Genomic DNA, 118779 nt, shown 5'->3' with positions numbered 1-118779 from the left:
GCGGGTGCAGCAGCATCTATAGAGCGAAGGAAATAGGCAAAGTTTCAGCCCGAAACGTTCCATAGATGCTGCTGCACCCGCTGAGTTTCTCCAGCATTTGTGTGTACCTTCGATTTATCAGCATCTGCAGTTCCTTCTTAAACACATTTCATTGTACCATTGATCCAGTGTTAACCCACAAATGACAAATAAAACGGAACTGCTGACCGCAGCCAGCACTGGACAAGGGTCCCGACCCCTCACTTCACCTATCCATGTTCTCCACAGATGCTGCCTGACCCGCTGTTACTCCAGCACTGTGTGGCCATTCCTGTTGGCTCAGTCTTCCTCCCAGTCTGTGAACTGGCACAGTTAGTCAGGACCCCTTCACTTTCTTTCCCCCTACTTTCTCCTACTTCATCTCTCTCCTCCTCCTCCTCTCTCCTCCCTCCTCCTCCCCCTCTCTCTCTCCCCATGCTTCCTCTCTCCCCCAGCAGGGTAAATCAGAGTGGGGTTGATGAGCAGGTGAGCTGATCCAACATCCGTCCACAACTCCCTCCACGGTGCCGGCTCTGCCAGTGCTGCCGGTGTTGCTGGTGTTGCCGGCTCTGTCCAGAGTGATCCACAGGGACAATGCGTCTCCACCCTGTCCTCCCCCCCACCTCACCTTCCCATCTATTTTGTGATCACCAAAAATGTCTTACAATGATGTTGGCCAGACTCGAGGGCCTGAGCTACAGGGAGAGGTTGGGCTGGCTGGGACTCTACACCTTGGAGCACAGGAGGATGAGGGGTAGTCTCCTTTGGGGTAGATGGGAGGTCAGGACCACTCTTTAGTTGGTGATAGGATGGTTCAGTTGCCTGTTGAGTGTGCACCTCCCATCTACCTCGTTGGAGATCCTCAGACTAATTTTTATCGGACTTTATCTTGCACTAAACGTTATTCCCTCCATCGTGTATCTGTACACTGTGGACGGCTCGATTGTAATCATGTATTGTCTTTCCGCTGGATAGCACGCAGCAAAAGGCTTTCCCGTGTACCTCGATACACGTGACAATAAACTAAACTAACAAGGTTACAGGGTGACCTGGACAGGTTGAGTGAGTGGGCAGATGCGTGGCAAATGCAGTATAATATAGATAAATGGGAGGTATTCGCCGGCAAAAAAAGGGGGCAGATTATTATCTTAATGGGGTTAGGTTAGGTAAGGGGGAGGTGCAGCGAGACCTGGGTGTCCTTGTACACCAGTCACTGAAAGTTGGCGTGCAGGTACAGCAGGCAGTGAAGAAAGCTAATGGAATGTTGGCCTTCATAACAAAAGGATTACAGTATAGGAGTAAAGAGGTTCTTCTGCAGTTGTATAGGGATCTGGTGAGACCATATCTGGAGTATTGTGTACAGTTTTGGTCTCCTAATTTGAGGAAGGACATCCTTGTGATTGAGGCAGTGCAGCGTAGGTTCGCGAGATTGATCCCTGGGATGGCGGGACTGTCATATGAGGAAAGATTGAAAAGACTAGGCTTGTATTCACTGGAGTTTAGAAGGATGAGGGGAATATCTTATAGAAACATATATAATTATAAAAGGACTGGACAAGCTAGATGCAGGAAAAATGTTCCCAATGTTGGGCGAGTCCAGAACCAGGGGCCACAGTCTTAGAATAAAGGGAAGGTCATTTAAGACTGAGGTGAGAAAAAACTTTTTCACCCAGAGAGTTGTAAATTTATGGAATTCCCTGGGGAATCGAGAACCAGAGGATAAAGGTTTAAGGTGAGGGGGCAAAGATTTAATGGGGGGCAGGTTTTTCCACACAGAGGGTGGTGGGTGTATGGAGGTAGTCGAGTTGGGTACTATAACAATATTTTAAAGGCTCTTGGACGGGTAAATGAGTAGGAAACTTCCATAGAAACATAAAAAATAGGTACAGGAGTAGGCCTTTCGGCCCTTCGAGCCTGCACCGCCATTCAATATGATCATGGCTGATCATCCAACTCAGTATCCTGTACCTGCCTTCTCTCCATACCCCCTGATCCCTTTAGCCACAAAGGCCACATCTAACTCCCTCTTAAATATAGCCAATGAACTGGCCTCAACTACCTTCTGTGGCAGAGAGTTCCACAGATTCACCACTCTCTGTGTGAAAAATGTTTTTCTCATCTCAGTCCTAAAATATTTCCCCTTTATCCTTAAACTGCGACCCCTTGTTCTGGAGGGATATGAGCCAAACGCAGGCAGGTGGGGCATAGATGGGGCATCTTAGTCAGCATGGGCAAGTTAGGCTGAAGGGCCTGTATCCATGCTGTCTGACTTTATGACTGTCCTTCCATCTACAATTCACAAACACCCCATCCTTCATTCCTGAACCTGATGGAACTCCATAACAAACATCCTGACGAACTGAAAACTACTCATCATCCCTTCAACAACCTGAAGAAGAGTTCCGACCAGAAAAGTCACCTATCCATGTTCTCCAGAGATGCTGCCTGACCCGCTGAGTTACTCCAGCACTCTGTGTCCTTTTGTGTCATCCTGATTTTGTGTCATCATTTCTTGACTTTTGACATACAGTGCATTCAGAAAGTATTCAGACCCCTTCACTTATTCCACATTTTGTTACGTTACAGCCTTATTCTAAAATGGGTTAAATTATTTTTTTTTAATCAGCAATCTACACACAATACCCCAAAATAAAAAAGTGTAAACAGGTGGTTAGAATTTTTTTGCAATGTAATTAAAAATAAATAACTGAAATATCACATTGACATCAGTATTCAGACCCTTTACTCAGTACTTTGTTGAGGCACCTTTGGCAGTGATTACAGCCTCAGGTCTTCTTGGGTATCACGCTACAAGCTTGGCACACCTGTATTTGGGTAATTTCTCCCATTCTTCACTGCAGATCCTCTCAAGCTCTGTCAGGTTGGATGGGGAGCGTCGATGTACAGCTATTTTCAGGTCCCTCCAGAAATGTTCGATTGGGTTCAAGTCCGGGCTCTGGCTGGGCCACTCAAGGACATTCATAGACTTGTCACGAAGCCACTCCTGCGTTGTCCTGTTGGAAGGTGAACCTCTGCTGCAGTCAGAAGTCCAGAACACTCTGGAGCAGGTTTTCATCAAGGATCTCTCTGTACTTTGCTCCGTTCATCTTTCCCTCGATCCTGACTATTCTCCCAGTTCCTGCCGCTGAAAAACATCTCCACAGCATGATGCTGCCACCACCATGCTTCACCGTAGGTATGGTATTGGCCAGGTGATGAGCGGTGCCTGGTTTCCTCCAGACGTGACGCTTGGCATTCAGGCCAAAGAGTTCAATCTTGGTTTCATCAGACCAGAGAATCTTGTTTCTCATGCCTTTTGGCAAACTCCATGCGGGCGTTTTACTGAGGAGTAGCTTCCGTCTGGCCACTCTACCATAAAGACCTGATTGGTGGAGTGCTGCAGTTGTCCTTTTGGAAGGTTCTCCCATCTCCACAGAAGAACTCTGTCAAAGTGACCATCGCACCTCCCTAACCAAGGCCCTTCTCCCCCAAGGCTCTACTCCCCCGTCTCGAAGGTCTACAGACAATTCCTTCGTCTTCATGGCTTGGTTTTTGCTCTGAACTGTGGGACCTTATATAGATAGGTGTATGCCTTTCCAAATCATGTCCAATCAATTTAATTTACCACTTGAACTCCAATTGTAGAAACATCTCAAGGATAATCAATGGAACTGATGAACCTAAGCTCAATTTTGAGTGTCATAGCAAAGGTTCTGAATACTTATGTAAATATGATATTTCAGTTATTTCTTTTTAATTACTTTGCAAACATTTCTAAACACCTGTTTTTGCTTCTTCATTGTGGGGTACTGTGATGATAAAAAACGAAATTTAATCAATTTTAAAATAAGGCTGTAACGTAATGAAATGTGGTAAAAGTGAAGGGGTGTGAATACTTTCTGAATGCACTGTATCACTATCCAAAGCAATGTGCTGCACCTTATCCAGCTGGCTTTACCTTGCACTAAATAATATTGCTTTATCCTGTATCTACACACTGTATTGTCTTTCCACTACCTGGTTAGCATACAACAAAGCTTTTCCCTGTACCTCGGTACACGTGACAATAAACTAAACTAAACTTCATGGTCCATTATTTTGCGTAACATACCTAACCCTACATTTTCCTTCAAGACGTTTCTTTACATCCCAACGCTTCTGACCATTTTGGTCATTTGCCCAAACGCATGGCTGAGATGTGGCAGGCCGCTAATTTTGTTTGCCAAAACATCTGTGAAACACCAAAATATTTCACTATGTTAAAAGATGCCATAAGTTAAGGATCTTAAGTGACAGGAGCAGAATTAGTCCATTCGGCCCATCAAGTCTACTCTGCCATTCAATCATGGCCTTCTCTCCTTCACCTTTGCAACATAACAAAGTCTTTACGGCAGTCGGCAGTGCGACGAGCGTTGAGGGCACCGGCGGTCAAGAACGGGTCACGTGATAGTCGGACGATGCACCATCGGGAACATAGGAAGACCTGTCGTGCGGATACCTTGTAACTAAGTCAATGCCCTTTATGTGGCAACTATTTGCATACCTGGGTACGCAAGCAAAGAATTACACTGTTGCTTGTCACATGTGACAATAAAGTATCCATTCATTCACGTTGTATTATTACCAAGGAACGTTACCACATGGAGTGAAGAAGTATTTCTGAGGTATGACTGTATTTATTGAAATGGGATTAGTCCAGAACGCAACAGAAATCTCGTGGCTTCTCAAACACATCAATTCATCGATGAACCGGTGACAAAACAAAGTTTCAACAAACAGACACTGAAAGAAGCTCTTACAAAAGAACGTCACTCCACTGGTGTCTTTCCAGCGAGAAGAATTAAAGAGAATCCACACAAACACAATGCCATCCACACACGTATGCACTCGAGCACAGTCAACCAAACACACGTGCCAGCAATTAAATAATATAATTTTCACAAAATTAAAAACACAAACTGAGGTTACATTAGTCATAAGGTAAACATTTGCAATAACAATTTCTAATAATTTAAATGAACTATCGAAGAGGATGAGTGGGCTTGAAATGACGACTGTGGCATGTGGGGATGTTTGATGTGAACCTCTGGGAGATTGGTGCATCTGACAGCCGCTTCATTGCCACATATTCACCACCTCACCATTACACTGGTTCACCTGGCTTTACATTCCACGCCAGCATTCATCCCGAGTTTCTCCAACACTCAACAAATCTACTCCCCCGGCTGAATCCAGCCTTTACTGTTCCTTTTAGCAGCAGATTCCTGGTCTCAGTATTTAAAGGAGTCTAACATGTAGCCACTGGGATAAGGGAAGCAGCATTTAGGTGGAAAATGTGGAAAATTAGTCTGCAGTCTGTTGAAGTGCCCCGACCCGAAACGTCACCTATTTCTTTTCTCCAGAGATGCTGCCTGACTAGCTGAGTTTTTTGTGACCATCTATAGTACTAAACGTCTGGAGATTGAAGTGAACCGGCATCAGCGGTAACACTTGTGATAACAACCTTTCCACTGAACAAAATTAAAATTATATTAGAGAGCTACAAAAAATCTACAAATCCATTCCTTTAATCAGGATTGGAGCATCAGTGTGTAATCAAATGTTTAGTTGGAAACCAGAGATAACATCAAAGATCAGTTGTAAGTTAGCATTGGCAAATGGAGAAGATCGGCACAAAATGCTGGAGTAACTCAACGGGACAGGCAGCATCTCTGGAGAGAAGGAATGGGTGACGCTAAGGGTCTCGACCTGAGTTTTGTGTCCATTGAGGGATTAACAATCCCTGACTCTATTTCAGACGAGAGCACAGCATTCTTTCACCCTCAATCAACCACTGAACACAAATGAGTTATCTGATCATTGTCACACGATGGTTACAGCCGTTGCAAGCTGTTGTGTGTGGTTGAACTTCCTACATTGCAACATTGACTGCAGGTCAAAAGTGCTCTAACGAACACTAAAATCTTTAGATTGCGAAACCTTGCTGTAAAAGTACAGATCTATCTCCTTGTCTGAACTTCTAGTAACTTTAAGCCAAGATTAAACACAGTCAATAGGGCAGGTAATCCTCCAGGTTATTTTCCATCCTTAATTACTGCACTAAATAACCATTTTATCGCAATAGGAACAAAATACTTTCAATTTAGGTTTATTGTTCTGACATGTACCAAGGTGCGGTGAGCATTTTCCACTCGACAGACAAATCTTGTGGGATTGGGTTGAGGAGACAGGAGGAACCTGTTTGACGGTGACACTGTGCATCTTTCCACCCTCATTGCCCCACCTTCCGAAGCCGGGGATTTTACTGACAATGACCTGAGGTCATGGTGTGGCAAGTTTGGAGATTCCCTTTTGTGCAACTCATGTGAACTCTCGCGAGGGAAGAACCAAGAATGCAGAGCCCATTTTGGCCTTGGCGGTGAAGCTGTGGAAGGCTGCAGAGGCCAGGTCAATGGGTATTTTCAAGGCAGATATTGATCGATTCTTGATTAGTACGGATGTCAGGGGTTATGGGGGAGAAGTCAGGAGAATGGGGTTGAGAGGAAGAGATAGATCAGCCATGATTGAATGGTGGAGTAGACTTGATGGGCCGAGTGGCCTACTTCTGCTCCTATCACTAATGAACTCATCAGCCCAGACTGTAATGCTAACAAACAATGATTTTGCCCCAGTTTTTGGTCGTGTCCCCTGACGAGTGGCTCAGTGTGAAACGCTGCTTGAGAAACATTCCCGGGAGACATGGTGCTAATCCGTGGAAGGTGCTGATATAAATACAGGTGGTGAGTACAAACAAAAGCTGGCGTATTCCAGCGGCCTTTCCCCACGTGGATCGGGTGGTCTACACTGCCCGCCAACACACTTCAGCACAATCATAGACTCGACGACACTCTTGGAGTTCCCCGCAGTATGACCAGTCGCCCCAATGATGGGAGGGTGGTCGGTGTAGTCCCAGTGCACGCCCCTTCATCGGGACACACAAGGCCCTTTGCATTCAGGCCAACCGGTGAAGCAGCCCAGTCCTCGGCTGCCATCGGTGTCGGGGTCAACAGCCCCCCCGCTCGGCACTCCACTGCCGATCCTGCTCGGCACTTGTTCTTCCCCTTGCAGTCGCTGCGGTATCCAGTCACGGGTCAGGCAAGTCCGAAGTATCGACGACGACTTTAATGAAGATAGTGTCATCCTTAATGTACGTCCCACTTTCCAAGACCGTCTGTGCAACAAAGAGGGGGCAGCCCGAGGCGATGTTCATCTCTCCCACCGGCTGCTTGAAGCTGCTGCTGTTGGGGTCGGGCTTAAAGGCATCACCCAGGTGCCGACCGGCCTGGCCTTGGTCCAGCAACATCAAGGTCACCTTCTGCTTGAAGGGCCAGGGTAAGAGTGCATCGTATTCCCCTCGCATGACAACAAAGAACAGGGACAAGTGGGTTCCTTTGCCCATGCCGTCGCCATTCAGGTACACGCGGGCACACATCTTGTAGCCAAAATAGCCGGTGTAGAAGGGCTGGCTGTACAGGGACAAGGTCTTGCCACTGACCGCCTCCTGTTTCCGCCGCTTGTAGTCACGGATCTTCCAAATCAGTTTGCCGTTGTAGCTGACCGTCTCCAAGAGTTGGAAGCGCAGGTCCATATCTGCCAACCTTACATCATGCACGCTCAGCAAACTGTCAAACCTCTTCAGCTGGTTACTTAACTCCGCTGCAAGGCAAAAGCATTCAGTGTTTCATTACAGCCACGCCATTTTGCAACAGAACTCATTATTTACTTCATGCCGCTTTTAAACAGCGTCACAGAGTGTAGGGCAGCACGGTGGTGCAGCGGTAGAGTTGCTGCCTAATTCCCCCTGTCCCACTTAGGAAACCTGAACGGAAACCTCTGGAGACTTTGCGCCCCGCCCAAGGTTTCCGTGCGGTTCCCGGAGGTTGTAGGTGGTTGCCGGAGGTTGCAGGTAATGGAAGCAGGTAGGGAGACTGACAAAAACCTCCGGGAACCTCATGGAAACCTTGGGTGGGGCGCAAAGTTATTATTATTATTATTAAAGTCTCCAGAGGTTTCCGTTCAGGTTTCCTAAGTGAGACAGGGGCATTACACCGCCAGTGACCCGGTTTCCATCCTGACTACGGGTACTGACTGTACGGAGTTTGCACGTTCTCCCCGTGACCTGCGTGGAGTTTTTCCGAGATCTTCGGTTCCCTCCCACACTCCACAGACGTACAGGTTTGTAGGTTAATTGGGTTGGTATAAATGCAAATTGTCCTTAGTTTGTGTAGGATAGTATTAGTGTCCGGGGATCGCTGGTCGGTGCGGACTCGGTGGGCTGAAGGGTCTGTTTCCATGCTGTGTCGCTAAACTAAACTAAACTAGTGATTAGCAAAATGTCCAACTGCTTCAGAGCAAAACAGGGCAGGACAGTTTGTACAGGCCAGCACTTTATCCCTTGGAGTGCAGGAGGATGAGTAGTGTATCTGGACTTTCAGAAAGCAATTGATAAGGTCCCACATAGGAGATTAGTGGGCAAAATTAGAGCACATGGTATTGGGGATAGGGTGCTGACATGGATAGAGAATTGGTTGGCAGACAGGAAACAAAGAGTAGGAATAAACGGGGCCCTGTCAGAATGGCAGGCAGTGACTAGTGGGGTACCGCAAGGCTCGGTGCTGGGACCCCAGCTATTTACAATATACATTAATGATCTAGATGAAGGGATTCAAAGTAACACAAGCAAATTTGCAGATGACACAAAGCTGGGTGGCAATGTGAACTGCAAAGCTAGGAGGTTGCAGGGTGACTTGGACAGGTTGAGTGAGTGGGCAGATGCATGGCAGATGCAGTATAATGTAGATAAATGTGAGGTTATCCACTTTGGCGGCAAGAACAAGGAGGCAGATTATTGTCTCAACGGTGTCAGATTAGGAAAAAGGGGAAGTGCAACAAAACCTGGGCCTCCTTGTACACCAGTCACTGAAAGTAAGCATGCAGGTACAGCAGGCAGTGAAGAAAGCTAATGGCATGTTGGCCTTCATAACACGAGGATTTGAGTACAGGAGTAAAGAGGTTCTTCTGCAGTTGTACAGGCCACATCTGGAGTATTGTGTGCAGTTTTGGTCTCCTAATTTGAGGAAGGACATCCTTGCTATAGGGTAGAGTGCAGCGTAGGTTCACAATGTTAATCCCCGGAATGCGGGACTGTCATAAGAGGAAAGATTGGAAAGACTAGGCTTGTATTCACTAGAGTTTAGAAGGATGAGGGGCGATCTTATAGAAACATTTAAAATTTTAAAAGGACTGGACAAGCTAGATGCAGGAAAAATGTTCACAATGTTGTGGGAGTCCAGAACCAGGGGCCACAGTCTGTGTCTAAGAATAAAGGATAGGCCAAAAACGTTTTCACCCAGAGAGTTGTAAATTTGTGGAATTCTTTGCCACAGATGGCAGTGGAGGCCAATTCACTGGATATGAATTTAAAAGAGAGTTAGATAAAGCTCTAGGGGCTAATGGAATCAAGGGGTGTGGGGAGAAGGCAGGCACGGGTTACTGATTGTGGATGACCAGCCATGATCACAATGAATGGCGGTGCTGGCTCGAAGGGCCAAATGACCTACACCTGCACATATTTTCTATGTTTCTGTTTCTATGAGGGGAATATATAGGGTGAATGTACCTTTCAGCCATTGAGCCATTGATGATGTTGGGACAAGTTGCAGCACTCCATGCTTGGATCCCCATTGTAATCATGGAGTGATAGTAACACAGTGTAAATACAGGCCCTTCGGCCCAACTTGCCCACACTGGCCAACAATGTTCCAGCTACACTAGTCCCACTTGCCTGCGCTTGGTCCAGATCCCTCCAAACCAGTCCTATCCATGTACCTGTCTAACTGTTTCTTAAACGATGAGATAGTCCCTGCCTCAACTACCTCCTCTGGCAGCTTGTTCCATACACCCATACTGTGTGAAAAAGTTACCCCTCAGATTCCTATCTTTCCCCCTTCACCTTAAACCTATGTCCTCTGATCCTCGATTCGCCTACTCTGGGCAAGAGACTCAGTGCATCTACCGAATCTATTCCTCTCATGATATTATACACCTCAATAAGATCACCCCTCATCCTCCTACGCTCCATGGAATAGATACCCAGCCTACTCAAACCTCTCCCTACAGCCAGGTGAAGTGTGAACCCTCTAGTCCTGGCAACATCATCGTAAATCTTCTCTATACCCTTTCCAGCTTGACAACATATTTCCTATAACATGGTGCCCAGAACGGAACACAATATTCTAAATGCGGTGTAGATGGGACATGATGTGTGGTGGCTGGGAGAAGCATTGGCTTTGAACTTACTCAAGCTGGTGGCCCCGGAGCCCGAACCAGCAGCTCTGCCGGGCAATTCCAGTTGTCTAACCCGCGTCTGGAGGTGGTCTACAGACTCGCGCAGAGTTTTGGCATCCCGAGCCGTCTCCTCCTGCCTCTGGTAAGCCTGCTGCGAGGTTTGATCAATGGTCATCAACTTATCCGTCTGACTCGCTAACATCTTCTACCGGGGAAAAAAAAACAAAATGTAGAAATGATAAAAGTTCATAGGAGCAGAAATAGGCCATTCAGCCCGTCAAGTCTACTCCGCCATTCGATCATGGCTGATCTATCTCTCCCTCTCAACCCATTGGATCGAGCGGATGAGGAGAGGATGTTTCTCTAATCAGAGGGTGGTGAATCTGTGGAATTCCTTGCCACAGAAGGCTGCGGAGGCCAAGTCAGTGGATATTTTCAAGGCAGAGATAGATAGATTCTTGATTACATAGAAACATAGAAAATAGGTGCAGGAGGAGGCCATTCGGCACATCGAGCCAGCACCGCCATTCATTGTGATCATGGCTGATCGTCTCCTATCAATAACCCGTGCCTGCCTTCTCCCCATATCCCTTGACTCCACTAGCCCCTCAAGCTCTATCTAACTCTCTCTTAAATCCATCCAGTGATTTGGCCTCCACTGCCCTCTGTGGCAGGGAATTCCATAAATTCACAACTCTCTGGGTGAAAAAGCTTTTTCTCACCTCAGTCTTAAATGACCTCCCCTTTATTCTAAGAATTAGTATGCGTGTCAGGGGTTGTGGGGAGAAGGCAGGTAGATCAGCCATGATTGAATGGCAGAGTAGACTTAGTGGACCGAATGGCCTAAATCTGCTCCTATCACTTATGACCATGCTCCTGCCTTCTCCCCATAACCTCTGACACCTGTACTAATCAAGAATCTGCCAATCTCCAACTTACAAATTGGCATTCAATTGGCCTTCACCACTCTCTGACTGAAGAAATTCCTTCCCTTCGTCCATTCATCCTTTTATTCTGAGAGTACATTCAATACAAATCAATACTGAATGTAAAGTTTCAGCGTCAAATGTACAAGACGTTGGTGAGGCCACATTTAGAGTATTTTGTTCACTTTTGGTCACTGTTATAGGAAAGATGTGGTCAAGCTGGAAAGGGGGCAGACTCGCTGTGATGGAAGGCAGGACTCAGGAGGAGTTTAAGGGGTGATAGAGAGGGGTTGGGCAGGGGTTGGGCAGGCTAGGACTTTATTCCTTGGAGCGCAGGAGGCTGAGGGGGGCCCGTATAGAAGTGTACAAGATCAAGAGAGCATTAGATAGGGTGAATGCACAGAGTCTTTTACCCAGAGCAGAGGAATCAAGAACCAGCAGACATAGACGTAAAGCGAGAGGTAAAAGCGAGGCGCAAATTAATTTTTACACAAAGGGTGGTGGGTACATGGAACAGTTGGAGGAGGTAGTTGGAGGAGGAAGTTGAGGCAGGTACTATCACAACGTTAAAAATTCCTTTGGGATAAGGGCGGTCCCGTATGGACCAAACCAATATACAGGATGTCCCGGCTAATACGGGACAGTATTACTCTAGTCCTTTCCCCTTCCACTGTTCAAATTATTGTGGACAATTGCCATCGCCCGCCGGGGGCTTTGACTCTGACATCGGGAGGGGAATGGGGAGTGCAGGGGAGAGATAAGTTTTTTTGCCTTCCATCACAGCGAGGAGGAGATGCGCTGTGATGGATGTCTGTGTAAATTGTGTTGTGTCTTGGGTCTTTTTTTCATGTGTGTATGACTGCAGAAACAACATTTCATTTGAGCCTCTATGAGGTTCAAGTGACAAATAAATTGTATTGTGTATTGTATTGTGTATTGTGACCTCGTTGATATTTCACATTTCAAATTGGTTAGCACTGTCTATTTCCGCCCTGTCGAAATATGATATTGCTGGGCAGCTTACAACCCTATGGTATGAATGTTGATTTCTCTTCAAGTAATCCTGGCATCCCCTCTCTCTCTGTCCCACCCCCACCTTAGTCATTGTTTCACTGCCACCCTGGTGAGTCTCATTGTCTGTATAACCCGTTAACACCCAGCCCACAGCCACCAATGGCCCGTTTCCACGATAACTTTTACATATTTGCATAAATTTCATTCATTTGTTCTTTCATTCATTCATCTCTCTACATCACTGTCGATATCTCTCATTTCCCTTTCCCCTGACTCTCAGTCTGAGGAAGGGTCTCGACCCGAAACGTCACCCATTCCTTCTCTCCAGAGATGCTGCCTGTCCCGCTGAGTTGCTCCAGCTTTTTGTGTGTATCTTTGGTTCAAACCAGCATCTGCAGTTCCTTCTTGTACATTTTGTCTACCACTTTCCCCATTCTCATTCATGATTTTGTTACATCTAAATTTGACACATCTGAATAGATATCCTCATCCGAACCTATGTCCATTGGAAATGAATCAAAGGATAGTTTTTAGTTTAGTTTAGAGCTACCACATGGAAACAGGCCCACCAAGTCCACGCCGACCTTTGATCACCCTATACAATAGTTATTTTTCACATTATCGAATCCTACACACTTGGGATAATGTACAGAAGCCAATTCACCTACAAACCCGCACATCTTTGGAGAGTGGAAGGAAACCGGAGCACCTGGAGAAAACCCACATGGTCACAGGGAGAACGTACCAATATTAGAAACATAGAAAATAAGCGCAGGAGGAGGCCATTCGGCCCTTCGAGCCAGCACCACCATTCATTATGATCATGGCTGATCGTCCCCTATCAATAACCCGTGCCTGCCTTCTCCCCATATCCCTTTAGGATAGAATCATACCTGGAATAACAGTTTAATTTTCACATTCTCAAATCTTTTCCAACCTTAATGACATTACATGTGTAAGAAGGATGCTGGTTTAAACAGAAGACGTTACATTTCTCGAAGATTTTCCCTCAGCTAGATCTTTGCTGGATTAAGCCACTAGTTTTCCCTCAAAGTTCACCCTTGTAGTTCCTCTCTTCATTGCTTTTACTAACTGGCCATTATAGTTTAGTTTGTTTATTGTCACGTGTACCGAGGTACAGTGAAAAGCTTTTGTTGCGTGCTAACCAGTCAGCGGCAAGACAATACCTGATTACAATCGAGCCGTTCACAGCGTACAGATACATGATTAAGGGAATTTTACATGTACATGTGCATTTACATTAATTTTATTGCCCAAGTTAGTCAAAATTCCCATTAATGTTCTAATGTAATAACTGGGAACTGCTGACGCTGGTTTATAACAAAGATAAATACAAAGTGCTGGAGTAACTCAGTGGGTCAGGCAGCATCTCTGGAGCACGTGGATAGGTGGCGTTTTGGATCAGGACCCTTCTTCAGTCTTCAGTCACCTATCCATATTCTCCAGAGATACTCCTGCATTTTGTGTCCATCCCATTTCTGTTCCACTGCCACTTTAGTTTAGCTTCTCAACATTTATAAACCAAGATCCTTCTCCGCACAAGGATCAGCAAATACACCAGCATTGCTGTATTCGTGCTGATGGCTCTTACCTGCATGTGGCCAAGGCGACTTTCGTTCTTATTAGCAAGCTGTGCAGATTTACTTTGTTCCTTCTCCAGATGGCTTAGCTGGGCAGCCATCAAATCCACCGTGTTACACTTTTCTTGCAGCTTGTTCTGCAGCTCGAAAACCTGCAGCAAGACAGAAGGACTGTTACTACAGAGTCGCTCATAAAATCAACCATGAATAGTTCTCTCTCAGTCAGAGATTGTGGAAATAGGCCCGAATACAGACACAAAATGCAGGAGTAACTCAGCGGGACAGGCAGCATCTCTGGAGTGAAGGAATGGGTGACGTTTCGGTGGAGACCATTCTTCATAATGAGAGTTAGGGAAGGGGGAGATACAGAGATAAGGAAGTGTAAGGTGTGAAAACAAGACATCAAAGGGTACGAGGATCAAGGAAAACGTAGAATAGGTCATTGTTAGCTAGGAGAAGTTGACAACGAAGCAAACAGAGATAAAATTTAATCAGGAGGACAATCAGACTGGTCGGGGAACCAGGATGGGGGAGGGGTGGAGAGAGAGGGGAAGCAAGGGTTACTTGAAGTTAGAGAAATCAATATTTATACCACTGGGATGTAAGTTTCCCAAGCGAAATATGAGGTGCTGTTCCCCCACTTTGCACTGGGCCTCACTCTGACAGTGGAGGAGGCCCAGGACAGAAAGGTAGACAAAAATGCTGGAGAAACTGAGACAGCATCTATGGAGCGAAGGAAATAGAAAATAGGACAGAAAGGTCAGTGTGGGAATGGGAGGGGAGTTAAAGGTTGGCAACCGGGAGATCAGGTAGGTTCAGGCAGACTGAGACGTGTTCAGCGAAACGATGGCCGCGCTTGGTCTCACCGATAAGTAGGTCCTTTGGCACAACTTGCCCACAATTACCAATTTATGAGGCTTTTGGATAGGCAAATGGATATGCAGAGAATGAAGGGATATTGATCATATGCAGGGAGGTAAGAGATGGTCTTGGCATCATGTGTGGCACAAACGGCACAATGGCAAGGCAGCACAGTGGCACAGCGGTAGAGTTGCTGCCTTGCAGCGCCAGAGACCCCGGTTCAATCCTGACTACGGGTGCTGTCTGTACGGAGTTTGTGACCGCGTGGGGTTTCTCTGAAATCCTGGGTTTCCTCCCACACTCCAACGACATACAGGTTTGGCTTGGTATAGGTGTGTGTAGGATAGTGTTAATGTGCGGGGATCGCTGGTTGGAGCAGATTTGTGGGCCGAAGGGCCTGTTCCTGCACTATACTGATCTATGTATGTTCTAGGCCACCAGCTCTCGAGAATACCAGCTCATTTACAGACCGTTCATGGTTTACAATAGCATACGTATATAAAGGGAACCTTTTATGGGATTTGTATGGTACAAAAACAGCTTAGAGCAAGTTAAATGCAAACTAGCAAAACCAGTTTGAAAGAATTAAGATGACGATGGCAGCATTTAGCAAGGAATACAGTGTAAGTAAACTTAGAAAGTCAATATTTAACATTATTGACCTTTGATCAGAACTCAAGATTCCAATAGAATCATATGCCCTGGGATGGGTGTAAACAGACTAGTTCAGTTGAGGCTGAGGCCAGACTCACAACTCTCTGTAAGAAAAAATTTCCTCATCTCCGTTCTAAATGGCTTACCCCTTATTCTTAAACTGTGGCACCTGGTTCTGGACTCCCCCAACACCGGGAACATATTTCCTGCCTCTAGCGTGTCCAAACCCTTAACAATCTTATACGTTTCAATAAGATTCCCTCTCATCCTTCTAAACTCCAGAGTGTACAAGCCCAGCTGCTCCATTCTCTTAGCATATGACAGTCCCGCCATCCCGGGAATTAACCTTGTAAACCTACGCTGCATTCCCTCAATAGCAAGAATGTCCTTCCTCAAATTAGGGGACCAAAACTGCACCCAATACTCCAGGTGTGGTCTCACTAGGGCTCTGTACAACTGCAGAAGGACCTCTTTGCTCCCATACTCCTCTTGTTATGAAGGCCAACATGCCATTCGCTTTCTTCACTGCCTGCTGTACCTGCATGCTTACTTTCATATACTGATGAACAAGGACCCCAAGATCCCGTTGTACTTCCCCTTTTCCCAACTTGAGGCCTTTTTGTTTTGATTTTCAGCTCAGTCCAGCCTTTGCCCCCAGCATCTCTGCGGTACTATTCATCCAATAACAACCTTGCTGGGTTAAAGAGATAGGAGTGGTGGTGTAAAGTCTAAAGTTCTTTAATTGTGTTTCAATTCTGGAAAGCTGGAAAAATACTTGTGTAGAAGATTCAGAAAGTGAAACCTTGTCGGAAGGAAATGCTGTTGCTGGTTTATAATGATGATCGACACCCAATGCTGGAGAAACTCAGTGGGTCCGGCAGCATCAGTGCTGGGCAAGGTTTTATAGTGCAGTACACCATTTAATGATGTGAAGGAAAACAAAAGTGAAAGGAGGAACTGCCGATGCTGTTTCGAGGAGGATGGCTACCAACGCAGGGAGAGTCATGGTTTATACCAAAGATGGAGACAAAGTGAGCACAGGGTCATAAGTGATAGGAGCAGAATTAGGCCATTCAGCCCATCACGTCTACTCCACCATTCAATCACGACTGATCTACCTCTCCCTCCTAACCCCATTCTCCTGCCTTCTCCCCATAACCCCCGACACCCGTACTAATCAAGAATCTATCTATCTATCTATCTCTGCCTTAAAGTGCTGGAGTAACTCAGCAGGCCAGGCAGCATCTGTGGAGAAAATGGACGGGACCCTTCCTCGGAATGATTGCAGGGGTGGGAGGAAGGAAAGCTGGAAGAGTGGAAATAAACTGGAATAAGCTGGATCCAACGAGGAATCTGGAATGCTAATGTTTTCAGCCGATAACTTCTAATTCCAAGTAGAATGTCACATCCGACCTTCTTTGTTATCCCCTTTCCTCATCTACTCCCCGCAAGCTAGGGGCAATTTACAGCGTCCCAATTAACCTACACACCCGCACGTCTTCAGGGTGTGGGAGGAAACCGGAGCACCCAGAGAAAACCCACATGGTCACAGGGAGAACGGAGAAACTCCACACAGACAGCACTCGAGACCTGGATGGAACCGGGTTCTCCGGTGCCATGAGGCAACAACTCCAACGCTGCACAACCGTAACTTATTATAATCATATATATCCCACAATGCCCGTAATCTATTAACAAGCTAACTGGACTGAGGTATGTGACGTTTCTGGCTATTAAGATACAACACAGCGTGTTGCTAGTTTAGTTTAGTGATACAGCACGAAAACAGGCCCTTCAGCCCACCGAGTCCTCATCGACCAGCGATCCCCGCACATTAACACTATCCTACACTAGGGACAATATTTACATTGATAACAAGCCAATTAACCTGCAAACCTGCACGTCTTTGCAGTGTTGGAGGAAACCGAAGATCTCGGAGAAAACCCACACGGATCACGGGGAGAACGTACAAACTCAGTACAGACAGCGCCCGTAGTTAGGATGGAACGCGGCTCTCTACCGCTGCGCCACCCTGCTGCCTCTAAATAAATATTGCAGCAATTCCCTGCCATGTCACCATTTTAGCTTTGTGAATCTCTATCAGAAGGTTCTCAATCCAAAACATCACCTATCCACGTTCTCCAGAGATGCGGCCTAAGTTACTCCAGCATTTTTTGTGTATTAACCAGCTTCTGCAGTTCCTTGCTTCTACACTAGATGGTGTATTGAATAGGTTCAACACTTGCAGAAAACACTAATAGCTCCCACAACGGCACGACACAAAGCAGCCAAACATCTGTCGACCATTACTTCATTCTGAAATTCAGGCTTCATATTTTACTAAGCCATTTCTTAATTTAATTCAGAATAATGTTTCATAGATAACTTTGTTTTTTTCCTAACTTTGGTGCAAACCAGCATCTGCAGTTCCTTCCTGCACATTAAGTTTAGTTTATTGTCACGTGTATCGAGGAACAAAAAGCTTTTGTTGCGTGCTATCCAGTCAGCGGAAAGACAATACATGATTACAATCACGCCATCCACAGTGTACAGATACAGAATAAAGGGAATAAAGTCCGGTAAAGTCCGATTAAAGATAGGCTGAGGATCTCAAATGAGGTAGATGGGAGCTCAGGACTGCTCTCCAGTAAAATAGTTATCATTAATGCATGTAGCCTCTAGTGAAGTATTTAATTTATAGTTCTTTAAGAGAGAGCGTGATTGTGAGAGATAGTGGTGGCAGCAATAAGGTGAATTGAAGAGCCTGTCTTGGTATTTTTTTAATAAAGTATAAGAATCATAGACAATAGGTGCAGGAGTAGGCCATTCGGCCCTTCGAGCCTGCACCGCCATTCAATATGATCATGGCTGATCATCCAACTCAGTATCCTGTACCTGCCTTCTCTCCATACCCCCTGATCCCTTTAGCCACAAGGGCCACATCTAACTCCCTCTTAAATATAGCCAATGAACTGGCCTCAACTACCTTCTGTGGCAGAGAGTTCCAGAGATTCGCCACTCTCTGTGTGAAAAATGCTTTTCTCATCTCAGTCCTAAAGGATTTCCCCTTTATCCTTAAACTGTGACCCCTTGTCCTGGACTTCCCCAACATCTGGAACAATCTTCCTGCATCTAGCCTGTCCAACCCCTTAAGAATTTTGTACGTTTCTATAAGATCCCCCCTCAATCTTCTAAATTCTAGCGAGTACAAGCCGAGTCTATCCAGTCTTTCTTCATATGAAAGTCCTGACATCCCAGGAATCAGTCTGGTGAACCTTCTCTGCACTCCAGATATTATGGATCAAATATGTGGCAGAAGGTTCTGGGATTTCTAATAGATTAAACCGTGCTACAGAGTAAGAAACCAAAAGACAATAAAAATGGAGGTTTAGTTTAGAGACACAGCATGGAAACAGGCCATTTCACCCATCGATCCACGCTGACCATCGATCAACTGTTCACTAATTCTATGTGATCCCACTTTCACATCCACTCCGTATGCACTAGGGGGCAATTTACAGTGTGCACATGCTCATGTGACAGGTGCAGAATTAGGCCATTCAGCCCATCACGTCTACTCCACCATTCAATCTACCTCTCCCTCCTAACCCCATTCTCCTGCCTTTGCCCCATAACCCCCGACACCCATACTAATCAAGAATCTATCTATCTATCTCTGCCTTAAAAGTGCTGGAGTAACTCAGCAGGCCAGGTAGCATCTGTGGAGAACATGGAAGGTTGATGTTTGGGGTCGGGACCCTTCTTCGGAATGATTGCAGGGGTGGGAATGAACTGGAATAAACTGGATCCTTCAGAGTAAAACCTCAGATCATCTTGATGTTGGTTGACCTCATGAGAAGTTGATTAAAATAAACCAACTGTAGATTTGCACCTCTCCCTGCTCCTCCCTCTTGGTTATGTGTGTGCCAATGAGTTACTAATTCCGAGGAACATTTTCAAGTCCAATGAGGAATCTGGAATGCTAATGTTTTTTGCCGATAACTTCTAATTCCAAGTAGAATGTCACATCCGACCATCTTTGTTATGCCCTTTCCTCATCTACTCCCCACATGCTGGGGGCAATTTACAGTGGGCCAATTTAAGGGCCTGTGCCACTTTCACGACCTAATTCACGACCTTTGGTACCTTTTTCATCAGGCTAGAAAAACGCCCCGACCTATTTGATGCCACGTGTACCTACGACTAGCATCACGGCCTGCTACGACCTGCCTACGACCTCCTACGACCCCTCGTGACGACCATGCTGTGAGTTTGAGTCAAGGGCAAACTCGGCAGAGGTCGTGAATTAGGTGGTGAAAGTGGGACGGGCCCTTTACTAACCCACACATCTTTAGGATGTGGGAGGAAACCGGAGCACCCGGAGAAAACCCACGCAGTCACAGGGAGAACGTACAAACTCCACACAGACAGCACCCAAGGTCAGGATCGAACCCGGGTCACACTGGCGCTGTGAAGCAGCGGCACTACCCGCTGCAGCACTGTGCACCCCAAAAAAATCACAAAGACACAGATCACCTATGATAATGAGAAGAGTTTGTTTTTTAAATAAATGTTTGAAGTGTTTAAATCTTCAAAACACAAGAGGAAATAAATGATTTCAAGCCGTGTTGTTTCCAAAGCTGAAAGTGAAACAGAAAGGTGTGAAACTGCCTCAGGTGTTAACTAGTTGTTTTTAAGCACACACACGCACCGACAGTATTTTACTAATATGAAAATATCTCATTGGTCAATCATCTTATCAAAGAGCTACAGGGAGGTAATTGTGTGTATTCACAAATATTTCCAGCAACACTCACTCACTCACTCAGTGGGACAAAGGGAGTTCTGGATTTTCCCTTCGTATCTTTGCAATGATTCCATCATTACTCTGCGGAAGTCTGCAAAAATATTCTTGGTACAAACCAACACCCAAACTTGCCAACTTTCGTTTCCATGATATAAAGGCGAGTCTTTTACTCCCAAAGTTGCAATGTGGCTGGAAATAGCAAGCAGACCCAGAGGACAAAGTGCTGGAGTAACTCAGCGGGACAGGCAGCATCTCTGGAGAGAAGGAAAGGGTGACGTTTCGGGTTGAGACCCTTCTTCAGACACATTTCACCTGCTGGAGTAACTCAGTGGAAATAAAATGGAATAAACTGGATCCTTCAGAGTACAACCTCAGATCATCAAACCCCATTCAGACAGCACCTGTAGCGAGGATTGAACCTAGATCACTGGTGCTGAGAGGCAGCAACTATACCGCTGTACCACTATGCCGCCCTAGGGACATACAATGGTGGGAATGCAGGTGTCAGCTTTCATTTCTAACGAATAATGAAAAGACATGTTCACAAAACACTTTGTTAGGCAAGCGGGGGTTGTAATCCTGCAGGTTTGTGCCTCTGTCCCTCCCTGCCAATCCCTCTCTCAACCCACTCGTCCCACATTCAACTGGCCAGCATCACAAACCTGCGCTCACACACAACCTCCAACGTTAACTGTTTGTGTGTGTTTGTACACCACTCATTCTGCCCACTTGCTACACCTACAAAACACTTGGATGAACTCAATGTCATAAAAAAGGAACTGCAGATGCTGGTTTGCACCATAGACACAGAGTGCTGGAGTAACTCAGCGGGTCAGGCAGCATCTGTGGAGAACATGGATAGATGACGTTTCACAGAGTGCTGGAGTAACTCAGCGGGTCAGGCAGCATCTGTGGAGAACATGGATAGGTGACGTTGCACAGAGTGCTGGAGTAACTCAGCGGGTCAGGCAGCATCTGTGGAGAACATGGATAGGTGACGTTTCACGGAGTGCTGGAGTAACTCAGTGGGTCAGGCAGCATCTGTGGAGAACATGGATAGGTGACGTTTCAAAGAGTGCTGGAGTAACTCAGCGGGTCAGGCAGCATCTGTGGAGAACATGGATAGGTGACGTTTCACGTCAGGCCCTTTCTTGAGACACTGTGGGGGGAGGGGGGCGGGGGATGAAACTGGAAGTAAGACAAGACCAGGACAAGTCAGGGCCAGCAACAAATGACCCAGAGAGGGAGGTTCCGTGATATGCTGATTGGTGTTGGATGTTGTGATCCCAAGAGGGTTACGTCATTGTGAACCGTGGAACTGGTTAAATAACATTTAGTGGAGGGGGGGGGGGGGGTTAGAAATGAAGGGGAGGTGGGAGGGGACTTGAATGAAGTGAGTAGTTTAGTCTTTTCGCCTGCTTTGTTTACCATTTTTTCCAGATGTTCGTTCTTCTTGACCGCACAATTTAAATGTTGGGCCATTGCGTTCCCCTCGTGCACTTTAAGCTCCTGCTTGTTCCCCTGCCAGAACAAAGGAGGAGAGAGTTCGGTGTCAGATGGCAAAATAAATATCAGAAAAGCATGGTTTTTACCAGAGATGCGGCGTGGAAACAGGCCCTTCGGCCCACCGAGTCCGTGCCGACCATCGATCGCCCATTCACGCTAGTTCTATGTTATCCCACTTTCTCATCCAACTCCCTACACGCCAGGGGAAATTACAGAGGCCAATTAACCTAGAGAGCCGCACGTCTTTGAGATATGGGAGGAAACCTGAGCAAACCCACACAGTCACAGGGAGGGCATGCAAGCTCCACACAGACAGCACCCAAGGTCGGGATCAAATTTGGTCTCTGGCGCTGTGAGGCAAGGGCTCTGCCAGTAAATTAAATTATGCATGTTCATTTCTTTTCTTTAGCCCCGTCTTGCAATGTACCCGTAGAACTATACAACCTAGATTTTTCAGCTTAGCTAAATTTAGGAATAAAAGTGGTTAAAACGTTGTACTGACCTGGAAACTACAACCATACTGAGAGAATGGACAGGACATGACCTGGTTGAGACACTCTAACTGGTGGCGAGATAACTGCAGAGAGAAGAGGACATTGTTTTTACATTAGAACGGTCTACAAGTCAATCACTATCTGTTTCCATTTACACAAGTCAGAAACTGAAAGTCATCTTGATATCAAGGATTGCAAGCTGCAGATCACCATGCAGAAAACAAGGAACCGCAGGTGCTGGTTACAAAAGAAAAGGACACAAAGTGCTGGAGTAACTCAGCGGGTCAGGCAGCATCTGTGGAGAACATGGATAGGTGACGTTTCACAGAGTGCTGGAGTAACTCAGTGGGTCAGGCAGCATCTGTGGAGAACATGGATAGGTGACGTTTCACAGAGTGCTGGAGTAACTCAGCGGGTCAGGCAGCATCTGTGGAGAACATGGATAGGTGACGTTTCAGAGTGCTGGAGTTTTTGGTTTGATCTGAAGAAGGGTCCAGACCCAAACTGACAAGTCCGCAAATGTCCCAAATTAGCACAAACATGCTGGACTTCTGCCAACAGCTGGATATTTACATTCAATTTAGCTTTTGCTGTTCAATGAGGAACACAAGGGGAGAGAAGGACTGGGCGACGTTTCAGGTGGAGACCCTTCTTCGGTCTCGACCCGAAACGTCACCCATTCCTTCTCTCCAGAGACGCTGCCTGTCCCACTGAGGTATTCCAGCTTTTGTGTCTATCTTCAGGTGTAAACCAGCATCTGCAGTTCCTTCCTGCACAAGGGTGAGAGATCACCAGCAGTAGGGAACGAGTAACATTTAATACCGATATAATGATATCTGACCACTTGGTCCATCACAGACATTGACCAAAAGATACTGCATCATAAGCAAATTAAAAAGAGGAATTTACAATTACAATGCACTGTGGCACAGCAGTATAGTTGCTGCCTTACGGCGCTTACACACCAGAAACCCAGGTTCGATCCCGACTACGGGTGCCGTCTGTACAGAGTTTGTACGTTCTCCCCGCCTGGGTTTTCTCCGAGATCTTCAGTTTGCTCCCACACACTAAAGACGTACAGGTGTGTAGGTTAATTGGCTGGGTATAAATGTAAATTGCCCCTAGTGTGTGTAGGATAGTGCTAGTGTACGGGGGGATCGCTGGTCGGCGTGGACTCAGTGGGCCGAAGAGCCTGTTTCCGAGCTGTATCTCTAAACTAAACTTTCTTCCAAACTTTTCTTTTCCATTTCAAAGTATTTTTTTCATCTTCCCGTTTTATTTAAAGAGATATCTTATGTGATCATCCTCTTTGGAGGATCTCAATTTGAATGTTATATTTTATTGTTTATATGTTTAGAATTATTCTCCAACAATTAGATCCATGTTACCCAGACTATCCATAATACATTTTTAAAAAGTGTTTTTATTGTACCTTGGTACACATGACAATAGACAATAGGTGCAGGAGTAGGCCATTCGGCCCTTCGAGCCAGCACCGCCATTCAATGTGATCATGGCTGATCATCCACAATCTGTACCCCGTTTCTGCCTTCTCCCCATATCCCTTGACTCCGCTATCTTTAAGAACTCTATCTAACTCTCTCTTGAAAGCATCCAGAGAACCCACCTCCACCGCCCTCTGAATTCCATAGATTCACCACTCTCTGTGTGAAAAAGTGTTTCCTCGTCTCCGTTCTAAATGGCTCACCCCTTATTATTAAACTGTGGCCCCTGGTTCTGGACTCTCCCAACATCGGGAACACGTTTCCTGCCTCTAGTGTGTCCAAACCCTTAACAATCTTATATGATTCATAGAGATCCCTCTCATCCTTCTAAATTCCAGAGTGCACAAGCCCAGCCGCTCCATTCTATCAACAGTCCCGCCATCCCGGGAATTAACCTTGTAAACCTACGCTGCACTCCCTCAATAGCAAGAATGTCCTACCTCAAATTTGGAGACCAAAACTGCACACAATACACCAGGTGTGGTCTCACTAGGGCTCTGTACGACTGCAGAAGGACCTCTTTGCTCCTCTACTCAACTCCTCTTGTTATGAAGGCCAACATGCCATTTGCTTTCTTCACTGCCTGCTGTACCTGCATGCTTACTTTCAGTGACTGATGTACAAGGACTCCGAGCTCCCGTTGTACTTCCCCTTTTCCCAACTTGACACAATTTAGATAACAATCTGCCTTCCTGTTTTTACTAAACAACGCCCCCAACATTTGAAAACATACTGCAAGAAATAGAAAAATATCAACTTACTTCACCTCTCAGGATAAACTTATTGCACTTGTTTGGGCAAAGGACAGGGAATGCTGGACAGTCAATGTCTTCATGTATCTAACAGAATAAAAGAAAAATAGGTTGTTTTTCCAAATATTTTTTTCCTAAATATTTATTTTTTCGAAATACTGCCCTCTCAAAATAAAATGCTGACCCAAGAATGTGTATCCCTTATTAAACTTACTTCCATCCATTCAATTCCAGTCATATATCATTCACAGGTGTGCCTCATGGTTTGTTGCTGTTTGGGGTCTATATCAATGATTTGCAGGCATGGTTAGCAAGTTTGCTGATGACATTGAAGTGGGTGGCATTATAGATAGTGAAGATGGTTAACAAGAATATTTAGCAGGATCTTGATCGGTTGGGCAAGTGGGCTGTGGAATGGTTAATAGAGTTGATGCAGAGGAGTGGGAGGTTGCATTTTGGGAAGACAAACCAGGGCAGGACCTTCACAGTGAATGGCTGGTCTCTGGGGGAGTGTGGTAGAGCAGAGGGATCTAGGAGTGCATGTATATTGTTCATTGAAAGTCACATCGCAGGTAGGCAGGATGGTGAAGTAGGTGCTTGGCACATTGGCCTTCATCAGCCAGGGTATTGAGTATAGAAGTTGCAATGGTTGCACAACCACGACCGCTCTCTGCTTCCTTCCATGAAGCCAAGTCGGCTAGTTGCCCGTGGATCCCTTTGTACTAAAGGTTCCAAAACATGCAGTGGTAGAGTTGCTGCCTCACAGCGCCAGAGACCTGGGTTCCATCCTCCCCCACTCCAAACATGTACAAGTTTGTAGGTTAACTGGCTTTGGTATAAAATGTAAAATAGTCCCGCGTGTGGGTAGGGTCACGCTAATGTGCAAGGATTGCTGGTCGGTGTGGTCTCAGTGGGCTGAAGGGCCGTTTCTACACTGCATCTCTAAACAAAACTATTAACTGTAGAAAGAAACACGGTTGCATTTATTGCAGAGCGCCTTACCTTTAATTCTGCAATGGTGACGTTTTTTTTGCAATATTTACAGACTTGCTCGCGATATGTACAGCTGGAATTTAAATGGTCAGCTAAATCTTTCCGCTGAATTTGTTCTGTACACCCCCTGCGAGCGCAGCAAACTTCCTGATAAGGACATTCAAGTAAGTGAGCCTGTAGGCAGAGGGGAGACAATCAAACCAGTTCTTGCATCGAGACCATTGCCCCATTCCATTTTCCTGACAATTATGAACATTTTCTTAATTTCTATTTACTAATTTTCAAAATGGACAAACTAAACTGGCAATAATGTTTAGGAAGGAACTGCAAATGCTGGATTAAACCAAAGATAGACACAATAAGCTGGAGTAACTCAGCGGGACAGGCAGCATCTCTGGAGAGAAGGAATGGGTGACGTTTCGGGTCGAGACACTACTTCAGGTCTGAGCGTCTTTTTGCCAGAGATGCTGTCTGACCCGCTGAGTCTATCTTCGGTTTAAACCAGCATCTGCAGTTCCTTCCTAAACTGGAAATAATATCAATGGCTTAGTAGTGAGATAAAACTATAGAGGTTGCGTTAAAGATTTATCAAAGATTAAAACTATTCAAAGTATCATAATGGCACGGTGGCGCAGCAGTAGAGCTACTGCCTTAAGGGCCTGTCCCGCCAGCATGCGACTCCATGCGGCAAGCGCGACCTAACGTGGTCGCTTGAGCCGTACGGCCTCGAGGGGCCGGTCCCACTTTGATCGCCGGAGCTGTATGGAGTTGTGCGGAGCTGGTCCCGACATCGCGCGGGGCTCCGAAAAACTGACCGTGTTCAAAAATTCTGCGCGGCAACGGCCTGCCGGCCCGCAGCCGCCTCGACACCGTGCGCACCACATCGACAGGCGTGCGCAGCGTCTCGACGGCGTACATCATGCGCGAACTCCCCGCGGAACTCGCTCGAACTTCACGTCACTCACTCGACCTCCGCGCAGCCCCCGCTTCCGGTTTGGTCGCGCTCGCCGCATGCAGGTCGCATGCTCGTGGGACAGGCCCTTAACAGCGCCAGAGACCTGGGTTTGATCCTGACTACGGGTGCTGTCTGTATGGAATTTGTGCATTCTCCCCGTGACCTGTGGGGGTTTTCTCCGAGATCTTTGGTTTCCTCCCACATTCCACAGACGTACAGGTTTGTAGGTTAATTGTAAATTGTCCCTAGTGTGTGTAGGATAGTGCTAGTGTACAGGTGATGGAAGGGGCTGTAGGCTAGATCTCCAAGCTAAAGTGAGGAAATGGACATGATGTTTTGGGTCAGGACCCTTCTTCAAGGTTTCAAGGTCAGTTTATTGGCACATGGCTCTTAAAAGAAAGACATATGCCCGTGGTAGTGAGTTTTGGTCAGACAGCCTCTGGGGTGGGAATGGACATAGTTGTTTTCAAATTGGGCGTTTGTATTTTGCTCAAGATTCAAGCATTTACGGTTTCTTACATAATATTAACTGGAATACAAACAATGGTTTCTGCTGCTTGTTGTGATAAGTTGGCAACAGAATGATTACATTTTAACTTGGGGAAGTTGATAGTTTACTTTAGAGAAACGTCACGGAAACTGACCCTTCAGCCCACCAAGTCCGTGCCGGCCAGCGATCCCCGCACACTAACACTTTCCCACACACACTAGTGGCACCCAGAGAAAACCCACATGGGGAGAACATACAAACTCCGTACAGACAGCACCCGAGGGCAGGATCGAACCTGGGTCTCCGGCGCTGTAAGGCAGCAACTCTACCGCTGCACCACTGTGCCGCCTGGCCCGCTGAGTTCCTCCTGCATTTTATATTTTGCTTAATATTAATGAATATCAATTACCTCAAGCTTCCCTAGAGGTAGCTGTTTGGTGCAGCCATTTAGTTCATTTCTACAGTAGATCTGAAGTGCCAAAACCTCTTTTTTACAGCAGATGTCCTTAAAAACCTTTTTAAGATAAAGAAAAAGAACAGCAGTTAATGGTCCATACGAAGATATCAAACTGAAATTCCAAAACCATATATGGACTTAGTTCATATTCTCTTACCATAGTCTCATATAAAGCCACATTATCAAGTGGGCAAACTGGTTTTGGACCCCTGGAAAGATAAAATAACATCATCAATTCAAGTCAAATCCCAATAGGAAAGTATTAAAGATTTGATTACATAACTCAAGATGTTCAAAAAAGATGCATTTTCTTTTTGAGGTAAATGCAATTTACATTGCAATAGCAGAATTTCCATCGTCAAAACATAATGAACATTAGAGTCATAGAGTCACAGCACGGAAACAGGTTTGCCCATGCCAACCAAGATGTCCCATCTACGTTAGTCCCCACTGTCTGCATTTGGCCCACATCCCTCTATACCTGTCCTATCCCTACAGTATGGACACCTTTCCTATCCATACCCGGTCTAATACTTCGCAATAATGACACAGCTTCAATGCAAACATCACTAACTCTTGGCTTAGGAGTTCCTTCATCCCGAGCATGGTGCTTCACATTTCCCATCCCAGGGATGAGTGGGTTAATGTATGATGATCGTTTGACGGCACTGGGCCTGTACTGGCTGGAGTGTAGAAGGATGAGGAGGGTCCTCATTGAAACGTGCCAAATGGTGAAAGGCCTGGATCGAGTGGATGTGGAGAGGATGTTTCCACTAGTGGGAGAGTCGAGGATCAGAGGGGATAAAATCTCCTCCTTAAACCCCCGTCCTTCACTGCAGGCAACATCCCTGTAAATCGTTTCCACCCCCTCTCTGACGTAACCATGTAGTTCCCTATAGTGTGGTGACTACAGTATTCCTGATGCAGCCTAGCCCACAGCGTGTACAACTGTAATATGACATCCCAACTCTTTATACGCAATGGTACACAAAAATGCTGGAGAAACTCAGCGGGTGCAGCAGCATCTATGGAGCGAAGGAGATAGGTAACGTTTCGGGCCGAAACCCTTCTTCAGACTGATAGGGGGTGGCGGGGAGAAGGAAGGAAAAAGGGAGGAGGAGGAGCCCGAGGGCTGGGGGATGGGAGGAGACAGCTCGAGGGCTAAGGAAGGGGAGGAGACATCAAGGGCTAACAAAATTGGGAGAATTCAATGTTCATGCCCGCCGGATGCAGGCTCCCCAAGCGGAATATGAGGTGCTGTTCCTCCAATTTCCGGTGTTGCTCACTCTGGCAATGGAGGAGACCCAGGACAGAGAGGTCGGATTGGGAATGGGAGGGGGAGTTGAAGTGCTGAGCCACCGGGAGGTCAGGTAGGTTCTTGCGGACCGAGCGGAGGTGTTCGGCGAAACGATCGCCCAACCTCCGCTTAGTCTCACCGATGTAGATCAGCTGACATCTAGAGCAGCGGATGCAGTAGATGAGGTTGGAGGAGATACAGGTGAACCTCTGTCGCACCTGGAACGACTGCTTGGGTCCTTGAATGGAGTCGAGGGGGGAGGTGAAGGGACAGGTGTTGCATTTCTTGCGGTTGCAACGGAAAGTGCCCGGGGAGGGGGTGGTACGGGAGGGAAGGGAAGAATTGACAAGGGAGTTGCGGAGGGAGCGGTCTTTGCGGAAGGCAGACATGGGGGGAGATGGGAAGATGTGGCGAGTGGTGGGGTCACGTTGGAGGTGGCGGAAATGGCGGAGGATTACTTGTTGTATGTGACGGCTGGTGGGGTGAAGGTGAGGACTAGGGGGACTCTGCCCTTGTTGCGAGTGCGGGGATGGGGAGAGAGAGCAGTGTTGCGGGGTATGGAAGAGACCCTGGTGCGAGCCTCATCTATGGTGGAGGAGGGGAATCCCCGTTCCCTGAAGAATGAGGACTTTTCAGAAGTCCTGGTGTGGAAACACCAGGGAGTCGGTGAAGAAGAAGAAGCAGAAGAAGAAGTCAAGATGGCGGTGATGTTGGTGATGGCGACGTCGAGCTGAGAGAGAGAGAGAGAGAGACGGATGGACGCCATCAACGCGCTCTTCTCGCCCGCCGACGCCTCCAAAGCCCCGGGAGGAGGAGGAGCAGGAGGGGGGGGGGAGGAGGGGAGGGCGGCACCGCCATGAACGGCCCCTTCTACCTGCTGAGGGAGGCGGCAGGAACCACCGATCTTACTGGAAGTTCGAACCTAATCACGCACTACAATCTCGAACACACCTACAATATGTTTTGTGGGAAGCAGGTCAAAGATAAGTTAAGCAACTTCCTGCCAGATTTACCAGGGATGATAGATCTACCAGGGTCAAAGGATAACTCGAGTCTCCGTTCCCTCATCGAGAAGCCACCGATATGTGGGAATTCATTTACGCTCCTCACCGGCACACTGCTCACGGGATTCAGACTGCATACTGGACCGCACCCAGAACAGTATCGCTTGATGCACATTCAGCCCCCTCGCAAGAAGAGCCGTCATAAACACAAGCACAGCCGCGCTCAGGACCCCGTTCCCCCAGAAACACCATCAGACTCGGATGCGCCTCCCTCTTTATATGCAATGCCTGGTGAAGCTATACACCTTCCTCACTGCACCATCTACCTGCGTGGCCACTGGAGTTATGACTCATACTCCCTCGTCTCTCTGTTCAACATCACTCCACATGGCCCTGCTTCACTATGTACTGTATGTCCTACCCTGGTTTAACTTCCAAAAGTGGTTCACCGCACCTGTCTCTGTTAAATTCCATCTGCTATTCCCTCACCAACTTTCCCAGCTGATCTATTTCCTGATAGAGTCATAGTCATAGAGTGATGGAAACAGGCCCTTCGGCCCTACTTGCCCATACCGTCCAACATGTCCCAGCTACACTAGTTCCACCTGCCTGCATTTGGTCCATATCCCTCCAAACCCGTCCTATCCATGTACCTGTCTAACTGTTTCTTACACGTTGGAATAGTCCCAGCCTCAACTACCTCCTCTGGCAGCTTGTTCCATACACCCACTATGTGAAAATGCTACCCCTCAGATTCTTATTAAATCTTTCTCCCTTCACCTTAAATCTATGTCCTCTGGTCCTCGATTCACCTACTCTGGGCAAGAGACTCTGTGCATCTACACTATTTATTCCTCTCCTGATATTATACACCTCTATAAGATCATGACTTATCCTCCTGCGCTCCAAGGAATAGAGTCCCAGCCTAGAGAGGAGGAGCCATCTTGGGGAACGGCTGCTAGCCAGCAGCCGTCCCTTTTAATTTGCTTTTAAAAAAAAAGTTTTTAGTGAGTCCTGTTTAGTGATGTTTGGAGATATGGACTTTTTAATGTGGGGGGAAGGGGGCAACTCTACTTCTAGGTCCCTACCTGGTCGATGAGGCAGCTTTTTCTCCGGGCTGCCCGTCAACCCGTCCTCGTGGCCTACCAGCGGGCTTGGAGCGCCGTTTCCTGGCGGGGACCGCCCAGCACCTCGGCCTCGGTGGCGGCACAGAGCTGGAGCGCTATCGTGGAGCGGAGCGGGCGATGCCTTGCCTGGGTCGCCGCGCTGGATCGACGCGCTGGAGCTCCGGTGAGCTGAGACCGCCGAGTTCAACGCCTCCGGACTGCGGAGCGGGCGGCGCCGATTTCAACATCGGGAGCCTGGGAGCTCCAAACCGGCGCGGCCTTGTCGGCTTCGGAAGCCGTGGTCTCCAGCTAGAAAGCGGCCGTTCCAGGTGGCCCAGCCGCTGAGAGGACTCTCCCGACGCCGGGGCAACACCACCCGGTGAGAACGGCCAGGAACATCGGGTCTCCGTAAAGGCAACTGCGGTGGCCTCAATAGGCCTGACTTTGGGGTGAACTTGGGGTTGGGGACTGGACATTGTGCCTTCCCCCACAGTGGTATCCATTGTTGGGGGGGATGATTTTTTTGTCTGTATGGTAATCCTGTTAGTCTTTGTCCAAGATGGCTGCCGTGGAGGGAGAGTGGACGTTGGCGCGCTTTAGCTGCCGCTGCTCTCTCTTCACATTGTGTTTTTGATTTTTTGTTTTTGGACTGAATTCTGTTTTTAATTTGTGTTTCTGTGATGTCTTTATTATTTATTTTATTCTGATTATATGTTTATATTCCTGTTAATCTATGTAAGGTGTCCTTGAGATGTCTGAAAGGCACCCAATAAATAAAATGTATTATTATTATTATTAGCCTAAACTCAACCTCTCCCTATAGCTCACACCCTCTAGCCCTGGCAACATCATCGTAAATCTTCTCCGTACCCTTTCCAGCTTGACAACATCTTTTGTTTAACACGGTGCCCAGTACTGAACACAATATTCTAAATGCGGCCTCACCAACGTCTTATACAACTGCAACATGACCTCCCAACTTCTATTCTCAACTTGTGTTGTCACCAAAACCAACCAGCTTTGACAATTTGAAATATAACAGAAGACAAAAATGCTCAGATCTGAATTTGTCAGCCTGGAAATATAGTTCCGTTTATTAACGATGACACATCAGATATTGTCATGAAGATGTCAGCTTACCTGAGGATTTTCAGTATGCAGCTGCCACAGAAGCGGTGGCCACACTCGGTTTGCTTGGGGTTGCAGAGCGGGAGACGGCAATGTTCGCACTTGTACTTGCTTTCCACAGTGAGGACGAAACGCTGGGTGAAGCCCCCATCCTCGGGCTCGATGCCGAGCTTGCTGTCCTTGACCTGCCCCTGGACCAGGTTGGCCTGCTGCACCAGCGACTCCAGGGAGAGTGGGGGCGCCACTGATTCTACGGTCCTCGCCGTCGCCATGGCCTAGGGCCGCCCAGAACTGCAAGGAAGCAACATTCAGTACGGAGCAGAAATACACCCGCCCTTTCATGCACTCGCTCAGCCCTAGTGTGGCACAGCAGTAGAGATGCTGCCTCACACCGCCAGAGATCCGGCTTCCATCCTGACCCAGGGGGCTGTCCCTGGGGAGTTTGCACGTTCTCCCCGTGACCGCGTGTGGTTCTTCCGGGTGCTCCGGTTTCCTCCCACTCTCCAAAGATGCGCTGAGTTACTCCACCATTTTGTTTCTATCTGCGGGTTTGTGGGTTAATTTGTCCTCTCCTAATTGCCTGCAGGGTGCAGGGTGGATGAGAAGGTGGGATAACGCAGAACTAGTGATCGATGGACAGCATGGACTCAGTGGGCCGAAGGGCTTGTTTCCACGCTGTATCTCTAAACCAAACTAAAAAGCCATTCACTCCAGCTTGCTACGTCGTGTGTGAGAGGCCACACATCCACAAACAATGAGCCATCCCCGCCTGCTTTCATATCTTCAGCAAACATATATAGCTTATGCCCTGCCCCTATACAAGGTCATCAATGTGGAGAATAAACAGAACTGATCCTTGGGGAACTCCACCTGTCGTATCCATCCAGCCCAGAAAAAATCCCCATGGATTTTTAATCCTAGCTGCAGCCTATGTGTCGTGTCTACCTGTGTGTAGATGTCTATGGACCTGGTCTTTCTTCATCACTAGCCCTGATACTGGGGGACCAGAATGCAATCCATTATCATAAGATCATCACAAGATTCCGGAGTAGAATTAGGCCTTTCGGCCCATCAAGTCTACTCTGCCTTTTATTCATGGCTGATCTATCTCTCCCTCCTAACCCCATTCTCCTGCCTTCTCCCTATAACCCCTGACACCCGTACTAATCAGGAATCTATCCATCTCTGCCTTAAAAATATCCACTGACTTGGCCTGCACAGCCTTCTGTGGCAATGAATTCCACAGTTTCACCACCCTCTGACTATTTAAATTCCTCCGCATCTCCTTTCTAAAGGTACGTCCTTTATTTCTGAGGCTATGCCGTCAGATCCTAGACTCTCCCACTAGTGGAAACACCCTCTCTACACCGCCAGTATCTAGGCCTTACTACCACTGTTGCCATCGGCGATTCCCATGGAAATACAGATCATGTTGGAGATAAGACCAGAGCACAAAAGGGGTGTCATCCTAAAACAATTGGAATGACAGCAAAATCCAGACTGAACTTTAGAGATCCAGCATGGAAACAGGCCATTCGGCCCACCGAGTCCATGCTGACCATCGATCACCCCGTACAGTAGCACTATCCTCCTGCACACTGAGGACAAATTTGTTTTACAATTATATCAAACCGAAAATCCTGCATGTCTTTGGAGTGCGGGAGGAAACCAGAGCACCGGGAGAAAACCCACGCAGGTCACATGGAGAACGTGCAAACTCCGTACAGGCAGCACCTGTAGTCACAATTGAACCCGGGTCTCTAGCGCTGTGAGGCAGCAACTCCACCACTGCGACACCCTGCCCCCCCCAAGAGGAGATACAACTCTCAAATCAGAGCTGCACGTCAATGAAAAAAATTAACAGCACAGTCAAGAGATAACACAGCAGGTGATGAGGATAGATTAATGTCATATCACGCAAGCACGCGTTCCTTTCAGCAGAATATTAAAAGCATTAGGGTGGCTGACTCAAAGATGGAGAACTTTAGGTGTTTTTCAAACTGCAATTCATCATTCAAATTTGGAGCTGCATCGTCGAATTACTGGTAGAAATCGGTCTCTTCAAAACGAAACACTGAAGATAGGGGATTACTGTTGCTGACCTCATTTCCTTGTTAGTGCCACTGCAAACAGGATCCCAGTCCATTTTATTTAAAGTGCTTCACAAATGGGCAACAGGCTCAAGCTGTTTTAAGGACTTTAGGGAACAGCGCAGAAACAGGCCCTTCGGCCCACCGAGTCCGCGCCGACCAGCGATCCCCCCCGTACACCATTCCTATCCTACACACCAAGGACAACTTGCCATTTTTAACCAAGGCCAAATAGCCCACAAACCTGCGCCGTCTTTGGAGAGTGGGAGGAAACCGGAGCACCCGGAGAAAACCCACGCAGTCATGGGGAGAAGGTACAAACTCCGTACAGACAGCGCCCGTAGTCAGGATGGAACCCGGGTCTCTGGCGCTGTAAGGCAGCAACTCTACCGCTGCGCCACCGTGGGCTCTGAGTTTCTTGCTATGGCCGGTGATGGCGTCTATTTTGCACTATGGGACTGCTAAGCTGCACGCTGTCACATTATGTAAAAGTATATAAAATTATGAGAGGCACAGATAGGGTAGACAGTTTGAAACCTCTTCCCCAGAGTGGAAATGTCCAGCACTAGAGGGCATAACTCTAAGATGAGAAGGGGAAAGTTTAATGGGGATGTGCGGGCAAGTATATTTTTACACAGGTGCGGGTGGTGGGGGCCTGGAACTCATTGCCTGGGGTGGTGGTGGAGGCAGATATGATAGTGGTGTTTAAGAGGCTTTTAGATTGGCATGTGGAAGTGCGGGGAACAGAGGGATATGGATCATATAGAGCCAGGGTTGCCAACTGTCCCGTATTAGCCGGGACATCACGTATATTGGGCTAAATTGGTTTGGGGACTGCCCTTGTCCCGTATTTGACTGCTATTGCTCGGGTCGAGGGGACTGTCGGATCAGAGCGCCGCGTCCGGCCCCTCCTCACCCGTCCCGACGTAGTGCAGCCCATGGAGTGCAGCAGCAGCACCTCGCCCGTGGCCCCGTCGGTCGGCAGCCCGGCCAGCTGTCCGACCTTCGGACATTCGCTTACCGCCGACACCACCACCACCCCTCCTTCGGTTCATGAGTTGGACGGGGTGCCGGGCCAAAACTCCTCAGCTGGCCCGCCGGCTGGGCTTTGTGTGCATCATTCACCCAGCCACGGCCGAGTCGGTCAACGAATTGCTGTCAGGAATTTGTCCCGTATTTTTGGGAGTGAGTAACCCTATGTACGTCACAGACCTTGTGGGCCGAAGGGCCTGTTCCTGTGCTGTATGTACTGTTCTGCGTTCCATGCTCAATTTCCACTGATTTAGACCGCATTTAATTTAGGCCCTGGATTAAGGGTTGAACAGAGAATTCTGCTTCATCATTTCATCACTATTCCAACTCACAAACTTGGCCAATTTTAAAAAAAAACCTTCAAACAACATTTCCTTTCAGCTTTCAAACCGGGTCAGATCCTGACACCTTTGTTCCCATTTATTTATTGAAAGAATTAGAATAATTCTGTAAACGTCTTATTCTAAGTCGTTGGGTTTTGAGTTTGTTGTTGTTAAACACAGTTCAGTGTCGCTCGACAGCAGCCAGGTACTGCTTTCCTTTCGCTGTTTGCTTCTTTGATCTAATTCCAAATGTCTGACCCAGAACATGAGTCGTGTCCAAACCCATCAAACAGTTTGCCTCATTGGTTGAAGGCCCCAGGGTTTTCACAAAGCTGAATTCCAGCACTCCATATGGGAATGGAGAGGAAAGTCCCACATCCCAAAATAAAACACACAGCTGCAGAACTAATTTACCTTGTCTTCCTACTACACACTAGTTCAGTTTAGTTTAGAAAAACAGCATAGAAACAGGCCCTTCGGCCCACCGAGTCTACGCCGACCATCCCTTCACACACTAGTTTAGTTTAGTCATGAGGTCATAAGTAATAGGAATAGAATTAGGCCATTCGACCCATCAAGTCTACTCCACTATTCAATCACGGCTGATCTATCTCTCCTTCTTAACCCCATCTTCCTGCCTTCTCTGACACCAGTACTAATCGAGAATCTATTTATCTCTGCCTTAAAAATATCCATTGACTTGGCCTCCACAGCTTTCTGTGGCAAAGAATTCCACAGATTCACCACCCTCTGACTAGTTTAGAGAAACAGCATGAAAACAGGCCATTCGGACCACCATGTCCATGTTGACCATTGATCACCCAGATTAGATTAGAGGTACATTGTGGAAACAAGGCCTTTGGCCTACGGAGTCCGCTCCGACCATCGACCCGTACTCTAGTTCTATCCCACACACTGGTGACAATTTACAGAAGCCAATTAACCTACAAACCTGCACATCAATCTTCGGGATGTGGGAAGAAACCGGAGCACCCGAGAAAACCCAGGCGGTCACTGGGAGAACGTGCAAACTCCGTACAGATAGCACTCGTAGTCGGGGTGGAACCCGGATCCCAGGTGCTGCAAGGCAGCAACTCTGCCGCCGTGCTGCCTAAACCCAGAACGCAAGATATCTTCTAACGGTTTTTTTTTCCAGAAAGCGCTATTCATGTGCATACTCACCCACATATCAATTCTGTACACGTATCAGATATTTAAAGGCAGTCGAAGGCACAACGATAATAATGGCAACCTTCCTATTTCTGGATTCCTGGACTGGCCGGCGTTAATGGCCTTTATTTATATATCGTGCTTTTTATACTTTGCCGTCAGTCTGGCGGGAATGACTGACCACGGTTCCGTGTGCTGCACAAACTGTTCCAAGCAACGGCACTGACGTGTGACGTTTCCTCCTTTCCACATCACTAATTGTCAGCAGCCAAGCATCATTTCTCCACACCAGCTCTGGTGAGGAGAAGGGAAATTCACCTCGCTAATGAAGAGGAACTGTGTGCGTGCTGACTTGCAACATTTAGTTTTGAGATACAGCATGGCCACAGGCCCTCCGACCCACGCCGATCACCTGAAACGATACATTCACCCGTTCACACTCTCAGTCTGCAGAAGGGTCCCGAGCCGAAACGTCACCTCAATCCTGTACTCCAGAGTTGCAGCCTGACCCACTGAGTTACTCCAGCACTCTGTGTCTATAGCTCTGTGTTATCCCACTGTCTCATCCACTCCCGACACACCAGGGGCAATTCACAGCGGGACAATTAGCCTGCAAACCCGCATGTGATCACAGAGAGAATGTGCAAACTCCACACACACACACACATACACAGCACCGGAGGTCAGGATTGAACCGTGGTCTCTGGTGCTGAGAGGCAGAGGCTCTACCACCCACATACTGCCCAATCCAAATGCTTGGTCAAGGGTTCGGGTGGCGCAGCGGTAGAGTTGCTGCCTCACAGCGCCAGAGACCCGGGTTCCATCCTGACTACGGGTGCTGTCTGTACGGAGTTTGCACGTTCTCTCCGTGGGTTTTCTCCAAGATCTTTGATTTCCTCCAACACTCCAAAGACGTACAGGTTTGTAGGTTAATTAGCTTGGTATAAATGTTTCCACGCTGTATCTCTAAACTAAACTAAATTTAATTCCTCTCCTCCCTTATTCCTTTCGCTTTTGCGAGGATGCAACTTTCCTACCTTTATGTGCTTTTCCGCAGAGTAATATGGTTAAAATCCCTAACCATATAACCATATAACCATATAACCATATAACAATTACAGCACGGAAACAGGCCATCTCGACCCCTCTAGTCCGTGCCGAACACATAGTCTCCCCTAGTCCCATATACCTGCGCTCAGACCATAACCCTCCATTCCTTTCCCATCCATATAACTATCCAATTTATTTTTAAATGATAAAAACGAACCTGCCTCCACCACCTTCACTGGAAGCTCATTCCACACAGCTACCACTCTCTGCGTAAAGAAGTTCCCCCTCATGTTACCCCTAAACTTCAGTCCCTTAATTCTCAAGTCATGTCCCCTTGTTTGAATCTTCCCTACTCTCAGTGGGAAAAGCTTTTCCACGTCAACTCTGTCTATCCCTCTCATCATTTTAAAGAAATGACTTGCAACATTTAGTTTTGAGATACAGCCTGGCCACAGGCCCTCCAACCCACGCTATGATTTTAAATGAAACATATCCTGGTCTTTTCTTGCTTCCAGTTCCTGCCCCCCTTACAATCAGTCTGAAGAAGCGTCCCGACCTGAAATGCCACCTATGCATATGTGGGAAGGAACTGCAGATGCTGGTTTACAGCGTCAATAGATATAGTGCTGGAGTAACTCAGCGGGTCAGGCAGCATCTCTGGAGAAAAGGAATAGGTGACATTTTGGGTCAATGGCCCTCTCAGTCAAGTGTTTATTTTCTCCGGAGATGCTGCCTGACCCTGTGAGTTACCCCAGCATTTTGTGTCACCTGTACTTGTTCACTGGAGATGGTGCCTGGCCCGATGAGTTGCTTCTGTGTTAGGTTTAGGAGCCCTGTTTGCAGCAGCAGTGACCATGCAGGAAGGTCAATATCTTCGGCAATGTACAACGCTCCCAATACTGGGATGTGGACATCAGGGGAATTCCAGGCTGCTCACATCAGCAGTGAGTTAGTCAGTCGCAGCAGAGCCAGCTCAGGGCCATTAAATCATCACACATTCCCAGCGCCTCTCCCAAGCTCCAGAACAAAGCTTTATAACTCCGGCATCATTTGTTTAGTTTAGTTTAGAGAGACAGTTCCCACCAAGTCCGCACCAACCAGTGATCCCCGTACACTAGCACTATCCTACACACTAGGGACAATTTACAATTTTTACCAAAGCCAATTAACCTACAAACTTGCACATCAATGGAGTGTGGGAGGAAACCGGAGCACCCGGAGAAAACCCACGTGGTCACAGGGAGAAGGTACAAACTCCGTACTGACAGTACCCATAGTCATAGAAACATAGAAAATAGGTGCAGGAGGGGGCCATTCGGCCCTTCGAGTCAGCATCGCCATTCAATGTGATCATGGCTGATCGTCCCCTATCAATAACCCGTGCCTGCCTTCTCCCCGTATCCCTTGACTCCACTAGCCCCTAGAGCTCTATCTAACTCTCTCTTAAACCCATCCAGTGACTTGGCCTCCACTGCCCTCTGTGGCAGGGAATTCCACAAATTCACAATTCTCTGGGTGAAATTTTTTTTTCTCACCTCAGTCTTAAATGACCTCCCCTTTATTCTAAGACTGTGGCCCCTGGTTCTGGACTCGCCCAACATTGGGAACATTTTTCCTGCATCTAGCTTGTCCAGTCCTTCTATAATTTTATATAGTCAGGATGGAACCCGGATCTCTGGCGCTGAGAGATAGCAATACTGCTGAGCTTTTATAAAATGTTATACAAGTGATTTCTGGACTGAGAGAATAGAAAAACCAATCCCTTATTGCAGTGGATAAATGTTCCAAATACTACAGACAAGCTGGCTCCTGCTCTATATAACATGCATTTGGTTATTAGAGTACTAATGCACACCAGACTTGGGGGAATCCCAGCTGGGAACAGCAGCAAGCCTAGCTAGCTTTCCTGGATCAAAGCCAGGTACTTTGACTATAGGAACTGCAACTCCAAACATTTCTGGCAGTCACTACACACACTCGACTGAGTCATTCCAGGAACAACCTACTCATTCCTATGCACCGCTGTTTACACGGGACAATGTTCACACAATGCTAATAAATGTTGATATCATTAGTTTTGTCTAGTGTCAGGTGTGCCGAGGTTGTTGCGTGCTAACCAGTCAGCAGAAAGACAATACATGATTGTAATCAAGCCACCCACAGTGTACAGATGTGCAGGAAGGAACTGCAGATGCTGGTGTAAACCGAAGATAGACACAAAATGCTGGAGTAACTCAGCGGGACAGGCAGCATCTCTGGAGAGAAGAAACGGAACTAGGCCGTGTCGCAGAGACAAAGCGATAGCACTGTAAGGAGAGAGAGAAGGGGGCTCACCGGCTACCAACCACCGCCCACGTTGCACCAAGGTGTGTGGATCGCGGATCGGCCTCTACAGACATCTGCAGACCCTATGGAGAGGAGAGGACAGTCATAGGGACTGCCGACCGACTGACTGACTGACTGAGAGAAGGAATAGGTGTCTACTCTATAGTCTGAAGAAGGGTCTTGACCTGAAATGTCACCCTAGTCCTTCCTTCACACAGTGTACAGATACACGATAAAGAGGATAACATAGTGACGTTTAGTGCAAGATACAATCCATTGAAGTCCATTGGATTCAAGACAGTCCAAGGGTCTCCAATGAGGTAGACATTTGAGCTACAAGGCCTGGGAATGGGGTCAGGAATCGGCCAGCTGACCTATCCATCCAGCCCACTCTGCCCTTTAGCTTGTTCATGGTTTGATCTACATCAGAGGGGCAGCACGGTGGTGCGGAGCGGGACACTTGCTGCCTCATAGCACCAGACATCCAGCTTCCATCCTGACCACGGGCGCTTACTGCACACAGTTTGCACTTTCTCCCAAAAAACAGCGTGGGTTTTCCCCGGGTGCTCCCACACTCCAAAGATGTACAGGTTTGTAGGTTAATTGACTTTGGTAAAATTGTAAATTTGTATGCTGGAGATACTGTAGACAGATTCTTGATCAGTACGGTGTCAGGGGTTATGAGGAGAAGGCAGCAGAATGGGGTTGAGAGGGAGAGATAGATCAGCCGTGATTGAATGGCGGAGTAGACGATGGGCCCAATGGCCTAACCATGCTCCTATCACATGAACTAATGATACTGCAAGTGTACGGGGTGATTGCTGGTTGGTGCAGACTCGGTTGGCTGAAGGGCCTGTTTCTGTGCTGTAACTCTAAACTGCACTAAAGAGTGCGAATGAAAAGAGAGCATCCAAATAGGGACATTATTACCTTGCAGCAGACATGGGATAGGAGGTGAAAGGAAAGGTGGAGTGGGTCAGTGTGCCAGACGCTGGAGCAGGTCGGGCTGGAAGCAACCTGATGATTATCTGATGGCGGAGCTGGCTCGAAGGGCCGAATGGCCTACTCCTGCACCTATTGTCGACTATGGTCCTACAGGGTATTATTTTTAACATGATAACTGCGGTGCAGATTTTGACCAGGATGCCAAGTAGCCACTATGTTTGAGCATATTATCAAACAAGATCTTTGCAAACCTTGACATTTATTTCACACATTTGATGTGAACATGGATTAGGAGCCCAGAAGACCATAAGACAGAAGAGCAGAATTAGGCCATTCGGCCCATCAAGTCTACTCTGCTATTTGATCACGGCTGATCTATCTTTCCCTCTCAACTCCATTCTCCTGCCTTCTCCCCATAACCCCTGACACCCGTACTAATCAAAATTTGTCAATCTCCGTTTACTAAGTACCCATTGACTTGGCCTCCACTGCCGTCTGTGGCAATGATTTCCACAGATTCACCACCCAAGGCAGTACATTGAAGTGTTCTGATAGTGTGGAGCAGTTTAGTTTAGTTTAGAGATACAGCATATAAACAGGCCCTTCGGCCCACCGAGCCTGCGCCGACCAGCGGTCCCCGCACATTAACACAATCCTACACTTATACCATGCCAATTAACCTACAAACCTCACAGGGAGAATGTACAAATTCCGTACAGACAGCGCCCGTAGTCGGGATCGAACCCTTGGTCTCCGGCGCTGCAAGCGCTGTACAGCAGCAACTCTACCGCTGCGCCACCGCGCCGACCAGTTATTCCCGAGGGAAAGGGGAATCGAGTCTGTTGTTCTTTGGTGGGGTTGGGGTTTGTGTTGATTTTCTAAAGGGAGCGGGAACAATGTCCAAGGGGGAAGAAAATGACTCGTGCTGTCACGCACAGCAGTGGTCGGCAAAAACGGGATGTTCTGCATTTTGATGGGAACTTGGTCAGGTTGGGAGGTGAATCAGCATTAGTCCATTGTCCACTGTCAAAGGAGAGCTGAACAGAAAGCTTTTCATGTGACCATAAACCAAACAAACTAAAATAAATTAAGACTGGAAAAAAAGCACGGATTCAAGACAATGCCCTTGAGGGGAGACATTGTCTTGTGACATGGAAGAGTGGATCACCAACTGCATTCAGCAGATAAGCAGGATTAGAGACTGTGGACATAGCCCAGACCATTACACAAACCAACCTCCCTTCCATTGACTCCATCTACACCTCACGCTGCCTCAGCAAGGCCAGCAGCATCATCAAGGACCAGTCTCACCCTGGTCAGTCCCTCTTCTCCCCTCTCCCATCAGGCAAGAGGTACAGAAGTGTGAAAAAGCACACCTCCAGATTCAGGGACAACAAGACTGTGGATGAAGGAACTGCAGATGCTGGTGATCAGTCTGAAGAAGGGTCTCGACCCGAAACGTCACCCATTCCTTCTCCCCACAGATGCTGCCTGTCCCGTTGAGTTACTCCAGCATTTTGTGTCAAGAGTTGTTACGAGACTAGCAGGTAAGGTGTAAAAATAAATAGCAGAGAACACTCAAAAGCCACAACTCCAATCAGCTTACGGCTTAAGATCTCAACAGACCAAAGACATTTCTCCTAAGCCCTCCGTTATGTTGGTGTGAGATGAGCATTGCACCATGTTTGAGATAAGTCCACGGCATTTTCATGATGTACTGTTACCAAAAATACAACATATGTGCACAGTGAGTGCTTTGCCCTTGTGCTGCAGTCAGGATAGGTGCGGCTTAACATCAAAGCCAGTGGCTGGCCCGAACTGCAGGAGTCATCACTCACAGCTGAAGCCTTAACACCCCTTCCACATGTCATATATACGCCTGCCACTGGTGAGACAGCAACATCACTTTACACACAAGCTCGACACACGCATCCAATTCAATGAATTCGCTATGATCTGTGAAGGGGGGGCACGGTGGCGCAGAGGTAGAGTTGCTGCCCCACAGCGCTAGAGACCCGGGTTTGATCCCGACTACGGGTGCTGTCTGTACAGAGTTTGTACGTTCACCCCATGACCTGCGTGGGTTTTCTCCGAGATCTTCGGTTTCCTCCCACACTCCAAAGACGTACAGGTTTGTTGGTAAATTGGCTTGGTATAAATGTGAATTGTCCCTAGTGTGTGTAGGACTAATGTTAATGTGCGCGGTTTGTTGGTCGGTGCGGACTCGGTGGGCTGTTTCTGCACTGTATCTCCAAACTAAAGTAAATGGTCTCAACCCAAAACTTCACCCATTCCTCCAATCCAGAGATGCTGCCTGTCCCGCTGAGTTACTCAGTCTATCTTCAATGAAATCCAAGGTGGTGGGTGTATGGAACAAGCTGCCGGATGAGGTAGTTGAGGAAGGGTCTATCAGCACATTTAAGAAACATTTGGACAGGTACATGGATAGGTTTAGAGAGATATGGGCCAAATGCAGGCAGGTGGGGCTTGTGTAGATGGGACATGTTCGTCAGGGTGGGCAAGATGGGCCGAAGGGCCTGTTTCAATGCTGTATGACTCGCAGAAACCGGGCTAAAAAATAGGCTAGAGATTACATTTCAATAAGTTGCATTAATTTAGTTTAGTTTAGAAAAACACAGCATGGAAACAGGCCCTTCGGCCCACCGAGTCCGCACCAACCAGCGATCCCCGCACATTAACACTATCCTACACACACCGGGGGCAATTTTCACTTACACCAAGCCAATTAACCTACAATCCTGCACGTCTTTGGAATGTGGGAGGAAACTGAAGATCCCGGAGAAAACCCACGTGGTCACGGGGAGAACGTACAAACTCCGCAACTTCTCAATTCAAGAGCTGCACTTTCCGCTGATAGTGACTGACAAAATTATTCCAAGTGTTGAGAATCAACCTTCTGTTCTGGAAAGCATCATAGATTTGGGGACTGTTTCTTCATTAACAGTATTCAGTGTCATTTCATCCTAACCCCATTGGAGTTAGGGGGAACAAGTCCCTTACTCATTCATAGTCACGTTTTCAAAATGAGATACACAAAGTTAAAAAAAAATTCCCAAACAAGAAAGTTATTAAAAACCTGCCCTCTCTCAACTAGATATAGTCTTGGGATTGACCAAAGAAAAGATTGATCACCAACAGTTCAGTTTAGTTTAGAGATACAGCATGGAAACAGGCCCTTCGGCCCACCGATTCTGTGCTGACCAGCGATCCCCACACATTAACACTATCCTACACATACTACGGACAACTTTCACTTATACCAAGCCAACATTAACGTACAAACCTGTACGTCTTTGGAGTGTGGGAGGAAACCGAAGATCTCGGAGGAAACCCAGGCACGCGGTCACGGGGAGAACGTACAAACTCCGTACAGACAGCACCCACAGTCAGGATGGAACCCGGGCCTTTGACGCTGTAAGGCAACAACTCTACCGCTGCGCCCAGCTCTACTGGATAGTGGTTTGTATACAGAAAATGTGGAATTGTACATTAAAACTTAATGAAGCAAATATGGACCCTATCCAGTCATCTTTGTACGATCAGTAAAAGATTCACTCTCACATGAAATTTTCTTGTTGGCAAATATAAGTAACAAGACCAGCAAGAACAAAAAGCAAAGGAAATTCAAAAGTCGCCATGTGTAGGCAGGAACTGCAGATGCTGGTTTGCAGCGTAAATAGACATAAAACGCTGGAGTAACTCAGCGGGACAGGCAGCATCTCTGCGTAAGAATGGGTAACGTTTCGGGTCGAGATCCCAGTTCTCCGACCTGTCTGACTGTCCTTCTGATTCAATTTTATCTTTGTATGCTTTGTTGTCACCTTCCCCTGGCTAACAATGATTCTACATTTTCCTTGAGCTCATCCCCTTTAATATCTCGCTTTCACACCTCGCCCTTCCATATCTCTGCGTCTCCCTGTCCCCTGACTCTCAGTTTGAAGAAGGGTCCCGATCCGAAACGTCACGCATTCCTTCCATTCGGTGATGCTGCCTGTCCCGCTGAGTTACTCCAGCATTTTGTGTCCATCTTCCATTCAGAAGTCACCACTCCAATCAGCCTATGGCTTAAGATCTCAACAGACAAAAGACATTCTCCCAAGCATCAGTCTGAAGAAGGGTCTCGACCCGAAACCTCACCTATTCCTTCCCTCCGTAGATGCTGCCTCACCCGCTGAGTTTCTCCAGCATTTTTTGTCTACCTTCAATTCTTCCAGCATCTTTCTTAAACATTTCTCGCCAGCACAATGTGACATTGGCCTGAGGTGACCATTGAACCAGGTTTTAGATAAGTCCACGGCATTTGCAGGACACACTCACACCAAATAACACAGCACTTCTACACAATGTAGGTTGCTTTGATAAGAAATACAACCTCACCTGAAGACTTTGCCATCAAGACACAACATATCCTCTGTTCAAGCTGCTGAAATGAGGCAATAACTAGAACCTGTGAAACGAGATGTTGATCTGTTAGGGAGTTTCCTGGGCGGGTTCAGTTCCCGGTAGACAGGGGACAGCCAGCGATAAAACTCCCAGAAAAAACTATTTGGGGAAAGTTCCCGCACAGCAGACATGCTGTCTTCTGCTATTTCAACCTCAAACTGCAAAACTATCGTTACACTTCAGTAACATGTTCAGACTTCTTCACAACGGTCTCGACTCAAAACGTCACCCATTCCTTCTCTTCATCGATGCTGAGTTTTGTGTCTATCTTCGATTTAAACCAGCATCTGCAGTTCTTTCCTACACATTTGATATCTCAAGCCTGCCCCGCCATTCAACATGATAATGGCTGAGTTAAAAGCTGACACAAAGTGCTGGAGTAACTCGGCAGTCCAGTCTGCAGATGGGTCCCTACCCAAAACGACACCCATTCTTTTTCTCCAGAGATGCTGCCTGACCCATTGAGTTACTCCGCTTGTTGTGTCTCTAACAATGGCTGATCTGCCCAAGACCTCACCTCCCCTTCTGTGCCAATCCCTCCTGTTAGTTTAGTTCAGAGATACAGCTTTGAAAAAGGCCCATCAGTCCACACTGACCATCAACCAACACTAATTCTGCACATTCCATACACACTAGGGGCAGTTTACAGAAGCCAATTAACCTACAAACCCGCACGTCATTGAGATCTGAGAGGAATCCGGAGGAAACCCACACGGTCACGGGGAGAACGTGCAGACTCCACACAATCAGCATCCGAGGTCTGTGAGGTAGCGGCTCTACCAGCTGCGCCAACGTGCCGCCCTGTCATATCTCTGATCTTTCAAAAATGTATCTACATCCTCATTGAATACCCTCTGTCTTCCAGTCCGCATGTCAGGGGTTGTAGGGAGAAGGCAGGGAAATGGCGTTGAGAGGTGAGAGATAGATCAGCCATGATTGAATGGTGGGGTAGACTTGATGGGCCGAATGGCCTAATTATGCTCCTATCACTGATGAACATAACTCTCTGGAGTGGAGATTTCCAGAGCTCCGTCATCCTCAGTGAGAGCTTCCCGCACATCTCCGTTTTATATGACAGCCCCATTCGTGTAGCCATGATCCCTTGTTCAAGATTCTCCCATTAATGGAACGATCTCCACACCTGCCATTCCTCCTTTCAGCATCGTCACTCGTTCTTGAGCGGCACGGTGGCGCAGCGGTAGAGTTACTGCCTTACAGCGCTTACGGCGCCAGAGACCCGGGTTCGATCCTGACAACAGGTGCTGTCTGTACGGAGTTTGCATGTTCTCCCCATGACCTCGTGGGTTTCCTCCGAGCTCTCCGGTTTCCTGCCACACTCCAAAGACGTGCAGGTTTGTAGGTTAATTGGCTTGGTGAATGTAAATTGTCCCTGGTGTACGATTGTGGTAATGTTAGGGGGTCGCTGGTCAGCATGGACTCGGTGGGCCGAAGGGCCTGTTTCCTCGCTGTATCTCGAAACGCTGCATCTTTAACCAAATTTCAAAGAAAACCCAATCTCCAGAGAGAGCCACGATTAATAAACAAGTGATCCAAGTATCACATTAAAGAGACCAGTTGAGGTTCGGATCACAACTGAGGGATCTCAGACCAATCCTGCATAACATATTATTTGGCAGAGATAACAACATTAAAAACCAAGGCGTAATAGAAGGTCAAATACCACAATATAATCCAGTCATTCTCTTTAGTACTTTGACATTCAAACTATTTCCACCACATTTGCTTAAAGAAGGGTTCCGACCCAAAACGTCACCTATTACTTTTCTCCAGGGATGCTGCCTGACCCGCTGAATTACTCCAGCATTTTGTGTCTACACTTGCTTACAATCTATACACTGTGGATGGCTCATTTGTAATCATGTATTGTCTTTCCGCTGACTGGTTAGCACGCAACAAAAGGCTTTTCACTGTACCTCGGTACATGTGACAATGAACCAAACTAACTAAATCGCCAAACTTGTTAGTGTTAAAAGGGTAACTTAACGTGCCCATAAATTCCATATGGCCACACTGTGGGTGAAAGTTAACAAGTCCAGAACAATGTCACAATTCATAGCTTTTAGGACAATTTGAGAAATCTCTCTCCGAAAGAGACTTTCTCATCGGTGGATGCAAATATGCATTTGACAGCACAGCAATTCACTGACAAAATTTTCTACAGCAACTTATTAAAGCCTCTCGGCAAAATGTACAGTCTTATTATTCGTTGCAAATGTAGATTATTTGGCCCCTTGACCAACCAAGTTTAATAACTAGATTCCTTCATGCTCATACATCAGACATGCTCATTGAATACCCTCTGTCCTCCAGTCTGCAAACGTCTCTGGAGCAGAGAATGCCAGCGCTCCATCATCCACTGAGAGCGATTGCCGCACATCTCAGTTTGGGCGCCACGGTGGCATAGTTGCTGCCTCACAGTGCCAGAGTCCTGGGTTAAATCCTGGCTACGGTTGCTGGCTGAGCGGAGTTTGTACGTTTCTTCTTGTGACCAGGTGGGTTTTCTCTGGGTGCTCCGGTTTCCTCCCACACGCCAAAGGAGTACAGGTCTGTGGGTTAATTGGTTTGGTAAAATTTGGAAATTGCCCCTAGTGTGTGTAGGGTAGTGTTAGTGTGCGGGAATCACTGGTTGGTGCGGAGTCGGTGGGCCAAAGTCACTAAACTAAAAGCCCTGTCCCACTGTACGAGTTCATTCCAAGAGCTCTCCCGAGTTTGCCCTGATTCGAACTCGGAGATTTACGGTAATGGCCGCTCGTCGGTACTCGGGGCTCTCGTGGACATTTTTCAACATGTTGAAAAATCTTCACGAGTCTTCGCATGATTACCTGCCGTTAGCGAGTCTTCCTGAGTACCTGCCGTTAGCGTTACGAGCCGCTAAGAGACATTCCCGAGCCCCGACGTACCCGCTACGTTCATTCTCCGTGCTTACCACGAGTTTGATATTTTTTAAACTCGGGAGAGCTCTTGGAATGAATTCGTACAGTGGGACAGGGCTATAAATTAAACTAAAGGTAATGTTGAGGGAGACAGCTGTGTTGGAGAAGGCGGTGGGTTGCTTAACATCACACAAATGCAGGGAAATTCTGTTGGGCTGTTCTGGCTAAAATGAATGAATGAATGAATGAATGAATCTCTTTATTGTCATTGTACATGGTACAACAAAATTTAAAAGTCAATCCCACGGTGCGATTCACAAGAGCAATTTTAAATATATAAGAAAAGGTAAAAATATATACATATTAAAAAAAATGACAGATAAATAACAATAGCAGCTGAGGTAGAACCATTCAGTTGAATGTGAGTGTTATTTCTTATTTTGCATTGTTAAGTTCACGTATGGCTATGGGGTAGAAGCTGTCTCTGAGTCTGTTTGTGCGAGTTTTGAAAGACCTGTACCGTCTGCCAGAGGGCAGCAGGTGGAACAGGTTGTGTCCAGGGTGGGAAGGGTCCTTCAGGATGTTGGCTGCCCTGCCAAGGCAGCGAGAGCTGAAGATGTCCTTCAGGGAGGGCAGTGGGCAGCCAGTGATTTTTTGTGCGGTGTTGATGACCCTTTGAAGGGCTCTCCTGTCCGCTGCAGAGCAGCTGGCATACCATGTGGTTATACAGTACGCCAGCACACTCTCGATGGAGCAGCGGTAGAAGGACACCAGCAGCTTCTCCTCCAGGTTGTTTTTCCTGAGGATCCTCAGAAAGTAGAGTCGCTGCTGGGCCTTCTTGACTGCTGTGGTGGTGTTTGTAGTCCAGGAGAGATCCTCCGTAATTTGTGTGCCCAGGAATCTGAAGTCTGAGACCCTTTCCACACAGTCCCCATTGATGAATAGGGGTTTGGGGGCTGCACTGTTCTTCCGGAAGTCTATGATAATTTCCTTTGTTTTTGTGGTGTTTAGGATGAGGTTGTTGTCTGAACACCACGCTGCCAGTCTTTGGACTTCCTCCCTGTAGGCTGTCTCATCTCCTCCTGAGATACGTCCAACCACAGTCGTGTCGTCCGCAAACTTGACGATGGTGTTGGTGGAGTGGGCGGGGGCACAATCGTGGGTGTAGAGGGCGTAGAGGAGGGGGCTCAACACACAGCCCTGTGGGGAGCCGGTGCTGAGTGTGATGGGGGTGGAGTGGTGATGGCCCAGTCTGATGGTCTGGGGGCGGTTAGACAGAAAGTCCTTGATCCAGAGGCAGATGGGTTGGGAGAGTCCTAAATCCATGAGTTTGGTGACCAGTCTGCTGGGGATGATGGTATTGAAGGCGGAGCAAAAGTCAATGAAAAGCATCCTCACATAGCTCCCCTGGTGTTCGAGGTGGGTCAGTGCAGTGTGAAGAGCAGTGGCGATGGCATCCTCAGTGGACCTATTTGCTCTGTAGGCAACCTGGTGTGGATGGAAGGTGGGCGGGAGGCTGGCTTTGATGTGCTGCTGGACCAGCCTCTCGAAACACTTCATGATGACTGGTGTGAGAGCGACCGGTCGGTAGTCGTTAAGGCCGCTGATAACAGGCTTTTTTGGTAGTGGGATGATTGTGGCAGACTTCAGGCACGGTGGGATGATGGATTTGGACAGGGACAGGTTGAAGATTTTCGTGAAGACCTCGGAGAGCTGGTCTGCACATTCCTTCAGAACCCTTCCTGTCACGCCATATACGCCAAATACGTCTACAATCATTTTTACGATGGTAATTTGGCATTGCTGTTAGTGGGAACTAGCTGTGGGCAAATCTACTGCTGTAATTCCCCCATATGAACGCCATCACACTTCAAAAATGACTTAATTAACAGTGAAACACTCTCATGTTTTACAGATATGGAAGGTGCCACACTAGAACAAGATTAACTCAGCACATTGACAAGGTCATTATTTGATTTGTCACCAGTAAAGGAACTCCTCAGAAGTCCCAAATGGTAGATCTCTGAAATTTGGTGTCATTTTAGATAAAAGCTCCAAGAAATATCCAAAGTGTACGTAGAGATACAGCACGGAAACAAGCCCTTCAGCCCACCAAGACCATGCCGACCACCGATCACACTTGTTCCATATTATCCCACTTTCTCATCCACTCCCACACTCTGAAGAAGGGTCTCGGCCCGAAACGTCACCCATTCCTTCTGTCCGGAAATGCTGCCTGTCCCACTGAGTTACTCCAGTATTTTGTGTCTATCTTCGGTGTAAACCAACATCTGCAGTTCCTTCCCACCCAGGGACAATTTACAATTTATACCTAAACCAATTAACCTACAAGTGTTCACGTATTTGGAGCGTAGAAGGAAACCGGAGCTCCTGGAGAAAACCCACGCGGTCACGGGGGAAGAACGTACAAACTATGGCAGCTCCCATAGTCAGGATTGAACTCGGATCTCTGACGCTGTCAGGGAGCAACTCTACCGCTGCGCCACCGTGCTGCCCCCAACCTGATGAGATTTTATAACAATCCGTTAATTTTGTCCCATCTTTGATTGCGGCTTTCCCCTCCCCCCATCACTGGGATGTTTTGTTGCTTAAGCCCCCTTGAATATATTAGCTTTAATGCGACTCATTTACAGAGTTTAGCAGGGTATGGAAATACGGACATTTCTGAGAACACTCAGCAAGCCAGTCAGCATCTAAGGAAAGTGAACCGTAGATTATATTTTGGGTCAACATTTTTCATCAGAACAGTTCTAATGAAAGATGACTGATCTGAAGTAAATGCTGTCCTTCCACAGAGGCTGCCTGACCTACTGAATGTTTCCAGCATTTTCTCTTTCATCTTTTCCGTCTTTGCATTTTAAGCACTACTTTAAGGTAGAGTTGCTGCCTCACAGCGCCAGAGACCCGAGTTCGATCCTGACTACGGGTGTTGTCTGTACAGAGTTTGCACGTTCTCCCCGTGACCACGTGGGTTTTCTCCAGGTGCTCCGGCTTCCTCTCACGCTCCAAAGACGCACAGATCTGTAGGCTAATTGGCTTCTGTAAGATTGTAAATTGTCTCTAGTGTGTGTGGATCGCTGGTCAGAGTAGACTGGTGGGTGAAGCACCTGTTTCTGCACTGGATCCCTGCAGTAAAGGTTGAATCTGACCTCAGTTCGGGAAGAAGTCGTCTGTGGCTCTTCCCGCTCTGGTCGACATGTGACTCTAGATCCACCCACAGAGTCGGCATTTAATAACTTCCCTGTTCACCAGCGCACTGTGGGATAGACTACAAACGCTGACCTTTCCAGCAACATCCACATCCTGTAAATTAATAACCAACACTAAACCAGCTGCTCTGTCACAGGCCAACATAGAAACATAGAAAATAGGTGCAGGAGTAGGCCATTCGGCCCTTCAAGCCTGGACCGCCATTCAATATGATCATGGCTGATCATCCAACTCAGTATCCTGTACCTGCCTTCTCTCCATACCCCCTGATCCCTTTAGCCACAAGGGCCACATCTAACTCCCTCTTAAATATAGCCAATTAACTGGCCTCAACTACCTTCTGTGGCAGAGAATTCCAGAGATTCACCACTCTCTGGGTGAAAAATGTTTTTCTCATCTCGGTCCTAAAAGATTTCCCCCTTGTCCTTAAACTGTGACCCCTTGTTCTGGACTTCCCCAACATCAGGAACAATCTTCCTGCATCTAGCCTGTCCAACCCCTTAAGAATTTTGTAAGCTTCTATAAGATCCCCCCTCAATCTTCTAAATTCTAGCGAGTACAAGCCGAGTCTATCCAGTCTTTCTTCATATGAAAGTCCTGACATCCTAGGAATCAGTCTGGTGAACCTTCTCTGTACTCCCTCTATGGAAAGGTTATTTAGTAACTTGTCAGTTTCTTTGTTGAACTAAATTAAGGCGCATTTTGCAATCAAAAGCGCTTGAACAATTGGTTGGGAAGAAAACCAAACTGTAAGAAAGACGAGGTTAGGAGACCAAAACTGTACGCAATACTCCAGGTGTGGTCTCACCAAGACCCTGTACAACTGCAGTAGAAACCTCCCTGCTCCTATACTCAAATCCTTGGTAATGGTACATGACTTTCTTACAAGGACCCAAGAGTAAACCCCTTGATTAGCAAAGGTGTGAAAAGCTTGGGATTAGACCAGCAACGTAGCATGATATGGTTCATTGAGTCGGATGGTAAAACAGGTGCAGGCAGGATAGAGGATGCAGAGAGACTCCGGGATAGAACCTGCAGTGACGTGTGCCTGACGTTCCACACACAGAGTGGTGGGTGTATGGAACAAGCTGCCAGAGGAGGTAGTTGAGGCAGGGACTAGAACAGTATTTGGGCAGCACAGTGGCACAGCGGTAGAGCTACTGCCTTACAGGTTGGTCCTGACTACGGGTGCTATGTGTACAGAGTTTGTATGTTCTCGCCAGAACAGAGAAAAGCTCATGTGCTCCATGCTGAGAGTCCGGCTAGCTCAGTGGGTAGAGCATGAGACTCTTAATCTCAGGGTCGTGAGTTCGAGCCCCACATTGGGCGCTTCCTTTTGGGCGGCACGGTAGAGTTGCTGCCTTACAGCGAATGCATCGCCAGAAACCCGGGTTCAATCCCGACTACGGGTGCTGTCTGTACGGAGTTTGCATGTTCCCCTCATGACCTGCGTGGGTTTTCTCCGAGATCTTCTATTTCTCACACACTCCAAAGACGTACAGGTTTGTAGGTAAATTGGCTTGGTGTAAATGTAAAAATTGTCCCTAGTGGGTGTAGGTGGATCGCTGGTCAGCGCGGACCCGGTAGGCCGAAGAGCCTGTTTCCGCACTGGATCCCTAAACAAAACATGGATGACATAAACAACTACCAATTTAACTGCAAGATAGTTACTTGCATAGAATCGTAAATTGGTCAGAAGAAGGGTTCCAACCGAAAACGTCATCCATCATTTTGGACAATAGACAATAGGTGCAGGAGTAGGCCATTCGGCCCTTCGAGCCAGTACCCGCCATTCAATGTGATCATGGCTGATCATCCACAATCAGTTCCTGCCTTCTCCCCATATCCCCTGACTTCCGCTATCTTTAAGAGCCCTATCTAGCTCTCTCTTGAAAGCATCCAGAGAACTGGCCTCCACCGCCCTCTGAGGCAGAGAATTCCACAGACTCACCACTCTCTGTGAGAAAAAGTGTTTCCTCGTCTCCGTTATCAATGGCTTACCCCTTATTCTTAAACTGTGACCCCTGGTTCTGGACTTCCCCAACATCGGGAACATGTTTCCTACCTCTAGCGTGTCCAAACCCTAATTATATATTTCAACAAGATGCCCTCTCATCCTTCTAAACTCCAGAGTGTACAAGCCCAGCTGCTCCATTCTCTCAGCATATGACAGTCCCGCCATCCCAGGAATTAACCTTGTAAACCTACGCTGCACTCCCTCAATAGCAAAAATGTCCTTCCTCAAATTAGGGGACCAAAACTGCACACAATACTCCAGGTATGGTCTCACTAGGGCCCTGTACAACTGCAGCAGGACCTCTTGGCTCATATACTCAACTCGTCTTGTTATGAAGGCCATTCGCTGTCTTCACTGCCTGCTGTACCTGCATGCTTACTTTCATTGACTGATGAACAAGTACCCCCAGATCCTGTTGTACTTCCCCTTTTCCCAACTTGACACCATTTAGATAATAATCTGCCTTCCTGTTTTTGCTACCAAAGTGGATAGCCTCACATTTATCCACATTAAACTGCATCTACCCACTCACCAAACCTGTCCAAGTCACCCTGCATCCTCATAGCATCCTCCTCACAGTTCACACTGCCACCCAGCTTTGTGTCATCTGCAAATTTGCTCATTTCTAATTTCTCCAGACATGCTGCCTGACCCATTGAGTTACTCCAGCATTTTGTTTCCTCTTTCATTAAAAGTACTCCAGCACTTTGTATCGATCTTTGCTACAAACCAGCATCTGCAGTTCCTTCCTACATCGGATTATATTTTGTTTGGTCTTTACCTTCAGTTTCTTATTCAAATCCCTTCAGTAGCCATTGCACATAAAGACAGTTGTTATCTAGCACGTGCAAAGATAACCTGCTTTATGAATGGAAAGGATATCTCTGAGAGAATATGGGAAAGTTCCTGGACTTCAGGCTACGTGTTATGAAGATGATTGTGAGCACAGGCCATCTACACGAATGATACCAGACGCCAAGAAAACCTGACCCATCAACAACCTATCAATCTCCACTTGAAAAATACCCATTGACTTGGCCTCCACTGCCATCTGTGACAATGAATTCCACAGATTCACCACCCTCTGGCTAAAGAAATTCCTCCTCATCTCCATTCTAACACACTGAGTTTAACATCACTTTGTTTCTCTCATCAATAGTTTTCTCTTTAAAACGACACAACAAATTCCCTCATTTGGAACTGAAAATGCCCCATCTTTCACTTGCCACGTGTAACTACAATTGTGCTTTCTTTATTTGGCAGGCCGCTATTAATGTCTGTGATAGCAGCCGCTAAAGCCCGTTATTCTTATTACAAAGGCCAGCGGGACAGGCAGCATCTCTGGAGAGAAGGAACGGGTGACGTTTCGGGTCAAGATCCTTCTTCAGACTGAGAGTCAGGGGAGAAGGAGAAACAGAGATATGGAAGGGTAAAGTGTGAAAACGAGACATCAAAGTGGCAGGCACGGGTTATTGATTGGGGACGATCAGCCATGATCACAATGAATGGCGGTGCTGGGTCGAAGGGCCGAATGGCCGCCTCCTGCACCTATTTTCTATGTTTCTATGTATAAAAACAGCGGTAGAGTTGCTGCCTTACAGCACCAGAGACCCGGGTTCCATCCTGACTACGGGTGCTGTCTGTATGGAGTTTGTACGTTCTCCCCGTGACTGCGTGGGTTTTCTCCGGGATCGGTTTCCTCCCACACTCCAAAAACATACAGGTTTGTAGATTAATTGGCTTGGTATAAATGTAAATTGTCCCTAGTGTGTGTAGGATAGTGTTGACGGGGATCGCAGGTCAGCGCCGACTCGGTGGACCGAAGGGCCTGTTTCCACGGTGTTTCTCTACACTAAACTAAACAGGGCTGACTTCAAGCAGACAGATAGTTGGAGTTCGGCCTTCAAACGTACTATCATGATGCACCTTGCAATACTTTCCTTCTGGAAGTGGGGATGCAACATAAAAATTAATGTCTCAAGATTCAATTGTTGTTCATATTTTCAGAGTTCTCATAGAAATATCTCAAAAGGAAATTAAAAAGGGCAATTCTGCTCGGTGATGGAAAATATATTTGGTCTTCTAAAATAAAACATGTGCTCAAAAGGTTAAGGGGATGTAGCCAAAACAAGTCAAAGTGATGAGAATGTAGGATTGACTAAAAACAAGACAGAGACTCTGGGCCTGTTCTTTGAACAATATATGGGAAACCATGTACACAATGACACTTTGAGAACATTGACACTAATTGCACTTCACAGCACAGGAACAGCCCCATCAGCCCACAATATCACAATACCTATCTAGGACACGTGTAGATCTGCTCTACTTTCATGCAGGCACGGAAAACGCTATCAAAATATGGAGTGGACCGGGTGACAGGGGGGACACAATTTATTGGCGGGCGCGCGCGCATGCGCACACTCACACAGACACGCGAGGCTTCGGAGGCTCAATCCAGCGCTAAATGCAGCTCATCTCTGCCTGTCTCACAGTCGCCGGGTTAACCTACAGCCCTGCCTGGATTGACGGGATACCAGCGCTGCTTTTCCGTGCTGCCTGTAAACCTGGGCCATATTTCCCGCAAATCCAGGGAGGGCTGTAGGTTAACCTGGCGGGACAGGCAGAGTTGAGCTGGGTTTAGCGCTGCTTCTCTGTGCTGGCTGTGGGCCTGGGGGCACCGCGCCCGTCTGACTCCCGACGTCTCTGGGCACCCCCGGGCGTGGAGGGAGCACTCGGGTGGGGACGGGACAGCGCCGGAGACCCGGGATCGATCCTGGCTGTGGATGAGGCGCACGTCTGTGTCACGTCTCCCTCCTCCAATCATCGCTCTGAATCATCATGTCCCGCCCCCATTGCCTGCTGACCGACATCCCTCTTGTCCAATCGGCTCCCTCGATCAGCAGTCCCACCCCCACTGTCTCGCGGAAAACGGAGATTTCCCCCACCTCTCAAAACAGAGGGGGACGTGTGTCCCCTGCCCCCCCACCCCCCCGGGGATTTCCTCCCCTGCTTACATGTTAACCAATACTTCACACAAATGCTACACACCACTATTATCTATATTGCCTGGGTTTCAGCAACTAAGTTACAGAGAAAGGTTGAATAAGTTAGGTCTTTATTCTCTGGAGCGCAGAAGGTTAAGGGGGGACTTGATAGAGGTCTTTAAAATGATGAGAGGGATAGACATGGACAAGCTTTTCCCACTGAGAGTAGGGAAGATTCAAACAAGAGGACATGACTTCAGAATTAAGAGACAGAAGTTTAGGGGTAACATGAGGGGGAACTTTACTCAGAGAGTGGTAGCTGTGTGGAATGAGCTTACAGTGGAAGTGGTGGAGGCAGGTTCGATTTTATCATTTAAAAATAAATTGGATAGGTATATGGATGGGAAAGGAATGGAGGGTTATGGTCTGAGTGCAGGTAGATGGGACTAGGGGAAAATAATTGTTCGGCACGGACTTGTAGGGCCGAGATGGCCTGTTTCCGTGCTGTAATTGTTATATGGTTATATGGTTATAATCCAATCTGGGTTTTCACCATATCGGCACCACTCATATTAACGGTTCCTGGCACAAGCTGCCAGTCTTGATGCAGACACAGTAATGCCAACATGCTGTGTAACTTTATTGTATGTCAATAAATCTGTTTGATCGTTACTTTGAGGATGTGTTATTTGCTCTACAATAAGGACGTACCTTTAGACAAGAGACAAGAGGGAAATTCTTCAGTCAGAGAATGGCGAATTGTAGATGAGTTTATTGTCACGTGTACCGAGGTACAGTGAAAAGCCTTTTTGCTACGTGCTATCCAGTCAGTGGAAAGAACATACATGATTACAATTAAGCCGTCTGCAGTGTACAGATACAGGATAAAGGGTGCGTTTAGTGCAAGATAAAGTCCAGTAAAGTCCGATTGAAGATAATCAAAGGGTCTCCAATGAGGGAGATGGGAGGTTAGGACCGCTCCCTAGTTGGTGATAGATTGGTTGAATTCTTTGCCACAGTCGGCTGTGATGGCCAAGTCATTGGGTATTATAAAGCAAAGTTTGACAGGTTCATGATTAGCAGGGGTGCCATGGGTTATGGGGAGAAGGCAGGAGAATGGGGTTGAGAGGGAAAGATAGATTAGCCATGGTCGACTGGGGGAGTACACTCGATGGGCTGAATGGCCTAATTATTTTCCTATGACTTATGGACACAATAAGTGCTGCTGATCTATTGCGATACTCTGAAGAACTCAGCTGCAGATGGGCCTGGAAGGGTGACGTACATGTTATGCAGCATTTACAATTCATATTAGTTCACGGTGATCAGGGCAACTCGACATGGTACAGAAGCCAACCTCACTTTGGGTGCAAATAACATTAATAATATAATCTTCATAATATACATCAAACTTCAAACCCTAGAATGATTCAAGTGTAAGAGGGAACTGCAGATGCTGGTTTACATCGAAGATAGACACAAAATGCTGGAGTAAGTGGGACAGGCAGCATCTCTGGAGAGAAGCAATGGGTGGCGTTTCGGGTCAAGACCCTTATTCAGACTGAGAGTCAGGGGAGAAGGAGAAATAGAGATATGGAAGGGTAAAGTGTAAAAACGAGACATCAAAGTGGACAAAGTATGGTACAGGCACAAAGTACTGAAAATGCACGCTTTCTGCAAATTTGTGTAAAAAAAATGTATTCAAGAAAATACCTTTCTCCAGTGTGAAAGTCATAGTCACTTGGTTGTAAGCAATTGGTCAACAAAGACACTTATTTGGACGCATATCAATAATCACATACTCTGTTAGTCAAGTCACCCGCTGTGAACATATTATGTACAAGAAAACGCCAATGCATCATTTAGTCAAGGGCCTGTCTCACTTGGGCGTAAATTGTGCGTTAATCAGGTGGCGCGTGAAGATTTTGTACATCCCAAAATCCCAGGGCGCCGCGCGTCACTGCCTACGTCACCACGCACGCGCGCGCCATGCGTCGTGACGCGTAAATGACGCCCAAGTGGAACAGGCCCTTAAGGGATATTTCTCAGCTTTAAATTGAAATGGACCAGCTTCAGCAAGAATTCAATTCACGCAAGTTTTTCCCCCACAGAAGTGGTGGGTGTATGGAACCAGCTGCCGGAGGAGATAGTTAAGGCAGGAACTATAATGACATTTAAAAGCCATTTGGACATGTGTATGGACAGGAAAGGTTTAGAGGGATATGGGCCAAACGTGGGCATTGATCGACCTTTACAGGGTTTTATCTTGCACTAAATGTTATTCACATTATTCTCTTTATCATATCTGTACACAGTGGACAGCTCAATTGTAATGGTGTAGTGTCTTTCCGTTGACTGGTCAGCACGCAACCCGCTGAGTTACTCCAGCATTTTGTGTCTAGTCTTGGCCAGCATGAGCGTTGGGCCAAAGGGCCTGTTTCTATGCCGATGTATGACTCAATGTGTTTGAATAATATACAGAAACAGAAACAACTGGAAAACCATCTTCAGGCACATTACAAGAATTTCCTTCGCTCCATAGATGCTGCTGCACCCGCTGAGTTTCTCCAGCATTTTTTTGTGTACCCACAAGAATTTCATTGTTCTATCTGGGACGTATGACAATAACACTCTCTTGACTAAAAGTAAACACAAATCAGATGGCACAGCTGCTTCAGTGTTTGTGAGTAGTCTATCGATTATTTCCATGCTAATAGCCCTGTCCCACGGTACAAGTTCATTCCAAGAGCTCTCCCGAGTTTAAAAAAAGCGGCTCGTAACGCTAACGGCAGGTACTCGGGAAGACTCGCCAACGGCAGGTAGGCTCGGGAAGACTAGTGAAGATTTTTCAACATGTTGAAAAATGTCCACGAGAGCCCCGAGTACCGACGAGCGGCCATTACCGTAAATCTCCGAGTTCGAATCAGGGCAAACTCGGGAGAACTCTTGGAATGAACTCGTACCGTGGGACAGGGGTTTAACAAAAGAGAGGATTTTAGTTCTTATCAGCTGGGCCTGATTTTAGCTGACAACCACAACCAAGTCACAGTGTGCTTTCATAAGCACTCACTCTAACATCATTATCCAGGACTTGCATGGCTGTCTGCTTTTAACAAAACAGTTTTTCCTTCAATACACACAAAGTGCTGGAGTAACTCAGCGGAACAGGCAGCATCCCTGGAGAAAAGGAATTTGTGACATTTCGGCCTTTCTTCAGACCCGAACCGAAACGTCATCTATTCCTTTTCTCCAGAGATGCTGTCTGACCCGCTGAGTCTTCTGAGCCAATTCACTGAGTGTCTTCAAGAGAGAGTTAGATATAGTTCTTAGGGCCAAAGGAATCAAGGGATATGGGGTGAAAGCAGGAATGGGGTACTGATTCGGGATGATCAGCCATGATCATGTTGAATGGTGGTGCTGGCTCGAAGGGCTGAATGGCCTATTTACTATGTTTCTATGCTACTCCAGCTTTTTGCGTCTATCTTCGGTGTAAACCAGCATCTGCAGTTCCTTCCTACACAGGTTCTCCTTCAACTGAACAACAAGGCTCAACATGGCAAGAGTCGCCCACTCATGAATGTTGTTTTAAATAAAGTCAGGCATTCAGACAACGATAACTATTATGCCACATCTTATAAAGGTCATTTTATATGACTTCTTACCAAACACCAGTTATGCAAAATCTGTCTAAACACCAATCTTATTCCAGTCGCTGTATTTTGAGGCCCCCTTTCCATATCTCTCTCAAATTTATTGAGGAAAAATAAAATACTCTTTTGACTTGACTCTTCTTTGACACACACACACTTTCTCACTCTCACACACTCTCTCTCACACACTCTCTCTCACTCCCGCACACACACACACTCTCTCACTCTCACACACACACACTCTCTCACTCTCACACACACACACTCTCACTCCCGCACACACACACACACTCTCTCACCCCCGCACACACACACACTCTCTCACTCTCACACACACACACTCTCTCACTCTCACACACACACACTCTCACTCCCGCACACACACACACTCTCTCTCACTCCCGCACACACACACACTCTCTCACTCTCACACACACACACTCTCTCATTCACACATACTCTCTCACTCCCACACACTCTCTCTCTCACTCCCGCACACTCTCTCGCTCACTCCCGCACACACACACACTCTCTCACTCACACACACTCTCTCACTCCCACACTCTCTCTCTCACTCTCGCACACACACTCTCTCACTCCCGCACACACACACACTCTCACTCTCACACACACTCTCTCTCTCTCACACGCACACTCTCTCACTCTCACACACACACACACTCTCTCACTCACACACACTCTCTCTCTCTCTCACACACACACTCTCTCACTCACACACTCTCTCTCTCACTCTCGCACACATACTTGAGGTCAAGTGGATGATCACAGGAGGAAAATGATACAGCATTTAAAGGGAGAAGCCTGGGATTGTAATCAGCGGCACGGTGGCGCAGTGGTAGAGTTGCTGCCTCACACCGCCAGAGACCCGGGTTTGATCCAGACTACGGGCGCTGTCTGTATGGAGTTTGTACGTTCTCCCCGTGACCTGCGTGGGTTTTCTCCGGAATCTCCGGTTTCCTCTCACACTCCAAAGACGTACAGGTTTGTAGGCTAATTGGCTTGGTATAAATGTAAAATTGTCCCTGGTGTGAGTAGGGTAGTGTTAATGTGCGGGGATCGCTGGACGGCACGGACCCGTTGGGCCGAAGGGCCTGTTTCTGCCCTGTATATCTAAACTAAATCAGAATTATTGAAAGGTGAGGAAATAAACTAGTGCGGGAGGAGAAGTGTTAAGAATTTAAAGCCATGGTCATTGGACAGCAGGAGTAGTTTTATTTGGGTGGAGAAGTGTTGAGACACTGATAAATAATACAGCTTGGATGGGCAATATACAAGATGGTGTCTAACCAGACTACATATCACTCCCAAAGCTTCTCCACAACACTTGGAAATATAATTCTTCACCAGTTTGTTCATCACCAAAAGATGTCTTTCTACAGTTAATAGTTTAGTTTAGAGATACAGCGCAGAAACAGGCCCTGCGGCCCACCGAGTCTGCGCCAACCAGCAATCCCCGCACATTAACACTATCCTACACACACACGGGACAATTTACATTTATACCAAGCCAATTAACCAACGAACCTGTACGTCTTTGGAGTGTGGAAGGAAACCGGAACACCCGGAAAAATAAACCCACGCGGTCACGTACATACAGCACTCATAGTCAGGATCGAACTCTGCCCACCTTATTTAATATTTAATAAATGTTAAATTCTCTGTAAGTCAGAAGATTTCCTTATTGCCAGTTGAGAAGCTGACAAACTTATAATTTAAAGTATAAAAGGACACAAAGTCCTGGAGTAACTCAGCGGGTCAGGCAGCATCTGTGGAGAACATGGATAGGTGACATTTCACAGAGTGCTGGAGTAACTCAGTGGGTCAGGCAGCATCTGTGGAGAACGTGGATAGGTGACGTTTCACAGAGTGCTGGAGTAACTCAGCAGGTCAGGCAGCATCTGTGGAGAACGTGGATAGGTGACATTTCACAGAGTGCTGGAGTAACTCAGCGGGTCAGGCAGCATCTGTGGAGAACGTGGATAGGTGACGTTTGGGGTCGGGACCCTTCTTCTGACTGATTGTGGTTAGAGTATCTGCTTGATGTACAACCAATGGTATGTCCATGAATAAGTGACATTTCATTCACCTCTTTTACTGTTTTGTAGATGAATTGGCTGGTTCCTGGTTTCTATAATTTCATATTGTTTGACTGAGATATTGTTTCATCAGGGCTACCCATAAATCCTTCAGCGTTTTTTCAGTCATTCTATTTATTGTAAATTTTCTAATAATACCTCTCTTTGGGCGAAGCCTGTCACCAATTGGGAACTACACACAGTCTCAGGAGCTTGGGCAAGACTCTCGAAATGATCTCCCGGTTGCTAAACACTTTAAACCCCTCCCATTCCCACACTGACCTTTCTGTCCTGTGCCTCCTCCATTGCCAGAGTAAGGCCCAGCGCAGAGTGGAGGAACAGCACCTCATATTTAGCTTGGGCAGCTTACACCCCAGCTGTAGGAATATTGACTTCTCTAACTTCAAGTAACCCTCTCTCTCCATCCCTCCCGAGTCATTGTACTAGTTTCACTGTTGTTCTGTTGAGTTTCATTGTCTATAACTCATTTTCCTTTTCTCGACACAAAACGTCACCCATTCCTTCTTTCCGGAGATGCTGCCTGTACCACTGAGTTACTCCAGCTTTGTGTGTCTATCTTCTGTTTAAACCAACATCTGCAGTTATTTCCTACACTCCCTAATTTACATACTAGCTTCCTATTCTGAGCCCCAAGTATAAAAGGTCACAATTCTAATAATATGATGAAGTTACTGGCAGAGGTGAAAATAAACCAGTCATTTTTGTCATGAAGAAACTGGCCAACACATTCAGTAGCGTTCAGGATACAACCAAAACCACTATAACGTTAAGTATTTACACTCAAAGATGTACAGGTGCAGAGACAGGCCCTTCGGCTCGCCGAGCCCACGCTGATCAGCGAACCGTGCATACCAACACTATCCTACACACACTAAAGGGCCTGTCCCACCAGCATGCGATTGCATGCGTCTAGCGCGACCAAACGTGGTGGCTTGAGCCGTACGGCCTCGCGGGGCCGGTCCCACTTCCAACCGCGGAGGCATCTGGAGTTGTGCAGGGCTGGTGACGACATCATACTCACCAATCAGCTGGGCAGGAGGCGGGCCGGCTGAATTTGGACGTCGCACGGCGTCGGGCGGTGACGTCATCACGCAATGGCACGCCAGGCGGTGACATCATCGCGCAATGCCACGCACTAGGCGTACGCCGTCAAGACGCTGCGTAAGGCGTCGAGATGCTGCGTACGCTCGTCGAGGCGCTGCGTACGGCCTCAATGCGGCTGCGGGTCGGCAGGCCGTTGCCGTGCGGAATTTTTGGACAGTGTCAGTTTTTCGGAGCCCCACGCGATGTCGGGACCAGCCCCGCACAACTCCATACGGCTCTGGCGATCGTACGGCTCAAGCGACCACGTTAGGTCGCGCTAGACGCATGCGGTCGCATGCTGGTGGGACAGGCCCTTAAGGATAATTTACTATTTACAGAAGCCAATTAATCTACAAACCTGCACATCTTTGGAATGTGGGAGGAAACCGGATCACCCAGAGGAAACCCCCACAGACAGCACCCGTAGTCAGGATCAAACCCAGGTCTCTGGAGCTGTGAAGCTCCTTCTCGAACACTTGACCATATATTATTTTTAATTATTAGTGCTGAGCATGCGTCATTTCCCAAGCAAAGGGATCCCTGGATTCTGGTGTAATATTCTCATCAACAATCTAGTTCGTGTCAGGTAACCCAGTTGCCTCAGTCACCCACTGGTTACTGGACTCTTACATTGAAACATAGAATATAGGTGCAGGAGTAGGCCATTCGGCCCTTCGAGCCTGCACCGCCATTCAATATGATCATGGCTGATCATCCAACTCAGTATCCTGTACCAGCCTTCTCTCCATACCCCCTGATCCATTTAGCCACAAGGGCCACATCTAACTCCCTCTTAAATATAGCCAATGAACTGGCCTCAACTACATTTTGTGGCAAAGAATCCCAGAGATTCGCCACTCTCTGTGTGAAAAATGTTTTTCTCATCTCAGTCCTAAAAGATTTCCCCTTTATCCTTAAACTGTGATCCCTTGCTCTGGACTTCCCCAACATCGGGAACAATCTTCCTGCATCTAGCCTGTCCAACTCCTTAAGAATTTTGTAAGTTTCTATAAGATCCCCCCTCAATCTTCTAAATTCTAGCGACTACAAGCCGAATCTATCCAGTCTTTCTTCATATGAAAGTCCTGACATCCCAGGAATCAGTCTGGTGAACCTTCTCTGTACTCCCTCTATGGCAAGAATGTCCTTCCTCAGATTAGGAGACCAAAACTGTACGCAATACTCCAGGTGTGGTCTCACCAAGACCCTGTACAACTGCAGTAGAACCTCCCTGCTCCTATACTCAAATCCTTTTGCTATGAATGCTAACATACCATTCACTTTCTTCACTGCCTGCTGCACCTGCATGCCTACTTTCAATGACTGGTGTAACATTAGATTAGATTAGATTAGATTAGATTCCTTTATTGTCATTCAGACCTTTTGGTCTGAACAAAATTACATGCCTGTAGTCATACATATAATAATAAACAACAAAACACACAATAAACACAAATTAACATCCACCACAGTGAGTTCACCAGACTGTGATGGAGGCAAAAGTCTTAAAGTCTCTGTCTCTTCCCTCCTTGTTCTCCCTCTGCGCTGAGGTGATCCAGGCTTCCGAAGATGCCGGCCTCCAGTCCAGCGGACGCAGCTGTTGTTGCGGGAGCTCCGGAAAAACAGGTCACCAACCTGTGACCTGCGAGCTCCCGACGATGTCGTCCACTGGCCCGCTGCCGAACCTCCGAAGTCGGGCCTCCGAGTCGGGCCACCACCGAAAGCCGGAACGCCGCCTCAGCTCCGAGTCGGGCCACCACCGAAAGCCGGAACGCCGCCTCAGCTCCGAGTCGGGCCGCTGCTGCCGCCTCAGCCCGAAGTCAGCCAGCCTCGAAGTACTGGCTGGCTCTGCCTCCGGAGCCTCGAGGTCGGTCGCAGTCTAATCCGCCATTAGGCCTCAGCGCAGACAGAGGTAGAGAAGGGGGATACGACAAGAAAAAGTCGCATTCCCCCAAAGGAAGAGGCAAAAAACATGTTTCACCCCCCATCCCCCCACACACATACACAACCTAATAAACTAACATTTAACTAAAACAGGACAGAAGAAAACAAAAAACAAAAAGTAAAAACAGATGGACTGCAGGCGAGCTGCAGCTGTCAACAGCGCCGCCACTTCCAGTCACGTTGCATCTCCCCTTTACGTAATCGACCACCATTCTTGAATGCTGACGTGATACAGATCGTCCACTCTACCTCGTTGCGTCTTTTGCAATTTTGTTTATGAACCAGCACTTTCAAGGTTGCCGTAACATTATATTCTGCAGTATTCTCTCCTCTCGCACTGCTGAACGCTACTGAATACGCACACCACCAGATTCAGGGACAGTTCCTTCCCAGCTGTTATCAGGCAACTGAACCATCCTACCTAGAGAGCAGCGCTGACCTCCCATCTACCTCATTTGAGATCCTCGGACTATCTTTAATCGGACTTTACTGGACTTTATCTTGCTCTAAACGTTATTCTCTTTATCCTGTATCTGTACACTGTGGACTGCTCGATTGTAATCATGTATAGTGTTTAAGAAGGAACTGCAGATGCTGGAAAATCGAAGGTACACAAAAATGCTGGAGAAACTCAGCGGGTGCAGCAGCATCTATGGAGCAAAGGAAATAGGCAACGTTTCGGGCCGAAACCCTTCTTCAGACTGATGGGGGGTGGGGGGGGAGAAGAAAGGAAAAAGGAGGAGGAGGAGCCCGAGGGCTGAGGGAGAGCTGGGAAGGGGAAGAGACAGCAAGGGCTAACAAAATTGGGAGAATTCAATGTTCATGACCCCAGGATGCAGGCTCCCCAAGCGGAATACGAGGTGCTGTTCCTCCAATTTCCGGTGGTGCTCACTCTGGCCATGGAGGAGGCCCAGGACAGAGAGGTCGGATACGGAATGGGAGGGGGAGTTGAAGTGCTGAGCCACCGGGTCTTTCTGCTGACTGGATAGCACGCAACAAAAAAGGCTTTCACTGTACCTCGGTACACGTGACAATAAACTAAACCAAAGTGTTTATTTTCTCTTTTGCACTACCTACCTCATGTATGGCAAGATCTGCTGATATAGCAATCATTGTACTGCATTGCCTGTGACAATAGTAACTAATAACAAATACTAATAATCTTCAGTGATGTTGTACACATACAGTGGCTGCACTGTTGCTGGAACCTTTCTGCAAGTTATTCCCAGTTATCAGATCCCCATCATGCTTCCTCTATTGAAACTGCAGGCATGCAACCTGTCCACCCAACCTCAGCTAACATGGTTGCTTCCTTTGGTCAAGAGTAAAGATTGCTTTACTGTTATACACACCAAAACGGAGCAATAACATTCGTACTTGGCGCAGCACAACAGGCCTGTACTCCTTTAAGTACTCCTTTGATAAACACAAAATGCTGGAGTAACTCAGCGGGTCAGGCAGCATCTCTGGAGAGAAAGAATAGGTGACGTTTCGGGTCGAGACCCTTCTTCCGACTGAGAGTCGGGGGGAAAGGGAAACGAGAGATATAGATGGTGATATAGAGAGATGTAGAACAAATGAAGAAAAGATATGCAAAAACGTAACGATGATGAAGGAAACAGGCCATTGTTAACTGTGGCCGAAGGGAGAACAATGAGGCTCAACAAGATGACTTTGAAGCTGGTACGGCTTAAGTGTGGGAAGGGACGGAGAAAGAGGGAATGCAAGGGTTACTTGAAGTTAGAGAATTTAATAATCATACCACTGGGTTGATAATATAATAAACACACATTAAAAAAACTTCTATAAATAAAAAAAACAATTTAGTGCCAAAAATAACACAACCAAGCCCAAAATTACTAGTGTAATTACATCATGCCGTGAGTAATGTCCGATGGGTGTTGGGAAGGAGCTGTTCCTCAACCTTGATGTCAGTTTCCAGATTCCCGATGGCAGGAATGAGATGACAGCATGGCCAGGGTGGTGAGTATAGAAGTTGGGATGTAATGTTAAAATTGTACAAGTCATTGGTGAGGCCAATTCTGGAGTATGGTGTACAATTTTGGTCGCCTAATTATAGGAAGTCAACAAAATAGAGAGCGTACAGAGGAGATTTACTAGAATGTTGCCTGGGTTTCAGCAACTAAGTTACAGAGAAAGGTTGAACAAGTTAGGGCTTTATTCTTTGGAGCGCAGAAGGTTAAGGGGGGACTTGATAGATGTCTTTAAAATGATGAGAGGGATAGACAGAGTTGACGTGGATAAGCTTTTCCCACTGAGAGTAGGGAAGATTCAAACAAGAGGACATGACTTAAGAATTAAGGGACAGAAGTTTAGGGGTAACATGAGGGGGAACTTCTTTACTCAGAGAGTGGTGGCTGTGTGGAATGAGCTTCCAGTGAAGGTGGTGGAGGCAGGTTCGTTTTCATCATTTAAAAATAAATTGGATAGTTATATGGACGGGAAAGGAATGGAGGGTTATGGTCTGAGCGCAGGTATATGGGACTAGGGGGGAATACGTGTTCGGCACGGACTAGAAGGGTCGAGATGGCCTGTTTCCGTGCTGTAATTGTTATATGGTTATATGGTGTGCTCCATCTATCTCTGCCCTACAAACGTTTAAAGACCTTGTTTCCACCACTCTTTGATAGTTTCAAAGACAATAGAAACATAGAAAATAGGTGCAGGAGGAGGCCATTCGGCCCTTCGAGCCAGCACCGCCATTCATTGTGATCATGGCTGATCGTCCCCTATCAATAACCCGTGCCTGCCTTCTCCCCATATCCCTTGATTCCACTAGCTCCTAGAGCTCTATCTAACGCTCTCTTAAATCCATCCAGTGACTTGGCCTCCACTGGCAGGGAATTCCATAAATTCACAACTCTCTGGGAGAAAAAGTTTTTTCTCACCTCAGTCTTAAATGACCTCCCCTTTATTCTAAGACTGTGACCCCTGGTTCTGGACTCGCCCATCATTGGGAAAAATTTTCCTGCATCTAGCTTGTCCAGTCCTTTTATAATTTTATATGTTTCTATAAGATCCCCCCTCACTCCAGTGAATACAAGTCTAAACTCCAGTGAATACAAGAAGCTGTTCCTGAACCTGGATGTCCGTTTCCAGACTCCTGTACCACATTCCCAATGGCAGGAATGAGATGACAGCATGGCCAGGGTGGTGTGCTCCATCAATCTCTACCCTACAAACGTTTAAAGACCTTGTTTCCACCTCTCTTTGACAAAGAGCGTTTCAAAGACAATAGACAATAGGTGCAGGAGTAGGCCATTCATCCCCAATCAGTATCCCGTTCCTGCCTTCTCCCCATATCCCCTATCTTCAAGAGCCCTATCTAACTCTCTCTTGAAATTATCCAGAGAACCGGCCTCCACCACCCTCTGAGGCAAGGGCTTTCCCCATCAGGCAAAATGTGTAGAAATGTGAAAACACACCTCCAGATTCAGGGACAGTTTCATCCCATCCGTTACCAGGCAACTAAATCATCCTACCACAACCAGTGCTGAACTACTATTTACCTCATTGGTGACCCGCAAACTATCTTTAATCGGACTTTATCTTGCACTGAACGTTATTCCCTTTATCCTGTACCTGTACACTGTAAATGGCTCGATTGTAATCATGTTTTGTCTTTCTGCTGACTGGATAGCACGCAACAAAAAAGCTTTTCACTGTACCTCGGTACACGTGCCAATAAACTAAACTGAACTATCCTTGCTTCTGTTTCACCGTCCTGCCTGAAACCTGTACAGATCTAGAAAGAGAACAGTATTTCCCCCCTCGCTGGGAGTATTTGCAGACAGGGTAGTAACAGCAGGTTGAAATGCTGTCGCAAAAGGCCGGATAAGTTTCTGAAAGGAAAAACCAACGCAGAGCTCTGGGGATGGTGCTGGGAAGAGGGGCTGGTCTCATGGTTCCTGAATGTTGGAAGGAACTGCAGGTGCTGGTTTATACTGAAGATGAGACACAAAGTGCTGGAGTAACTCGGCGGGCCAGGCAGCGTCTCTGGAGAAGAGGAATGGGTGACTTTTCATAACAGAATCCTTCCTCAGACTGGCACAGTGGCACAGCCTCACAGCGCCAGAGCCCCGGGTACAATCCGGGCTCCCCATGACCGCGTGGGGTTTGTCCGGGTGCTCCCGTTCAAAAGCAGTCTGACTTTAGTCTAAAAGGGTCCTGACCCAAAGCGTCACCTGTTCGTTTTCTCCAGAGATGCTGCCTGACCCGCTGAGTTACTCCAGCATTTTGTGTCTACCTTTGTTAGGTCAAATGCCATGTTGTTATTTTTAAAAAGCTTCTATTTCAATCTTTCCCTAGTTCGGATATAGTGTGTAAACAGGCCCTTCGGCCCAACTTGCCCATGCCGACCAACAAGTCCCTGAAACACTACTAGTCCCTCTATAGAACATTAGTCTATCTTCTGTTGTGCAGAACCCATTCTGTGATGGTCCTCGTAAATTTCAAACAAAGCATGCAATTTATTTGTCAAGCTGCAGTTCCCTCGTTGCTGCTTCTCCTGCCTGTCTCATGTCTGACAGAAAGCCTACCTACTGATCTCTGCCACTCACGCTAATCCCACACAAGGAACCACACAACTATCATTGCTACTCGTGACAATACTGGCAGCTTTTACACGCAGAACTCCTCGAAATTCACCCGCGCTGTTTCCTCCCCTCCATCAAAACCATTCATAATCCATATTAAAATATAACTATAGATATGGGAAGTCCATGGGAAGGGAAACAAAGATACAGATTGGTGCGGCACGGTGGTGCAGAGGTAGAGTTGCTGCCTCACAGCGCCACAGACCCAGGTTTGATCCTGACTACGGGTGCTGTCTGTACTGAGTTTGTACGTTCTCCCCGTGACCTGCGTGCGTTTTCCCAGCTGCTCCGGTTTCATCCCACACTCCAAAGACGCACAGGTTTGTAGGTTAATTGGCTTGGTATAAATATAAATTGTCCCTAGTGTGTGTAGGGTAGCGTTAACGTGCCGTGGTCGCTGGTCGGCACGGACTTGGTGGGCCGAAGGGCCTGTTTCTGCGCTGTATCTCTACACTAAACTAAACTGAAGACATGAAAGATACACACAAAGTGCTGGAGTAACTCAACGGGTCAGGCAGCATCTCTGGAGAATGCCAGACCCGCTGAGTTACTCCAGCACTCTGTGAAACGTCACCTATCCATGTTCTCCACAGATGCTGCCTGACCCGCTGAGTTCCTCCAGCACTTTGTATCATTTCTCTTTCAACTGCTGCATAGAGTGATACAGTGTGAAAAAGGCCCTTCAGCCCAACTTGGCCACACTGACCAACATGCCCCATCCACACTGGTCCCACCTCCCCACGTCTGCTCTATATCCATCCAAACCTGTCCTATCCACGTACCTATCTTACTGTTTCATAAACATTGCAATAGTCCCTGCCTCAACGACCTCCTCCGGCAGCTCGTCCCATACACCCACCACCCTTTGCAGAGAAAAGTTACCCCACAGATTCCTTGAAATCTTTCCCCTCTCACAATAAACGTATGTCCTCTGGTTCCCATTTCCCCCACTCTGGGCCAGAGCCTCTGTGCTTCTACTCCTCTCATGATGTTGATCACCTCTACAAGATCAATGCAGTTGTCTGCCTGTCCTCGCATGAAGAAGCGTCTTGAAGCATTTCAACTCAAGAGTAGCAGTTATGATGCTACACGATTCTCCTGCTTCCTAGACTACATGAGGTTGTCCGCCTCACCTACACCAGCACAAACCATGTCTTTAGCCCCTGTCCCATGATGCGAGTTTACCCAAGAGCTCTCCCGAGTTTAAAAAAAATCAAACTCGTGGTACTTCATCACGAGTATTTTTTTACTCTTGAAAATTTTTCACACTGTTGAAAAAACTTCACGAGTACCTGCCGTTAGCGTTACGAGCCGCTACGAGACACCCACGAGCTCCGACGTACATTCTACGTACTTACCACGAGTTTGATTTTTTTTTTAAACTTGGGAGAGCTCTTGGGTAAACTCGTACAGTGGGACAGGCCCTTAAGTCCAACAACACCTTCACCAGCGTAGGCACTGGCCGAACCTTCGCTGATATTACCCAGCTAAAATGCACTTTTTAATGTGAGGACAGACAACTTAATTGATCTTGAACAACATCATGAGAGGGAAAGAGCAGGTAGACGCACAGAGTCTTTGGTCAAAGTATCGGATGTGATTAAGATAGGGTGAGAATATTTCATTCCAGTATTTAGCATGCAAATTATTCAAATTGATGCCACAGGGAATGTTTGGGTCATAACCATTACCCAGTAAAGGTCTGAAGAAGGGTCTCGACCCAAAACGTCATCTATTCCTTTTCTCCAGCGATGCTGCCTGTCCCGCTGAGTTACTCCAGCTTTTCGTGTCTATCTTCAGTTTAAACCAGCATCTGCAGTTCCTTATGACACATCCAGTGAAGACCATAGAAACATAGAAATTAGGTGCAGGAGTAGGCCATTCGGCCCTTCGAGCCTGCACCGCCATTCAATATGATCATGGCTGATCATCCAACTCAGTATCCCGTACCTGCCTTCTATCCATACCCTCTGATCCCCTTAGCCACAAGGACCACATCTAACTCCCTCTTAAATATAGCCAATGAACTGGCCTCGACTACCCTCTGTGGCAGGGAGTTCCAGAGGGGAGTTCCATCACACAAACCAACCTCTCTTCCTAATCAAGGACCAGTCTCACCCCGCTCACTCCCTCTTCTCCCCTCTCCCATCAAGCAAGAGGTACAGAAGTGTGAAAATGCACACCTCCAGATTCAGGGGCAGTTTCTTCTCAGCTGTTATCAGGCAACTGAACCATCCCACCACCAACTAGAGAGCAGTCCTGACCTCCCATCTACCTCATTGGAGATCCTCAGACTATCTTTAATCAGACTTTAATCAAGGACTTTCACTTTATCCTGTATCTGTACACTGTGGACGGCTTGATTGAATCGTGTATTGTCTTTTCGGAGAATGGATAGCATACAACAAAAACGTTTTTCTCTGTACCTTACTAACGTGACATTATTAAACTGAACTAGAATTATAGAGAGATAAAGCATGGAAACAGGACCCTCGGCCCAACTTGCCCACACCGACCAACATGTCCCAACTACACTAATCCCATCACATACCGTGTCCTTCTAAACCTGTCCTATCCATGTAGCAGTCTAAATGCTTCTTAAACGTTGCAATCTACCTTGCTGCTGCCATTCCAATGCCATGCATCCCTTTCACTAGAGGATATTCCATGCTCACCGCAGATCAGCAGTTACTTGAAATTCTCATCTGCACTAAAGTATTTTAGAGTAAATCTCTTACATACAAAACTACTTAAAAATCACAACCACCGTGCTGAAGAATATAGCAATATTTTTTGGTTTAGTTTAGAAATGCAGCATGGATACAGGTCCCTCAGTCCACACATCAATCACCTGTTCACACCAGTTGCGTGATATCCCACTTTCTCATCCACCCTACACATGAGAGGAACTGTTACAAAGGTGAACTAATCTTGCACACCAGGGATCATTTACAGAAGCCAATTAACCTACAAACCCGCACGTCTGTGGAGTGCGGGAGGAAACCAAGGCGGTCACAGGGACAGGACTGCCAACATTGGGTGAGAGTTGGGAGTGAGAAATTGCGAGAGACCAAGCCCAAGGGGGTGTAGCGAACATTGGTACGGAGTTTTTGCATTTCTCAGCTTGAAATTGTGGAATCTGGTGCACGATTGATAAAAATACATCTATTGTATTGTTTACCGTAGATAGTCTTTTAACATACTTGAATGCAATATTTATGCTTTAAATTGGATTAGCTATGAATAAGGTTAGGCAAAATTACATTCCACAGTAGAGCCATGCTCTGTTCAGGTGCAGCACATGAATGATCTTAGTGTTTTCATGTATGGAAATCAGATTATATTCAAGCACTTGGCCCATGTTGACCAACCTAGGTCACTGCACACCTGGTACTATTCCTGACCCTGACTCCAGTTGCATACCTTCTCTAATTCCAGCCTTACACCTGGCCCCCTATTCTACCCTGATCATAGTTGCTTACCTGCTTAGGTTCCCAGTGCTGAACACTCCCATTGTCCCAGCTTTGACTGCACACCTAGAACTATTCCAGACCTTGACTCTGGATGCACACATGGCCTTGCTCCGAGCCCTTCTGCACTGACAATATATCTGGCCCACACATAAAGCCCCATATCTGACCCCCTGGACTTAACCTATTACGTTCAAGTCCACAGGTGCTTATCTAATGCGGTAATCTTTTATGCGGCACTTCAAGGACCAAATTATGGATAACTAAATTTGCTACATCCATTGGCTTCCTTGTTATCTAACATGCTAGTTACTTTGTCAAAGTCATCAATTGGTGGAACACAATTTCTCATCCATAAAATTATACTCACTCAGCTGTATAAGTATTCTGTTACCATTTCCTTCATTTTTCTAACAAACTGTTCTGAAGTCATTTTCACCCCCAATATTTTCAGTATTTTGCTGTCTTCCTCTCACCTGGGACTTTTCTGAAATGCAAAGTCCAATAACAATATATATTTAAGCAATAATATTCTATTTAATGTGATCTTGAGAGTACATAATATTTTCTCTGGTATTCATAACACAACAATGATAAAAAAGACCTTTGTTTTGATTGCACCTACCAACGTGCATACATTATTATATTACAGTTAACATAGAAACATAGAAACATAGAAATTAGGTGCAGGAGTAGGCCATTCGGCCCTTCGAGCCTGCACCGCCATTCAATATCATCATGGCTGATCATCCAACTCAGTATCCCGTACCTGCCTTCTCTCCATACCCTCTGATCCCCTTAGCCACAAGGGCCACATCTAACTTCCTCTTAAATATAGCCAATTAACTGGCCTCAACTACCCTCTGTGGCAGAGAGTTCCAGAGATGTGAAAAAAGCTTTTCTCATCTCGGTTTTAAAGGATTTCCCCCTTATCCTTAAGCTGTGACCCCTTGTCCTGGACTTCCCCAACATCGGGAACAATCTTCCTGCATCTAGCCTGTCCAACCCCTTAAGAATTTTGTAAGTTTTTTAAGATGTACCAAGGGCAAATTTTTGTTCCAATGCTCCCCATTCCCAATTATTTTTACATTGAAGTGATTGAAATCCAAGTGAGCTTAAATGGCATCAGAAAAATAAAACCTCCAGAATGGATGATATTCATTATGTGGTTGGTTGGAGTCAGTATCAGCACAATTACTATATTAAACTTTAAATTTTCAGATGTCCTGGTTCAAGCTAAAACTAAAGACAAATAATAACCGCCTCACACATTCCCCTGCAGGTATCTCTGTCACTCATTTAAAATATGCCCCTTCTTTGAACAAGCTCTTAAACATCGCATCTGAATCAGTTTCCATCTGATTACACTCCTTAAGGGTGCTCATCTACGTGTTCAATTAATAAAACGAGATTGGGGACATTTCTATTCAACCTGTCAAGGAAATTTGGGGGGGGGGGGGGGGTTAGAAATAGTCAGTGAGGTAATCAAACATAATAGTTGAGTGGCAAATGACAATAGTGCTACCTTCCCAATATTTAACTGAACGGAGTAAAGGGCCTGTCCCACTTGCTTGCGATTGGTGCGACAGGACGGAAGGTCACACAACCTTCGCGCATCTCCATGCGTCACACAGCGCGTGATGTCGTTTACGCACATAAAGGGGGTTGCAGGCTGTTATTCCATGATCATCATGGAAGAGATACAGATACAGAACAACAAGAAACAAAAGAAGGGTCATGATCCAAAACGTCACCTATTCCTTTTCTCCAGAGATGCTGTCTGACCCGCTGAGTTACTCCAGCTTTTTGTGTCTATCTTCATTTTAAACCCGCATCTGCAGTTCCTTACTACACATAGAAAGCAATGAGATGGATGAACAGTGAATCATTTTTTGATGGCGTTTGCTTAGGGAGAAACAATGCTGAGGATGACCTGTTGAGCTCTTTGTTCTTTTTTCCTTGTTTCTACATTCAGCATTCCAAATCAGTCATTGAGTTTAGGATATACGTGGAGGGAATACATGCATCTTGGACCTCCAGCTTTTTAAGTACTGGCATTAGCTAGCAAGATCTATCCTACATGTTAAAATTGATGTTCATAACTCTACTTAATTGTGTTGAGATAGGTCCTGAAACTATCATTGCTGAACAGGCACTGAGTCGGTGGCAAGAAACGCGGTGAGTGCGGTGAGGATTTTCAAATCGCGCACGCTTTTATTACTGACACGAGAAGGGCGGGCAGACTGATTTTGGTCGTCGCACGGCGTCGCGCGGTGACATCATCATGCAACGCCACGCGCTACGCGTACGACATCAAGACGCTTGCGTGCGACTGCAATACGCCTGCGTGCGTATGTGGGCCGACAGGCCGGTGGCGCGCGAAGATTTCGTTCAGTACAAAATCCAGGACGCCGCGCGATACTGCGCACAACTCCATACCCCTCCGCGCTTCTCAGTGGGACCGGCCCCATGCGGGCACACGATGCCTGTGCGCCTCAACGCGACTACGAGGTCGCGTAATTTGCGTGCCAAGGATACGTAAGTGGGGCAGGGCCTTATCGGGGGTTATTGGGGCTGTATGTTGTGACAGACAGCCTGACACCTTGCATGCCATTTCAATATTACACTTATCCCATCCCCCTGGATATTCCAGATTAATAAATTAAGGTTTTGTCAACTAATTACAAATCAGGCTAATTACAAATCAATAACATTAGTCAACTACGAAACACGAAGCGCTGAGCATTGGGATCCAGACATCACGGATAACTGGCCTCAGTTCCCCGCTCACATCTGGCAGTGCCCTCTGTCTGAACCAAGGGCCACAGAGCGTTTTTGAAGGTGGGGGGGGGGGTGAGTGAGCCACTGATCACTGGCTTTGGGGGTACCCAGCGAGGCAGTAGACTGACCGAGTGGGGGGATGGTGTGGGAGGGGGGGTGTCCCCCTTCCACGGTAGGGACTTTTTGAAATTTGATATATTAAAATCATGTTTTAGTGCATTGTAGAAGTATGATTTCAATGTTTTTTGTTTGAAGTATTTTTAAGGGGTAACTTTATCCACACAAAGGGTGGTGGGTGTATGGAACAAGATGCTGGCGGAGGTAGTTGAGGCAGGGACTATCCCAACATTTAAGAAAAAGTTAGACTGATACATGGATAGGACAGGTTTGAGGGATATGGACCAAAAGCAGGTGGCGTAGCTGGGACATGTTGGCGGGTGTGGGCAAGTTGCACCGAAGGGCCTGTTTTCACACTGTATCACTCTATGACTACATTATACGTCCACCATGCATGAATGCTTCAAAATCAAGTGGTCGAGTTTTATTGCCATATATTCAAGCATAGAAACATAGAAAATAGGTGCAGGAATAGGTCATTCGGCCCTTCGAGCCAGCACTGCCATTCAATATGATCATGGCTGTACATCTAAAATTAGTACCTCTTTCCTGTTTTTCCCCATATCCCTTGATTTCGCTAGCCCCAAGCGCTAAATGTAACTCTCTCTTGAAAACATCCAGTGAATTGGCCTGCACTGCCGTCTGTGGCAGAGAATTCCATAGATTCACAACTCTCTGGGTGAAGAGATTTTGTCCTTATCTCAGTCCTTATCTACCCCTTATTCTTAAACTATGACCCCTGGTTCTGAACTCCCCCAAAATCGGGAACATTTTCCCTGCAGTTACAGTAAGTGAAAATCTAGCAGGCAAGCAGGATGCTTTCCCCAACCACCCCCATTTGAAGGCCACTATCTTCCACCGCTTCTACCCAGTGCTTGGTACCTACTTCCAGCAGCCACTGGTTGTCCTCCAGGATGCACTGAGCTACAGCCTGGTCCATCAGGGTGAATTCGGCACAGAGACTCTCACGACAGCGGCGCAATGCTTCCAATGACCCGGGACTCTTGCACTCAGGCTGCTCCATGGCCAGAGCTGCAGCGAGCCACTCGCCAGCGCAGGAAATACTCGCCAGCCCCAGCTCCCCATCCGCATCTTCCCCCGCCGCTGCTTCTGCTTCTATCCCTCCCTCGTCCCGGCTCTCCAACACATGCAGTTGATATTAGTTTTGAAATTCTTGTTGATCACAGAATTTCTCACGGCAGAGCGTGAGAATTGGGCGAAATGCTTGAGTCTCACGCTCAATGCTCTTGAGTCTCACGCTCAGTTGGCAGCTCTGCAGGGAGAACGTGCAAACACCGCACAGACAGCAGCAGAGGTCAAGATTGAACCCTGGTCTCTGGCGCTGTGAGGCAGCAACTCTACCGGCAGAACAGCCAGAAGCAGAAGGTCTCCAAATCAAGTAATGAGGGGAATTCTAGGGGAGATTCAGAGACCTACACCACGCTGCTGGGACCTGCTATGTGAAATCCAGACACAACTAATACTGCCCATCACTTTAAACACACCTGGTGTAGTCAGCACTGGCAGGCAGCGTTAACCCAACAAGCTCCTATTATGACCAGCACAGGCACAGAGGGGCCGAATGGCCTCCGCTGTGCCACAAACATATTCTACGATTTACATTCCTCATATTTTTAGTCAACAGTTACAATCTTTGCCAAAAGTAGAACTCAAACACAACATCTCAGGTGAAAGATTTACATCAGCAAGGCATGAATGTGGTTCTATCTGACAGGAAACATCCTCAACCCTTGGAGCCATCACGGGGTGAGTGGAGAAAGTTAACGTTCCCTTATTTTTCTCCTCTATTAGTGGTATCTAGGTACCACCTCATGTTGTACATATAACCATATAACCATTGTACAGTCTTGTGTTAGCTCAAAAACCAACACACAAATCTGGATAAGGTGACCAGCAATCACCTTTGACATTCACACCCTTGCCAGCACTAGAGTCCACGTGTGGCATGTACACTGACCACTTCACTACACATCTGCTAGGACCCAAGTTAAACATCCTTTACACAGAAGAGAGACACAAAAAGCTGGAGTAACTCAGCGGGACAGGCAGCATCTCTGGAGGGAAGGAATGGGTCGAGACCCTTCTTCAGACACTTGTCAGCTTTGTTGAAGGGTGGGGAACCGTCTTCAGACTGAGAGTCAGTGGAGAGGGAAACAAGAGATATCGAAGGCCTGCAGGACAAGTGAACTTGAGATATGCAAAGACCAGCCGCGATCACGGAAAGGTGGAGGCCACAATGGTCGTAAACAGGACAACTCTCTCCGATGAGAGTTGTGTAATACCACTGTAGTCACATCCTTTTCACTCTGCCTCATTCACTAACAACCTTCTCATCATCACCACCTACAGTGTTATTCGACTCTCTCAATATCAGAGCAACCGGAATGTAAAATATAACATTTATGATTCAAGTGTAAAGATCCTTTGTTGGAACCGAGATCCAGAAACTCCAGAGATTCCACTTTTGGTGATGGGACTTCAGTCTGACACATTGCTTCTTGTTCACCCCACACAGATGCTGCCTGACCTCTTGTGTCTTTCCAGCACTGAACAAAGATCTGGACCACAAACGTCACCCATCCACATTTACATTAGTTTAGAGATACAGCGTGGAAACAGGCCCTTCAGCCCACCGAGTCCACAGCGACCAGCGATCCCCGCACACTAACACTGCCCGACACACACTAGGGACGGTTTACACTTATACCAAGCCAATTGTCCTACAAACCTGCCTGTCTTTGGAGTGTGGGAGGAAACCGAAGATCTCGGAGAAAACCCACATGGTCACGGGGAGAGCGTACAAACTCCGTACAGACAGCACCCATAGTCGGGATCGAACCCGGGTCTCTGCCGCTGCAAGCACTGTACAGTTAGACAGGTACATGGATAGGACAGGTTTAGAGGGATATGTGCAGGTGGGATTAGTGTAGAAGGGCATGTTGGTCGGTGTGGGCAAGTTAGGCCGAAGGGCCTGTTTCCATGCTGTATAACTCTATTTAAAATGCTAATATTAATTACGATGCATTTTCTTTTTAAAAAGGTAATTCACTAAGTCTGCAATTTCCTGGGAGGTACATCACTTAGCCAGCGCTCTGCTCATTTATACTCACGCTTATATTATTATTGTTCAAAATATATATTCAATTAAAAATAATAATCTTAGGCCATTTGATACCACTCCGACAAACAGCTATTTCCCTTTATCCTGTACCTGTACACTGTGGACGGCTTGATTGTAATCATGTATTGTCTTTCCGCTGACTGGATAGTACGCAACAAAAAGTTTTTCACTGTATCATGGTACACGTGACAATAAACGACACTATTTAACGATTTAATTTTCCTGCCACTAAATGGCCGAGATAGCAGTGGTGGAGTTGCTGCCTCACAGGGCCAGAGACCCGGGTTCGATCCTGACTACGGGTGCTGTCTGTACAGAGTTTGTACTTTCTCCTTATGATCAGCCATGATCACATTGAATGGCGGTGCTGGCTCGAAGGGCCAAATGGCCTACTCGTGCACCTATTGTCTATTGTCTATGACCACGTGGATTTTCTCAGAGTGTTCTAGTTTCCCCCCCACACTGCAAAGACATGCAGGTTTGTAGGTTAATCGGCTTGGTATAATTGCAAATTGTGTGTGTAGGATAGTGTTAGTGTGCGGGGATCGCTGGTCGGCACAGACTCGGTGGGCCAAAGGGCCTGTTTCCGCGCTGTATCACTAAACTAAACTAAAGTAAATGTGGATGGGTGTCTTCTACAAAGTTCCACCAACAGTAACAAACAATTAATTTTATTCTCATTGTTATAAACTACTTATAAAATTCCTACAAGGTAGCTCTGTCCATTATAATGGTATCTCTTCAGTAAATACTTACGATTTACCATTGTGTTATTCTAACACCAAACCGACCTATTCCCCCGTATCTGCAGATCAGTGAAGATTTAAAATTAAAAATAGTCAATTTTGGAAAGAAATCTTAGCCACAACCCCGACAGAAATTAGTCCCAGAAAGACGAGAGGTGGGGTGACCTTTTGCAAGAGTTTTGCAATGTTTTTTTTATAAAAGTCTGTAGCAATATGACAGTGTGCACGTCACAGTCAAAAAATATTTTGAGTCTTCAAATGTTTCCCTGCGATTATTACACACGGCTGAATAATAATCAGAAAAGTCAAAGATCATGGAAAGCAACGGTAAAATGGCAAATGACACATCTGAGCACTCTCTGCCTTCGGGTTTAATCTGAATATCTGCAGAATTGTTTCTGATATGTTACCCAGTCTGTTTGTTTCCTTCCAATGGTCTCACCTGAAGCCGATGACTCATATTGGGTTAAAGTTCCACGCGCGTTCCCCACTATTACAGCTAAATATCGTCACAGTGAAATGTGTAGGAAGGAACTGCGGATAGATGCTGGTTTACACCGAAGGTAGACACAAAAAAGCTGGAGTAACTCAGCAGGACAGGCAGCATCTCTGGAGAGAAGGAATGGGTGACGTTTCGGGTGGAGACCCTGCTGTCTGTGTTCATCGTGTCTACTCGTGAACCCAGGAGAAATTTACTTATTCACACGGAAACTACCACATCCTGCCCGTGCTCCAGAATCTATAGACACGCACATTCTCACCAAGCTTCCTGGTTAGTGATCAAGTTGACTGGGATATTAAGCGCAGCAGGTAGAGCCACTAACTCACAGGTAGAGCATCTAACACACTCGCCAGAGACCCAGATTACATCACAGCACTCTGTGAAACGTCACCTACTCATGTTCTCCACAGATGCTGCCTGACCCGCTGAGTTACTCCAGCACTCTGTGAAACATCACCTATCCATGTTCTCCACAGATGCTGCCTGACCCGCTGAGTTACTCCAGCACTGTGTGAAACGTCACCTACTCATGTTCTCCACAGATGCTGCCTGACCCGCTGAGTTACTCCAGCACTGTGTGAAACGTCACCTATCCATGTTCTCCACAGATGCTGCCTGACCCCCTGTGTTACTCCAGCACTCTGAGTCCTTCCTTGGTCTGAAGAAGGGTCCCAACATGAAACGTCACCTATCCACGTTGTCCAGAGATAGACACAAAATGCTGGAGTAACTCAGCGGGGCAGGCAGCATCTCTGGAGAAAAGCAATAGGTGACGTTTCGGGTCGAGACCCTTTTCAGACTCCAATGATGCTACTGACTGCGAGTTACTGCAGCTTTTTGTGTCTCTCTAAGCTATTTACTGAACGGTCTGCAAGAAAAGGGATTCGATTGTCCAGGGTACATGGCAACAATAAAGTGCCATGGAGCATTTACAAAAGTCTGTGTCAGGGATCATTCACTGGGTGTGTCTCAGACCCTGACCACACTACACAGGGCCAGGGGGGGGGGGGGCAGAGAGGGGGGGGGGAGAGGAGAGGGGGGGGAGAGGAGGGAAGAGGGGCGGGAGGGAGAAGAGGGGGGGAAGAAGGAGGAGAGGGGGGGGGGTAGGAAGAGGGGGGAGGGGTGAAGAGGGGGGGAAGAGGGGGGGGGAGAAGAGGGGGGGGAGAAGAGGGGGGGTAGGAAGAGGGGGGGTAGGAAGAAGGGGGGGGGGAGAAGAGGGGGGGAGAAGAAGAGGGGGGGAGGAGAAGAGGGGGGGAGGAAGAGGGGGGGAGGAAGAGGGGGGAGAGAGAGGGAGAGGGGGGGAGAGAAGAGGGGGGAGGAGAAGAGGGGGGGAGAAGAGGGGGGGGGAGAGAGAGAGAGGGGGGGGAGAAGAGGGGGGGAGGAGAAGGGGGGGGAGGAAGAGGGTGGAAGAGGGGGGAGGAGAAGAGGGGGGGAGAAGAGGGGGGGGGAAGAGGGGGAGGGAAGAGAGAGAGTGAGAGAGAGGGGGGGGGGGGGGAGAGGGTTGGGAAGTGTACCGGGTGTGCGGGCCGCTGCGCGGTGACCCTGGATCGGGTCGGGTCGGGTCGGGCCGGTCCCTCCCTCCCTGTCCCACTCTCCCTCTCTCTGTGCCGGGCCGGGCCGGGCCGGTACGCACCGTGGTCAGTGCCTCTCTCATCCGCTGCTCCTCTGGCCGCCGCCGCCGGGTCAACGTCGCGGGGAGTCCGGGCGGGGAGCGGCTCCTGCGGGGGAACTCGTGGACGAGAAGCGCTGGGGTTGAGCGCTGCCATGGTGTCAGCTACAGCCGGCTCACACTGCGCTGCTGAAATCACCCATGTCAGTTTCACAGCGCTGCTGTCTTCCTCTGTTCCTCTGTTCCTCTGTCTCTGTCTCTCTGTCTCTGTGTCTCTCTGTGTCTCTCTGTCTCTCTGTGTCTCTCTGTCTCCCTGCGATCCTGGCTGACAACTGGAAAGCCCCTTCAGTCAATATCACTCCTCCGCCGCTGGAAATCCCCTTTTCCCCACAAACAAGCTTCGCCGCAGCAGCTCTCACTGCGACCAGCAGGCGCCCCGCCATCTCCCCCTCCCTCTGCAAACGCCCCAAATGTAGTCTTTCCATTGCTCCCACCCTGCTAAAAAACACACCAGCCTGCAGAAGGGTCTCCACCCGAAACGTCACCCATTCCTTCCCTCCACAGATGCTGCCCGACCCGCTGAGTTACTCCAGCATTTTGTGTCTGTCTCCGGTTTAAAGCAGCATCTGCAGTTCCTTACTACGAAAAAAACCACACCATTCACAGTGTTACAAAACGCGAGCGTTGCCAAATATGGCCATGTGTGTGACTGCTCACACTCGCTTTAAGAAGCTGCTCCGGTTAAATTGAGAAATCGTGGGCTGTGAGAAAGATCAGTGTAGAACATCATGTCAAATACTGTTTTTTTTTAAAGCCACAACTTTAGCACTGGCTGTGTGTGAGTGTGAGAGAGAGAGAGAGAGTGTGTGTGTGTGAGAGAGAGAGAGTGTGTGAGTGTGAGTGTGTGTGAGAGAGAGAGTGTGTGTGAGGGAGAGAGAGAGTGTGTGAGTGTGAGTGTGTGTGAGAGAGAGAGAGAGTGTGTGTGTGTGAGGGAGAGAGAGAGGGGGGGGGGGGGGGGGGGGGGGGGGGGGAGAGGAGAGGGGGGGGGAGCGGGGTGGGGGGGGGGGGAGGGGGGGGCGGGGGGAGGGTGGGGGGGGGGGGAGGTGTGGGGGGTGTGGGGGTGAGAGAGGGCAGCGGAGAGGGGGGGGGGGGGGTGGGTGCATGAGTGTGAGGGAGTGGGAGGGGGTGGGTGGGTGGGGGGGTGTGTGTGTGTGGGGGGGAGGTGAGGTGTGAGTGGGGGAGTGAGGGGGGTGTGTGAGGGTGGGGGTGAGGGGGGAGAGAGGGGTGGGGGGTGGAGAGAGTGTGTGTGGGTGTGTGTGAGAGAGAGTGTGGGGTGGGGGTGTGAGTGTGTTGTGTGGGTGAGAGAGTGGGGGGTGTGGGAGAGAGGTGGTGTGTGGGTGTGTGAGTGGGAGTGTGTGAGAGTGTGTGTGGGGGAGGGGGGGAGAGAGTGGGTGTGGGTGTTGGGTGTGTGGAGGAGAGTGTGGGTGTGTGTGAGGGTGGTGTGTGAGAGTGGGTGTGGGGTGGTGTGTGTGTGGGGGAGTGCGGGAGTGGGGGGGTGTGTTGTGTGTGGTGAGTGAGTGTGTGTGTGAGTGTGGGTGGGTGGGAGGAGTGTGTGTGTGAGTGTGTGTGTGTGTGTGAGTGCGTGCGTGCGTGCGTGCGTGTGTGTGTGTGTGTGTGTGTGTGTGTGTGCGTGTGCGTGTGCGTGTGTGTGTGTGGTGCTGGTGGGGAGAACTTTGCTCGGATTAATTATGTGTAGGAAGGAACTGCAGATGCTGCTTTACACCGAGGATAGACTCAGCGGGACAGGCAGGCAGCATCTCTGGAGAGAAGGAATAAGAGAGGAAGGGTCTCCACCCGGAACATCACCCATCCCTTCTCTCCAGAGATGCTGCCTGCCTGCCTGCCTGTCCCGCTGAGTTACTCCAGCATTTTGTGTTTTCTACCTTCATTGAATAAAATTGTTTTTTTATGACATTGGGCCAATTAAATCACGCAGATCCCCCCATTGGCCGGCACTTGACTACACCAACTCAAAAACCAGCCTCTCAGGTTAGAACAGCCGACCCACAATTAAGTAAATATGAACTCTTTATTTTCCAAAGCAGTGATATCACTGATCTTGGGCAGTGTGGAAGCTGGAGGGATTGAAGCTGCCCATATGTCTGAAGGTAGACACAAAATGCTGGAGTAACTCAGCAGGACAGGCAGGCAGGCAGTATCTCTGGAGAGATGTGATGTTTCGGGTCGAGACCCTTCTTCGGAATGTCTAATAGTGCAGATAGATGCTGGTTTATACCAAAGATACAGAGTGCTGGAGTAACTCAGCGGGTCAGGCAGCATCTGTGGAGAACATGGATAGGTGACGTTTCACAGAGTGCTGGAGTAACTCAGCGGGTCAGGCAGCATCTGTGGAGAACATGGATAGGTGATGTTTCACTGAGTGCTGGAGTAACTCAGTGGGTCAGGCAGCATCTCTGGAGAACATGGATAGGTGGTGTTTTGGGTCGAGACCCTTCTTCAGAATGATTGTGGTTTGTGTATCTATCTGCTTGATGTAGATGAAAAGGAGGTTTTCAATAATGATCCCAGGAATGAGTGGGTTAACTTATAATGAGCGTTTGACGGCACTGGGCCTGGAGTTTAGAAGGATGAGGGGGCACCTCATTGAAAGATACAGAATAGTGAAAGGCGTGGACAGAGTGGATGTGTTTCCATACCATATCTCTAAACTAAACTTCACATGATAATGAATCAATAGGAAACAGAATTATTCTTGCTTATGTTATCATTCTTTCCCAATCTAATCTCTCTGATGTGTTACCAGACCTTTCCATCCCTTTCATCTCCGGCTGCAGTTTCCACCCCTGCCAAACACAAGTCTGCACCCGCAGCCCTTGGTGAAAGTCCCTTCCCTCATGCACCATTGGGATCCATGCCAAACCAACATACTCCACAATCCCTGCCTAATCCCACAGGCTCTTCACCTCCCGCTATATTAAGCCCTCTGATAAAACGCATCTCCTTAACGCTGTTTCCGATCATCCCATCTAATATATTTCCCTAAGCAGCTCCAAACATTATTTGTTAACATTTATTAAGGGTTTGGACACGCTAGAGGTCTTTAAAATGGCGAGAGGGATAGACAGAGTTGATGTGGACAAGCTTTTCCCTTTGAGAATAGGGAAGATTCAAACAAGAGGACATGACTTCAGAATTAAGGGACAGAAGTTTAGGGGTAACATGAGGGGGAACTTCTTTACTCAGAGAGTGGTAGCGGTGTGGAATGAGCTTCCAGTGGAAGTGGTGGAGGCAGGTTCGTTGGTATCATTTAAAAATAAATTGGATAGGCATATGGATGAGAAGGGAATGGAGGGTTATGGTATGAGTGCAGGCAGGTGGGACTAAGGGAAAATAATTGTTCGGCACGGACTTGTAGGGCCGAGATGGCCTGTTTCCGTGCTGTAATTGTTATATGGTTATATGGTTATAGAGGCAGGAAACATGTTCCCGATGTTGGGGGAGTCCAGAACCAGGGGCCACAGTTTAAGAATAAGGAGTAAGCCATTTAGAACGGAGACGAGGAAACACTTTTTCACACAGAGAGTTGTGAGTCTGTGGAATTCTCTGCCTCAGAGGCCGATGCTTTCAAGAGAGAGCTAGATAGGGCTCTTGAAGATAGGGGAGTCAGAGGTTATGGGGAGAAGGCAGGAACGGGGTACTGATTGGGGATGATCAGCCATGATCACAGTGAATGGCGGTGCTGGCTCGAAGGGACGAATGGCCTACTCCTGCAACTATTGTCTATTACAATTAATAGAAAAAATATAAAGTGTTGTACTGATTGCAGATGGTGTTGGAATTGTATTAATCCTGGACCAGTCAGAAAATGTCAAATTAGGAGACCAAAACTCAGGTGCAGTTTTGGTCTCCTATTTTGAGGAAGGACATCCTTGCTATTGAGGCAGTGCAGGTTCACAAGGTTAATCCCTGGGATGGCGGGACTGTCACATGAGGAAAGATTGGAAAGAGAGGGCTTGTATTCACTGGAATTTAGAAGGATGAGGGGGATCTTATAGAAACGTATAAATTTATAAAAGGACTGGATAAGCTAGATGCAGGAAAAATGTTCCCAATGTTGGGCGAGTCCAGAACCAGGGGCCACAGCCGAAGAATAAAGGGGAGGACATTTAAAACTGAGATGAGAAAAAACTTTTTCACCCAGAGAGTTGTGAATTTGTGGAAATCTCTGCCACAGAGGGCAGTGGTGGCCAAATCACTCTATGCATTGAAAAGGGAGTTAGATAGAGCTCTTGGGGCTAGCGGAATCCCTGGGAAATGTCTTCTCATTTTGCACTGTACAACTGTTGCTTTGCAAGATGACAATAAGGTTTGATTGATTGATTGATTGATTGATTGATATGGGGAGAAGGCAGGCACCGGTTACTGATTGTGGATGATCAGCCATGATCACAATGAATGGCGGTGCTGGCTCGAAGGGCCGAATGGCCTCCTCCTGCACCTATTTTCTATGTTTCTATGAATGGGAAAAGACAGAGAAATGGACATTCTCTGAAATCTTTACTCAAGAGCCAATCTGTTATCAGGCAACTGAACTGTCCTCTCATCAGCAGAAGAACGGTTCCCATTGTTGTGGCCTCCATCACCGTCTGTGGCAATGAATTCAACAGATTCACCACCCTCTGACTAAAGAAACTGCTCCTCATCTCCATTCTAAAGGTGCCTCCTTTTATTCTTAGTCTGTGGCCTCTGGTCCTAGACTCTCCCACCCATTGATATAATCAATATAATAAATAATGCCACGTTTACTCTCTGATCTATAAACAACAGTCGACGATATTTTGAATCTAGTCATCCTCCCTAATACTCGGGCAGCATGGTGGCGCAGCGGTAGAGTTGCTGCCTTACAGCACGAGAGACATAGAAACATAGCAAATAGAAAATATGTGCAAGAGTAGGCCATTCGGCCCTTTGAGCCGTTCAATATGATCATGGTTGATCATCCAAAATCAGTACCCCGTTCCTGCTTTTTCTCTATATCCCTTGATTCCGTTAGCCCGAAGAGCTAAATCTAACTCTCTCTTGAAAACATCCAGTGAATTGGCCTCCACTGCCTTCTGTGGCCGAGAATTCCACAGATTCACAACTCTACGGGTGAAAACGTTTTTTTCTCATCTCAGTCCTAAATGGCCTACCTCTTATTCTTAAACTGTGACCCCTGGTTCTGGACTCCCCCAACATCAGAAACATTTTTCCTGCATCTACCCTGTCCAATCCCTTAAGAATATTATATGTTTCTATAAGATTCCCTCTCATCCTTCTAAATTCCAGTGAATATAAGCCCAGTCACTCCATTCTTTCATCATTTGTCAGTCCCGCCATCCCGGGAATTAACCTGGTGAATCTACGCTGCACTCCCTCAATAGCAAGAATGTCCTTCCTCAAATTATGAGAACAAAATTGCACACAATACTCCAGGTGTGGTCTCACCAGGGCCCCGTACAACTGCAGTAGGACCTCCTTGCTCCTAAACTCAAATCCTCTCGCAATGAAGGTCAACATAATATTAGCTTTCTTCACGTCCTGCTGTACCTGCATGCTTACTTTCAGTGACTGATGTACCCAGGTCGCGTTGCACCTCCCCTTTTCCTAATCTGACACCATTCAGATAATAATCTGCCTTCCTGTTGTTGTTCTTATTCTAGACAAGCTAGTATCTATTGACACTGTGAGGAGCAATGTTTATTTTATCATATTACCAATATATCATGTAATTTTATGAAATTCTGTGTAAATGTTCTCCGGTTTGTTTTATGTGGGGGATGGGGGAGGGGGTCAGGGAAACATTTTTTCAGTTTCTTACCTTGCCGGAGATGTGATTGTTTTCCGGATCGTATCTCCGGTCGCTCTGCAGCCTACCATCGATGGAGCGGGAAGCCTCCTAGGATTGACTTGAGCCCCACCGTGGGGTGTGGACTTAACATCGAAGCCAATCCCTTGCCTGGGATCACTCCCACTGCGCCATGCAGACTTTACCACCGTGAGCTTGCAGTCTCGGGAGTGGCTAGTCGGGAGCTCCAACGTCGCAGAAGGTTCAACCAGCCCCGACGTGAGGTCCGATCACCAGCACGGGGGAGCTGACATCCCCCCGATGCAGGAGCTGATCGCCCCAATGCGGAGGGCCCAAACGCCACCGGCTATGGGAGTCAAGATCATCCCGTCAACGGAGAGCTCGAGACCCCTGACCGCGGGAGAGCAAAGAAGGGAAGAGATTTGAACTTTTTTTCGCCTTCTATCACAGTGAGGAATGTGGAGGAGTCACTGTGGTGGATGTTTATGTTAAAATGTATTTTGTGTGTTCCATTGCATTTTATTTGAATGCCTGACTTGGCAAATGAAATTCCTCGTATGTTGCAAAACATACTTGGCTAATAAAGTATTATTGTGATTGTGATATTACTGTATGTTGTCAAATATGTAGGTATGTTACAAAACTTACCTTCAGCGGTGCTGCATTTCTGTCACTGGCCGTGTGCGCGACTTTGGCGCCTTTGAGAGGGGAGAGGGTTTAAAATGCTGTTTTTCTCCTGCCAGTTCAAATCGATCTTTGACAACGGGACGGATCTCACGTACGGGACAAAGCAAGGTAGGCCGTTTACTTTTACCTATAAACGTGGTTCTCAGGATGCCTTTAATCAAAATTTCACATTGCGAAAATGCGATTATGTAAATATACGAACGGGCAGTATTTTTGCTGCCGATATGGGGTTCAAATTCACTGCAACCGCAACGTTCCAAACGATCGCGTTGCACAAAATCCCACTCGCAAGATGATTTAAATGGCCATTAATTTATGGGAATTAAACACTAAATTCCTTCCATTTGGCCTATAAATTCATGACAATGAGATTTAAAAATCATGTTATATTGTGAATTATTGCGTGAATGTTATTTGGACACTTAGGCTATTTAAAAATGTTAACCTTTTCTTAAGAAATGAATAGATGTTTAGATCTAGTAAGTGCATTTTGTAATTAGCTACAATTAGGTAACTAACTAATTATATGCTTTAATTTCAGGTCATTCAAGTAAGATTGTTTCATATTTGTTTCAGAATGCTTCAATCCATAACAACTGAAAATTTCTTTCAGTTCTCTTAATTTTTAAGAAAGTTATGGGCTTTTGACTGTCCTCGATCACAGCTTTTGAGTTAAGTCAATGGAAAAGCAATAGGGCACAAGATGCTAATTTCCGAGTATGAAAATGGCCATAACTTTTTTAATACTGAAGATATGAAAGTGAATTAGGTGTCAAATTAAACTTCTTTTTATGCTTTATCTGATGGGATAAATTGCAGACTTGATTTTTATAATCTCAAAATTTTGAAACATTGCTAAAATATGGTTCATACAACACATGGTTCATGACCGTGGAGATCAGACGCCAACACCGCAAAATGGTCAGTGGCAGCAATGAGGGGCCTGTCCCACTTACGCGATTTTTTCGGGGACTGTCGGCACCTGTCATAGTCATAGCAGGTCGCCGAAAATTTTTAACATGTTGAAAAATCCAGCGGCGACCAGAAAAGGGCACGAGTCTTTGGACGACTACTCACGACCATACAGGCGTCACCCCGCGACCATGTGGCGACAGCCTAGTCGCCTGTAGTCGCCGAAAAAATTGCATAAGTGGGAAAGGGGCTTAACACACTCCCCCAGTCCAACAGCCAGGTAACAGTTGGTATCCCACCACAACCAGAGAGCAGTGCTGAATTACTATCTGCTCATCCAGGACCCTCAGAATATCCTTGTTCGGACTTTACTGGGTTTACGCTGCAGGAAAATATATTCCTTTATCATGTTTCTGTACACTGTGTTATAAACATGTATAGTCTTTCCGCTGACTGGTTAGCACGCAGCAAGTGCTATTCACTGTACCTCGGTACACGTGACAATAAACTAAACTAAACTGAACTGAACTGAACTGACCTTCAACTGTGTGAGCTGTGGAAGGTCTGACCATCAAGGATAAGCCTAGTCAGCCACTGCAGGAGATGCAACCACAGACACAAAACTCCCCTCTCCAAGCTGGGCGATGTCCAAGCCGCACCAACATCCATCGCAGAGGGACGGATATTATTAACTATTAATGTGTAGGAAGGAACTGCAGATAGAAACATAGACAATAGGGGCAGGAGGAGGCCATTCGGCCCTTCGAGCCAGCACCGCCATTCAATATGATCATGGCTGATAATCCAAAATCAGTTTATGAATTGTACATCAGTCACCCCTGGTGCTGGATTGATCCAAAGATAGATACAAAACGCTGGAGTAACTCAGCGGGTCAGGCAGCATCTCTGGAGAAAAGGAATAGGTGACGTTCCTGCTTTCTCCCCATATCCCTTGGTTCCCATATTCAAACCTATCCCATAACCTCTGACACCCATACTAATCAAGACAATGGTGTAGGGAGATAAAGAACAATGACAGAAAGATACGCTAAAAAGTAACAATGATAAAGGAAACACGTCATTGTTGGCTGTTGTTGGGTGAAAACAAGAAGCTGGTGTGACTTGGGTGGGGGAGGGATAGAGAGGAACATAGCAACATAGACAATAGGCCCTACAAGCCAGCACCGCCATTCAATATGATCATGGCTGATCATCCTAAATCAGTACCCCATTCCTGTTTTGTCCCCATATCCCTTGATTCCGTTAGCCCCAAGAGCTATATCTAACTCTCTCTTGAATACATCCAGAGAATTGGCCTCCACTGCCTTCTGTAGCAGAGAATTCCACAAATTCACAACTCTCTGGGTGAAAACGTTTTTTCTTATCTCAGTCCTAAATGGCCCATTTCTTATTCTTAAACTGTGACCCCTGGTTCTGGACTCCCCCAACATCGGAAACATTTTTCCTGCATCTACCCTGTCCAATCCCTTAAGAATGGTATATGTTTCTATAAGATTCCCTCTCATCCATCTAAATTCCAGTGAATATAAGCCCAGTCACTCCATTCTTTCATCATATGTCACTCCCGCCATCCCGGGAATTAACCTGGTGAATCTACGCTGCACTCCCTCAATAGCAAGAATATCCTTCCTCAAATTGGGAGACCAAAATTGCACACAATACTCCAGGTGTGGTCTCACCAGGGCCCCGTACAACTGCAGTAGGACCTCCTTGCTCCTAAACTCAAATCCTCTCGCAATGAAGGCCAACATGCCATTAGCTTTCTTCACTGCCTGCTGTACCTGCATGCTTACTTTCAGTGACTGATGTACCCAGGTCGCGTTGCACCTCCCCTTCTCCTAATCTGACACCATTCAGATAATAATCTGCCTTCCTGTTGTTCTTATTCTAGACAAGCTAGTATCTATTGACACTGTGAGGAGCAATGTTTATTTTATCATATTACCAATATATCATGTAATTTTATGAAAGTCTGTGTGAATGTTCTCCGGTTTGTTTTATGTGGGGGATGGGGGAGGGGGTCGGGGAAACCTTTTTTCAGTTTCTTACCTTGCCGGAGATGTGATTGTTTTCCGGATCGTATCTCCGGTCGCTCTGCAGCCTACCATCGATGGAGCGGGAGGCTTTGCTCGGGACTGATTTTGAGCCCCATCGCGGGACGTGGACTTAACATCGTTGCCGATCCCTTGCCTGGGATCATTCCAACCGTGGCCTGCGGACTTTACCACCATGAGCTCGCAGTCTCGGGAGCTCCAATGTCGCAGAAGGTTCGACCAGCCCCGACGCGAGGTCCGATCGTCAGCGCGGGGGAGCTAACATCCCCCCCCCCCCCGATGCAGGAGCTGATCGCCCCGATGCGGAGGGCCCAAACGCAGCCGGCAACGAGAGTCAAGATCGTCCCATCAACGGAGGGCTCGAGGCCCCTGACCACAGGAGAGCAAAGAAGGGAAGAGATTTGAACTTTTTTTTGCTTTCTATCACAGTGAGGAATGTGGAGGGGTCACTGTGGTGGATGTTTATGTTAAAATGTGTTTTGTGTGTTCTGTTGCTTTTTATTTGAATGCCTGACTTGGCAAATGAAATTCCTCGTATGTTGCAAAACATACTTGGCTAATAAAGTGTTATTGTGATTGTGATATTACTATATGTTGTCAAATATGGTTCATACAGCACATGGTTCATGACCCTGGAGATCAGACGCCAACGCCACAAAATGGTCAGTGGCAGCATTTAAGGGGCCTGTCCCACTTACGCAATTTTTTGGGGGACTGTCGGCACCTGTCATAGTTGTAGCAGGTTGCCGAACATTTTCAACATGTTGAAAAATCCAGCGGCGACTAGAAAAAGGCACGAGTCTTTGGACGACTACTCACGACCATACAGGCATCACCCCGTGACCATGTGGCGACAGCCTAGTCGCCTGTAGTCGCCGAAAAAATTGCGTAAGTGGGACAGGCCCCTTAACACACTCCCCAGTTCAACGGGCAGGTAACAGTTGGTATCCCACCACAACCAGAGAGCAGTGCTGAATTACTATCTACCTCATCCAGGACCCTCAGAATATCCTTGTTCCGACTTTACTGGGTTTATGCTGCAGGAATAGATATTCCTTTATCATGTTTCTGTACACTGTGGACGGCTCGATTGTAAACATGTATAGTCTTTCCGCTGACTGGTTAGCACGCAACAAAATCTATTCACTGTACCTCGGTACACGTGACAATAAACGAAACGAAACTGAACTGAACTGACCTTCAACTGTGGCAGCTGTGGAAGGTCTGACCATCAAGGATAAGCCTAGTCAGCCACTGCAGGAGATGCAACCACAGACGCAAAACTCCCCTCTCCAAGCTGGGCGATGTCAAAGCCGCACCAACATCCATCGCAGAGGGACGGATATTATTAACTATTAATGTGTAGGAAGGAACTGCAGATAGAAACATAGGCAATAGGGGCAGGAGGAGGCCATTCGGCCCTTCGAGCCAGCACCGCCATTCAATATGATCATGGCTGATAATCCAAAATCAGTTTATGAATTGTACATCAGTCACCCCTGGTGCTGGATTGATCCAAAGATAGATACAAAACGCTGGAGTAACTCAGCGGGTCAGGCAGCATCTCTGGAGAAAAGGAATAGGTGACGTTCCTGCTTTCTCCCCATATCCCTTGATTCCGTTAGCCCCAAGAGCTCTATCTAACTCTCTCTTGAAAACATCCAGAGAATTGGCCTCCACTGCCCTCTGTGGCAGAGAATTCCACATGGGTGGAAAATGCTTTCCTCATCTCAGTCCTCAATAGCCTACCCCTTATTCATAAACTGTGACCCCTGGTTCTGGACTCCCCCAACATCGGGAACATTTTTCCTGCATCTAGCCTGTCCAATTCGTTAAGAATTTTATATGTTTCTATGACTCCCTCTCATCCTTCTAAATTCCAGTGAATACAAGCCCAGTCGATCCATTCTTTCATAGTAAATGCTAGATTGATCCAAAGATAGACACAAAATGCTGGAGTAGCTCAGCGGGTCAGGCAGCATCTCTGGAGAAAATGAATGGGTGACGTTTTGGGTTGAGACCCTTCTTCAGATTGAATGTCAGGGGGGAAAGGGAAACAAGAGATATAGAAGCAGAAAAACATAGAAACATAGAAAATAGGTGCAGGAGGAGGCCATTCAGCCCTTCAAGCCAGCGCCGCCATTCAATATGATCATGGCTGATCATCCTAAATCAGTACCCCGTTCCTGCTTTCTCCCCACATCCCTTGATTCGTTAGCCCCAAGAGATATATTTAACTCTCTGTTGAGAACATCCAGTGAATTGGCCTCCACTGCCTTGTGTGACAGAGAATTCCACAGATTCACAACTCTCTGGGTGAAAAAGTTTTTCCTCATCTCAGTCCTAAATGGCCGACCTCTTATTCTTAAACTGTGACCCCTGGTTCTGGACTCTGCCAGCATCGAGAACATTTTTCCTGCATCTAGCCTGTCCAAACTCTTAAGAATTGTATACGTTTCTATAAGATCCCCCCTCATCCTTCTAAATTCCAGTAAATATAAGCTCAGTCGATCCATTTTTTCATCATATGTCAGTCCCGCCATTCCGGGAATTAACCTGGAGAACCTACGCTGCACTACCTCAATAGCAAGAATGTCCTTCCTCAAATTAGGAGACCAAAGCTGCACACAATACTCCAGGTGTGGTCTCACCAGGGCCCTGTACAACTGCAGTAGGACCTCCTTACTCCCAAACTCAAATCATCTTGCAATGAAGGCCAACTTGCCATTGGCTTTCTTCACTGCCTGCTGTACCCCCATGTTTACTTTCAGTGACTGATGTACAAGAACACCCAGGTCTCGTTGTACCTCCCCTTCTCCATTCAGATAAAAATCTGCCTTCCTGTTCTTGCCACCAAAGTGGATAACCTCACATTTATCCACATTATACTGTATCTGCCATGCATTTGCCCACTCACCCAACCTATTCAAGTCACCCTGCAACCTCATAGCATCCTCCTCGCAACTCACACTGTCACCCAGCTTTGTGTTCTCCGCAAACTTAGAGATGGTACATTTAATTCCCTCGTCTAAATTGTTAATATATATTGTAAACAACTGGGGTCCGAGCACCGAGCCTTGCGGCACCCCACTAGTCACTGCCTGCCATTCTGAAAAGGATCCGTTAATTCTTACTCTTTGCTTCCTGTCTACCAACCAGTTCTCTATCCATGTCAATACCCTACCCCCAATATCATGTGCTCTAATTTTGCACGCTAATCTCTTGTGTGGGACCTTGTCAAAGGCTTTTTGAAAGTCCAGATACACCACATCCACTGGCTCTCCCTTATCTATTCTTCTTGTTATATCCTCAAAAAATTCCAGCAGTTTAGTCAAGCATGATTTCCTCTTCATAAATCCATGCTGACTTTGACCGATTTCGTCACTGCTTTCCAAATGCGCTGCTATAACGTCATTAATAATCGACTCCAGCACCTTCCCCACTACCGATGGTCGGCTAGCTGGTCTATAATTCCCTGTTTTCTCCAGTCCACTGGAACTGATCCAGAGTCGAGAGAACATTGGAAAATGTTCACCAATGCATCCAGGATTTCTAGGGCCACCACCTTGAGTTCTCTGGGATGCAGACCATCAGGCCCTGGGGATTTATCTGCCTTCAGTCTCAACAGTTTACCTAACACCATTTCCTGCCTAACGTGGATTCTCTTCAGTTCCTCCCTCCCACTAGATCCTCGGTCCCCTAGTATTTCCGGGAGATTGTTTGTGTCTTCCTTAGTGAAGATGAAGACGGAACCAAAGTACTTGTTTAACTGTTCTGTTGAGAAACATTCTTTGTTTCTCATTATGAATTCACCTGTCTCTGACTGTAAGGGACCTACATTCGTCTTCACTAATCTTTTCCTTTTTACATACCTTTACACTCAGTTTTTATATTCCCCGCAAGCTTTCTTTCATGCTCTTTTCCCCCCCTCTTAATTAACCTCTTGGTCCTCCTCTGTTCTACATTTCTCCCAGTCCTCCAGTTTGCTGCTTCCTCTGGCCAATTTATACACCTTGTCCTTGGATTTAACATTATCCTTGACTTCACTCGCCTGCCACGGTTAAACCGCTTTCCCCGTTTTATTTTTTTGCCAGACAGGGATGAAGAATTTTTGGAGTTCATCCATGCGGTCTTTAAATCTTCACCATTGCATCTCCACCGTCAACCCTTTAAGAATAATTTGCTAGTCTAGTCTATCCTATCCAATTCCCGTCTCATACCTTCAACATCTCCTTTCTTTAAGTTCAGGACCCTGGTCTCTGAATTAACTGTGTCACTCTCCATCCTAATGCAGAATTCCTCCAGATCTAGGGGGCGCTGTTGTGTATGGTTACGGGTGCCCCGCCTGCAGCTGTCCGTTTTTTCACTCTTTTAAAAATTTTTTAGTGTGTTTTAGTTTTGTTTTTGGAGTTTGAGTCTTTTTTATGTTGGGGTGGGGGGGGGGGGGGGGGGGGGGAGGGGGAAACTGCTTTTCAGGGTCCCTACCTAGTCGAGGCAGCTTTTCTCCGGGCAGCATCTTCGCCCTGTCCTCGCGGCCTACCATCGGGGTCTGGAGCGGCGTTTCCTGGGGGGACCTCGGCTTCGGCGGCGGCACAGCGCTGGAGCGCTATCGTGGAGCGGAGCGGGCGATGCCTTGCCCGGGTCGCCGCGCTGGAACTCCGGTGAGCTGAAGACCGCCGATGAAATATCGCGGAGCTGCGGGACTGTGGAGCGGCCAGCCGCGGGGCGGCGGCACTGAACTTTACAGCGGGAGCCTGGGATCTCTCGCCGAGATCGCCAGTGGTGGAACTCCGTCCAGCGCGGCCTGTCGGCTTCGGAAGCCGCAGTCTCCGGTAAGGATGCGGCCATTCCAGGTAACCCAAGCCGCTGAGAGGATTCTCCCGACGCCGGAGCACCATCACCCGGCGAGAACGGTCTGGAACATCGGGTCTCCGTAAAGGCAACTGTGGAGGCCTCAATAGGCCCGACTATGGGTGAACATGGGATGGGGACTGGACTTTGTGCCTTCCCTCATGGTGGGAACCATTGTGGGGGATATTTTTATGTTTAAATCTCTTTATTATTGTTATGTCTGTATTCTTTTTTTTACGTGCTGCATTGGTAAGAAGCATTTCACTACACCAATGGTGTTTGTGACCAATAAATTACCTTTGAACCTTTGAACCTTTTGGTCACTGTTGCCCAAGGGGCCTTGCACAACAAGATCGCTTACTAATCCTTTTTCATTACACAATACCCAGTCTAGTCGGTTCCTCTACATATTAGTTCCATTCCCATATTCAAAACTATCTCATAACCTCTGACACCCATACTAATCAAGACAATGGTGTAGGGAGATAAAGAACAATGACAGAAAGATACGCTAAAAAGTAACAATGATAAAGGAAACACGTCATTGTTGGCTGTTGTTGGGTGAAACCAAGAAGCTGGTGGGACTTGGGTGGGGTAGGGATAGAGAGAAACATAGCAACATAGACAATAGGTGCAGATGTAGGCCATTCGGCCCTGCAAGCCAGCACCGCCATTCAATATGATCATGGCTGATCATCCTAAATCAGTACCCCGTTCCTGCTTTCTCTCAATATCCCTTGATTCCGTTCGCCCTAAGAGCTATATCTAACTCTCTCTTGAAAACATCCAGTGAATTGGCCTCCACTGCCTTCTGTGGCAGAGAATTCCACAGATTCACAACTCTCTGGGTGAAAAGGTTTTTACCTCATCTCAGTCCTAAACGGCCTACCATGGAGAGAGGGAATGCCGGGGTTAGTCAGAGGGTGGTGAATCTGTGGAATTAATTGCCACAGAAGGCTGTGGAGGCCAAGTCAGTGGATATTTTTAAGGCGGAGATAGATAGATTCTTGATTAGTACGGGTGTCAGGGGTTGTGGGGAGAAGGCAGGAGAATGGGGTTAGGAGGGAGAGATAGATCAGCCATGATTGAATGGTGTAGTAGACTTGATGGGCCGAATGGCCTAATTCTACTCCTATCACTTATGAACATGACCTTATGAACCAGATTTTTACAGTTTATTTCTTCAACAGTCATTGAAACATTCATCCTGAAAAGCCACGTCATCTCCCCATCATCAGTGAAGGCTTGTCCTCACACCCTTGCCTACTCTCAGTCTTCCCGCATGCATGCATGTGGCCCTTGTGCCGAAAGGGATACAAAGTGCTGGAATAACAGACAGCGTGTGTGGGAAGGAATAATAATTTCGTTCAGACCGCAAGGTCTGAATGACAATAAAGGATCTATCTATCTAAAATCTAACTGCAGATGCTGGTTTACTCTGAAGAGAGACACAAAATGCTGGAGTTACTCAGCGGGTCAGACAGCATCAGGTTAGCATGCAACAAAAGCTTTTCACTATACACATGACAATCAATTAAACTCAAACTCACTATCTTGAGAACATGAATTGGCGATGTTCAGTGTCAACCCGGAACATCACGTGTACATGTTCTCCACAGATGCTGCCTGACCCGCTGAGTTATGGTGCATCAGCATCTGTGTAGCTAAGGAAATAGGCAACGTTTCGGGCAGAAACCCTTCTGGAAATAGGCAACGTTTCGGGCTGAAACCCGGAAGGGTTTCGGCCCGAAACGTTGCCTATTTCCTTAGCTCCATAGATGCTGCTGCACCCGCTGAGTTACTCCAGCACTCTGTGAAACGTCACCTATCCATGTTCTCCACAGATGCTGCCTGACCCGCTGAGTTACTCCAGCACTTTGTGAAACGTCACCTATCCATGTTCTCCAGAGATGCTGCCTGACCCGCTGAGTTACTCCAGCACTCTGTCTCCTTTTGTGTAAACCAGCACCTGCAGTTGCGAGTTTCTCTATATTTGGACCCCAAGTTTATAGCACAGTTGTTCCTTCACTTGGTGCATGAGTCCAGGCAGCTTCTAAAACAAGCTGCCAAGAGTTCTAGTTCTCTGCCGGCAGTTTCAACTTCACAACCTCCACTGTGTTATTGCATTTCCTGTTTGATAGTTCTTTAGTTTAATTTAGTTTAGTTTACAGATGCAGCAGGGAAACAGGTCCTTCGGCCACCAAGTCCAGCAATCCCCGCACATTAACACTATCCTACACTACATGAACGGAACTGTATACAAAATGAATCTCACTGTACCTTGGTATATGTAATAAATAAAGTACTACACACACTAGGGACAATTTTACATTTACAGCAAGCCAATTAACCGACAAACCTGTACGTCTTTGGAGTGTGGGAGGAAACGGAAGATTTTGGAGAAAACCCACGCAGTTCACGGGGAGAACGTGCAAACTCCGTACAGACAGCACCCGTAGTCGGGATCGAACCCGGGTCTCTGGCGCTGCATGCGCTGTAAGGCAGCAACTCTACCGCTGCGCCACCGTACCATCCCAAACGAAGCACCCAACGTGGGGGTCGAACCCACGACCCTGAGATTGAGAATCTCATGCCCTACCCACTGAGCTAGCCGGGCTCTCAGCACAGAGCACATTAGCTTTTCTCTGTACCTCAGTGCACCTGACAATAAACTAAACTAACTAACTAAAACTGTGAGATGCCAAAAATGCTGTAACTTGATCCTCTTGATCCTCTCCTCCTCACAGCCCATCCCGCTTGGAATAACTCTATCATATATAATGTTATTTAATAAGCTTCAATCCCTGTGTTAATCTAGCGATAATAGAGTTTATATTCATCTCTGTAATATTGCTGTCCTCAGCCCCAACCCCATTGCAACATGTTCTTTCATTGCAGCTTAGCTTGTCCAAGTTGGAATTTCAACTCACTCATGCGTCTATCTGCATAGATCTCGACTCATCGAAACTCAACAAGCCACATCCTGTCCCACTCTGAATTCTGCATGATCAGAGTGACCACAATCCCTCAGCATGGTAAATGGATATCCCTCATCCTTACATAAACATACCAATATCCTCGTTACATTTTTGAACCAGAAAAGACATACAATGTTGCATTGATTACCAATGGTAGGCCAGAGGGTTGGCACATTTCTGAAAGAAGTCTCCAGTGCTGGAGTAACTCCGCGGGTCAGGCAGCGCCTCAGGAGAACATGGATAGGGGACATCCATTACACCCCAGCAGTATGAACATTGACTTCTCTAACTTCAGATAGCCCTTGTTTTCTCTCTCCATCCCCTCCCCTTCCCAGTTCTCCCACCAGTCTCACTGCCTCCGCCTACTTTCTATCTTTGTCCCGCCCCCTCCCCTGACATCAGTCTGAAGAAGGGTCTCGACCCGAAACGTCACCCATTCCTTCTCTCCAGAGATGCTGCCTCACCTGCTGAGTTACTCCAGCATTTTGTATCCCCCCTTCGATTTAAACCAGCATCTGCAGTTCCTTCCTACACATGGATAGGGGACATTTTGTGTCTGCATTGAATGTCCCCTATTCATGTTCTCCAGAGATGCTGCCTGACCCGCTGAGTTACTCCAGCACTCTTGCGTTTTCTTTTGTAAACCAGCGTCTGCAGTTCCTTGATTGTACATGGAATTTTTGAAAATTCCAGTGAAGGAGGACAAATGAAGATGTAAAAAGAATGAAGAATGAGTCTGGGAGTAAACCTGCACATTAAATAAAAACAGACAGGAAAATATGTTCCAGGAGCATCAATATCAAGATAAGACCATGAAATAAATTATGTGAAATTGGGAAATGGCAGTGGTTCCAAACAATTATTTTGAATCTGCCTTCACAGTAAAGAACATTAATAGTTGCCCAATAATAGATCCTCCAGGCAGCGCAGAGATAAACATGTGTAGGGAAGAACTGTAGATGCTGATCTACAGCGAAGATAGACACACATTGCTAGAGTAACTCAGCGGGTTAGGCAGCATCTTTGGAGAAAAGGAATAGGTGACGTTTCGGGACGAGACCTAGAATTTAGAAGATTGAGGGGGGATCTTATAGAAACTTACAAAATTCTTAAGGGGTTGGACAGGCTAGATGCAGGAAGATTGTTCCCGATGTTGGGGAAGTCCAGAACAAGGGGTCACAGTTTAAGGATAAAGGGGAAATATTTTAGGACTGAGATGAGAAAAACATTTTTCACACAGAGAGTGGTGAATCTCTGGAATTCTCTGCCACAAAATGTAGTTGAGGCCAGTTCATTGGCTTTATTTAAGAGGGAGTTAGATGTGGCCCTTGTGGCTAAAGGGAGAGAAAGCAGGTGCAGAATACTGAGTTGGATGATCAGCGATGATCATATTGAATGGCGGTGCAGGCTTGAAGGGCCGAATGGCCTACTCCTGCATCTATGTTCCTATGTTTCAGACTTCATCATAATTTGTGTCTATCTACAGTGACAAATAGGCAGCGAAATAATATTAAGTCTAGGGGTATTAAGTCAACATGGATTTGTGCCTGGAAGGTCATGTTTAACTAATCTTCTTGAATTTTTTGAAGATGTTACTCGGGAAATTGATGAGGGTAAAGCAGTGGATGTTGTGTATATGGACTTCAGTAAGGCCTTTGACAAGGTTCCTCATGGAAGGTTGGTTAAGAAGGTTCAATGGTTGGGTATTAATGGTGGAGTAGCAAGATGGATTCAACAGTGGCTGAATGGGGATGCCAGAGAGTAATGGTGGATGGTTGTTTGTCAGGTTGGAGGCCAGTGACGAGTGGGGTGCCACAGGGATCTGTGTTGGGTCCACTGTTGTTTGTCATGTACATCAATGATCTGGATGATGGTGTGGTAAATTGGATTAGTAAGTATGCAGATGATACTAAGATAGGTGGGGTTGCGGGTAATGAAGTAGAGTTTCAAAGTCTACAGAGAGATTTATGCCAGTTGGAAGAGTGGGCTGAAAGATGGCAGATGGAGTTTAATGCTGATAAGTGTGAGGTGCTACATCTTGGCAGGACAAATCAAAATAGGACGTACATGGTAAATGGTAGGGAATTGAAGAATGTAGGTGAACAGAGGGATCTGGGAATAACTGTGCACAGTTCCCTGAAAGTGGAATCTCATGTAGATAGGGTGGTAAAGAAAGCTTTTGGTGTGCTGGCCTTTATAAATCAGAGCATTGAGTATAGAAGTTGGGATGTAATGTTGAAATTGTACAAGGCATTGGTGAGGCCAATTCTGGAGTATGGTGTACAATTTTGGTCGCCTAATTATAGGAAGGATGTCAACAAAATAGAGAGAGTACAGAGGAGATTTACTAGAATGTTGCCTGGGTTTCAGCAACTAAGTTACAGAGAAAGGTTGAACAAGTTAGGGCTTTATTCTTTGGAGCGCAGAAGGTTAAGGGGGGACTTGATAGAGGTTTTTAAAATGATGAGAGGGATAGACAGAGTTGACGTGGAAAAGCTTTTCCCACTGAGAGTAGGGAAGATTCAAACAAGGGGACATGACTTGAGAATTAAGGGACTGAAGTTTAGGGGTAACATGAGGGGGAACTTCTTTACTCAGAGAGTGGTAGCTGTGTGGAATGAGCTTCCAGTGAAGGTGGTGGAGGCAGGTTTGTTTTTATCATTTAAAAATAAATTGGATAGTTATATGGATGGGAAAGGAATGGAGGGTTATGGTCTGAGCGCAGGTGTATGGGACTAGGGGAGAATACGTGTTCGGCACGGACTAGAAGGGTCGAGATGGCCTGTTTCCATGCTGTAATTGTTATATGGTTATAGGGGTAGCACAGTGGTGCAGCTGGTAGAGCTGCTGCTGCACAGTGCCAGAGATCTGGGTTCGATCCCGACCTCGGGTGCTGTCTGTGTGTGGAGTTTGCACGTTCTCCCTGTGACCGGCTTTCCTCCCACATGGCAACTCCCACAAACACAGGTTTGTGTGGCTTCCCCCTGATGCCCATTGACTTGAAGTTTACCAGGATTCCTTGGCCATAAACTCCATCACAGTCAGGGGCAACAAGTATCTCAGAACTTCTCAGAATCATCTCAGACACACGTGTGGGTTTTGGCAATGATAAATCCAGCATGTCAAAACCCACGTTGGCCGTTGGTGAGGATCGCTCATCCATTCAAGAAAGAGGCTGAAGAAGTGTCCCGATCCAAAACGTCACCTATTCCTTTCCTCCAGAGATGCTGCCTGACCCATTGAGTTGGCAGCAACAAGCAGAGATAGCTAGACACCCTGATCACCAAGGGATGAAAGGTTTCGACAGTTAAAGGAGTGCAGAGTTCAGGAAGAGAATGAACATTTGCATTGCTTGACGGCAGAACCAGATCAGCTCCATTATCAGTAATGTGTCACCTGAGTCATGGAGTGTGGATACAGCGTGGAAACAGGCCCTTCAGCCCAACTTGCCCACACTACCCAACATGTCTCATCTACCCTAGCCCCACCTGCCTGCGTTTGGCCCATATCCCTCTAAATCTGTTCTATCCATGTATCTGTCTAAACGTTTCTTAAACATTGCGATAGTCTCTGCTTCAACTGAATGTTTGAATGAAATATATTTTATTATCACACGTGACATGTCACAGTGAGATTCTTTGTTGAGCGTACCCAAGTATGCAAATAGCCGCCACATAAAGGGCACCAAAAATGTTACAGAGTATTCCATTTAGTTCCCAATGGTCCCGCTTTGATCTCTTGGTGGTCTCCTCATGCCGGCTCCTCCTTTATTATTGTTGCCCCCACGTCATGTCCCCCTTTGTTATTGGCGACGTGTCCTCGACTGAATCCGGCACCCACGCTGCTCGTCCCCGACTGCCAAGACATGGGACATGTTGGACAGTGTGGGCAAGTTGGGCCGAAGGGCCTGTCTCCACGTTGTATAACTCCATGACTCAGGTAATAAATGAGTCACAATATAGCCCATCTGGTTCTACCGTCAACTACCTCCTGTGGCAGCTCGTTCCCTACTACCACCAGCCTCTGTGTGAATAAGTGACCTGAGTGGGAGGGTGGGCAAGGTTATGCAGTCCGCTATCCAGGTATAGCATGTGACAACAACCTGACCTTATTAGTCACACAATCTCTTGCCAAAGGCAAAAGGAAAAACAGATCCATTTTGTGTAAAGAAAACCCAAGACAAGCAATGTCTGTGATATGTCACTCCACTAGGGCGGCACGATGGCGCAGCGGTAGAGTTGCTGCCTCACAGCGCCAGAGACCCGGCTTCCATCCCGTCTACGGGCGCTGTCTGTATGTTTGTACGTTCTCCCTGTGACTATGTGGGTTTTCTCCAGGTGCTCTGGTTTCCTCCCACACTTCAAAGACGTGCAGGTTTGTCGTTTAATTGGCTTCTGTAATTCTCCCTGGTGTGTAGGATAGAATTATTGTACGTAATCGTTAGACAGTGTGGACTCGCGGGGCTGAAGGGCCTGTTTCCCCGCTGTATCTCAAATAAAAATTGTTTTAAACTTCCAGACCTCCTAACTTGAAGTTGTTAGTTCGGAGGCTTGGCTACAAGTTGGTACGTGGTCACTGACACATCAGTGTGGGTTCAGCGACTGGATGTCACGGTTTTCAGACTTGGGTACCTTGCCGTGCAAACTATTCGAAGAATTGAGGCATGAATTAGGAACTATGAACTCTTAGTCAAAAACAACATTTTAAGACACTGTTGAATGGGATAGTGGAGGATGGAGTTAAAGGGAAAGGGTTTCTTAAATGTGTGAGCGTAGAGACAGAGGGGTGTAAAATGAGGGTAGAAGCAATAGGTAGCAAGGTGAAAAGTAAAATTGGCAGGCAGACAAACCCAGGGCAAAAATCAAAAAGGGCTACTTTTCAACTTAATTGTATAAGGGGTAAGAGTGTTGTAAAAACAAGCCTGAAGGCTTTGTGTCTCAATGCAAGGAGCATTCGTAATAAGGTGGATGAGTTGAATGTGCAGATAGCTATTAATGACTATGATATAGTTGGGATCACGGAGACATGGCTCCAGGGTGACCAAAGCTGGGAGCTGAACATCCAGGGATATTCAATATTCAGGAGGGATAGAGAGAAAGGAAAAGGAGGTGGGGTAGCGTTGCTGATTAGAGAGGAGATTAACGCAATGGAAAGGAAGGACATTAGTTTGCAGGATGTGGAATCGGTATGGGTAGAGCTGCGAAACACTAAGGGGCAGAAAACGCTGGTGGGTGTTGTGTACAGGCCACCTAACAGTAGTAGTGAAGTTGGAGATGGTATCAAACAGGAAATTAGAAATGCGTGCGACAAAGGCAAAACCGTTATAATGGGTGACTTCAATCTACATATTGGCAGGGGTGCTGAGGAAGAGGATTTTTTGGAATGTATGTGGGATAGTTATCTAAATCAACATGTAGAGGAACCAACGAGAGAGCAGGCTATTTTAGACTGGGTATTGAGTAATGAGGAAGGGTTAGTTAGCAGTCTTGTTGTACGTGCCCCCTTGGGCAAGAGTGACCATAATATGGTTGAGTTCTTCATTAGGATGGAGAGTGACATTGTTAATTCAGAAACAATGGTTCTGAACTTAAAGAAAGGTAACTTTGAGGATATGAGACGTGAATTGGCCAAGATTGACTGGCAATTAATTCTAAAAGGGTTGACGGTGGATATGCAATGGAAGACATTTAAAGACTGCATGGATGAACTACAAAAATTGTTCATCCCAGTTTGGCAAAAGAATAAATCAGGGAAGGTAGTGCATCCGTGGATAACAAGGGAAATCAGGGATAGTATCAAAGCGAAGGATGATGCGTACAAATTAGCCAGAAAAAGCAGCATACCGGAGGACTGGGAGAAATTCAGAGACCAGCAGAGGAGGACAAATGGCTTAATTAGGAAAGGGAAAATAGATTATGAAAGAAAACTGGCAGGGAACATAAAAACTGACTGCAAAAGTTTTTATAGATATGTGAAAAGAAAGAGATTAGTTAAAACAAATGTACGTCCCTTGCAGTCAGAAACAGGTGAGTTGATCATGGGGAACAAGGATATGGCGGACCAATTGAATAACTACTTTGGTTCCGTCTTCACTAAGGAAGACATAAATAATCTGTCGGAAATAGCAGGGGACCGCGGGTCAAAGGAGTTGGAGGAATTGAGTGAAATCCAGGTTAGCCGGGAAGTGGTGTTGGGTAAATTGAATGGATTAAAGGCCGATAAATCCCCAGGGCCAGATAGGCTGCATCCCAGAGTACTTAAGGAAGTAGCTCCAGAAATAGTGGATGCATTAGTAATAATCTTTCAAAACTCTTTAGATTCTGGAGTAGTTCCTGAGGATTGGCGGGTAGCAAACGTAACCCCACTTTTTAAGAAGGGAGGGAGATAGAAAACGGGGAATTACAGACCAGTTAGTCTAACATCGGTAGTGGGGAAACAACTAGAGTCAGTTATTAAAGATGGGATAGCAGCACATTTGGAAAGTGGTGAAATCATTGGACAAAGTCAGCATGGATTTACAAAAGGTAAATCATGTCTGACGAATCTTATAGAATTTTTCGAGGATGTAACTAGTAGCGTGGATAGGGGAGAACCAGTGGATGTGGTGTATCTGGACTTCCAGAAGGCTTTCGACAAGGTCCCACATAAGAGATTAGTTTACAAACTTAAAGCACACGGCATTGGGGGTTCAGTATTGATGTGGATAGAGAACTGGCTGGCAAACAGGAAGCAAAGAGTAGGAGTAAACGGGTCCTTTTCACAATGGCAGGCAGTGACTAGTGGGGTACCGCAAGGCTCAGTGCTGGGACCCCAGCTATTTACAATATATATTAATGATCTGGATGAGGGAATTGAAGGCAATATCTCCAAGTTTGCAGATGACACTAAGCTGGGGGGCAGTGTTAGCTGTGAGGAGGATGCTAGGAGACTGCAAGGTGACTTGGATAGGCTGGGTGAGTGGGCAAATGTTTGGCAGATGCAGTATAATGTGGATAAATGTGAGGTTATCCATTTTGGTGGCAAAAACAGGAAAGCAGACTATTATCTAAATGGTGGCCGACTAGGAAAAGGGGAGATGCAGCGAGACCTGGGTGTCATGGTACACCAGTCATTGAAAGTGGGCATGCAGGTGCAGCAGGCAGTGAAGAAAGCGAATGGTATGTTAGCTTTCATAGCAAAAGGATTTGAGTATAGGAGCAGGGAGGTTCTACTGCAGTTGTACAGGGTCTTGGTGAGACCACACCTGGAGTATTGCGTACAGTTTTGGTCTCCAAATCTGAGGAAGGACATTATTGCCATAGAGGGAGTGCAGAGAAGGTTCACCAGACTGATTCCTGAGATGTCAGGACTGTCTTATGAAGAAAGACTGGATAGACTTGGTTTATACTCTCTAGAATTTAGGAGATTGAGAGGGGATCTTATAGAAACTTACAACATTCTTAAGGGGTTGGACAGGCTAGATGCAGGAAGATTGCTCCCGATGTTGGGGAAGTCCAGGACAAGGGGTCACAGCTTAAGGATAAGGGGGAAATCCTTTAAAACCGAGATGAGAAGAACTTTTTTCACACAGAGAGTGGTGAATCTCTGGAACTCCCTGCCACAGAGGGTAGTCGAGGCCAGTTCATTGGCTATATTTAAGAGGGAGTTAGATGTGGCCCTTGTGGCTAAGGGGATCAGAGGGTATGGAGAGAAGGCAGGTACGGGATACTGAGTTGGATGATCAGCCATGATCATATTGAATGGCGGTGCAGGCTCGAAGGACCGAATGGCCTACTCCTGCACCTAATTTCTATGTTTCTATGTTAATTGGTTTGGTGTATGTGTCAATTGTCCCTAGTGTATGTCGGATAATGTCTATGTGCGGGGATCGCTGGTCTGTATTGACTCGGTGGGCTGAAGGTCCTGTTACTGTGCTGTATTAAACAAAGGTACATTGACACCAGTGCTGCCTCTCAGTAACTCTACATTGCATTAGTGATGCTGCACTGTAGCTGCATCTGCACTCAGCTGGATGTAACGTTTCACTTTAGTTTAAACCAAGCATCTGCAGTTCCTTGTTTCTTCATCAGCAATCTGCCCTGATCCAACCACATAGACACATTGGCCATGCGAACACACCACGTCTTCACAAAGCCGAGGATACTTGGCATATCTTCACTGACACTTACCAATTTCTACAGAAGCTCTATAGATCACACTGTCCAGATACATCGCAGCTTGGTAGGGCAACTGTTCTGCTCAACACCGCAAGAAATGACACAGAGACATGAACGCAGCCCAGTCCTTCACACAACAGCCGCCACCACATGACTCCAACTGCACTTTGCCTCGGGTCAACATGGCCAGAGATCTTTCACACCCAGGTCATGTGCTCTCTCATGCCTCTCCCATCGGGCAGAAGATACACAAGTTTAAAAACAGACATCGCCAGATTCAAGAACAGTATCTTCCCTGCTGATGTCAGGCTCTTGAACAAACCTCTCTCTCGCTAAGGATGAAAACCTGATCGTCCAAACTTCCTTGTGCATCCCTTGTACTAAGTTTGGCTTGCTGTTGCGTGTAAGCACATTAATGAATACATTGGTACACCTTGTAAACATAGAAAATAGGCGCAGGAGGAGGCCATTCGGCCCTTCGAGCCAGCACCGCCATTCATTGTGATCATGGCTGATCATCCCCTATCAATAACCCGTGCCTGCCTTCTCCCCATATCCCTTGATTCCATTAGCCCCTAGAGCTCTATCTAACTCTCTTAAATCCATCCAGAGATTTGGCCTCCACTGCCCTCTGTGGCAGGAAATTCCATAAATGCACAACTCTCTTGGTGAAAAAGTTTTTTCTCACCTCAGTCTTAAATGACCTCCCCTTTATTCTAAAACTGTGGCCCCTGGTTCTGGACTCGCCCAACATTGGGAACATGTTTCCTGCATCAATAGTCTGCATGGTCAAGCTGGAATGGGTGTAGAGATGAATTACGAGGATGTTGCCAGCACTCAGAGGCCAGAGCTATAGGGAGAGGTTGAGTAGGCTGGGACTCTATTCCTTGGAGCACAGGAGGATGAGGGGGGGGATCTCATAGAGATGTACGAAATCATGAGGGGAATAGATTTGGTAAACGCACAGAATCTCTTGCCCTGGGTAGGGGAATCGAGGACCAGAGGACATAGGTTGAAGATGAAGGGCAAAAGATTTAATAGGAACCTGAGGAGTAACCTTTTATATACAAAGCGTGGTGGGTATATGGAACGTGCTGCCGGAGAAGACAGCCAGAGGGAAGTAGTTGAGACAGGTACCATGGCAATGTTAAAGAGATATTTAGACAGGTACATAGATACAAGATACAAGAGACAAGAGACATTTATGTACCAATTGGTAAAGTGAAATGTGTGGTCACCATGCAGCCATACGAATAATAAAGAGCACAGAACACGATGTCTTTAACATAGACATCCCCGCACAGCAGGGTCAAAGATTCCCACTGTGAGGGAAGGCACCAAAATTCAGTCATCCTCCTCTGTTGTCCTCCCATGGACGGGGGGGGGGGCTCCCGAACCCACCGCTGATGCCGCTATGGGCGGCCCGATATTCAGGCCCGCTCGCCGGGGTGATGGAAGTCCGACATCGGGACTGGAGGTCATCCTCAGCGACCCGGACATCTGAATCGGCCACCTCCTACCGGAGTCCGCGGCTCCCGAAGTCCACAGGCCGCGCTGGGTGGAGATTCAATGCTGGCGGCCCTCGGCAAAGGCCCCAGAACTCTGCGGTGTTGAAGTCAGCTCCGCCCGCACTGGAAGCTCTCCAAACCACAGCTCCGATGTTGAAGCAGCGGGCCCAACACTCCGGAGCTTCAACGGCGATCCAGATAAGCAATCGCCCGCTCCGCGATGTATCCAGCGTTGCGCCGCCGCTGCTGAAGCTCTGGTCCGGGTCCGCGGCAGGAAAGGCCGCTCCAATCCAGTTGGTAGGCCGCGCGGAGGGGGGCGAGGACGCGATTCGGAGAATAGTCGCATCCTCACCAGGAAGTGACTGGGAAACGGTTTCCCCCTTACCCTACCCCCCTCCCCCACATAGAAAAGCTAAAGAAACTAAAGAAACATACTTTACAACTAACTAAAATTTAAAAAAAGACAGAAAAACAGTCAGACTGTAGGCAGAGGCTGCCATCAATGCGGCACCCCTAGTGGCCTATTTAGGACAAGTAGGACAGGTTTAGAGGGATATGGGCCAAAAGCAGGCAGATGGGACATGTTGGTCAGTGTGGGAAAGTTGGGCTGAAGGGCCTGTTTACGTGCTGTATGACTATGACTCATACAGACACCAGTCTAACTAACAGAGTCAATATGCAGAGCACTGTATGATAAAAATATATACAGCCAGTCGAGAAAGTGTATCAGATTCTGTTGAACTACAATATCAGCCCGACTCCTAAAATAGAATAATGGAAGTTTTACCACTGAGTTTATGCTCTTTGGTACGAAAAACACAAACTGCCGACAAAACCGGTCACAAACCCAGAGAAAATTACTCATAATTTGACTATGTGATGATTTTGCTCAGTTATAATACTTGAAAGAAGCTCCAAAAATTAAACTGGACACAAGGAGCCAAGTAGAAACACCTCCACTTCCTTAGAAGGTTTAGGAGGTTCTGCATGTCCCCTACAACTCTCACCAACTTCTACAGATGCGCCGTAGAGAGCATTTCATCGGGATGCATCACAGTTTGATTTAGGAACAGCTCCATCCAAGACCGTAAGAATTTGCATCGGATTGTGGACGCAGCCCAGACCATCACACAAACCGACCTCCCTTCCATTGACTCCATTTATACCTCACGCTGCCTCGGCAAGGCCAGCAGCATAATCAAGGACCAGTCGCACCCTGGCCACTCCCTCTTCTCCCCTCTCCCATCAGTCAAAAGGGAGTAGAGTATAGAAGAGTAAAAACGCACACCTCCAGATTCAGGGACAGTTCCTTCCCAGCTGTTATCAGGCAACTGAATCATCCCACCACAACTAGAGAGCGGTCCTGAACTACTATCTACCTCACTGGTGACCCTCGGACTATCCTTAATTGGACCTTAATTTCACACAGAGAGTGGTGAATCTCTGGAACTCCCTGCCACAGAGGGTAGTCGAGGCCAGTTCATTGGCTATATTTAAGAGGGAGTTAGATGTGGCCCTTGTGGCTAAGGGGATCAGAGGGTATGGAGAGAAGGCAGGTACGGGATACTGAGTTGGATGATCAGCCATGATCATATTGAATGGCGGTGCAGGCTCGAAGGGCCGAATGGCCTACTCCTGCACCTAATTTCTATGTTTCTATGTTTCTATGACCCTGCTGGCTTAACCTTGCACTAAATGTTAACCCCTTATCATGTATGTGTACACTGTAAATGGCTTGCTTGTAATCATGTATTGTTTTTCTGTTGACTGGATAGCAGGTAACAAAAGCTTTTCACTGTACCGCACGTGACCGTAAACTAAACTGAACTGAACTGAAATATTCTCCAAGATGTAGAATAATTTTTAAATTAACTATGTACCCCATTGAGAGGGGCAAAGTTTAAAGGAGATGTGCGGAGCAAGTATTTTATATGCAGTGTGATAAGTGCCTGGAACGCACTACATGGGGTGGTGGTTGAAGCAGATATATTACTGGCATTGAAAAGACTTTTGCATAACCATATAGATATGCAGGGAATGGAGGGAAATGGGTTATGTGCAGGTAGATAAAGGGGCTGTCCCACTTTCACAAGATAATTCACCAATTCTCCCAAGTTTTCCCCTTGATTCAAACTTGCAGAATGTTCGTAACGAGTCCGTAGGAGTTCGTAGATATATCGTAGCGGCTCGTTATGCTAGCCGTAGGTACTCGTGGCATCAGGTAAGTCGGGACGTTTTTTCCAGCCCGATAAAAAATGTCCACGAGTAAAAAAATGGTCGGGATGAAAGATTTTATTCGTAAGGAGGGCATCGAAATAGTAGTGGGAATTCGTAGACATACTCGTAGGAGTTCGTGAACATTTTCGTGGAAGGTCGTAGGAGTTCGTAGATTACCACAATCTTGATTTTGTTTTTAGGTCCTTCAAACTCGGCAGAGGTTTTGAATTAAGTCGTGAAAGTGACTTGCCCTTAAGTGTTAGTCTTGGCACCATGTTCAGCACAGAAATTGTGGGCCGAAGGGCCTGTTCCTGAGCTGTTCTATGTTCCATGGTTTTTTATTCTAGCTGCCAACTATTTTTATGTAATTTCTATGCAATGGAGATTGTCTGGCAGTAGACAAAATGCTGATTAAAATTGCTGATCTGTTGTTTACAAATTAGTGTTTGGCTGCAATAATCGGTTGCCTTCTTTACTTTACAGGGGATGCATTACATTGAACCTTGGAACTGATTTGAAATACAACTTAACAGCTTAGTAAAAGATAATTTTTTTTGTGGTTTTCAAATTATTCAAAATATATAAATTTGTGTTCAGGTTTGGCAAAAAACTAAAACTCTACATATTCTTTCCAAATTGCATTTCTCACAATATTTTGGAAGTATTGGAGCCTCTACACACAAAGTATTTGTAGAAGTATTTAAAACATGGTCCATTGTAGATCAGTCATACACCATGGAAACTGGCCCTTTAGCCCAAGTTGCCAATGCCGACCAACTATATTAGTTGCAACATATCCCGCCAAACCTGTCCGATCCATGTACCTGTCTAAATGTTTCTTAAATATTGCGATAGTCCCTGTCTCAACTACCTCCTCCGGCAGCTTGTTCCATACACCTTTATGTAAAATTGTAGTTCTACTTTGTATTGCAAGATTGATTATGACAGCACTTTGAATCTGACATTCAGAGACAGAAAGTCAAGAGTATTTTATCTGAATTAGGAGCCAATGCCTCAGGTAGTAAATGCAGAACCAGTAAATGCAGTTTGTTAATGTTGCCAAACAATGTTTACGGATTGACGAAATGTGAAGGAACTGCAGATGCTGCTTTAAACCGAAGAGAAGAAGGGTCTCGACCCGAAACATCACCCATTCCTTCTCTCCAGAGATGCCACCTGTCCCGCTGAGTTACTCCAGCATTTTGCGCCTATCTTTAGGCATTGACCTCTTCTGAACCTCAACTCAGAAGGTCCAACATCTACAACCAATTAATCCCTGACTGAACAGCAAGCTGTGCTGGAAATATTTTTTAAATTCCCTGCATATTGCAGGCTCATTGTAATAGAGTGATACAGCAGGGAAACAGGCCCTTTGGCCCAACTTGCCCATGCCGACCAAGATGCATAGAAACTTACAAAATTCTTAAGGGGTTGGACAGGCTAGATGCAGGAAGATTATTCCCGATGTTGGGGAAGTCCAGAACTAGGGGGCACAGTTTAAGGATCAGAGGCAAGTCTTTTAGGACCGAGATGAGAAAATCATTTTTCACACAGAGAGTGGTGAATCTGTGGAATTCTCTGCCACAGAAGGTAGTTGAGGCCAGTTCATTGGCTATATTTAAGAGGGAGTTAGATGTGGCCCTTGTGGCTAAAGGGATCAGGGGGGTATGGAGAGAAGGCAGGTACAGGATACTGAGTTGGATGATCAGCCATGATCATATTGAATGGCGGTGCAGGCTCGAAGGGCCGAATGGCCTACTCCTGCACCTATTTTCTATGTTTCTATGTTTCTATGCCCCATCTACACTGGTCCCACCTGCCCGCGTTTGGCCCATATTTCTCCAAACCTTTCCTATCCATGTACATGTCCAAACGCCTTATATATGTTGTTTTAATACCAAACTATATCATCATTCAGCCACTATAAATAATAGAAAATCTAGTATTTTAATTTTAATACCTTGCACTAAATGTTATTTCCTTTATCCTGTACCTGTACTCTGTGGACGGCTTGATTGTAATCATGTATTGTCTTTCCGCTGACTGGATAGCACGCAACAAAAGGCTTTTCAGTGTACAACTAAACTAAATTTTATGAATCAAATCAAACTGCCACTTATTAGTTATTGATCGCAGTGAGAGTATAACTTAAAATGTTACACTGTTTTAGCACCAATTTTGGAATGTTGCTGGGATCAATACAAGCAAGGCCTCAGTGGCCCAGTGCCCAGAAGTTGCGTGCCCAATTACAGCGGGCTTCTGCCTGATTTTCTTATGAAAACAATGCTCATCACAGACAGATAAGAAGCCAGCCACGATTCTGCAAAGTTCTTGCATGCAACCTGAAGCATTAGGACAGGAAGCAGCTTGGTTCAGCTCAGACACATGCAGGAAAGCCCCTTGAACAGTTTCAGATCATCGTAGGTGAGCTGGACCCTTTGGAACAGGCCCAGAATGTCTCCTGAAAACTACTTGCTACAAAACAGTGACATCCCAAATCAGCCAGATATCCTGAAGAAGGGTCTCGACCCAAAACATTACCCATTCCTTCTCTCCAGAGATGCTGCCGGACGCGCTGAGTTACTCCAGCTTTTTGTGTCTACTTTCAAATCACTTAAAGGCAGGATCATGCCACAATGTACAACAACGCATATGGAAGATTCACAAGCTTAGATAAACCAAAGGCAACGTGTTTTTCAAAAGGTGTGAGATCCATGATGGATCCCGTGTACCTGCGACACATTCACAGGTATTATTGCAACGTTTAACGCAGGTACTACCATGCTTCACAGGTGGTTTAAAACTGAATAAGGGGGGGGGGGGGGGGGGGGGGGGGGGGGATGACAAATGGGATAGTCGAGGATGGAGTTAAAGGGAAAGAAAGTAAAGGGATGGTTAATGACCCCAGAATTAACGGGAAAGGAAGTTCACAAAGGGATAGGAGAGTATGGCCAAGTGTTATAGGGATCGATGTGAAAGGTGAGATGTGTAAGGAATTAAAAGTATTGTATACGAATGCGCGAAGTATAAGAAGTAAAGTAGATGAGCTTGAGGCTCAGTTAGAGATTGGTAGATATGACATTGTGGGGATTACTGAGACGTGGCTGCAGGAGGATCGAGCCTGGGAACTTAATATTCAGGGTTATACATCCTATAGAAAGGACAGGCAGGTGGGCAGAGGAGGGGGGGTAGCTCTGCTGGTGAGGGATGGAATTCAGTCCCTTGCGAGGGGAGACATAGGGACTGACGAGGTAGAGTCACTGTGGATTGAGTTGAGGAATTGTAAAGGCAAGAAGACACTAATTGGTGTTATCTACAGATCCCCAAATAGTAGCCCGGATGTAGGGTATAAGGAGGAGTTAAAACTGGCATGTAACAAAGGTAATGCCACTGTTGTGATGGGGGATTTCAATATGCAGGTAGACTGGGAAAATAGTAAGATTAAACGAGAACTTACCAGTTTGAAGTTTGATCTGTATTTTATGAGGAGTTACGATGAGGGATTACGTGAAGAACCCGCTCAGTGCGCAGGCGCGGCATACTTCCAAGCAGCGGTGTGGAATCACAGATAGACACAGTTATTTTGAAGTAAACATAGTAAAGATAAGGAGACATCAATTTATTAGTTTGATCCATATAATGAGGGTGGGAGCGGAGGGCACGTAATCCCTCATCGTAACTCCTCATAAAATACAGATCAAACTTCAAACTGGTAAGTTCTCGTTTAATCTTACTATTTTACTTCGGAGTCACGTGAGTGACTATGTGAAGATTTCAAAGCTCTGTGATTTCAAACCGTGTAACAGTTTCATTTCACTCACTGCCGAAGTTCTTGAGGGAGGAAGTGTTATCGTAATGAACCAATGAGTCTATTTGTAGAAAAACACAATGGTATTTTTTAAACAATAACAACAAAGAATTAAGTTGCTCCCCTGGGCTTAAATTAAATATTTGCAGTTCGTAAATCTTTACTGCAAATAAACCAGGTTTTGCCAACGGCTTATTATAAAATTTCTGAACGGTCTTTTCCCTTCCCACCATCCTGCTGTAGCCAGGATGTGGTCTATAGGCATGTCCATTCTTTAGCCGTTGACATGGATGCTGCCCTGGTGGAATAAATTTTGTACATGTTAGTGTTTATCCCAGCAGTTTCTAGCACCTGCTTGAGCCATCTCGCAATGGTTTGGCTCGTACCCCACCATAAGGTTTTTGTGACTGACCCACAAGGCTTTTCATCTCCCTCGAATATTCTGGTTGTGTCTATGTAGGATAGTAGGTGGGTCATGGCACATAACCGTGGTTCTGGTGGGTAAGCCACGACTGGATTAGGTGTTCCTGGTCTGCTCTGTTTGACCAGTCGCTGGATAACGACAGATCTGGTCTGGAGCTGTGATCATGTTGTCCAGTCGCAATAGGTGTAGTGACTGGACCCTCTGAGCGGATACAAGTGCCATCAACATGAGCGTCTTTAGTGTAGCTTGCTCGAGGCGGGGGGATAAGGCTGGTGGCCATTCCCTGAGATATGTCAGGACCACACTGATATCCCAAATATGGGTATACCTGGGCTTAGGGCTTGATATTGTAAATGCCCTTCATCAGTTTTACCACCAGTGGATGGGATCCCATCGCCTGTTGTCCTGGCGCTGGTTTGAGATAAGCAGAAAGAGCACTCTGCGCTGTGTTGATGGCACTGTAGCTGATCCCTACATCGTGGTGTAGATAGGCCAGGAACTCCAGTATGTTGGTGGCTGTGGCTGTTGCGTATGTTGTCCATGTTTCCTGGCAGTACTTCTCCCTTTTTTGATGCTGGTTAAGTACTGCCTCTTGGTGGATGTTCGAAGGGATGCCGACATGGTGGTGATGGTTTGTTTGGACAATCCCAGTTCCAGGTAAGGTCTGTTCAAACTTGCAACCCAGGCGTTTAATTTTCTCATGGCATGGGTGTTTAGCTTACCTGGTAGGTAAGTAGCTGATAGCCAAATATGTCTTTCGACATACCATTGCCAAATCATGTTGACCAATTTGTCGCATGATAATGATTTTATGCCACCCATATGGTTAATATAAGCCATCACCGTAGTATTTATCAATTTGTAACCGAACATGCAAGTGCTGCATATTAGATAAATATGCTTTTAAACCATAAAAGGCGCCCAACATCTCTAGATAGTTAATGCCCAGTGTAAGTAGTAATGATGACTCTAGTTTAGTCCATCTACCACTTGTGCTGGATATGGAGTTAGTCGCTCCCCAGCCTTGAGCACTGGCATCTGTTTGAATAACTAAAGTAGGGTTAGTGATAAAGATAGGGCTGAAACTATGCCAAACGTTTTTCTGCCCACCACTGTAGCTCTGATATTGCTTCAGTGGGTAAGTCCATGACACGATCATAGTGACCTGTATGTCGTTTTATTGCCCGTACCTTTGCTCTCTGTAAATTTTTTGATAGTGCAAAGGTCCGAATTGTGTAGCCGGAAATGCTGCTGCCATTTCCCCAATTACTCTTGCTACGTGTCGAATAGTTGGTCGCTCGTTGACCATTAATTTGTTGCATGATTGTGCTAATTCAACCATTTTTGCTTTTGGCAAGGTAACAGTCATATGGACTGAGTTAATTGTGAAGCCCAGGTAGTCCATGATAGTGGATGGCTTCAACTTAGATTTATCTGGATGTAGGACGAACCCCAGAGTTTCGAGGAGCTGTTTTGTAGCTGATACTGCTGCCACAGCCAATTCCATCGTTTTCCCTACTATGAGAATATCCTCCAGATATGTCATGACAATATGTTTTTGTTTTCTTAGTATTGCCATGGCTGGGTTCAATATTTTGGTGAATAATCTTGGGCTGAAGTTCGCCCATAGGGCAATGCTTTGTACCATCCAGATAAATTTTAGGTATCTGCGATGATCCTTGTACATGGGTACTAGATAGTAAGCATCTTTAAGAAAAATGCTTGCCATGAAGTGTCCTTTGGAATTCAGTTGTTTGGCAGTAACATATGTCTCCATTTTGAAATGTATATACTTAACAAATTTGTTTAGTGATGTTAAGTCAATGATGATGCGACAGACACCATCTTTTTGGTTTTAGTGAATATATTCGATACAAATTCCAAAGGTTCATGTTTGGTCTTTTCGATGACCCCCTTTGTGATAAGTCTCACCAGTTCAGCTTGTCCCTCACGTTTCTCTTTGACGGAGGGAGAAATACCCTTTGGGGCCATTGTTGAACTGGCGGCGTTTTTTCTGACATGAATTGTATTTTATATCCTGTAATGTTGTTGAGTATATACTTGTCACTCGTGACCATACCCCATGCTTCTTTAAACAAGTGTAATCTCCCCCCTGTTAATAAAGCACCCTTATTCTCTATATGCTGGTAGGGACCAGACCCACCTACCTCCATGGTTATTGGCGATTCTGTTTCTTCATTTTCCTGAAGATTTTGTTCTGACGTGCTGGCGATGTTGGGGGGGAGGCGCATTTTCCAGAGGGTCCGCTGCGGGCCCTGATCTGAAAGATCTTTGGGGATAATGTGCAGACCCCAAGCGTTCACCAGTCCCATATTGCGGACGTCGACTGATGGATGCCGTGGGGTGCTGCTGCTTGGGTATCGGAGGTCTTGGTTTGCTCGTCCCGGGGCCTGCCCTCATTAGGCCGAAGGTTTTTGATGCTTCCTGCATCTCCTTCAGTTTTTTATTGAAATCTTTCCCAAATAGCAGCGCGTCCGTCTCCGCAGCTGGGGCTTTACACAAGCCAGCAAATTTGGGATTGAGGGCAGGTCTTATGTTTCCCTCTGGAGATTGTTGATCTCAAATTGTGTGGTACACATTAATGCCAGCACATCCTGCTGGCAGGTATCCATCTCCGTGGTCTCCACGGAACGAGCAAAGGCTGTGATGGCTGACGTCAGGAGCCATAGGATCCGCTGTAGCTTGAGTTCTTGGGTCTGGATGTGTGACCCACATGCCCCCAGATTTGGCTGTTGACACTTTTTACTTTGAGGGCCTCACCGTTTTCTGGTGCTGTGTTGTTTCAGCACCTCAGCGAGCACCTTTTCCAGTAATGGTTGATGCTGGCCGCCATTCTTGGTTCCAGCGGTGCTCCAGCCCGTGGGGTTGCTACAAGCGGTCCATCACACCCAACAGCTCTTCATGTTCCTGCACCCCTGGCATACTCCCGAATTCGTCCGCCTGCCCCTGTTCCAGACCAGCCCAGCCCTGGTCACCAATGCTAGCCTCCAGTAATGAGGGAGCAGAGGGCAGTGCATGAAGCACTGTGGAGGGGGTGCCTGACCTCCCTCCGCGAGAGCGCTCTTTCTGCGCAT

The 118779-nt window shown here is 46.9% G+C and overlaps 2 protein-coding genes and 2 non-coding genes across 5 annotated transcripts; 2 read left to right on the top strand and 2 right to left on the bottom strand.

The window, feature by feature from the left end:
• Positions 1-4674: 4674 nt before the first annotated feature.
• On the bottom strand, positions 4675-82925 carry traf3 (TNF receptor associated factor 3). 2 transcript variants are annotated; one of them, XM_033026478.1, is made up of 11 exons: positions 82224-82925; positions 31907-32185; positions 27517-27568; positions 27312-27416; positions 25467-25631; positions 24474-24551; positions 22216-22290; positions 21636-21728; positions 13897-14037; positions 10357-10549; positions 4675-7713 (listed from the first exon to the last, which is right to left on the bottom strand). In XM_033026478.1, exons 2-11 carry the CDS (start codon positions 32164-32166, stop codon positions 7142-7144), a joined length of 1734 nt encoding a protein of 577 aa, XP_032882369.1. In that variant the 5' UTR covers positions 32167-32185; positions 82224-82925; the 3' UTR covers positions 4675-7141. The 2 variants fall into 2 exon arrangements, with proteins under 2 accessions (XP_032882369.1, XP_032882370.1); XM_033026479.1 differs by lacking the exon at positions 82224-82925 and adding an exon at positions 45228-45281.
• Positions 27964-30091, top strand: med19 (mediator complex subunit 19). Its single transcript, XM_033026475.1, has 2 exons — positions 27964-27995; positions 29332-30091. Exons 1-2 carry the CDS (start codon positions 27964-27966, stop codon positions 30089-30091), a joined length of 792 nt encoding a protein of 263 aa, XP_032882366.1.
• On the top strand, positions 52675-52747 carry trnak-cuu. The gene has a single exon. It is a non-coding gene; the product is annotated as a tRNA-Lys (tRNA).
• Positions 82926-99137: 16212 nt separating the features above from the next.
• Positions 99138-99210, bottom strand: trnae-cuc. The gene has a single exon. It is a non-coding gene; the product is annotated as a tRNA-Glu (tRNA).
• Positions 99211-118779: the final 19569 nt, after the last annotated feature.

The sequence above is a fragment of the Amblyraja radiata genome, chromosome 9, assembly GCF_010909765.2.
Source record: "Amblyraja radiata isolate CabotCenter1 chromosome 9, sAmbRad1.1.pri, whole genome shotgun sequence".
NCBI lineage: Eukaryota > Metazoa > Chordata > Chondrichthyes > Rajiformes > Rajidae > Amblyraja > Amblyraja radiata.
The sequence above is the reverse complement of the archived record's forward strand: the minus strand, read 5'-3'. Positions and strand labels throughout refer to the sequence as shown.

Excerpts from the sequence above, each read along its gene's own strand:
- med19 (XM_033026475.1), top strand. The coding sequence starts at position 27,964 with ATGGTGCTTCACATTTCCCATCCCAGGGATGA. Across the intron at positions 27,996-29,331 it reads ATTTCCCATCCCAGGGATGA|AAGAAGCAGAAGAAGAAGTC; the intron begins GTGGGTTAATGT and ends TCGGTGAAGAAG.
- traf3 (XM_033026478.1), bottom strand. The coding sequence starts at position 32,166 with ATGGCGACGGCGAGGACCGTAGAATCAGTGGCGCCCCCACTCTCCCTG. Across the intron at positions 25,632-27,311 it reads TACCTCTAGGGAAGCTTGAG|GCTCACTTACTTGAATGTCC; the intron begins GTAATTGATATT and ends CTCTGCCTACAG. Across the intron at positions 7,714-10,356 it reads CTCCGGGGCCACCAGCTTGA|CGGAGTTAAGTAACCAGCTG; the intron begins GTAAGTTCAAAG and ends TTTGCCTTGCAG.